The sequence below is a fragment of the Castanea sativa genome, chromosome 7 (genome assembly GCF_040712315.1).
Source record: "Castanea sativa cultivar Marrone di Chiusa Pesio chromosome 7, ASM4071231v1".
In the NCBI taxonomy this organism is placed as follows: Eukaryota; Viridiplantae; Streptophyta; class Magnoliopsida; order Fagales; family Fagaceae; genus Castanea; species Castanea sativa.
Genome location: NC_134019.1, coordinates 347,361 through 491,539, shown reverse-complemented (window position 1 = coordinate 491,539; position 144,179 = coordinate 347,361). Strand labels below are relative to the sequence as shown.

Genomic DNA, 144,179 nt, shown 5'->3' with positions numbered 1-144,179 from the left:
CCTGCACGACTCAAAAAGTTGGAGAAAAGAAAAAAAAAGAAGGAAAGAAGAAGATATCACCAAAATAGGACTAGTCTTTCAAGCTAATGCTGACCATTTAGAGAAATATTTCATTTTCCACTTACCTAGATAGACCTTTATCTTTAATTTAATGAACATTGAACATTATAAAATCATCTTCATGTAAATTTGAAGTTTAATCAATAGGTACATAGTAATTATATATATTTTTTCAGTAAAGAGGTGCAAACTAGATTTAAAATATTTCAAAATTGAGCAATTTGGTCCCTAAAAACAACATAGTCTCTAAATGATGTTATTTTTGTTAGTTCCTTTTCTCACCTATCTTAAAAACCAAGTTGAGTTTAGGGACCAACTTGGTCAGTTTTGAAATGTTTTAGACTTGATTAACATCAGTTTAAAGTCGAAAGTATATTAATGAAATTTACCTTTATTAATTTATTAGAGGCCAAAAAACCAGGTAATACGGAATTAATGAACGAATCTAGCTTTTTCCTTGTTTGTGTTGTGAATTCCACTAGAATTTGTACCAAAGAAAACTTTGGCAAGGAGACAAAAATATTGTCCTAGCAGACAAAGGGGGAGGAAGGAAACTTTTGCATGAGAACGCTATTTCCGAAAAGGCAAAATTAGACTATTCCCAAAGAACGAATGGCTCTGTGAATTTTAGTGTAATTTTCCTATTGGGTTCTTAAAATATTACTCTACAACAAGCTCTTTTACTTCTTTAGGCATATGTATTAGGAACTGTTGGCATTAATTAATTTCTAGGTGTATTTCCTTTGCGGTGTTCTTTGTCAACTTTACTTAATTTAATGCTTTGGTTTCTCCCAAGCCCACGCGGTTCCCGTTTAAGCTAAGGAAAATGAGTTCCAGCTGAGTTGTCTAAACAATTTCCATATGATATAATATCACTAGAAAATTATAGTCATGACGTGACACTTTCCGAGCATTTGGGACTAGTGTTCGTAAATATTTTCCAAGAGACGGGGAATTGATCTTACTTTCGAAATTGAAGGAGCTTGGTGGGCATATTGAGAACTGTCTTATCAGTGTTTTTTTTCGGGGCGTGACTTCTGTCTAGTGCTTCCAGTGTACTGGATTTATTGCGGTCATGATATGTGTCTAAAAATAAACACGTGTCATGATCACAGCGGGTCCAATGTCACAGGATACTGAACAGAAGCCAGAGCCACACATTTTTTCCCCGCATCTTACTTCAAGCCAATGATTTCAAGAGATCCATCAAATGGAAATTTACATGCCAGTTATGAATGCTCCCTATATTTAGTTGATAATTTAATTTAAATGGTATTACATGTACAAAATTCATGAGATATAATACTTGTAAACTCTTTTTAAGTGTCTAAAATTCATGTAATTAATGTGAACATGAAAAATAACTTTTATATGTTCAATTGTATAGTAGGAACTAAGAAATTTCTGCTTAATTGCTTCGATGCATTTAGCAGTATTTTGTTCCAACATTACCTGACCTCTTCCTTGAATCTTCTCAACAATTTCATTCCTCCACACATGTAACTTTTAAGCTGTATATATTGGGTATTACCTACTCATTCTTCTTCAATAAGCCCTAAACTCTGAACCATATCAATTAGTAGAAAGAAACTTGAAATATATAGACATCCTTTTTCTCGATTAAAAAAAAACATGTTTTTCTCGAAGAAAGCTCTCTTCAACATTGCAAAGGTGGTGATACTAGTGTTCTTGATTTTTAATTTTATCACCACACCTATTGAGGCTGCTAGGCCTAGGCCTTTGCATTTGCATGACCTGAAGTCAACACTTGTCGCAAACAAGGCAGGATTTCTACAAAATCAAGAAACACTTCCTATTTCTATCCCTAACCCCTGCACTTACATCCCCGCACCTAGTAAGGGACATTGCCATTAATGAGCAAACGGAGCTTTTCCCCTTTGTTTCACATGTAAATTCCACCCTTTACTAGCATTCGGAATACTATTAGGATACAAAAATGTCCTTGCAAAGTCGGCGGAGAGAGGAAGAAAATTTACTATCTATGTCACTAGTGTTCCGCCTTTGCATGGGATAAACGTTACTTGACTAGTTTGGAAAGTTTTTTGTGACCCATTGTCCCCTACAAATTCAAAGTTTTTGTGGCCTCTCTTCATCGTTTTAATTTTATGATACTTATGTGCGTTATAATAAAAAGTCTTGTAATTCATTGATATTGATTAATTATTTTCATTCTTGAAGAGGATCAAGGTTCAAATCCTCTCTCTTTACTATGTGTAATAGTTTATAAATAAAAAAAAGTTTACTACTGTGTTGGGAAAATTCTTCCTATCTTACTTAAAAAAAAAAAAAAAAAAAATTTATCTTGTCCATTTACTTTAAAGTGTAAAAGTTTAGTCATTAATGAATTTATGATAAGTTCAAGTTATAGTCCATTGGTAACGATATTTTTTATTGTGTTTCATGTTTATGATTCGAACTTTATACCTACTCCCTTCTCCATCTATCTATCAAATAATAAGAAGGCATGCATGGCATTATTTCATTTAAAGTCTTATTTCATTAAAAAAGAATATATTATTGATAATTGATTTAAAATGACATGACATTATATACACTTTTCAATTTCATGGAAAACTAAATCATCACCCTTAACTTCATCCGTCCAATCCATGCTCATTTGTTTGACATCTTTGGCACTTGACACGCCAACAATGGATATTTGCGCTAGGAACACCATTCATCTGAAAGAAGATATTTGTCCAACATACAAATTTAGTCATTCAACGTAAGATCTTACTTATCCAATCACCAGAATGATCACTTTTCAATATTAGCATAAGTATAAAAGGGTTTTATTAACATAAGCCGAATAATATATGTTAATAAATTATTTTAAAAATTTTTTTATAAAAAAATAAAAATAAAAATAATTAATTTAATAATTTTTTCAATTTTTCATAAAAATTTTTCTACCTCGCTCGTTATAAAATCTAAAAATAAGTTAAAAAAACAAGTAAATAGTTTACTAGACGCTCACTTTTTTGATAGGATAATTATTGGTCTACATTTAATGTGAATGTAAATGGTACACATTTGCATGTAAAGTGTCCAATAATACTATACACTATTCAGCAAATGTTTACAATATTATATACATTTCCTTCCTAATATTTGCATACAAGAAATGAATACAAATAAATCAGCAGAGTTCAGGAATGTTTGCATATGATAAATGTTCAATGTTCCGCTTCATCGCTCCATCCCCAAAGTTCCCAATCCCCCACAACCACAATCACAACCACAAGACCATAACCTTATTACCTCTTGCGGCATTCTTCTTCACTCACACTATCATCGACCAACCACCAAAGCATGAACCAGAACACAACATCAGCATCACCAACAACAACACCTCATACTGGACCAAAAAGATTCACAGACTCTGCGCCAAAGACCGCAATGTCGACGAGGCGCTTCGCCTTCTGGACCGCCTCAGCCTCCGCGGATACCAACCAGACTCTCTCAACATCAACACCATCATTCACGCACTCTGCCACTCTAACCGCTTCTCCGAAGCTCACCACCGCCTTCTACTCTTCATATCTTCTCATTGCGTCCTCGACGAGCGTACCTGCAATGTTCTTATTGCCAGGTTACTCGATTCTCGAACCCCATATACCACATTGCATGTTATTCTTCGTCTGATTCATGTTAAGCCTGAGTTTGTTCCGTCTTTGGCTAATTATAACCGTTTGATGAATCAGTTTTGCTCGTTACAACTACGGCCCGATGAAGCTCATAGGTTGTTTTTCGATATGAAGAGCCGAGGGCATTGTCCAAACGTTGTTTCTTATACTACTTTGATTAATGGGTATTGTAGAATTGGTGAATTGGGTAATGCCCACAAGGTGTTTGATGAAATGGGTGAGAATGGTGTAGTACCCAATTCGCTGACATATAGTGTATTATTAGGTGGTGTTCTTCGGGGGCGTGACATTGACCGTGGGAGGGAATTGATGTGCAAACTTTGGGAGAAGGTGAGTGATGAAGAGGACCTGTCTGTGAGAAATGCTGCTTTTGCCAACCTGGTCGATTCTTTGTGCAGAGAAGGGTTTTTTAACGAAGTGTTTAGGATTGCGGAAGACATGCCTCAAGGGAAGAGTGTGTGTGAGGAATTCGTTTATGGACAGATGATAGATTCACTTTGTAAAGCTGGAAAGCATCATGGGGCCTCAAGGATTGTTTACATAATGAGGAAGAGGGGGTTTCCTCCAAGTTTGGCGTCATACAATACTATCATACATGGACTATGCAAGGAGGGAGGTTATATGAGGGCATATCAGTTGTTGGAGGAAGGAATTGAGTTTGGGTACCTACCATCTGAGTATACATATAAGGTTCTAGTAGAAGGGCTTTGCAAAGAATTGGACCTCTACAAGGCAAGGAATCTTCTCCAATATATGCTGAATAAGAAGGGTGTGGACAGAACTAGAATGTTCAATATGTATTTAAGAGCTCTTTGTCTTATCACTAACCCAACTGAGCTTTTGAATGCACTTGTATTTATGCTTCAAAACCAGTGTCAGCCTGATGTCATTACCTTGAACACAGTTATAAATGGGTTTTGCAAGATGGGGAGGATTGGAGAAGCTTTGAAGGTATTAAATGATATGATAATAGGGAAATTTTGTGCCCCAGATGCTGTGACCTTCACTACTATCATACAGGGTTTATTAAATGTTGGAAGAACCCAGGAAGCTTTCGAGTTTTTGTATCAAATAATGCCAGAACGAGGTGTTAGGCCTGGTGTTGTGACATATAATGCAGTCCTTCATGGCTTGTTTAAACTTCAGCAAGCAAATGAAGCAATGGGGTTTTTTAATAGAATGGAAAATGATGGTGTCTCAGTGGATTGTACCACTTATACTATAATAATTGATGGATTATGTAAAGCCAACCGAATAGAAGAGGCCATGAAGTTTTGGGATGATGTCATATGGCCATCGAAGTATCATGATAATTATGTTTATGCAGCCCTTCTCAAAGGGCTTTGCTGCTCAGGCAAATTCAATGAAGCTTGTCATTTCTTATATGAATTGGTTGATTCTGGGGTCTCTCCAAACATTTTCAATTATAATATTTTGATTGACAGTGCATGCAAGTTGGGCTTAATGAGAGAAGCTTATCAAGTTGTGGGAGAGATGAGAAGGAATGGGCTGGCCCCAGATGCTGTAACCTGGAGGATTCTTGACAAATTACATGATATGTGAGAAAGCAATTCTCTGTTGAGGATGCAGCTTTGCAATCCAGAGATGAACCACAGGATATAAACACCAAAGAAAACCTGATGCAGAAAATCTTACTTGAATTTAAGTAGCCATAAAGAGGATACATTTTTTAAAGGAAATCTAGGTAGTACTGATGAAGATAAATGTTTTAACCTTGTTATGGAGGTGACCTCCTTGACTTTGAGAGGAATCATCTGAAGGGGTTAATAAAATGCAAATGTAACATAGCTGTAGCTCCAAAACACAGAAGTGGTCATGCATGGTTGAGATGCCTAATGGGGCAGGGAAAAGAGACCATGTCTTTCACTAACAATTATTTTTATGTGAAGGATGTCAAAAAAATTCAGGGGCATGCGATTAACGGAGAATTTTTCAACAACATAAAGATATTCTAGACAGAGAGAAGTTGTTATGCTAGAGAAATCAAAGGATTAGTGAGTGGATTGCTGTAGGTTGTGCATATGTTGTGGATTGGTGAGTTAATAGCTTTATACAGAAATTAGATAAAAGCTGCAAACAAATCACAAATTTTGGATTTTATTTGGGTTGTTTGCAGTCTACAAGACCATTCTATAAATTTCTTATTTGTTTGTTTGGTTGCTGGGAAAAAAAGGTAATTAGAGAAGAATGTAAACATTGGTTCTGTTTGTTTTTCTGGAATTTTTTTTTGTGTGGATTAAATTTTCCTGGAAAATGGGATTTTTTTTTTGTTCTTTGTTTGTTGGATTGATGGGGAAATAGGAATACAAATGAAAGAGTGGATTTATTTATTTATTTTTATGACTAATTTTAATTTACTGCTAGGTGTATTTGGAGGCCTTTACAGCTTGGCTTGGGAAAGGTTTTGAGAAAGTTTTATATTGATGCACAGCGGACCTAGCTTCTTATTGTTGGAAAAATGTTTCTTTCTTCATTTTTGTTTTGATGGATTTTCTTTGTGGGTTAAAGTTATCTCATAAAATAAAAAAGGAAAATTTTAGAGTACTTAATGTGATAAATGGGGTGTTTGGGGAAATGGCTTTTCTAAAGTTTTGTTCTTTGCAGTTCCTGTGTAGCAAATGGCAATGAGGAAATTCTACAGCGAGATGAAGGGGCTAAAAAAGAAGGAGGCGCCCGACCATGTGAAGCCAATGCTTTCCACCAACTATTTGAAGAATGGATTTCAGAGATGGCTGGACAACTACCATGCCAAGTACATTCAAACCAACTCCATTGACCCGCCCTACCATGTCTGCTTTGGTGGAATGGCCTTCTCCTAACTGGTTGCACTCCTTGAGGAACACTGCCACCTTAAGCACCAGGAGCATGGAGGGCACTGATGATCAATTTATTGCAGGTGCTTACTAGAATGAGTAATTATGGGGTTTATTTTATTTTATATTTTTTTTCCTGATAGACAATTGTGATTTTTGATCGAAGCAAGTATTAAATCATTGATGCTTAATTTTTGGGTTTTGCTGGTTTTTGTGTCTATTTTAGGAGTATTGTGATGTTTGGTTATTTTGATCGTTGGATATTATTGACGAGGTATCATGATATTGGATGAATGCATGTTTTTAGTAGAAATGTTTGATTATTGTATTTTATTTTGTTGGTGGTTTCTGAATTTGTGAATGTGGATTTTGTGAGCTTTTAGAGAATTGCATTTGGCATTTTTGTCGCTGGATATTGTAAATGCATGTTGGATATGATTGTCAATAATTGATTAATGCCAAATTCAAATGGGTGATGTCATATATATACACACCTTAGGTCCTGTTGTTTGGTTTGTCATCAAACCATTTGGAGAAATGAGGGAAAGCTTATTAGGATATAAGTTTGATCTGTTTAAGCTTTAAATTCAAGAAGAAATGCCAAAATCTTAAACTGCACACAAATATATTCTCATGTATCCCATGTTTAGTTTCTAGATGGAGAATCCTGCTGAATCCATTTTAGATTCTTTGCTTTAGTTGACAGATTTTGATCCTGCACGTGAATTCTGTTTACAAAGCATTATATTAGCGCTAGAGCCTCTAGATTTGGGCACTACGTACAATGAGAAAGGAATGAACATAAAAGGGCAAAGAAACGAGGGGGAAAAAGATAATAATTTACTTTTCCTTGTTTGCTTATGCAAGAAAATGTGGACAGAGGTTTTGACAAAGTACTGAAGTAATTGTGAATTACTTGTGATTTGTGCTGCCCAAGATGAGTTACAGACAATGAGAGCAATGGTAGTGTGTAAGGATTCACTATATCAAAAGAAAGGGAGTGCTGTTTATATTAGAAAAACATTTGGTCTGCAAAGGCAATGTGAGTAATGTTGCTAATAAAATATACTTAGAGAACTTGTTAAATTGACATCTAAGTTTGCAATATTAGCATGCTGAAGGCAACCTGCTCTGGCCTTTTCTCATTCCCCTCGCCAGGCTAGGTTTAGTGCACACTGGGCCTTACTTAGACTATTACAATGAGCTATAGCCTTCGTCTTCTTTCCCCTGCTAAGCTAGGTTTAGTGCACACTGAACCTTACCCAGGCTATTACAATGAGCTATAACTCAATTGGTGCTTTGTTCTCCCATAATAATGGGATGGAGGGTGAGGTTGTGGGTTTAAAACCCACTGCGCGTGTAATTTATCAATAAGGAAAAAAAGAAAGAAGAAAGGAAATGTGTTGGGATTTATAAGAAGCTAGTTAGAGAATGTGTTTTGTCTTTTGGTTACGGGTGGTAACTATCCTTGGAAGCCCCTTTCTTAGATATCAATTATCCCCAAATACTATTTATCTTGGATTTCTCAAAGATTAAATAACATTTTAGTGATATTCTATATTGTTTTTTATTTACAGCTCAAAACAAATGTTTTGATTATGGATTACAATTCCATTGAGCCTTTAGTACTTGGTTCAATGACTCTGTGTGTGTGCATGTTTGTTGAATTCCCTTACTTTTCCACTTCTTGTATTTTCTTTGTCTTCAATTTATATTTAACCCAGTTCAGTCCTTTTGTTAGGGGTGTGGGTAAATGCTGGTTGTTGGTTGAAGTACATATGTCTTGTTATCAATTGGCATTGAGGATGATCTGAAGCTTAAGGCTGAACACCAGAGCAAGGATTTTTGGAATTTGGTGCTTGGGTGAGATTGTGTAGGCCCCAATCAACTGATCAAAGCCTAGCTGAGCCAAGTGTTTGGCTCTTGGGCTTAGCTTATATAATATATTAGTGTGTTCAAGCTCCACTTGAGCTTTAATCAAGTCTAGATATTCTTGTTTAAACTTTGCTTTGCTGCTGCTGAGCAAGCTCTAGATAATTTAACTAAGTTGCTTGAAATTTTCTCAAGCCCTCAATGAGCTGTCTCGTTTTGATTTAATGTTCCAGAAGGTATAGTGGAAAAGATGTTATGATGTGCAGTTGATGGCATCATCATGTGAGAGGTCTTGTCATATTTGTTTATCATCGCTTTAAGGAAGCTTTTTGGTGAGAAAATGCTTATATTTATTTGACGGAGGATGTGTATTACTGCTGGAAGAGTTCTTCAGAGTTATAACATGCTAAACTTAAAAAGTTTTCATACCCCAAGGGGCAGCATAATCGGCTAGGGACCACGCCTCATGAAGTGGAGTCACTATTTCAAATCTCCCTTTTCCCTCCCTTTGGGCCAAAGCTTGTTCTTGAGGCTTATCTGATTTTGAAGCTGTGATTTTAGCTTGGTCATTTACTAAATTAGAAGCTTGTCATAAAGAAAGTCTTAGGCGTTCAGCACCTCAGTTTTTTTGCAGCTCTGAGATTGGGTCTGTGCCTTGATTGAATGTTTAAATATCTTGTTAGCGCCCCATTGATCAAAAGAGAGAAGTTAAGACTCATAGGGATGCTGTCTATTATGGTTGTGATACATCTTTCTCTAAAATATGTCTATTTCATGTGAGATTTCTGTGTAAAAGAGAAATTTTTGTGTAATGTAGTAATAGAACCGATGAGGGCCGTGATATATGTAGTAATAGAAATGTCTCAGTTGGTCGCTATAATCAAATACACAACTAACTTGGTTTTCCTGCCTTTTAATTTACTGTCACATAAATCACTATCAGTGTTCTTTCACTCATGTTTTGTTTGGCTTGTTATAATGTATGTACTTCATACTTTTTGTTTCATATATGTGCAGGTTCCCAGTTTTGGTTGGGAGACCATTGAAATGCTTATCGTTCTTTAGTTTTGATGTCTGGAAATTGTTAACGGAAAAATACTGTCTTCTTAATTGCATGGCAGCGTTAAGTACAATACGATCTACATAAACGATGTTACAGTACTTTTGTTATTTTAGTTGGATTGTTGAAAAAATGTGTATCTGGGCAATTCGGCTTTGTCAGTTTATTCTTGTATCAAAAAAGAAAAAAAAAAAAAAAAAGCTTTGTCAGTTTATTTGGTTCAATTGTTGAGTCCTATCGATGAGATAATATAGTCTTGTTTCTTGTATTGTTACTTGTTATTTGGGGTTCTTAAATATTTCTGTCAAAAATTATATATTTTATTTAGGTACTAATTGGAGATTTGGAGATAAAAAGTATTTACAATATGGTAGTTCTGTCAACAAGACACAAAACAGGTAAAATTGTTAGAAAAGTATCAATAAAAAGCCAATATAGGTAGTAATGTTGCTGAGACCTGACGAGTGCTAAAAATTGAGCATGACTAATGTGTAGCTTTCTCTTCTTTAGGCCTTATTCTGGTCTCTTCTATGCAGCTATAGTAAAGCCTTTCACTAATCACTATTTGGTTATGGAAAAGAATGCGAATTATATATAGAAAAGAATTTAATTTGAAAAAAAGGACAAAGATGTATGTTAGATTAAAAGACCCCAAAAAATAAGTACAAATATGATAAATATGTTCTCAAACTGAAACTCAAATGAGCTGCTTTGTGGGTATTGCTCTCTCATCAAACGCAATGCATTGATCATAAAGGAATGTCTTTCCAAATTTTGGTGATTCGTTATGTTAATAAGCCTTTCACTTCAAAGCTCAAACTTCTACGGTAATAATTTATATTAACGTGTGTGGATCTGTTTTTCCCTTTTTGGCTATTGCCATGCTTTACCTTTTAAGTAGGTATAGACGTATAGTAATCTTTCTTTTTCATTCTTTAATAAAAATCTATTATAGACATTTTTCTCCGAAACTATCCTAGCATAAGACATAAAAATCTATTATAGACATTTTTCTCCGAAACTATCCTAGCATAAGACACAAAAGGTAAGAAAGATAGAGAGAGAGAACAGCAGAAAGAAAAAAAAAGGAAAATTGAGGTGTAATAAATAACACGTTTATCTTAGATAATTTCCAAGAGGCTTCTCAAATTGTCAACTCCCTTTAAAAGGGATACCTTTAGTTCTGCACATCTTAAAAAGTAGAGGAAAAAAAAAAAAAAAAAAAAAAAGGAAAGAAGAAAATGTCACCAGAATAGGACCAGTCTTTTAGGCTAACGCTGACCATTTGGTGAAATATTTCATTTCCCAAATTAGACATTTAACTTTTTATTTAATGAACACTAGTCACAAATCCTCTTAATCCTTTTTTTTTTTTTTTTGAAACCCTAAACCTATATTCTTTTAGAATTTAATAGAATTTGGAAAGAGTTTGAGATCTATATTTTTTAGTAAATTTGGATTTAGAATATGTACTTTTAACCCAACCCTTGTCTTTTCCCTTTTTAAATAAGTGCACCGAAATGGATTGAATTTGACCGAAGTGGTGGGAAATGGACAGAATTGTAAGAAATGAACAGAAGTGGACTATATTGGATCAAAGTGGACTAAATTGGACTTAAATGGACTGAATGGAAATATAGACCGAAATAGACCGAAATGGACTGAACTGAACTGGAGTGGACCAAATTGGACCAAACTGGAAAATCCTATAAAGGAAAAGCTCCTATTATATTAATACGATTTGCTTCATAAAAAAAAAAAATCATAAAAAAAATATTAATATAATTTGTTATTCGTATATTTTTAAATAAAGTTGATTTCAATATATGTCCTTGCACTACTTCTTCCTTGAATCTTCTTGGCAATTTCACTCTTCCAACTAAGCACTTTTTTTATTATTATTTTTTAATTAAGCTATATATATAATGCATGTATCATCTCATTCTTCTTCAGCAAGCCCTAAAATCCTAATTGAAATTATTGAATCCCTATAGTAGAAAGAAAGTACTTAAAATATACCGTCTAATTATTTCTCAATTAAAAAAAAAAAAACCTTTATATATTTACATTGTACTTGCTATATTTGCCACTTTTTGTGTGTTTACAATATAAATTTACATTGCAAGTAATGTAAAAGAAGAATTTCCCAAAAAATAAAATTGATGTTCTCTGATAAGAAAAATCTCTTCAACGCTAGCTGCAAAGGTGGTGATACTTATGTTCTTGATTTTTAATTACCACCACACTTCTTAAGGTTGCTAGGCCTAGATCTTTGCATGACATGAAGCCAACACTTGGCACAAACAAGGCTCGACTTCTACAAAATCGAGCACTCGTAACTATTTCTGGCCTTAATGCATGCACTTACCTCCCCACATCTAGTAAGGAAACATTGCCGTTAATGAACAAATTAATGGAGCTTTTCTCCTTGTTTCACACGTGAATTCCACCATTTACCAGCATACAAAACAGTAGTATCAGAAAACAAAACGTCCTTGCAAAGTCCGTGGAGAGAGGGAGAAAATTTTCTACATATGTCACTTTTGTCCCACCTTTGCATGGGATGATAGGATGAAGGCTACTTGACTGGTTTGGAAATTTTTTGAAACCAGTTGTTGCCTACTAATTCAAGTGTTTGTGACCTCTCTTCGCCATCACTTTTTTAACACTTATGTACATTATTATGTAAAGTCTATTGTGTCAAGAGGCTTGTAGTTTATGAGGAGAGTTAGGTTTAAATCCCTCGTCCTTACTACTTGTTCTAGTTTATAAAATAAATAACAAACTTTACTACTATGTCGGGGAAGTCTGCCTATATTCTTAAAAGTTAAAACCTATTAATATATTCTCCATTTTCTTTAAAATGTAAAAGTTTAGTTATTAATGAAATTAAAGGTATGCGTGGTAATTAAATTAAAGTGATAATCCAGCAGTAATAATATTTTTTTACGGTAATCCATATCTGTTTTTGAATCCCACATCTCCCTCCTCCTCTCTCCCCACTATCTATATATCTATAAAAAAAATAATAATAATAAAAAGGCATGCATGGTGTTATTTCATTTAAAATCTCATTTTGGTGTTAAAAAAACAAAAAAAAAAAAATTCTCATTTCATTAATAAGGAATGGTTGATAATTTATTTAAATAACATGACATTATATAAACCTTTAATTTTGTGGAAAACTAAACCTTTACTGGTTTGCCCTTAGATTTGTGTATACAAATTTAAGCAAATAATTCTCAAGTCTCAACATAGGCCAATATGTAGTGAAAAATACTAGTTACAAATTATGTTACAAACTTTTTTATAAATTGTTGATGTGGTGAACGATTATTGGTAAGTAAAAAAATGATTTAATAATGACCCAATTTAGGAATAATGTTTGCATATGAAAATTGTTATTCTCGTCAACGTAAGAGTAGAACCATATCCAAAAAGCTATAGTAAAGATGATTTTAGACTTTTAGTCGGATATACCCATCGTGCTACACTTGTATTAAAGGCTTTTCTGGCAAGTTTCCAATATATTAACTTCTTACTTCAAATATTCTCTCTCCTTGTACTACTACTACCAGGCAATCTTCTCATATATAGTAGTCTACTAGTACTAGTGTACTACAGGGGGCTGTGTGCCCTTTTTTCCGCATATCAACATTTTAATATTTGTATTATGGTCAAACTTTAGTAATTAAAGTGTGAAATTTTAAACTATAGGTAAGTAAGTTAAATTTTGGCTAAACTATGAGTGGGTAAGTTGTAATTTGCCCTTAATGTTAAGAGTTCTATTGTTTGATAACACAACCTTTTCTTTTTTAATAGGAGAATCAGGGCAAATCCCTTTCTTCCCTTGTACTATTGAATTATTTTTAAAAAAAATTACAAATATTTTCAAAATTATTAAGATGACAGATTGTGATTGTTGTAGCATAAAAATAGTTAATGATAATTCCAATAAAAGTGATGTTGAAATAATCATAATCTATCACTTAAATAAATTATAAAAAAATTATTAAATTTGTTGTGTGCATTGTTGTTTATACATTTCTCTAAGTAGAATTATAAGCACTAGAGGGACAGATTCCCACAATTATAGAAACGCTAGAAACTTTTTTTATTCTTTTGGTTGCTTTCAATTCATGCACCAAAATTTCCAACAACTTGTTCAAAGTTGTGCGTTAGGCTGTGATTCAAAGTTCCGTATAGTATTGCAATAATGAAAATAACATTTTACCAGCTAGCTGGATTAATGAATATCTGCGGCGACCAGATATATATTCCAATAAATAACCCTCCAATCCCAAATGATTCTTTGAAGAAGAAAGCCAATAATAAATACTATTAACACATATATAATATTATGAGAATAATTACATTATATTTTCTAAAGAATAAGTGTGCATAATATTAATAGTCATGGTAAAGTCTATTATCATCGGATATAAAAGTTGAATTTGAAACACACAAAATCAATTGATGTTTGAAGCAATTAAAAAACAAACAATTAGCATGAAACGAATGCCATAAATTATGTTAGAATCATTTAGATAAATTATTAAATTCATCATTTTTTAACAATTTAAGCTTTTGAAACAATCGTTTAAAAACCGATGTGTTAGAATTATATGCATAAATTATTAAATTTACAATTTCCTAATAACCTAAGGTTATAAGACAATCGATTATTAAACAAGTTCAAATCCATTGTATTTATATCTATCGAGTAGTGCTACGGGTATTACAAGTTTTATTATATTGAACTTACAAATTGATGCGTTCCAATCATAGAAAGACAATTTAAATATTCAGTTATAAGATGGTTAAAATAGTAAATTTGTAGTACTTTTAGCATTTTCCTTATCTATGTCTTTTTATTTTTGTTTTTTTAGAAGCCATATCTATATCTATGATTCTATATCTAGAGAAACATTTCAAGTTTTCAACAAAAGAATATATAAACATAGTTAAATCTCTTTTGACTATCAAATTTATGGGAACAAAATTTTATTTTTAAAGTTTGTAAAGAGCAAAAAGAATCATGCATACTTCCACTGCAGTAGATAGTTTATATATAAATTTGAGAAGTTGGTCCAAGCAAAACACAAATTCTTGAAGAGAGAATAGTCCATACAACAATGAAAGCTTGCAGAGAGAATTTCGGTAACACTAGGAGAATGATTTTTGTTTTGTTGATTCTCACTGCCATAACTTTTGCAGGTGCAAGGCCCTTGGATACTGAGAAGCCGAGTGTTGTTGATAGAACCATGGAAGTTGGTCCACTTAAAAGAGGCCCTGTCCCGCCTTCTGCTCCTTCTCCACGCACTCACATCAACCATCGGTGCTTAAATTAAACTTGCTTTTGCTCTGGTGCAACTCCCTTCCTAATGCTTACTAATGCATGTAATATCATGGTACTGCTTTAATTGTAAATTTGGTCTCCAGAGCCAGTTTGTAATGTAATATTTGTAGTACTTACTTTAATTCTGTTGTCATTAAAAGTAAATTTTAATGATTATAGTTGAAATGATTTAAAAGTTTCATGTAGTAATTTGATTTCTAAAAGTTTATCTAGGATATATCTCTGGAAATAAAGATGATTTGCTTTTGGTAAAGTGCTTTTCTTTTTCATATTTTGGTCTAGTGTCATGTAGTAATTTAAAAAATAGATTTTAGGGGAAATAAGGTTAAGAATTTTTTTTTTCAAAAAAAAAAAAAAAATTGTTTAGATTCCCATGCATGGCTTACTAGCGATTTTAACAATTTGTCAATTATGGTCCAATTAATTATTCTGGTTCATTAAACCTCTGCATAGGGGTTAAAGTTGGTTGTAAGACCTAAATCAGGTGGCAATACTAAAGCCCTCCGTCTCTAGCCAACTTAGCTGAGACATACTCCCAGAGCAATACCAATGGTGCAGGGCGATATGCCCACAATGACAACTTCATTGGAGATAGAGAAATAGATTCCGGTGTATCGTTAAACTATAATTATATAAAATTTTATTAATAGAGCCCAACCCATTTTATTTTCTTTTGCACATATTTGCATGCTTTAACCAATAAGTGCAACTAGTGTTTAAGCTCTTTGAACCTCACCACTTAGCTCACAACCTATGTCATTGCCTATAATGGATTATTAGTACGTTAACAAGCTGATTTGCCAACCCATTAAGGTTCCACTTTGCTTGGGTTGGAGAGTGGATCTACCTAGCAAGTTGTGGGTGGCCATTTGAAGGAGGAGAAGGAGACACTATTATATTTACGTATACCCAGACATAGCTATATATAACATCAGAACCCAACTTATAGGGTTAACCCAATTATGTTAACCTTAGAACCCAACCAATAGGCTTAACCCAATTATGTGTGCGTTTGTTGGGATGACATGTAGCATTAGCCTAATTGTACTTGCATTGCTTATTAGGTCTACCCAAAAGAGTCAACCACCGGAAAAAAAAACTGATCTACATTATTTTTTCAAATAAAAAAATGATTTAAAAAAAAAAATCTCTTTTAAAAAAAGGATTTTTTTTTTCAAAATCTTTTAAATTATCAAGGGATTTTTCCTTCCAAAAAAATTCTCATAAAAGTTTCTTTTCCTTAAAAAAAAAATTTGATGAATTTATCAAAACAAATTTTGAAAGAATTTATTTTTTAAATTTTAAAAATGAATGTTTTCAAGAAAAAAAAAAAAGGTTTTCCCAAACAAAAAGAAAAAGAAAAATAGAAACTAACTAATTTCCCCCCCCCCCCCCCCCCAAAAAAAAAATACAAATGGAGTTTCCAAACCAAAAAAGAAAAATAATAATAATTCTTTCCTTACAAATAAACCTTCTAAGACGTTCTCAAAATATTTATAGAGGTTGACTCAATCTCGTGACCTAATTTTTTTGATGATTCAAGTCTCTCCTTTTTAGTTATGTGATTTTGTTTAGGGGCTCCAAACCCATCTTATTTTCTACTTTTGTTTGGACCGTAAGCCCAGATTTGTATCATCTAGGGGCATTAGGTCCATTTTGTACTTCATCTGGGGGCTTTAGGCCCTCTCTTGTTTCGGCTTGGGGTCATAAGTCCATCATTGTTTTGTCTAGGGACATTAAACTCATCCTTGTTCTCTGTTTGGGCTTTAAGTCTATTATTGTTTTGTCTTGGAACCTTAGACACATCTTGTTTTATCTTTGGGCCATAGGCCCGCATTCTTGATTTATCTTGGAGCCTTAGGCTTGTCCTTGTTTGTCTAAGGGTATTCCCAACCTTGTCTGTCTAACTTTCTTAAGCCTATCTTTGTTTTGTGTTTAGATCTTAGGCCTATATTTTCTCCATCTGAGCCTTGGGTCTATCTTTATTTTGTCTTGGTTTTGAGCCTACCTTGTTATTCATTTAGGTCATATACATGCTGTCTAAGATTATTAACTTGCCTTATTCAATGTGAGGGCCCTAGAACCTCTATCTTGTCAAAATTGGAAGTGGAGCTTTGACTGATATAATTGATTTCTTCTCTGCTCAATTCACAAACAAAGTGTATTTACCATAGCTTTCCCTAGAAAATACTATATAATTTGCATACCATCGAAAGTTTCACAATGCCAAATTTGAGTGCTCCTACCAAGAGAGACAAAAAGTAAAGCAACAGCAATTACACAAAATCAACATGATTTTTTCTACAAAAAAAAAAAAAAAGAAGAAGAAGAAAAATTCCTATTATTGCATAATTGCATTTGATTTACGCATTATGTATTCATGCCTAATAGGCCAATCCTATCACTTAGCCCCTTTAGTTCCATTGTATGTTGTATCTAGGTCACTTAAGGTGGATGATATCATTTGACTCTCAAAAAAGAAAAAAAAAAGTGTGGATATATTACAATTTATTAATTAGTTTTTATGTATATTTTACTTAAATATTGAATATTTATATATGTTGAATGAACATGCCCCTAAGGCTTCCATGATCAATGAGTTAACCGCATTTTTTTTATCAACTTGGATTTTCCTAGATATTTCCTATGCAATCTCTAACTTTCTTAGACATGACAACTGGTGGTCTTTCATGGCGTCGTCAGACATATACCCATGAAGCTAAACCCAGAAGTTGTGCGGTTTGTTAAAAAGTAGCGAAATATATGGTTCCACCATGTTTTCTTCTTAAAAGAATGATTGTACAAGCAATAATTAAATAGGCTTACAAGAAGTTCCGGTCAGATAATACGCAAGCAATGCTTTCATTGCATGTTGATGTCACCGATCCAGTCAGGCTTTGTTTGTTGCATTGACTATTTTGCTGCCTAATATTTTGTAACGTATGAACACATGCTGTGCACAGACATCTAAGATTAAGTTAAACCATACAACTTAAATAAACTCTCAAAGCTAGCTGTAGTGTTTCAGTTGGGGAGAGTAAAGTTTAAACATTCACACCTTAAAGATTACGAAATTATATATTCCTGCCTCTTCTAGGTTGTCAGAAAGCAATCATTCATATATTCGTCCACCATTCTCCCATTGATCACTTGTGTAATAGATTTTGAATTTTTAATCATATTCATTGTTGAAAATGTCCTAGGTGTTGTAATTGGTAATTGTATAATTGAGAAGTATATAACAAATTAGTTTATAATTTATGCATATGTACAGATATAATTAAAAAAACATGCGCAACAAAGGGTTAGAAAGCATAATCTTTCAAACTCTTTTTTATTCTAATTTTAGATATAGAATTAAATATATTATTAGATTTTTTATGGTTCATTTATATTGTATTCATCGTATTTTGCACTAAATTAACTTATTTGATAAAAAAATTAAAAAATTTAAATGAGACATGTGACACAAAATTAGACTTAAATTGTAATCTAATTTTGAACTTTAATTAAATTGTCTCTCAGTTTTGACCTTAAATGTATATATATGATGAGTAAACCAGATATAGTTTTTATTTTTACTTTTATTTTTTTGATTTCATCATTTTAGTAAGTTTTCCTATCCTTTTAAGTATTAAAAACTCTTTAGTAGACAACATGTCAAGGATGTATGTCTCAAGGCAATTATCCAAGTAGTAAGTTGAATTTAATCATAAAACCAAGCAAGTCAAATAAATTTCTCTTTGTCAAAACAAAATATAAGTGATATAAATTCAAACACGCAAAGCAAAGCAGTATTCAAAATTTAGGGTATACAACACACCAAGCATTAGCTATAAGCTCATACAAAACAGAATGAGGAGAATATGAATCATATAATTCAAAATTATCACTAAGATAATATCCTTCCTTTTCCCAGATTGTCCGTGCAATGATGTCCTTCTCAGTGAGTGTGTTGAATATGAGTCATGTAATTAGAAATCAATGCATTCCAAGAGTGAGAAATATCAGCCATAAAACTATGTGTTGATAATGGTAACAACAAAATTTGTGCACATTTCAATGAGCAGCTTGCGGATGTTAAGATTATATGCGAGGGTGAGTCCATCACGAAGACCCCAAAATTCAGCTGTCATGGAGTGGGTGTACCCCATCACGAAGATCCCAAGTAGCTTATTGTGGGATCTGTAAGTTGTCCTTTCATCACCTGGTTTATAGTCCTTTTTTATTATATATATATATATATATATATATATATATATATATATATATTTTTTTTTTTTTGGAGCAAATTCATCGAGTATTACTTATTGTTTCTTATATGAGGGGTGTTCATGGGTCGGTCTGGGTCGGGTTTATGCCCAACCTGTGACCGACCCGATGACATCGGGTTTTTGAAGAGAAGACCCGTTGCCGACCACAAAAACCTATGGATCAAGTCGGATCGGACCCGGTTGATTGGTGGTCAGGTCGGTCTAAGCTGAAAATATGTTGTCGGAGGTTCAAATTGGTAGCAACTACATGTTTTTTTAGTCGGATCTTCGCAGGATTTGAGCAAAACCACTAGATCTGAGCAAAATAACACCATATCTTTGTCGGATTTGAGGAAAACCCACTAGATCTTAGCAAAAAATTACTAGATTTTCGTTGGATTTGAGAAAAATTCACCAGATCTGTGCCATATTTGAGCGAAACCCAGTAAATCGTAGTTGGATATGAGCGAAAATGAGGAGATTTGAGCGAAAATCAGTATGTTTTCGCTGGATTAGAGGTAGATCTGGCCTTTAGCCGGTCGGATTGGGCGGCTCAGTTTTTGGAGAAGGAGATCCGCCACCTGACTTGTCGGCATCGGTTTTGAACATCTGAGACCCGCCGCCGACCGCCTCTCTCCTCGAGTCGAACAGTTTCGGTTCGGATAGCTCCGGATCGGATAGGTTTTGTGGGTCACGGGTGGGTGTGGACAACCCTTATATCTATCCCTATTTTAATAAATAATAACTCATCCAATGCGTGGGTACTAGGAAAATGTTCTATAATCCCATATGTCTTTAAAGTCAATGATTTACTATTGATAGTTTATATATAGAGCTTCATGTATTGTATAAGTCATTATATATGTTCTTCTCTTATTAAAAAAAAGGTCATTATATATATATATATATATATATATATATATATATATATATATATATAATATATGCAGATGACAGTAATAATTGAACAATGTAAATGTGTAGTTTAATACCCAAAGCAGAAAATGGTAGCTAGACCATTGAGACATGGGATGTGTGGAAATCGTGCATTAATCACAAAGCATATATCGTCCATGATTCCCAGACCATTGAGACAGGAGCATTAAATAGGCCAACTATTACGTACTACATAGTCGTTTGATATTTTAAGATGGAGATTAACAAAACCATATATATTGAACTCCATTAGAGCTTTCATATACGTATTGTTTTTCTTATTATCAAAAAGAATATATGCAGATGATAATAATAATTGAACAACTCAAATGTGTATTCTAATCTATTTAAAGTAATCTACCCAAAGTAGAAAAATATAACTAGTGGACCTTGATGGGATCTGTTGACTTTGTGCGTGGATTACAAGCATAATGTCCATGATTCCCGAACCATGCAGACAGGAACATCAAATAGGCCGACTATATCACATTGTCATTTGATATTTTATAAATGAGAACTCAAATAGTGTCAGGGCGAGCGGAGTTTAATGTTTTAAGATGACATTTCAGGGTTTCTAGAATCCAATAAAAGAGGAGTGGAATCTAAACATTCACCTAACAATTTTTTTTTTTTCATTTATAAATAAAGTTTGAATCCAAACTTGTTCGGATCCAAATTTATTACATAACCATTTATAAGATTATTTAATATTTATGTAGTGAGTTTTAGTTAATTCAATTGGTAAAATCTCTTATTATCTAATAAGAGATTTGGTGTCTTGATTCAATAATAAAGAGTAAACATTATGAACAAACGTCATAGATTACAACTCTTAAAAAAAAAAAAAAATCTATGAATACTTATAATTTATAATCTACAATTTATTTTATTATAATATATATAAAATCAAAGATATATGACTTTTACTTGACCTCATAATATTTTGCCACATAAACATTTCAAAACTCATAATTTTACAAATCATTAATCTATTATATTTACTAATTGATATTAAATTATATTATATATTTAAACAATCTGTTAAAATCTTACCAAAATTTTAAAATATAGTAGAGTATATAATTTCATATATAAACATAAACATAACAAATACATCTTAAAAATGACCATAAAAATTAAGTTACATAATTAGGAAAAAAAAATTTTAAATAGTAAAAATTATATTTTCTTAAACTTTTTTGACCATTAGACGAGTTATCCACAAATTATTTAAAAAAGTCACATGTCTTAGTAAAAAAGCTAAGTTACGTAATTAAACTACACATTGATTGTCTCTTTAATCACCACATCATGAGTTGGAGCAAGCTAGCTCTAAACAAATAGTTAGTGGTTATTGTTATGCAAAAAAGTGATGTAAGTGGTAGGTTTAGATACAAATCAATAAGAATTTGGTCCTTTAACAGTTTGTAAGAATATTGTAGAAAAGTTTTGTGGTTGTAGCATTACTTTCAAAATAATTAAAGATTTTGTTAAAGGGAGGGAAATATAATTTTATAGAACTAAATTACTAAAATTAATACCTATATATACATATACTATTAATTGCTTTAAAAAAAAAATTGGGTGGGGGGAGGGAGGGGGGATTGCCCCTCATTGTCCAAGGGTGGCTCCGTCCTGGGTGTAACAAGTGGGTAAGAGACATTTCCTTTTTGTTTACAAGTTGGCCCTAAACATAATTATGGATGTAACTATTTGTACGTTGTAAACTCTGTTAATTAGCTAATGTTTTCTGATCAATATTTTGAGTTCAATAATAATAATAATAACAAAAGAAAAGAAAAGAAAAGAAAAACACACACACACAAAGTGTTAGGGATGTGAGTGTTTTAGAATAAACTTTATTTGGATCCTAGAACCCCAAAAATGCTAATAGGGGTTTCTATGCTTTTATTTCGAATGGTCGTTAACCTATGCTCCTTTTATTTATTTATTTTTTATTTTTTTAAGGAATAAAAAAGAGAGACTCCGGTGTAAAGTGTAAACTCATCCTATCTATACTTTGTGATCCAAGCACAAAGTCAACAGATACAATGGAGTGTCACTATTTATCTGCGTAATGGCAATATATATATATATAAATAAAATCTCCATACAAACGATAAAACTAGGAATCATTGACTTTAAATGACAGAAATGAGAATATAGAATAATTATCCTAATACTAACCTATGGTCGCAGGAGTTAATTAAAAAATAGTTTAAAATATAAGAAACTATAATTAATATAGTTGAAATAGCTCACAAAAATATAAGTAAAATATATATCAGGTACACGGAAGAACGTACAACTTGTATTTCTTTTTAAAGGGGAAGAACAACTTGTTTTTATTTAAGGGGAAGAACAACTTGTTTTTATTTAAGTTGAAGAACTTGTTTTTTTTTTTTTTTTTTTTTTTTTTTCTAGTTTTATATGGAAGCACAAGAGATGAAGAGATAATGAACAAAATTAGCTGCAGACTAGTTTGGACCTATTCCCTCCAATCTTCTCTGAGTTGATTTATAATTAAGATTATTTATTATTGAAACAAGTCATATAGTTTACTGAAAAAGTTGCGTGACTAAAACTTCATATTGATGGCTTCCTTAATTTTTACATAGTGGGCTAAAGGAAAATAATTTCATTTTATCTCTGCCTTTCTTTTTAAGTCAATAGGTCACATGGACACATTATCATCAATTTTTTTTTTCCTATGCAGTTTCATTTAGTATACTTCTTGGACTCTAGATATGTTTATTATTAGTAGCTTTCCTCAGGGGTTTGGTAAAAGATTATTTTAAGAAAGTTTTGATACTACTTTTATGAAAAGTATAAAAATGTATCAAAAAAATCAAAATTTTTTTTTAACAGATAAAAAAATTTTAAAAATATTTTTTATACCAATTTTCTTAAGACATCCGTTAACGTTTTTCACAATTTCAGAAGACGTCGGCTAACTTTTCCATACTTAGAACTATATGTAAAAGCTCTCTCAACAATCACCCTAAAGGGGAAAAAAAAGTAAAAAAAGAACATACCCTTGGAAATTAACCTACTCGCAGTAGGCCATTTTTTTATCCTCATTAAAGGAGACCTTGACCCCAGCGAGTTTCCAGTATTCCGAGCTCACCTATAAATGTGCTTCTATTAGTTTCCACTGACTTCTCAACAAACTGCGAAGCACATTTTGTAAATAGCTAGAGTTCTAATATCCAGTAAGTATTATCAAGCTTCTGTAGTAAATCATTAGCATATCATAGTTGTTGTCGCGCGTTGCTCTTAGATAGAAATTTTTTGTTTTTCGAAATCCATGAATCATAAGCTTGGTATTTCTCTTACTTCAGTTTTCCCTACAAAAATGTACATCAAACTTTATCAATTCGAGAAAATCGACCCAATATAAGGTCTCGAGTTGGTTTTCGTAGGTTGAGTTATGGTTTGAAATTTTATTTTGAGACTCAAGTTTATGTTCATATTTTTTTACAAACCCGGCCCACCATATATATATATATATATATATATGTATGCTTATTTTATTACTCTTTTTTTAATTTTTAATTTGACTGTTTTGGTATTTTGTTAATTAGTTTGATGAATTTGAAAATTTAAAATATAATTAAGCAAATCTATTATATGAATTGTAATAATTTATTGAAAAAAATGTTTAAAAAATTTATGAAATTCCAATTTAAACGTGCATGCACAATATGCAGATGGGTTGAGAATTTCCCAACCTGATAAACCCAGCCCATTCATGCTCTTAGTTATTTATTAAATTGAATTACTCAAACTCTTTCTTTATAAACATTGTTTAATGTCTGTCAATATACTTTTTTTTTTTTTTGCAATCTAACATTGCTTTTAAATTAACTTTAGATATATTTTCAGAAATTTTGATTGTTGGTACTTATTTTTAAAGACTTTAAAATAAACATAAATTATTATTAAAATTATATTTTATATATGTCTAAAAATAAAATTAGTTATTTAATTAATAGTCATATCTCATCATGTCGAATCTTTTTTTTTTTTAATTTTAATTTTTTTTATTTTTTAATTTTCTTCATAAATGCAGTATCACCGTGAAGTGACAAGAAGAGATGATGCGACCAGATGTAGCGGTGGAGCTAAGCCAATATCAGACCTGTGACTGTGAGAGTAAGTTGTCTCTAAATCTCTTGTCCATTTGTAGCTACACAACATAATGACACACAGATGAGTTTTCGAATACCATTGCGAAGAGTTTTATGAAATAATTTGTTCAATGTGTATTTTAACTTGCAAAGCCTGCAATGCAAATTGGGAAATGATAAGCATATATTACCGATTCACTGATCAAAGGGATGTTATAATTAAATTTTAATACATAGGCTGACGTAGGGGAGGGGAGCCGCCTTTAAGAACAAAATAAAATTGTATAAAACTCAAATCACAAATATATACACACACATAATTATATATATATATATATATATATATATATATATATATATATATATATATATGTGTGTGTGTGTGTGTGTGTGTGTGTGTATTTGCCATTTGCTTGAAAATGTAAGGAACTTTTTTCATATTTTGTGAGAGATAATTAAACAAAAATTACAGAAACTTTAATTCAAGTTTATTTATAATTTTAAGATCTTAAGGTATGTATAGATACTATTTTTCATATAAAATTGAATAAGTCATAAATTATTTGGTAATTGGAAAAATAAATATTTATATATAAGTTTTATTAGAAAAAAATAGTTTAGATAAAAGTATTATGGTATTTTTAATTTTTATGAGATAATTCTTTATTCATTAAAACTTCTAACTTCTAAACCTTTTGAAAATTATTTTGAAAGAAAAAACAATTTTATTTACCATACACAATACTAGCAAAATTGCGGAATACACTAGATGTTTAGCACGTATAAGAATTGCTGATTTGCAAATAACAAAGTAATACACCAATTAAGGACAATTAAAGAAAGAATCTTTCTAATCAATCTCTAAAAAAAATTCATTTTCTCTTTAATGGATATCTCATGGGATATTGCACTTTGTTTATACCCATTTTGACAACACATTTTCAATCGACAAGTCTGATTCAACTGAGCCTGACCTTGTTATTGGCTCAATTCATGTATTATATTATATTTTATTCTTTTAAGCATGACCTAATCTTATGTCATATATTGGGAAAATTGAGAGTGTAGTTTGAAAGGCATGAGTCGGTTTTTATCGGACCTTTTACATGAGCTCAGCCCATGTGTTTTACCAGGTGTGTAAGGGATACTAATAGCACTTCAGGTTTATGGAAGAGGTTTTATACTTTTGTTCTTTGTGGCCCAAGTTTTCTACTCTACCTTTTTTTTTTGGTGCCTAAAACACATAGTTGATCCTAAGTGGCAACATTGCTTACTAAAACAACCAAATGCAGCCTCCAAGACCTGACGTGATTAGGAAACATCAACTTGTGAGTTTAGGTCCCCTTTATTTCCAAAATTATGTAAAAAGCAACCAATCCATTTCCTAAGCATAAAGTAAACCACACCAAATCATGGAAATAGCACTTAGGAGGTCCAAAGTCTCTCTCCTTACCTAAAAACCAGTCATTAACACCACTTCAAACTCAATATAAAATGCCTCTCATATCAGCCCAAAAATGACTAGCCATGTTTTATCCTTAGAGCTAAAACTTTAACATAAAAACACGTTCAGCTAGCAAACATTCTCACAATTCTGAAGCTTGGGGAGTAGAAATATTGGTATAGAGGAACATTCCCTCTCTCTTTTATTGTCCTCTCCATGCTATTTGTTGGTCTAAATTTAAAATCTGTTGTTTTTAAGCATTTTTGTTATTGGCATTTTAATTTCTCTACTATTAAAGCACCATTAGTTTTTGTTTATCATATATTTGGAATTTTGGGCTAGACTCTTCTCAAATAAACACATCTAAAGAACCCAAAGGGGAATTTTGGTCTTGTTTTACCATTTCGACCCTTGCGCAAGATGTCCCCAACACACTTTGTTCTACCCTAAACCAACAAATTACTATACTAGAAAAATATAAAAAATAGCAAGTTGGATAAATTAGATGCCAAATATGGGGGAATTTGATTAAAAAGTGGCATAGGTTAGGAGTCAGGACCCTAAGATTGTGGGTTTTGATGGTCACGGCTAGGGGTGGAACTAGAATTTTATGAATGGGGGGCCAAAATAATAACAAATATAAAATCGAACCAATTTTATAGTGTCATACAAGACATATGAAGAGTTTTTGGGGCTAGCCATGTATCTTTTGAAAGTTTTCGGTAAATTTGAGGGGTAAAAATCTAATATTTGAAAAGTTTGGGAGGGTTAACCATACATTTTTTGAAAAATTTAGGAAAATTTTATAAAATTGAAAAATTTTGGAGGGCCATAACCACACCCTTCTTAGTGGGTCCGCCCCTGGTCACGGCATAGGTTAGGGATGAAATGGTATAAATATTGCAAGTATCTGATTTCTAAAACTCTACAGGGGAAAAAAGAGATGACTTGCGCGACCTGTGTCGGGCTGCACTTAACGGTGACTGGAAGACTACTAAGCACTACATTGTTAAAGATCGTAGCTTGCTTCATGCTAGACTGACAAAATCATGGGATACAGTGATTCATATAGCTGTTCATTCAAAACACATACCTTTTGTAAAAGAACTGGTGGATCATCTCACTGTGGACGAGCTAGCTATAGAAAATCGAAATAAAGACACAGGCCTAAGTATTGCTGCTGTATCCGGAATATTTGAAATTGCAGAGTTAATGGTAAACAAAAATAGTAAACTGACAATGCTTCGTGGTACTAGAGAATTGATACCGTTTGGCATGGCAGCTGAAGCTGGACACAAGAAAATGGCAGAATTTCTCTACTTGAATACTCAATTTGGCTGTCTAGATCGCGGTGAACGTATTAGGCTGTTTTTTATTACCCTTACATGCGATCTTTATGGTATTACTTCATTCCTTCATGCTCCTAAATTTGTCTTTGCAAGTATGGCTACTATAACTAATAACATGCTACTTTCTATCTTCCTTCTTTTTTATTTTTTATTTTGGGTTAAATATCTTCCTTCTTCTATATTAGTAATTTAGTACTACTTCTGTTCCAAATGATTAGTTCTGTGTTCCATTTTGTCTTGTTTTTTAAATTAAAAACCATTAATTTATTCATTCTCAAAAAAAAAAAAAAAAACCATTAATTTACTGGGTTTCCTACTATGTCCCTACTACCAATACGACAAACACTTTAAATGACAATTTTTTTTGAGAACTTTTTGTAAGGGTGATTTTGAAAATTTGTAACTTTTCAATTAAGATACAAAACAATAAACAATGTTACCGTAAAATGTTGAGTTTTCTAAATATTGCGAACAATTCAAGATAGAGGTAGTATGTATAATATCAAAGTACTTTTTAGAACTTTTAGAATTAATATGTTTTTTTAGCTACAATTTATGTCATAATGGTCTTGTTAATAGGTGCTCTAAGAATAATTGTCAATAAATCATTATTGGAAAGTTTTGATATCACTTTTATGGAAAATAGAAAAATTGTTAAAAAAAATTAAAGGTAAATTAAAAATTACACCCCTAAAGTTTGGGAGTGTTTGAATTTTACATCTTAAAATTTCAAAATTTGGATTTTATCTCCTAAAGTTTGGGGTGATTGAATTTTATACCCGGACATTTTGGAATTTGGATTTTGCTCTCTAAAATTTGGGGGTGTAAAATTTAAACACTCCCAAATTTTAGGAAGTAAAATCCAAACGCCTTTAAGATATAGGGGTAAAATTCAAATTTTGAAACGTCAGGATGTAAAATCCGAACATCCTAAATGTCAGGGGGTAAAATCCAAATTCTAAAACTTCAGGGTTTAAAATTCAATCACTTCCAAATTTTAGGGGTGTAATTTGCAATTTACCAAATTTTTTTTTCCTTTTCCTAGCCACACTGGCGGAGCCAGGGGGGTGAGGGGGGGCACCTGCCCCCCCTGACTCCTAAAATTTTTTAGCATCAGTACTCAAGTACTTATTGACATGGAGGAAAAAAAAAAGAAAAAAAAAAGACTTCTTGGTTGAACGTGACTCTCAAGAAAAAGAAAGGAAAAAAAAGGTTCACAAACACCAAACATTTGTCTTGTCCTACGTCACCTATTTCACTATTTTTTTAAAATTTTAATTTTATATCATTATTTACACAATTTTTACTATTTATGATACTTTTTATAGCATTTTATTCTTGAATGATGCTAGGATACTACATATTTTACTACTTATTTCTTACAAATTAGCATGTCACCAATCAAAAAAAATAATTTCAAACATTTATTCATTATGTTTTTTTAAGTAACACTAATAACATTTTTACTCCATCAATTTGTAAATTTTTTAGTAGCAATGAATTTGTTATTTTTGTTTATTTATTTTAATAATATGAAATATATTCATATTTGCTTATAATTTTTTATTTATTCTATTATTATTTTTTATTAGTATTTTTTAGATTAATTTCACTTTTAATATTGCCTCCTCTAGACTAAAATCCTGGCTCCGCCACTGCCTAGCCATAAAAAGTTTAATTATAAAAATATTTTCTAAACCAATAGTCTTAGCGTATTCGTTAATTTTTCCCAATTTCTAATAATGATACTATGAACTTTTGTTGGAAGACTTCGAATTTTGGATAAGTTCCTCTGTCTCTCTCTGCCCCCAATTTCATTGCATTAATTGACCTAAGTCTGGCAATCTCTCTCTCTCTCTCTCTTGACATAAGTGTGGCATTACAACAAAAATCTGTTGGTCTACAATAATAACTCATACCTTGTATATATAGGTTTAGCATTGGATATGCTGACTAAAGATCCAAAATTAGCTTGTGAGCGAGACGAAAATAATAATGGGAAAACAGCTTTGCATGTGTTGGCTCAAAAGGCTACACACAATGCCAGCAGCAGAATGCCAAAGATCGTGGCAAGATACACCAGCTTATGTATGTTTTTCTAAACCCGGTCCAATTCTCAATAGACATAGTGTTTAGTATACTTTTTATACTCTAAGTTCCGAAGTAAGCTTTACCTTTTTTACCACGTTATTATTTCACACCCAAATATACTTCACACAATATCCACTATTTTTAACACTAGGCGTTCACATTTTCCAAGCAATGTCCATACTTTACTTATGATGCAAAAGTGTAGACAATTTTGGAAATAAATTTTTAAGAAAGAATCTATAAAGAAACTTTTGTCAACATTTTGCATCATAACCAACATATAATTTGACTATTATCTTTCATTTAAATACTTTTAGGGTTCAGTTAATGTATATTTAAGGGCATATATTAATTATCTATTTTATAACAAAATTTATGAGAAATTTAAAAAATTGTAAAAACAGTTAGTCATTTTTTCATAAATTTTTTTTTTAAATGGTTTATAAATATATGCCTGAAGGCATATGTTAGTAAAACCCATACTTTTATCATCATTGTCGCTTCCCATTTCTCTTTAATAAAGATCATTTTGTTTTTCAATTGATACTTTAATTCCCTACTTCTAGATTTCAAAGGCTTCTGTAAGCAAGAATCAAAGCTAGAATCGGCTGATGAATTACTTGAGATGATCTGGAAGAAAGTTCTAAAGCGATCAGATGAGGAAATTTCAGACCTAATAAAGAGGCCTTCAGGAGTACTTTTTGACGCTGCAATATCAGGAAATGTTGAGTTTTTAGCTTTGCTTCTTCGCAACTATCCTGATCTTTTATGGGAAGTTAATGAAAAAGGGCAAACTGTATTTCATGTTGCTGTTTTGCATCGTCACGTACAAGTGTTTAATTTAATAAAAAACATAGGAGCAGCAAAGGAATACATAGTTGGATATATTGATGCTGACAAAAACAACATGTTGCACTTAGCTGGAATGTTGCCACAAGTGGAAAGACTTGGCGCCCCACGAGCAAACCTTCAAATGCAACGAGAGCTGTTGTGGTTCAAGGTATTCCTTACTACTAAATCTCTCTCTCTCTCCCCCCCCCCCCCCCCCCCCCCTTTTTCTTTTTTAATATACAACGGAATGTGGAAGTTTAAAATTTTATTTTCTGAATTTAATAATGTAGAAAGTGTTTGATCATTTAAAATTTTAATGATGTAACATTGGATACATTTGTATTATTTAATTTGAATCATAAAATGAATCGATTTCAAATGAAGATCTTAATACCATTTAATTTATCTTTGATATGTTATGTAATTGATGGAAAATAATTATCTATTTAACTTTTCACATTGCCTGTCATTCTAGGAAGTGGAGAAGATTGTTCCGCCTTCTCATAAGGATATGCAAAATTCTAAGGGAATGACACCTAAAGAAGTATTTGATAAGGAACATAAAGATTTACTTAAAGTAGGTGAAGAAGCAACGAGGGAGACAGCCAATTCGTGTATGCTTGTAGCAACTCTCATTTCCACTGTGGTTTTTGCTGCTGCTCTCATAGTTCCTGGTGCCAGTAATAATATATCAAATACTCCCTTTTTCAACAAAGATCAGTGGTTTAAGATATTTATCCTTTCAAATGCAGTAGCACTCTTTACCTCTGCAGCATCAATAGTGTTTTCCCTGTCCATTCTCACTTCAAGCTACGCACAAAGTGAGTTTGTGTATTCATTGCATGCAAGGTTGATGTCTGGGCTCATAACACTCTTCATCTCCATAACAACCATGGTCTCGGCCTTTATCGCTGCCATCTTTTTGATCTTTGACTACAAGGGGGAATGGGTTCAATATGTCATTGCTGTTCTTGCCTGCTGTCCGGTGATTTTGTTTCTCAAGTTACATTATAATCTTTTGGCTGATTTGATTCGCTCAATTTGCTGGTCTTGGATTTTATTCCGAAGAAGTAAGCACCAAATTTTCTAGTTAGAATTTTGAATTGTATGAGCAGATTTAATACTGTCAGTGTATTTTACGATTCCCAATTGTATGTGTAATAACACCCCAAACATTTGTGTGTTTACTACTATTTTTTCAGCAATTTTACAATTATAATAATATTTAAATTGAAGTTAGTTTTTAGCTAAAGTTGTTAGCAATTTCGTGGGCTTTCGAATATTTAAACAATGACAATTAGGAGATTTTAAGAATGGACTACATGAAATATGGGAAAAACCTTATGATCAAACACTCAAGCCGAGACCTCTAAGTTACTAAGGACTTCGTCTCCATTAATCCTCCTAGTAGCCTAAAACTACATGAGATTTTGAAGTGGATTAACTTAAGGTAAAAAACTAAGTTTTATTTCAATCTCTTCTATTAAAAACTTTGGGTTTTGTTATCGTTTGATGATTACAGTAAATACTTTATTAAGTTGGTGATTAATGAAGATTAAAGGATTAGGGTGGCAAGGCTTGTTAAATCCAAATTTTCCAATTCATTTGGGGGGTTTTGTCAATTGTGGTTATGTTTTTCAGTTAGGTATGGATTGAATAAATTTTTTATGAGTTTTATTATGTTGAAAGTGTTGGAAAATTTTGAAATACTTGCAAGTGCACTGACTATACTAAAGTATAGCTTGGCAAGCTCAAAGACAAATCCATAGGGACTTGTGAATGAAGTAAAAATAAAATAAATCTCAACTAAATCAATTCTAATCTAATTCAATAAAAATTGGTTATTTTAAAATTAAATAAACTAAAAAAGAAATTAATCTAAGCAAAGAAATTATGACAAGTAGTAAAGAGATCGTGTAAACAATCAAGAAAAGGAAAAAAAAAATTAAAGTTTTGGAATTCACATTGTTAATTCATATCATCATATATTCGTGATCATTGACTTTTCCCAAACTACTATATGATAATCTAGAATTTAATCTTATTATCATAGAAGATATTTTCATTAGAATATCAATTTTAAAATCTAAATTAAGCATGTTCTATTTTGCTACCTAAATATAAAATCAGATCATCAATTGTATCTATTTATAAACAAATCAAAAGGGATATCCAATTTTAAATTCAAAAAATTTTAAACCAATTATTCAATTGATTAAGCTTACCCTAAATTATGATAAAAACATAATTGAACTCATATTCAAAATCCTATCTTCATCAATTGATATAAAGTAAGAACGATTAAATCATTAAAAACAATGGAAAAAATCAAATCTCATAAATAAATACTAATAATCATTAACAATGTTTCATCATCAACCTTAATTAAAAATTTAGCTATTCATGTACATTGAAATAAAATGAAAGTAATAAACATTAAACATAACAAATAAAATAAAAATAGATTGAAGAAGAGAAGATAATGTGCTGTCATTAGAGAAAAAAAAACCATAGAGAAAATCCAAATGCGGTACCGCCCCTTTCTTTTCTTTTTTTTTTCTTCTCTTCAGCCTCCTTCTCACGTTCAGCCCTAGTCACTTTTATATCTCTTACCATTATAAAGAAACCTGAAAGAAAAAGGAAATTCAGATTACAAAATTCATTAGATGCTTAGGTCCATTTCGGCCTAGTAAAATTACGAATTTGGGCTTTCCATGAGCTACAAAGTTGTAGCCCTGTGAGTTATCTTTTCAGCCCAACTTGAATCACTACAATCCAATATCTGAGCTGAGTGCTATGCAAGAAATACTGAGACGTATGCAGAAAAATCTTGATTCCAAATTATTTATTTATTTCATTCTCCAAATGTCTTTTTTCCTCATTTGATTAGGTTTCACCTAGTTAGGCTAGTTGGGTTTAGCCCACTTGAGTTAGAGTTCATCCTTATGCCTTAGATAAATCCCATTAACATGTAAATTTTCAATTACCTATAAAATATATATAATTCAAAATTAGTCACAAATTAACATAAAAGTATGGCTAAATATATGCAAATATGGGAGCAATTTATTTAATATATTTCATGCATATCTGAAAGTAACAACTATCAAATCTGGGTTTGCTTTGATGATGTGATTTGGTTGTCTAGTTTGCTAATGGGTATACATAGATTTTTATTGTTCACATAATTGCAAATTTAAAAATAAAGTGAGTTGTTCACAATATATGTATATATAAATAAAGTGAGTTGTTCACAATAATTTGAACAATAATTTACAATATATCGTGGGGATTTACAATAATGATTAAATATAAACTTACAAGAATACGCAAGCAGTGCTTTCGTCGCATGTTGACGTCACTCATCAAAGCATGCTTTGTTGCATTGACAATTTTTCTGTCTAATATTTTTTTTAATATAGGAACGAATGTTGTGTACAGGCATCTAAGATTAACTTAAACACAAAACTTAAATAAACGCATGTAGGTGTTTTGGTTTATTCAACTCACCTCACATATTGCTTGCAATTCCTAATTGTTCTTTAGATTTATCACGTTATTTATCAACTATATATAATAGCAATTGCATGTTATAATGTCATCATCTACAACATTTACTATTTGTGCTTGAATATCATGGTATCGTCATTTGATGAATTTTAGAAATATTTTCTAAGATTGCTTTATCAATTTTTATTGTGTTTCACAAAAATAAAAACCCTAATAATTCAAAGAAATTCATTTCTAGGGATCATGCAAATAGAGCTTGCATATATAGGTTTACGACAGAAGAAAACCCAACATACAGATGAATGCTCCTTCATGTGAAATATTCATCTTCATTTTTTTTTTAACACCGTATCTTTCTATTCAATGACAAATTTTTTTACTAATTGAGCTAATAAATAGAACCCATACTTTCATATATAGTTTTTAAGTATGTGCATACTGATAATGATACATCAACAAGCCAAAAAGTATTTAATAAATAGACTCTATATGGGTCAAAGAAGTACAAATTCCATAAATCTAGAGAGAGATAGAGAAAATTAATTAAGTAATTAGCCGAATATTATATTACATAGCTTTTAATTTGTTATTTTAAAATTAAGTCAATCTCAGAACTAAAATAATATCTGAATGGTCTTGTTAATTTTTTTGTTTTTGAAAGACATCTGATAAAACGGTTGTTTATTAAGAATTTTTTCTTTTTTTGAGAAAGAAAAAATTTGGACTATTTCTAGATTTATGCGTGTCATCCTTGGGCAGGGGTCATCCTAATCTTCTCTTTATCGGACGTACCTGAAAGGAGATTTTTAATTGGCAAGTAGAAGCAGTACATCAAGACAACTGAGGACCTCTCCTCCATCCAAATCAATTACATTATTGCATTATTACTAATTTACTAACATTCTTAGCATACCGCGGCAGCCCATGTGCTAATTTGTTTGCCAACCCAATTATATATGACTAAGAGAACGGTCTTGTTATTGAGTGTCAAGGATATTATAGATTAATATTAAATATCAATTATAAGCTACAAATAACACCGATTGAAAGATTAAAATGAATAAAACGCTTAGAATTCAGTAATTCACTAGTCCGCAAACATGTGTTTGAATGTGTTCTCTTGAATTTGTATGGATTATTATTATTATTATTTTTGTTTATGGAACTGTATTCAGATAGATTGATAATAGTAATTATTATTATTACAAATTCACATCTCAAAGCCTCAAACTATGAACGCCTAATAATGCTAATTTCGCCATGTAATGCAACACTTTTTTTTTAATAAGGAAATAGTATCCCAATATTTTGTGAAACTGTTCTACTTTCTACCCATGCGATATTCCAAAAACCTACGGACTGATAGACGATATACAGTAGTGAACTGAACCAAGACCCTTTGGTTTTACATCACACCTTGAACTAATGAACCTACTGTGCATTATTAATCTAAGTTATCATACGTTCTTAAATTGTCTCAGTTCAATGGAATCATGATTATTTAATTGTATAAGAACAATCAGTTATGAAATATGTATTTTCTTAGATTACAAAGAATTTCATATCAATATAGGAAAACACCCCGATGCCCTAGTATTTAAATTATTGACTTAAATAAGTTATCATTGTCATTCTTGTTTATAATTACCAGGCAAAAATTATTCTTCATCTTCACCAATAGTGTTTTATTTATTTATTATTAGATTGTCTTTGAATTTATCCTGTTCCTTGTGATTCTGCCTTAGTATTTCGAGAATTATATTGTTACGATCTCTTACACTTAGGAGTGAGTAAGCAGATTTACTACAAATTGATATTCTTGACTATAAATCTCAATTTGATATGGTAGATTATTTTCTTGGGATAGTTCCCCCTAGGTTTTTACCTTGAAACTAGTTTGTTTCATTGGTTTAATTTCCTAGATCATCACATTTTGTGTTATTTAGATTTCTGCTGTGTATGTTGATTGTGATAAATGTTTAACCTATATTTGAATAATTAACCTCAGTAAGAGCATCCACAGCAGTGGAGCTAAAAATTTAGCAATTTAGCTCCACTAAAAGTTACTTTATTTATTTTACCTACACACATGCTGTAGCAGTGGATCTATTTTAGCTTTCAACACAATAAAATAATATAAACATCACAATAAAATAATATATCTAACACAATAAAATAATACATCTCACTACAATAAAAACACCACAATAAAAAAGTAATGTGAACACAAAATAAAAAATTAATTTTTTTTAGCTCTCATGAACAGTGCACATCTATCTATAGATGTGCACTGTAGCAATGAGCTAAAAAAATATAGATTTAGCTCCACTGCTGCATGCTTCTTTTTGGTGTTTTGGTGGAGCTAAAATAGCTATATAGCTATTTAGCTCCACTGTTGCAAGTGCTCTAACAACTTGGTTAATAAATTAGGTTAAATATTGTGTTTTTCCAAAGGTCTAAAAACTAATAGCTCTCGAAGCCTCAAAAACTAATCTTTATCAATGGTGTTATATCTAATGAATACGAAGAAATTAGTAGGTTGAGATGCTTCAAACTATATATGATAATGACTTTAGGACTTGAAAAGAAAGAAAGGAATGTCAAGGGTGACCAGTGTTACCTGGCTAAGGACCCTTCGACGGTTAAGTCAGTTTTCTCTTTAAAACATATAAATGGAAACTCTTGATTGTTAAAAACTTACCTTGGGTGGATGGGAATTGTCCCTTTTATAGAGAGTTAGAAATGAGTCTACTTATTAGGATCCACCACCATTGTAGGAGATGTAGGCGATTAATGGAGAAAGTGGGATTCGTGGAGCAGAATCTGGGGAGCTCCATCCACGTTTTAAGAGCAAAGCATTGTGGTCTGATTATATGGAACCCTTAGGAGAATTTATCTCAAAATCTCCTAAGTGTCAAACTGTCGTCCATCCACCTCCTCGTTGATGGAGGAATTTCCTCTAAAATTCGTTCTATACTTTTTTTTGAGAGAGTCGTTCTATACTTAATTATTGAGAATTTAAAAAAGGTCATTGCCCGGTTTCAAAATAAAACATAAGAAAAAGAAAAAGAGGTCATGAATCACGACCCATTATGGGCCCCCTAACTTCTCCATGCGTGTGGTCCAATCAAATGTTTCCAAGATATCTTCTTTCTTTTGAGAAAAAAAAAACCTAATAATCTATTCAATCAATATATATATATATATATATATATATATTTATATATATATATATATATATATATATATATAAAAAGAAGATTCAAAAAATTAGTTACAATTTCAAAAAATGTAAAAAATATCCCTAATTTTATTAGATAATTCTTATTCTTAAAAAATAAAAAATAGGATGAAAATTAAATTAAAAAAAAAAAACTACCAAAGAAACATTTTTTTCCTAAAAAGTAGCATACTCTCTATATAAACATATCTCACATATGTTTGATACATTTTTTTTCTTCTTAAAAACTAGTATACACTAAATCCAGTAGTTTACTCATTCAAATCTTAAATTTTAGTTTTATAAAAATCACTTTCTGTGTAACCTTACTAACAATAAATAAATTCAAACTGAAAAATTATATTAAACTAAAAAAAAAAAGCCTCATCACACGCGCTCCGCATGTGCGACCACATTATATATATAACCAAAGTTTAGAGATAATCCAATTAGATTCTACAATTAAAGTCTAATTTTGTGCCATGTGTCCTAAATTATTTATTTTGAGAGAGTTTTATTTCTTAATTTTAGAGTCAAACGTGAGATCACATTATAAATATTTATCCAAGTGAGTTATTAAGTACAAAAACTAAAGAGTCTAAAATTAATGAGCTGTAAAAAATAAGAAAAACGATATAAAAATTAAAAAAAAAAAACGGACAATTTACATTTTTTTACCTAATAATATTCTTACAAGATTTTTTAAAATGTTAACAAAATATAAGAACGACTATATATCAATGGTATTTAAATTATATATGCAAGAATTATACTATGTGTCTTAATGTATATCTTTTAAGTATATCCATACATATGTATAAGGTTACAAGCTAGTATATATATAAAAACAGAGATTTCATGTGGGAAAGTATGAGATTTTGTCAAGTGGCGCATTTTATGCAAAGAGAATTGAAATATTCTCAAGTACCACATAGTAGATAAGAAAAAACTAAATATTTACTTTTTGTTTTATTTGGTTTAATGTTTCAAAACTTTTATAATTAAAAAATAAATATTCTTTATATCCTTAGGTTCAATGTTTCAAGACTTTTCACCCCTCACATATACACACAAAACTTTTTACATTTTAATTCACTAATTTTACCTCTTGCACTTCTACCCTTTTATATATACCCATCCATAGCCCTTCATGCCATCTCATTTCAAATACACACAAATATAAAATTATGTAATTTACCTTCAATCTTTTGACAATACCTACTTAGCTATAACATTGTTGTTTCATTTAATCCTAACCCATATGATTTGGCTATAATAAGGGAAGGGAGGCCTGCATTTTTTATTAAGTGACAATGACAATTACGGTTTTGATGTTAAGGTCAGATATTGTGAGTTTGTGGGTTTTGTAAATGATATGATTGACTATGGATGTTTGAGATGCGTACTTTGTTTTAGAATCAAGAGAAATAAAAAGACACATTCTATATCATTTTTTTTTAAAGATTATATATTAACTTTTATTCTATAATATTCCTTTGAAGTTTTTTTTTTCTTTTTCTCATTACTTTAATTGAATAATTATAATGAATATGTGTATCCAATTATAATTGTTGTTTTTTTTTTTTTATGAACTCATTAGTAATAATGTTCTATAAAAATTATGTTATAATATAGATACAACATTTTCCAAAACCATATCCATGCATAGTACTGATAACTTATTAGTATAATATAATTAGGCATTCATTTCCTACTCATTTTTGGTCAAAAAGGAGATAATTTCTCTGGTACCAAGCTAAAATGGAGATCTGAAGTGTGTGTGCCGTATATTTTATACATAAATGGAGTCTACAATCCTCTTCTCTTTCCACCTATCCAATCTACCTTGTGATATTTATGGGAAATGCTAACGGATGTCTTAAGGGAAATGGTTAACAATCTATTTAAAGAAAGTTTTTATGAGAAAAGAAAAAAAACTATTAATGTTTTGACAGTTTTTTCTATTTCTCATAAAAGTGATGTAAAAAATTTTCTAAAATGGATTGTTAATCATTACTCTAAAGGCACTCGTTAGCATGACCCAAATATTTTATCAAAAGCTCAAAATTATGTTCCTTTATATGGTTACGACCAAAAACATTTTTTTAGCAGTGATCTCCCCAATATCTAAATTTCATGAAGTGAGCAAGCGTACAGATTCAGCAATGCCCCGCACTGTTTGACCAACATTGAACTCCATTGCCTTCACACTCTCAACCGTCATGATTTTGTCCATTAACCAAATAATATTAATTACACGTTCAAGCTTGCTTTATTTTCTTGTCAATTAGACTCAAATTGGTTCACGAGTTACTTGGTTTGTCCATTAATTAATTTGATTCTAGCTCCGTAGCTTGTGACATTACGTCTCTGCAATGTCACGAACCATCCACAATGCCACTATCTTTCCATCTTCCAATCAATTTGAACCTCCAAATCAGTAACAAGGACCTTGTTTTAAATCCATCAAGCCAATCATTTATCTTTGCTCGCAATTTTGGAATGGAGAGAGAGAGAGAGAGATGAGCTTAGAAATGAGTCTTTGTTTTTTGAATCTTAGATAATTTGAATCTTGGATGTGATTAATACATTAGCATGCGCCAACTAATTTAATTACAAAGCTTTGGTAGAGAATGAGTAAAAAGCATGGCCACCTAAAGCCCTCAAGTAGAAAAAGTCGTACAAAGTTTAACCAATATAGTTATTTCTTTCATTGTAATAGTATTAATTAAACTCAAATATTTATTACTAAATAAAATAAAATAATATTTTTTATCATATGAAAAACAGGAGAGATAGAGAAAAATGCTACGTCCACAACATTATTCACAACAAATTCTAAATGTGAGGTGAGTTCATACTAGAACTAGTAAGTTGTAACAACTTAACACCTAAGGTTTTTTGTGAAAAAATTGTGAATGTAGAATTTCTAAAAAAAAAAAGTAATACACAAAATTTCACAATACTTGAGTTGGTAAAATTTTACTAGTTTTAATTTAAGTTTACCACTAATATCAAATTTTTACTTGCTGCTATCAATTTATCATATCAGAGTTAACTAAGCTTCTTCTTTTTTTCTTTTTTCTTTTTTATGAAAAGGTAGCACAATTGCATTAAACAAAAGAAAAGCACGGAATCATCCTAGGAAAAGATATCAGAGTTATCTTTCCTCTTTAATGTTCCCCTCATTTCGGTGAAATTTACTTTTAGTGAGTCACCCATTTACTCTTCTATCTTGCTCCTTTTTTTTTTCCCCCTCTTCTTTTTCTTCTATTTTAATTTTTTAATCTAGATGATAAGTTGTTAGGTTTCTAATTTGAACCTATAATTAAAATGACTTTTTTGTCCATCAGTAATAACAAGTAACAATTTGTCAACTTAAAATTTATTGTAAAAGTATAGTAAAAATGTTGTTAATATATCATTTTTTTTAATCAAGAAAAAATGCTAAAGAATACTTTAAGTTTTTACTATATAAAACTTATAAATTGATATGATAATGAGTATGATTAATAGATTTTAATCACTTTATAAATATATATTTGAATTATCTTGTCTTAATTTATGACACATCAATTTGTAAGTTCAGTGTAATAAAATTTGTAATTTGGGTAGTACTTTTTTCTTTTTTCTTCGCTTGGACTTTAATTCACCTACTTTTCTTTTAATAATGATATGCACTCACTTACTTCTCTTGCTAAAAAATATTTAACAATTATTAAAATAACAAGTTATTAATGGTACGAGAAAAAATAAAATTAGTGATAAATTTAATTGAGAACCATTAAAAGCTTATTAAAATTTTACTGTCATAAAAAATATTGTAATAATTATTGTGTCAGTAGCACTGTTTAAAATCTAGAGACATATCACCGCGCACCCTTGGTACGATGGTAACTTCACAAGTATAAATGTTAGTGGGGTGTGGAGACAAGAGCCAAAATTCAAGTCTCTAGGAGATAGTTTACACATATATACACTTAAATTATGCTATAGTAGAAATTCTATATCGTGTATATATATATATATATATAAATCTAAATACACAGAATTTCATAAAAATGATTGTCAAATCGGACGGTTCTTAAAAAATAATATCCGTTCAATTTATAAGCTCATACAGGTACATTCTTTGAAGTCCAAGCTCAGTGAGCCACTCGAAACAAATCCAACAACAACAGCAACGTCTACATCAGCAGCAGCAAAGGCAAGTATCTCCAAAATCATTCCACCTATTTCTATTTCTTTCATCACTCACACTCGCACACATCAACACTTATGACCACGGGCCATAATCCCCCAAACACGACATATTCGCTCAGCTCATTGTCAATAATAATTAAGGTTATGGTCATATATGTTACAATAGTACTATTGATGCAAAGTGAGATAAGACTACAGATCTGACCACCAAAGCACTTACCATACCAATCATATTTGACGATTAGCAAATATTCCTTCCTCCCAAAGCAACCTTAATTGTTTCTCAATCATATATGAAACTTAATTGCCTATATATTCTTCCTTCCATTTCCAATTCCAATTCTATTCAGTTAGTTGGTATGCATGTCACATGTAATGATAGGTTCTTATTAACAAATGAACAAACTGCAATGAAATATATAATACCCATAATCCCCTTCCAAGGAAAAACTATATTAATGCAATGGACAATGATGCATGTTACAAATGAACCCATGATACCCTGGAAAAAATATTTTGGTCCCCTCTTTCCCGTGTGCCCCAAGAATAATAAGAAAAAACCTTTTGAACAAAACAAAAAATACCAACAAATCCAATCTAAGCAAACCTAATAGCCCCAAGAATAACAATAATAACCTTAGACAAACCAAAATTAACCATAAAATCGGTCTAAAGACTCAACAAAAAATACACACAAAACAATCATAAATCTCAAGTCCCAATTTGTGCCCATTTAACTCTGTCTTGCTCTCTTTCCCATCTTTCTTGTTCACTATAGTTTAAAGCTTGCTTCCATTTTCTCTACCCTGTCAAACCAGCAATGCTTCAGCAGGAGTGCTTTTTCTATTACATTCGATCCTCCCCTACAAATCTTCATAAATTTGCTTCAATTGCTCCATTGCAACTCCTAAGGAGTTCAGAATTTCTTTCATGTTGCGAACTAACATGCAGCTTTGATCTAGTCCGTCCGGTTGGCTTCCGCTTCTTTTCCTCTCTGGTCTAGTCTCATCAACTCTCCACAGTCAAATTGACTGAGGTATGGTCTTAGGACTCTCTTCTCTGATCTCTCTCTCTATGATATTCAGATTCTCTCTCTCTTCCCTGACATGTCAACTTCTCTCTCTACGACTCCACCTTTGATTTTTTTGAGCGTAGTGATAATTATCTACTACTCTGCCTTTCTCTTTTCATTTTATTAATTCTTGGCACAATAGAACTATAAAATATTAAAATAATAAAATAGTATCTTATTATCTTTGGCGCAAAAAAATTATAAGATTATTTTTCTTTCTTGTTTATGTTTTTTGGCCTCCCTATTTTAAAATCCTAGTTCCAGTCTATGCTCTTATGATCTTTGCAAGACTGCATCTTAGACATTATAAACAATCTCAAATAGTGCAGCTCGTACCAAACATTGGTTGTCACATTAAGTATGTCATTATACGTTTTTATTATGAAAAAGTATATATGTTATGTAGATTAACATGTAACTCCATGCAAATGCATAAATACATTTAAAATTAAACAAAATTTTTATTATAAAAATATAAATAATTAGTCAAATTATTAATTTTAAAAAAATGTAACGCATGTATTCATGCATAAGTATAGATATATTTAAAATTAAATACAATTTTTATCATAATATATATAGATAATTAGTCAAATTATTTTTTTAAAGTAAATATAATTAGTCACATATTAAAATTTTTACCTAGATTTAATACTACTTATGATCATTTTTTTTCTTCTAATTTTTAATAAGATAGAACATGTGGTGATTTTTATTTTATTTATTTTTTGAGAAATATATGGTGATTTTTATTTTATTTATTTTTTGAGAAATATGTGGTGATTTTTATTGAGTATATGTAATTGTAACATGGGATGATTTTTATTGAGTATATGTAATTTTTTTTTTATAGTTCATTAATATAAGATTCTTAGTATTTTACACTCATTAACTCACTTGACACAAAGATTAATAAACTTAAGTAGACACATGGTACATGCATAAGTGCATAATTATAGTGTAGTCCCTACATAAATTTAGACATACGCAAAATTGGATTATAATTTCAAATTCTAATTCAACTTTCTCTAAGTTTTACCTATTAATATATATATATATATATATATATATATATATATAGATTACTTATAAATTTTATTTTTTTTAGTTATATGATTATATTTTTTTTATGGTTTATTATATTGGACTTCTCGTTTTTTATACTAAATTAACTAATTTGGCTCACAAATTTAAAAATTTATATTAGTGACACGTGGCACAAAAATTAAACTCTAATTGAAATTCAATTTTTACACTAAATTAATTCACTTGGCACAAAAATCTAAAATTTATATTAGATGAAACATATGACGCAAAATTAGACTCTAATTGAATTTTAATTAGATTTTCTCTCTACTTTACCTATTATTTATATATATATATATATATATTACTTTTAATAACATATTTTAAATATGCGAATTACATGGGAAGATTAATATGTGGAATTCCGCATAACATGGAAAACCCCTGACATGGGCAAGTCATTAATATGGGCAAGTTGCTACACTAAGAGCCACATACTTCATTGAAATTACAATTTTACCCCAAAATTGTAGGAAAGTTATGGAAAACCCCTAAAACCTTGAAATTTTTTGGAAACACATTCCTCATATAGGTAGTGAGCTGTCTAACACGTTCCTCATGCATGCTCATGTTTCGAACTCATGTTTTTGACCCATACTTAGGACATGAGATTTCTTAACTTTTCCTTGATATAGGTCTAGTTGTTAAACTCAATTAGTTATAACTAATAGGTGACCAATCATATTTAAAAATCTCGTCTATATCATGAAATTCCTTATTTTCTTTAATTGATTGATCCTCCACAAGGGCATATAGTGCCTACAATATGGCATATATGTGTTTGAGTAAAAAACTATTTAGTGCAATGGCATCCTTTGTGGTGCCTTGTGTTTATAGTTCAAACTCCACCGATCATCCCCATTATCTACCTATCTAAAAAAAACCATTTGTATAAGTTAACAATATCCAAATTTACTAAACATTATTACAAAGCTATTGATTTATGGATTACAGATATGATGCAAACAGATATAACAGTGGATCTAAGTGTGCTTATGGAAGAAGACAATCAAAATCAATAGACATATGAGAGTAAGACTTAGACTCTTAAGTGCTCTATCTTTATATCTTGTATGCATGCAGTTAGAGCATCTCGAACATATATATGCGGCAAATGCAAAATTATCTCTAATTTAGAAATTAAAACAAAAAAATGTTGCTCCAACAATCACTCTAAAATGCAAATAAAATTTCAAGTTTCTGTCTATTATTTTCTCTAGTGGATTCCAGATCTATCACCTTGTGGATTCAATAAACCCCTCGTGAACTTGAGATCTACAAGGTGGACAACATCTCTTACATCTCAGAACTTTTCTTCTCCAACTCTTTCACCCACGTTTCCAAATCATTCATATACGCTTTCTTCCTCTCCCATGCTTGTTGTGCTGGAACTCCTACCAAACGATCATGCCCGAACTACCCCCAATATTATGGCTCCCAAAAAAAAAAAAAAAACCATACCGAACCATGGTGAAACCAAAAAATCACAAAAATAAAAGAAAAATGGATATCTTTTATTTAAAAGTTGTATCTTTTAATTATAAATTTTTAATAAGGGAAACTCAATATTCCTTTTTTGGGGTATTCAACTCAATATTCGTTTATGGCTTATTATTTTGATTTTTTTTTTTTTAAATATTAACTTATCCAAAAGCCTTGGTAAAGTACGGATTTTACCATTATAAATTCTTGTAAAAGAAAATGTTGAGCTCTTCTTCTTCTTCTTCTTCTTCTTTTTTTTTTTTTTTTTTGGGTTGAGAAACAGTTAGTTAACTTTCAATAGTTGTAAAAGGTTAACCATTACAAAGATTCACTGTGAACAATATCAGCAATACAACTAGGGATCTATTCTAGCCACACGAGTTAAGATCTTAATTCTAGAGCATTCCGTGCTAACGTATGGGCTCCTTGTCAGCTTCTCGGTTGGTATGGACAAACTCCCGCCAACCCAAAAGCCTAGCAGAAAGCTTTGCTTCTATAATGACTCCCTATGGGGAAAAGTTGTCTAATGGGTCCTGGAATGCTTTCATCACTTGTAGAGTTGTAGGATTAGTTCTAAAATCACAAATTATTTTACAAACTTATATGCAAGGACGGAGTTGCAAGGACGGAGTCAGGACTTGGAATTAGGAGGGCAGCCTGCTGCTAGCTGCGTGCAGCAGTTCCGACCTTTGACTCTACTACTTTATCACTAAGGATTTTTGTTTAAAACATTTAAATTGTCAAGTTGTTTGTTTTTGGTAAAATAGATTGATTTGACTTAATTTTTTTTAGCTTTATTATTGGTAATTTTTGTTATTGGGCTAATTTTTTTGGACTTGTATATTTTGTTTTAGATTTAATCTATTAATTTTTATGGCCTTTAAAAGTGTGAAAAATGCTAAAATTACAAAATTTTTACAAATTGCTAATGTGATAAGTGGTTATTGATAAGCGAAAATACAAATTGTTAATGTGATAAGTGGTTATTGATAAGTGAAAAGTTATGTAAATGTGCAAACTAATAAAAATTTGCTACCTCAATAGTTTGCTAATGAAGGTACAAGGAGTCCTTCAGTGAACAACCCTGTCAATCTAGGATCCCAACAAGACCAGCTGCTGAACCCCAATCGGCAGCAGGATCTTGGCAGCTAATCATCAAGATATCTAGCAGCAGAAATAGGAAGCAGAGGAGAAGAGCATATGCATATGAAGCAATCAACCCACTGGGAGCTAAGGTCTTTTTCGGTGTAAATAGTAGTATAGCTAGGACTACTACAGGGTGTCTACTGGAAGCTATGGTGGAAGCCAGCCTTATAGCGACTGCACACAACTTCCAGAGAGTTTTGTATCTAAGTGCTTGTGGAGCAATTATTACAGCTTTTAACAACAGGCGTGCTTCTAGTTGGCAGGACCCTACGAGACTTGCTGATTTAGATTTCCTGGTTCGTGATGGTTTTCTCTGCAATATTATCTTAGTTCCACCCCTGGTAGTTAACTTTGTCAATAGTGTAGCTAAGCAGGCAACGCTTGTGCCTTTCGAACAGCGCTGGTTGAATCCAACCTTTTGTACAAACTCTTAATGTTATTTTGCTCTCCCTGCTGCTTCTGGTATCAAAATAAATAGTTTGTAGAAATACTGTAAAAAAGTGTGACTGTAACATTACTCTTAAAAGAAATGATGGTATTGTTAAGAGGGGCAAGATATAATTTTATTAAACTAAATTGTTAAAATTAGTACCTATTGATATTTTTTTTTTATAAAAAAATTAGAGCTTGGCTAAAAATAAGCTAATTTTTTGTTAAATCTACTTTACTGTACTCTACTTCCCTTCTCTTAAAGCTAAACGGACCATTAGAAGGAGCCATTACCCCCTAGTCAATATATAGATCCATTCCTGCTTATATGACATAGGACTATGAATAGTTATTTATTACTTACACATAAGTTTATAATTTTTTCTCCATCAGTCACACTTGCACGAGTCCAAGAAGTCAATACTATATCAGTACCGTACTGGGGAAATATATTGTACTCTCCATTAAACTGGTATTGGTATTCTTCCAAAACATATCGGAAAAAATACCTATTTCGGTTATATAGGCCGGTATTGACGTTTCGGCCGGTGCAATAAAAAACTGAAAAAAAAATTATTAAATTTTTTTATTTAATCTAATATATTAGTTAATGTACTTTAACTAATATGTAGGGTTATAAAATATGTAGATTTTCCTACTGAATATTTTTAGGTAGTCGAAATAGGTTAGTATATATATATATTCGTTAGGTAGCCAGGTGGAGCCGGCACTGATCTCATGTTATTTTTTTGGGGAGTAAGACCCTATAAATATCTATATTATCTCAACAACAACAACAACACCAACAAAAAAACTTTCAAAGTATAATTTAATATTCGTTTTTATTATTTGATTTCAACCATGAACTTAACTAGGTTTCCAAGCCTATGAATTTTATTTACGAATAGTTATTTTTTTGCTTTATTTTTTTTTTTTTTTTTTGAGGAACTAGTTATTTTTTGCTTGATACAACTAGTTCATATCACTGTTTAGCTGTCAAGTGCACTCCTTTCTTTTGATAAGGTTATTTTTTGGTAGAGTAGTTTTTGACTTTTAGGTGAGACCTTACATTTCTTTTTTTAGAACGAGTGAGACGCCTTTTATGACAAACTTTAAAAAATATGCAGTCATTTTAAATAAAAAAAATATATGCAGTCATTGGCTCATATAACTGGGTTTATGGCGTCACAACACCAAAATTTTTTATAGTTTATGTTCTGCTTAAAATTCCAGGCCAAGCAACATCTCAGTACCTTTGCCTCTATCGAGCTGCCCGAGAAGGTAATTGGCAAGATGCTAAGAAAATACTTGAGGGTGATCGAGATATCATTCGATATTCCATTACACAAACGAAGGAGTCAGCTCTTCACATTGCATTCGCATCAAAACACATGGCTTTTGTAAAAGAACTGGTGCAACTTTTGTCTGACGACGACGTAGAACTGAGAAACCAAGAAGGAGAAACAGCCCTTTGCTTTGCTGCGAAATCAGGAATTATGGCAATTGCTAAAAAGATGGTGAAAAAGAACAATAGACTCCCATTAATCCGCAGTGGAGAAGAAAGGACACCACTTCACAAAGCAGCTTTGCTCGGACTTAGAGACATGGTACCATATCTATTCCCTGTGACTTCTTTTAAAGGTTTGAGTCCTCCTGAATACATGGAAATCCTTGTGGCTACTATCACCAATGATATGTACGGTATGTCCCACATCTCAATAATTGTGAGTTTGAGGCAATTAATTGAAAATGCCATTACATCATTTGATGTCCTTACAGAAAAATTTTGATTGGGCATGAAAACTTTGACAATGATCAAATGTATTTTTTTTATTTTTTTTATGGACAGATATAGCACTCGAAATTCTGAAAAAAGGTGGAACACTAGCAACTGCAAACAACGAAAAGAATATTGAAGCACTGCATGAGTTGGCCAGAAAACCTATTGCAATTGGCAGCAAAAGTCAGCTATCATTTTGGAAAAGATGCTTATACTGTTAGTCTGACTCAAACCCAATTTCATTCTGTGTAGATATAACGTTTCCCAAGTAGGTCTTTATGTTACATTTTTCTGACCTCAAGTAGGTTTTTATGTTACATTAAACACAATATGTGATTCTTTTCCAAATATATATATATATATATGTGTGTGTGTGTGTGTGTGTGTGTGTGTGTGTGTGTGTGACAACTTTACTCAAATCAGCTTGGAATGAGAAGTAGCTTATTCTCATTTTAGATGATATTTACTTCATAAACCATCACAAATTCTCATGAGCTAGACCTTTTTCTATTTGAAATGTCTTGTCCGTTGTAATACTTGTGCCTGTTTCCTTTATAGACATATAAGAGCATTGTAGGTTAGCTTTCTATTAAATTATTTATTTATTTTGGTAGGTGGTGGAAGGCAGCATTTATAAATCTTTTTATTTTATTTTCATAAAAAATATCTTTTATTTTTATTTTTCATTCTTTTTTATATTTTAAGATAAGTTAGACATCCAATGGGCACAACTAACTAGAAAAACTACTAGACTTGAAATTGTTAATCTCATTGTGCTTTGAAATTTACATTAAATTTCAGAAAAAAAAATTATCTTCAGCCACAAATCTCTTGGCCGATTAATCATCTTTGTCATTTTCTTTTCAAATCTTTCAATATTATTTACCTTTTTTTTTTTTTTCAATAGGTGCAATAAGAAACGGAGGATTTGAATCTTAAATGTTATCGGCATTCTAGGAGGCATCTATCAATTGAGCTATAAAACTCTTGACTTTCATTATAACTAGCTTGTAACCTCATGCATATAAATGAGATATATTTATAAATATGCATAATTTAAGGCATATTAAAATTTTACTAATTTGATATATAATAATATAATGTTTGTTTATTTGAAAATATAAAATAGCTACAAATAAAATAAATATAATTTTATTTGAAACAAATGGAAAAAAATTATTTAAATTGTTATTTATGAAATTCTCAATTTTGGTTTGTCCAACCACTATAATAATAATAATGATCATCATCATCATATAATAAAAAAATGAATCAATGATTGTGATTTTTTAAGGTTTATTAATTTTTAATTTTATAGTTTTCTCACTCAAAAACTCATATAGCACAAAATATTAAGAAAATTAAATTGGACTCCTTGATTTTTGTAGTGTAGTAAATAGCTGACCAAAATTAAGGAAATTACATAAGACACATGACATAAAATTAGACTCCAACTTGAGATCTAATATGACTGTTAAGATGATGTACCCAAGGTTTCTGCATGTTGGAAGTTAAACTTAATTTATGAGACTTGTTTATTTATTAAAACAAAGATTGGTATAATAATAATGAGGGAAGTATATGTAATAAAAGCAAAGGAGAGTTTCTTTAGATTATATGTGAGATTTTATGATGGTAGGATTTCATAAAATAAATGTAAATTAGGGGTTGGTGGTATACTATATTGTCAAGTTCAAATCATGAGTTAGAGGAGAGAAATATAAACATCGATGAGTTCTCTTAGTCTTTCCTCTCTACTCTCTTTCTTATGGTCTATTTGGATTGAAGGGAGAGAGATGGAGAGCAACCATGGCTTTAAAAACCGGACTAGACTTTTCAGTTCAAATCGGAATTGGACATTAATCCGGTCTTGTTATTATTAAAAACCAAAAATAAGAGAAAAATTGCAAAAAATCAGAAACTGCCGATTCTACTGGCAAAACCAAAAACCGGTACAGTTAAACTGGTTTTAAGCAATTCTTCATAAAGAATTCTGCCGTTGTGTTTTCAAAAAAATATAATAATTAAAAAGAGAGATATTGTTTTTGAAAATGCTCTTAAGTCTGTAGTGGTGAAGCCTAAAATGGCCACAATGACCCCAAAAAGGCAAAAACATTAGATTTACCATCTTTGGGTTGAGTAAGAAGCTCAAAGATGAAGCAGATTTACAATTTTACAATGATATGATCTGTGCTTCAGTTGAGGCCTTTTTTGGCTGCTCTTGTCTGCTTCAATGGTGGTATACTGATATGAAACATTTGAAAGTTTAAAATTGGTATTTGAAGAAACTGAAATGCAAATGCCAAAATAGAGGGATAGCATAGAAAGAAGTGGGTTGAGTTGAGATATTTAATGGTGTGCCACGTTTCAGTTTTCTATTGGTTATGGACTTTTAAAAAAAAATTTCCATTCAATGCGTGTGTTCCGTGTGGTGCCACGTTGATGGCATGCAAGGTAGTAAATTTTTTTTCCATTAGTCATTAGTGATCAAGACATTTCTTTTTCTTAAAAAAAAAAAACAGTATCATCTCATTTCATTAATATAAAAACACGAAAATGAGCATAAATTTATATATAGTTATGAATTTAATAACCAAATAATTATATATTATCTAAATATTAATATATTATATATAATTAATTAATTCATATACTAAATAAGTCTTTGGTTATAATTTAGTATTTTTATTTTGTAAATATAAGATCTAAAAGCTTACTTAAATCATTTTAAAAAAAAATTTATATATTTTTAACTAACATATTTACTACTATTAGCTTATTAGTTATATAAAAAAGACTTATTACTTATTTTTATAATTTAACTAAATAATTTATGACGTCTTGGATCGAATTATCGGTTTGACCCCAGTCAAACCACAAAATCAATAACTATTATTTTTCGATTCTTTGTCCGTTCTAGTTTTTAAAACCATTAGAGCAACAACCAACTCTAATCTACTATAGTAACTCTCAATTAAAACAGGTTATTAATGTAGTTTGTAAGTGTGAGTCACTTTCTTTGATTGTTGTGCGAGTGTTTTGGATTGCAACTAAGGAAAGCTCACCAATGTTTGTTCCAACACTGTGTTCTTAGATTATATAATTAATATTTCTTTTTGACTAAATGATTCTTAAATTGATTTTTTCTCCCAAATTCCAGGGTTCAAAGTTATCCAAAACAAAACTCCTATGCAAGCATTAGTCCATGAATTGGTTGAACTAGTCTCGAACGAGGTTCAACTATTCGAAGACAAAGACAAGTTGGACGAAGTACGCGCTCCACTTTATGATGCTGCAGAATTTGGGAATAGTGAATTTCTTAATATACTTATCCGCTCTTATCCTAATATCATATGAACAACAGACAAAGACAGTTGAAGTTTATTTAACATTGCTGTTATAAATCGGCAAGAGAGTGTCTTCAATCTATTATATGAGACCGTTGCTGTCAAGGAAATAATTCTAACCAATGTTATCGAGGGTAAAAACGGGAACGTCATGCACTTAGCTGGATATTTGGCTCCGTTAAATCGACTAAATATCGTATCAAGAGCAGCTCTTCAAATGCAACAGGAGTTGTTGTGGTTTAAGGTGGGTGTCAGTACGTGTTATTTTAGTTTCCTTTTCTTGGGGTTACACTTATGAATTTACACCTCCAAAACTGTAGGGGTTAGAAATGATTGCGCCGCCTTCATTCCAGAAGAAAAGGAACTCTGATAACCTAACACCGTGGGATTTATTCACAAAGGAACATGAAAATCTACGGAGAGATGGTGAAAAGTGGATGAAGGATACAGCTAACTATTGCATGCTTGTGGCAACACTGATTATCACTGTGGTTTTTGCTGCAGCTTTCACTGTACAGGGTGGTAGCAATGAAGAGACAGGCACTCCTATTCTTTTGAAAAGTATTTGGTTTAGTGTGTTTTTCATATTTGCTACCAAAACATTTCAAAAAAGCTATCCTTTTTTATTTTAAATAATTAAAAAAAGTTTTTTTTTTGGGAAACCAGTCCTATACTATTTCCCAAAAGCCAAGACACTTCAAGCAGATAGCAAATGAAAATAAAAAGTTACATCTTGCGTTAAGACAAATGTTGAACTTAACATGCAATTGAAAATACCTGCAGTGTTTGAGGGAATTTCTCCATTGACGTTGGAGCCTTGAATTCGACACCTTTCTATGTAAGATGTAGCTAATTGAGCAACCAACCAAGCAAAAGAGGTCAGAGGCCAAGGCTACAATCAAAGGTTTCTTGTCCTCTTCTGCATCTTGGTTAATCTATGTGTACATATATTACATTGAAGCAGAAGTCGAATTTGACTTTAGGCTTGAGATTTGGAGTAGAATTTGCTAAAATGATCAACTTGAGAAAGTGTAGCATATATCACACAGCATTTCATGTCACAGACTCACAGAGTAAGGATAGACACACCAGAGTAGAAAGAAAACAATGCGAAACTAAAATGTAAGAAATGAGCAAAAGATGTGGCATATATACGCATATATAAGAAAGAAGCAAAAGTGAATGTCAAATTATGAGATTAGATAGAAGAAAAACTACGGCACTGCTGTTTTCGATGAAGTATTCATTTAGAGGCCTTAACAGAGCACATGGAAGATGAGAGTAATGTAATTCAACACCAGCATAATTTCCCCCAGCCACACTGTCCATACCTTTTACTTTTCATCTCAGATTTAAACATTATTGCATATGTGTCAATTTGAATAATCTTGATTAAGACATAAGCTTTCCAAGAGTGTATATAAGGCTCTATTATGATAATTGCTAACTTTCATTCAAGTTTAAACAACAAGTTCTCCAGTAATATTCTCCGAGATGAGTATGGAAAAATGTACAATAACAACTACTCTGAACAACAAATTGTATCCAAAATTTTAGATACACGAGATATTTTGGCTCATTTTACTCCTCTAAACCTTCCATCTTTAATCTCTCTTGTTTTATCTTCTCCTTTTCTAAAACGATTTACAAGAATCAGCCTCTCCAAAATAAAAAAGAATTTGGGAGTATAGCTACATACCTATCAGCACTAGGTACGTCCTTTTTAGATATGTTATAGAAGCTCACAAGCCAATTGTTTTACCCCCACAAGCTAAGCTGTCACTATTTTAAACACCAGAGCAAACAAAAATATGGAAAGGTAAAAGGTTTTAAGATTTGACTGGGGTTCAATTGGACGTGGCACAATAATTCATTACAATTTAAGTATAATAAATTTGTAAAATATTGAACCTCATGAAACGGAGCTCACTTCCCTTAGGTGCCAAAACTTACTTATTGAGATTTGAGATTAAAAAATAAAAGGCCAATAATAGTAAATCATAAATAAGCAAACTAAAAGTAGAAGTGTAATTAATCCTTGCACTACAACAAAGCACAGTTGCATAAACAAACAAATAAATTCCAAAGTTTCACATTGTACAAGACAAAGATTTAACAACAACAACAACAAAACTTATCCGCTCTTATCCTAATATCATATGGACAACAGACAAAGACGGTCGAAGTTTATTTCACATTGCTGTTATAAATCGGCAAGAGAGTGTCTTCAATCTATTATATAAGACTGTTGCTGTCAAGGAAATAATTCTAACCTATGTTAACGAGGGTAAAAACGAGAACGTCATGCACTTAGCTGGATATTTGGCTCCGTTAAATCGACTAAATATCGTATCAGGAGCAGCTCTTCAAATGCAACGGGAGTTGTTGTGGTTTAAGGTGGGTGTCAGTATTTATTATTTTAGTTTCCTTTTCTTGTGGTTACACTTGTGAATTTACACCTCCAAAACTGTAGGGGCTAGAAATGATTGTGTCGCCTTCATTCCAGAAGATAAGGAACTCTGATAACCTAACACCGTGGGATTTATTTACAAAGGAACATGAAAATCTACGGAGAAATGGTGAAAAGTGGATGAAGGATACAACTAACTATTGCATGCTTGTGGCAACATTGATTACCACTGTGGTTTTTGCTGCAGCTTTCACTGTACAGGGTGGTAGCAATGAAGAGACAGGCACTCCTATTCTTTTGAAAAGTATTTGGTTTAGGGTGTTTTTCATATTTGATGCAATAGCATTGTTATCGTCTTCGACTTCAATATTGGTGTTCTTGTCAATTCTCACATCACGTTTCACGCAAATGGATTTCCTCATTTCATTGCCATCAAAGTTGGTGTGGGGACTCATCGCACTCTTCATCTCTATAGTAGGCATGGTGGTAGCCTTCAGTGCAACCTACCTTTTGGTCTTTAAAAGTGAAATGCTGTGGCTTCCTATTGGTATAATTGCTTCGGCTTGTGTCCCAATTATTGTGTTCGTTTTGCTACATTATCAACTTTGGGCTAATATCATGCGCTCTACATACTTGTCTGGGTTTCTTTTTAAGCCAAGTAAACATAGAATCTTCTAATGGACAATGATGCCAATTGGGTGATACAGAGTTGAGAAAAAACAAAAAACAAAAGAGACGTATTTGAATGGAATGGTAAAACTCTCTACATTTTATTGATAAAGAAAGGAGGCCTATAAATAGGCTTTACATCAGAACTGAAACCACATGAAAATAGGCATTATAAACCAACTCTTATTAGCTAGGAAACAAATAGAAACAAACTACTAGACTTCTAATGACTAGGATAGCGACGTGAGACACTTTCTCAGCCATGAAATCTGGCTGAGATCAAATAACCAAAATATCTAAAGACTTGGTCAAACTACCAAATATCTAAAGATACTTCCAATAAATATTATAAAATAAAAAATTTAAATCTTAACACCTTCCCTTAAACTGAAATTTGCAAAAATCAGTTTAAAAAAAACGAAATCAACCCTCTACAAAGTCTTCCTTTGCAGCAGCATGTGAACACACTCCAAGTAGACCACGCAACTTCACAAATGTAGCCAACTTGAGAGGGTTGGTATGTATATCTGCAACCTGGTCTTCACTTCGACAATAAACCAGTTTGATTGTTCCATCATTGCTGAGGTCTCTTAAAAAATAATATTTCACATCAATGTGTTTGCTTCTTCCGTGTAGCATAGGATTCTTAGAGAGTTTGATTGCTAAGTTGTTGTCACAAAAAACTGTAGTAGCTTTAACTTGCTTGAATTGTAGCTCTTCAAGAATTCTTCTCAACCAGATAGCTTGACAAGCACAAGCTGTTGCAGCAATATATTCATCTTCTGTAGTTGACAAGGAGACAATTTGTTGCTTTTTAGAAGACCACAATACAACACTTGTGCCCAACATAAAAACATAGCCTGAAGTGCTCCTTCTATCATCTTGCTCTCCTGCATAATCACTGTCAGTAAACCCAAACAATTCTAACTTTTCACCCTTCTTGTAGAACAACCCAAAATCTCTAGTTCCTTGCAAGTAACGAAGGATTCTCTTGGCAGCTAACAAGTGTGTTTCTGTTGGATTCTCCATATATCTACTTATTAAACTCACAAAATACATTATGTCTGGCCTTGTTGTAGTTAAATACATCAAACTACCAACAATTTGCTTGTAAAGTGTACTATCCACCTTCTTCCCTTCATGATCTTTGTTTAGCTTCAAGCCAAACTTAGTTGGAGTGCTTACAGGATTGCAATCCTTTATCTAAAACCTGTCCAAAACATCTTGCACATACTTCTTTGGAGAAATAAAGATCCCATTAGCTGATTGCACTACTTCTATGCCAAGGAAGTAATGCATCATACCAAGATCAGACATTTCAAATTCAAACATCATGGATTTCTTAAAGCTTTCAATCATGGCTATATTACTTCCAGTATAAATTAGATCATCTACATATAAGCAAACAATGAGCATTTTCCCTTCATCATTAACTTTTATGAAAAGTGTGTGTTCATAAGGACATTTTTTGAAATCCTTCCTTCAAAAAATAAGTTTCTATACGATTATACCAAGCCTGTGGAGCTTGTTTTAATCCATATAGAGCTTTCTTTAATTTAAACACTTTATGCTCATTGCTAAGTTTTACATAACCAGGGGGTTGATCAATAAATACCTCTTCTTTCAAATCTCCATGGAGGAATGTTGATTTCACGTCCAATTGGAAGATAGGCCATGATTTTTGAGCTGCCATAGCAATCACCAATCTGATTGTATCATGCCTTGCAACCGGAGCAAAAACTTCTTTATAATTAACACCAAACTCCTGCTTGTAACCCTTAGCTACCAAGCATGCCTTGTGCTTGTCAACCTCACCATTCTTCTTCAGCTTTGTCTTGTAAACCCACTTTACACCAATTTTCTTCTGCCCTTTTGGAAGATCACATAGCTCCCATGTATCATTTCTTTCAATGGCTGCAATTTCAGCATCCATAGCTTTTCTCCATTTTGGTTCTTTGACAACCATTTCAAAATTGATAGGATCACAATCTGAAAATAGAGCAAAGTGAGTGGGTGGGTATTCAGATTGATCAATTCCAGTTACCTCATAATCATACATCCATGCTAGTCTTCTTCGAACACGTTCAGGCCTTTGTGACTCAGCTGCAAGTGGGCTTTGATCAGCTATTGGAACATTTTGAGTGACTTCCTCTTCTTGCTCATTCTCCATAGGCTGCTGCCCTTTTTCTTCATCATCAAAATCTGGTGGAATACTTTCTTTAACACCATTGTGATTCCATGACCAGGTACCTTCATCATATACTATCACATCACGGCTGATGACAATTTTCATGGTGCTAGGGTTGTATAGTTTATAAGCTTTTGACGTATCACTAACACCAAGAAAAATGCATTTTTCTCCCTTGTTATCTAGCTTCCTCCTCTTTTCATCTGGAATATGGGCATAGGCAATACACCCAAAAATTCAAAAATGATCTACAACAGGTTTCCTTCCAGTCCATGCTTCCTCTGGTGTCATATTTTGAATAGCAAGTGTGGGACTTCTATTCAATATATGAATGCTCCAATAAACTGCTTCAGGCCAGAAACTTTTTGGAGTGCTACTTGTTGTCAAAAGGCTTTGCACCGGTTCTTCCTCTCGCATACACCATTCTATTGGGGTGTATAAGTTGCTGTCAGCTCTCTTTGAATGCCATGATCTTCACAAAAAACTTCAAATTTGGTTGAGCAATATTCTCCACCACGATCTGTTTGGAGGGTCTTAATGGTGTTTCCTGTTTCATTTTCCACACGAGCCTTGAAACTTTTAAATGCACAAAAAGCTTCTGATTTTTCCTGTAAAAAATAAACCCAAGTTTTTCGAGTATAATCATCAATAAAGGTAATTAAGTATCTTTTACTTCCATTAGAACATGGTGTTATCGGCCCACAAATGTCGGAATGAACAAGCTCCAATGCTTTCTTCGCTCTCCAAGATTTTCCTTGTGGGAATTGATTACATCGTTATTTACTAACAACACATTCTTCACAAACTTGAGAAGATGCTATAATTTGAGGAAGTCCCGTCACCATGTTCTTTTGTTGGAGGGTCTTCAATCCACCAAAACTCAAGCGGCCATAATGAAAATGCCACAACCAAGAAGAATCCTTTACTTCGGCTACTAAACAAGATTGCACACTTGTAATCTTCAATGGAAACAACCTGTTTGAACTCATTTGACAAACACCATTTTGAATAGTGATTACATAACCCTTTTCTTGCAATTGGCTAGCACTTAACAAATTGCTTTTCAAGTCAGGAACGTAAAAGACATTAGAAATTGTTTCTACAAAACCATTCTTGGTTCTTATCTCTATATCACCCTTTCCCATCACCATCACAGTAGAACAATCACCAAAACTTACTGTAGAACGAAAGCATTCATTTAAATAAGAAAAAGAAGACTTACTTCCACACATGTGGTTACTACAGCCCATATCAACATACCAAACATCATATTCAGGTTCCTGATTAGCTTGAACAGCCATTAACAAAGTTTCCACTTCCTTCTTTTCAACAAAATTCGATTGCGGTTCCTTTTCTTTGTCTGTAGGCAGTCTAGTATAACATTCAGAACAATAGTGTCCAAATTTATGACATCTAAAGCACTCTACCTTGGATTTGTCAAAATGTTGATCTCGTCCTCTGCCTTTGCCCTGAAATTGACCATCATCAGCTTTGAAATGCCTGCCACCATCTCTATTGCCTCGATCTCCCCTTCCTCTACCTCTACCTCTACCCCTTCCTCTAGAGTTTGAGAAATGAGTAGAGGTAGAAGCCTTTAAAGCTTGCTCCTTTGAAGTTGAACTTCGGTTCATCTTCTGTTCATGGACCAATAAGGAGCTCTGTAGTTCATCAAGAGAAAATGCATCTATGTCTTTCGATTCTTCAATGGAACACACGACATAATCAAACTTTGGTGTTAGAGAACGCAATATCTTTTCAACAATGGTGACATCTTCCATCTTCTCACCATGAAATCGCATTTTGTTGCTAATCTCCATAGTCTTGGCACAATAGCTGGTGACAGATTCTCCATCCTTCATTTGTAGAGTCTCAAAATCTCTTCTCAAAGCTTGAAGCTGTGCACGCTTCACTCTAGCAGAGCCTTCATATTTCTTTTGCATGGAATCCCAAATATCTTTGGAAGTTTCTTTGCTAAGAATTGTTTCCAAGATGGGAGGATCAATTGCCTGGAAAAGGTAATTTTTTGCCTTCAAATCTTTGAGCTTTCTCCCTTCCAACTCTGTTTTCTGGGCCTCTGTCAAGACTGTATTTGGTGCTAGTGCTTGAATTCCAGATTCAACAATCAGCCAATACTCTTTGGACTCTAGAAAATTCTCCATTAGCATACTCCAATGGTCATAGTGACCATCAAAACGTGGGATTGCCGCCTGCACAAAATTTGAGTCTAAAGCCATCAATACTGTTTGGAGACTCTTTCTCTCTTGCTTTTCTCACTAGCTCTGATACCATTGATATAGAGTTAAGAAAAAACAAAATACAAAAGAGACATAGTTGAATGGAATGGTAAAACTCTCTGCATTTTATTGATAAAGAAAGGAGGCCTATAAATAGGCTTTACATCAGAACTGAAACCACATGAAAATAGGCATTATAAACCAACTCCTATTAACTAGGAAACAAATAGAAACAAACTACTGGACTTCTAATGACTAGGATAGCAACGTGAGACACTTTCTCAGCCATGAAATCTGGCTGAGATCAAATAACCAAAATATCTAAAGACTTGGTCAAACTACCAAATATCTAAAGATACTTCCAATAAATATTATAAAATAAAACATATAAATCTTAACATTGGAAACTGTTTGTGGTTGTCTAAGTGATTCAAAGTGTCGACTTTTTAATGTTTAAAAAGCACCACAATTCGGTACATGACTATAAATTTGTGTCTTGGGATTGTATTCTAATGATCTTGATTGGACTACATCGGTCTTTTTATTATTATTATTATTATTATTATTATTATTATTATTATTATTCATCTTGATTAAATTTCATTTGTATTTTTCCCTCTAAGCATTTCAGCTGTAGTAAGTGAAATTAAAGGTTTTAAGAAATAAGGATTGTGCGAATGTTTTTCATCAACAAATGTGGGACCCAATCATAATTTATCTGAAATCTTTCTTCGAAGAACCTTCATTGTGTTGGTCCTTCATGTGTTTAAAGATGTTGGTTCTCAAAGTTATCACAAGGTTTCATTCAATTGTGATCTCTCTAGCTTGGAGGACAACCGTCTTATGTGTTTCAATAGAAGTGAAGGATGATCGTTTGGTTGTAGCATAAGCATAACTGGAGGTTTTAGGGATTGAAGATGATGAAGGCCTCTTCTTAGGTGTCATAAGAGCAGAGTCTTTAGCAAGAGAGAAGAAGAAAAATAACTTGTGAGTTTTTTTTTGAGCAAATTACACTTACATCCTGTGAGGTTCACAAAATTACGCTCCCTTAAATGTAATAGGAGATGGATGAAAATCCCACCCAAAGGTTTTATAAATACAACAAATAAGTTAATCTCCACTCACATTTACTTTCCTGATGGAATATTCTATCATATAAGAGTGTCAATGTAAGAGAGAATACAATTATCAGTTGCATTATAAAACTTCAAAGGTGGGAGTGTCATTTATTGAAGCATTTGGGGGTGCGTCATTTTGTGAAACCTAAATGGAGGTTGGAGTAATTTACCCATTTTCTTTTAAGGATGAGTTGAATAATACAATAGAATAGAGCATCTTAAGGATAAAATTCAAAAACAATCCCTAAAGTTTGGATTAATGTCATGTGTTACCAAAACATTTCAAAAACTATCCTTCTTTGATTTTAAATAATTAAAATAAAATTATTTCCTTGGAAACCACTTCTATACTATTTCCCAAAAGCCAAGAAACTTCAAGCAGATAGAAAATGAAAATAAAAAGTTAACGTCTTGCTTTAAGACAAAGGTTGAACTTATCATGCAATTGCAAATACCTGCAGTGTTTGAGAGAATCTCTCAATGGACTTTGGAGCCTTGAATTCGACACTTTTCTATGTAAGATGTAGCTAATTGAGCAACCAGCCGAGCAAAAGAGGTCAGAGGCCGAGGTTACAAATTTACAATCAAAGGTTTCTTGTCCTCTTCTACATCTTTGTTAATCTGTGTGTAAATATATGAAGCAGAAGTTGAATTTGACTTTAGGCTTAAGATTTGGAGTAGAATTTGCTAAAATGATCAACTTGAGAAAGTATAGCATATATCACAGAGCATTTCATGTCACAGAGTAAAGATAGACACGCCAAAGTACAGGGAAAACAATGCAAAAAAAAAACTAAAATGTAAGATATGAGCAAAAGATGTGGCATATATACACATATATAAGAAAGAAGCAAAAATGAATGTCAAAATTATGAGATTAGACAGAAGAAAAACTACAGCATTGCTGTTTTCGATAAAGTATTCATTTAGAGGCCTTAACAGAGCACATGGAAGATGAGAGTAATGTAATTCAACACCAGCATAATTTTCCCCCAGCCACACTGTCCATACCTTCTCATCTCAGATTTAAAAAAAGATTGCATATGTGTCAGTTTGAATAATCTTGATTAAGACATAAGCCTTCCAAGAGTATATATAAGGCTATATTATGGTAATTGCTAACTTTCATTCAAGTTTAAAGCACAAGTTCTCTAGTAATATTCTCTGAAATAAGTATATTACAAAACAAAAATGAAAAACTTTTGTTATATGTTGGCAAAAGTAAATATTAAAAGCAAAAAAATGAGACTATTTGTATAAGTTTTTTAGGCTAAAATGCAAAACTCGTCCTTTAAATTTCTCTAGAATTCATTTCAGTCTTCTAACTTTCTTTTCTTTCATTTCAATTCTTTAAATTTCAAATTTTTTCAATTGAAAACTTTCCATCAAATTTTGTTCAAATTTTTTGAAAAAAAAATATGGAAAATATTCTTCATCATTAATTCAATTTAATTTTTTTAATTTAAAAAATTTGAACAAAAAATTAAAAAAATTGGAAAATTAATCACAACATATAACAAAAGTTAATGGAAAAATCATAATTGAATAAACTTGAAAGTTAAAGTACTGAAATGAACGAAAGCAAAATTAAAGGATTGAAATGAATTCCGGTGAAACATAGAGGGTAAGTTTTATATTTTAACCTATTTTTTTTTAATATGAAGAGGGGCAATTCTATCGAAGTTATAGAAATAAATGGGAGAAATTAAAAAAGTCAAGGAGTTCACCCTTAGACAAAGCAAATATTCAATTCACAATCAAATTAGCATAACAAATTCAAGTAGTATTTTTTTTCCTCTTTTTATAAATATAGGCGTGCAAAGTTTTTGAGTACTTGACCATTCCCTCAAATATGGGTGAGGCAGGCTAAAGGGTTAAGGGGGACGATTCCTAACCCCACACCCTTAAGGGTCCGTTTGATTTGAGGGATGGAAAAGTGGGAAGATAGAAAATGGGGAGATGATAAAAAGTAAGGATAGAAAAAAAAAATTCTCTCATATATGTTTGATTGGGAGGATGAAAAAGTGGAGAGATGTAAAACTACGAAAAATGAAGTTGATATAAATTTACACTTATTTATTTAAAAAATTATATATGAACACTTCACTTTTTTTTTTTTTTTTTTTAAATTTTCATTTTAAAAGGTAGAAGCCGGATCCAAAATTGTGGAAAAAAAAGAAAGAACGCGAAGGTAAATTCTGGCCTCCCCCTGTGGCATGACTATCAGTTGTCCATTTGGATGATACTATGGAAGAAATTGATAGAAACAAAAGATAGACAAAAGGTGAGATAAGCACACACACAACAACAACAACAACAACAAAAACCAAACAACAAAGTGTACGAATAGTGAATAGAAGAAATAGAAATTAAAAAAAAAAAAACACGAAAAAAAAATTACGAGCAACGTGAACCAAAAAAATAAGAAAATATTATGAAGTTGGTTGAAACAGAGTCAAATGCCAATGATTACATGAGATTTCCATGTTTAACATTATAGAAAGAGGGAAAAAATGCAATTGAATGGGTTGAAATAAAACCCCCGAAGTTTTCTCTCAAAATTGGAGAAATAGGATTTTGGTGGGCCAGGGGAGAAAACACCTAAGTCCTACCAAAATTTCCTTTCACTCCCCCTCCTAATCAAACACCCCTCTCACCTATTTTCACACTTTTTTTTTTCCCCATCCTCCCTATTTCACCTGCAACCAAACGAGGCCTAAAAGCCTTTTTCTCAACCAAAAAACTGATCATAAGCATCCTCCAAACTTAGAATAAATACTCACCATTAGCCCACAAAAAGGGGATCACGTTTTTCTCTTAGACATGAAACTTCAACACAAAATCCCAATTAGCTAACAAGAATATTTACGATTCCAAAGCCTAGGGGTGGAAGTACTAGTATAGAGGAACTTTCACTCTTTTCCTCACTACCTCTCTTAGTTTGCTCTTCTTAGTATCAGTGGGTTGAAATTTTGGACCTGTGTACATTTTCTAAACTTTCTTGTATTTTAGTTTATTTTGATTTCTCTTTCCACAAAGCACCATTAGCCTTTGTTTGCTATACGTTGTGAATTTTGGGCTTGACTCTTTACAAAGATTAAGTGCCCATTTGGGGTGCAATTATAAACTAGTTTATTGCTTATTTTTCCTACTATTTTATGGGTCCCACGTGAGTCACAATAGGGGAGAGGGGATTTAAACCCCATGGTTAGGATTATGGGAGGTCGGTGGACTCATAATTAATAAGATCATACATTTTTTAGAAAAACAAAAAACACACTAGTAATGACTTTGCTTGTTAAATAATCACATAAATTATGAGTTTATTCATTAAAAAAAAAAGATTTGCATAAAAAAGATGTAATTCCTATTCCATCAATTGATGCATCTATCCTAACGAAGCATATAGTAAATTTGAATGCTTATTTTATAGTGACACAAAATAGCTAAGCTCAAAATTAAGAATACAATTATCTTATTTCTAACAACTATAGGGAATAAATTTGTAATTTAAAGTGAAATTTGCTTTTGATATTTTTAGTTTACATAGATATATTTTCAACACTTGAACATTGTTTAAGGGCCATTGGATTATTTTCAACACAACATTTTTAGTTTACATAGAGGTATTTTACTCCTTCACAAATCAATGAATTTTACTATGGATAGAATTATTAATTATAATTACCTATAAATCTTTTATCATGTTTTTTGAGCTCATTCATAGACATATTATTATGTTTGAGCTTAGCTCGTTTAATAGTCAAGCTTAAATTTGGCTTAATTTTGGTTTATTTGTTAAAAAATTGAACATAAATAAGAGAAAATGAAAGATTCTTTTTCCTAGTTACAATTTAAAAACAAAGTAAAAGAAATATATAGGAAGGATGTAATCTAAGTCTTAGGTTGTGTCAAGTTCAGATTGATAATTTTTTCAATTTGTCTAACCCAAAGCAACCCACTATATTTTTAAGTTTATTTTGTTACCCTTATTTTAATTTTAAGTTTGATTTATTTTTTAGAATTGGTTTTGATGAATTTAAAAATTTGGAATATATTTAGGCATATTATGTGAATTGTAATAGTATATATATTGAAAAAAGAGTGCTTAAATAGTTAATGGAATTCCAAATTTTACAAGAGATTAAACATACATAAGTATAACCACTCGACCTAGTCCAACCAGAGTCATGTCATGTATGTTAATAAGATATTAAATATATAAGTTTATTTTGAATTTTTTTTTTTACTATGCTGCCAATTTTATCTATGTATTCTTATTTTTTCTAGATAATTTTTTTAATGTTCCATCTCACGAATATTTGAATTTAGGAGTCCTATTTCTTTTTTAAAAAGTTATTTTTTGGAGGCTAAAGCATAATAATAATAATAATAATAATAATAATAAATAAATAAATAAATAAATAAATAAATAGTTGACATTACCTTTGTATTTGCACCTGACACACATGTTGTAGCTGTGTAGGAAAGGGGGGAAAAATCTAAAGATAAGGATGAATGAGAAACCAAAGGATGGGGAAGAGATAAAAAAGAGATGATATAAATGGTTGAAAGAGTGTTTAAGTAAAAGCATACAACATTTGTTGTTTTCTTTGCCGGCTAACACACATCATCAACGTAGCATTGTTTTTCTTGATTTCCCAATTAAAATAGGATTATTTTAGTAAAATCATGCTGACTTAAATAGTGCCCATGCAAATTTAACGGGTGCTGTATAACGGGTGCTGGACAGCACCCGTTAACAAAAGCCATCAATGAAACTCGAAAAATCAAATTATGACAGAACTTGTGAACTTCTGACAAAACGTGTAGAGTAGGTATAGTGCAATAATTTCTCCCTCCGTCCAAATGATTAACTATCGATGGCCTCAGGACCTTAACTTTTCCTATGTACTTTTTCTTTTTGATTGCAACTTTTCCTATGTACTATGTACTAATGAAAAGTAAAAGGTAATTTCCCCCTCCGTCCAAATGGATTAATTGTTGATGGCTCCAGGACCTTAACTTTCCTATGTACTAACCAAACATAAAGGGGAAATACTAACCAAAGTAAAATCCCCATTTTCCATTCACTCAGCAAACGATTTTTCCATCACCTACTTTTCAACCCATCTTTCATCGGATTGGTCTCGTTATCTCCCTCAGACTCGCAACTCCAACATTGGTTATTTTTATAAGCTCGCTCGTACACGTGCTTCTCTGAAGTTCAAGCTCAGTCCATCAAAGTCTCGAAGTCACGACTCTAACAACAGCAGCAGCAAAGACTACATCAAAAGTACCGCAGCCTGCAGGTATCTCCAAAACCCTTCCACAGATCCACCACTTTTTTTTCTATTTCTTTCATCACTCGTACAAACATGCAACTTACTTTACACCTTGAACACGTCCCACAACCAAATGTATATGCCAACTCCTCCAATCAACTCCCCCATAGCCAGATCCATTATTAATAATTAAGACATATGGGGTCTTAGGCGAAAAAAAATAATTTTAAACTCTTTTATCTTGTTTTAGATACAAAATTACTAATTAATTATGTATATTTTTTTTTCATAGAAAATCTATGACACAAAAATTTGACAAACTTTTCACTTTTGTTGATGTGCCAGTTTGATAATGATAAGTAGAAATATGACATTAGTAATAGACATAGATAAGAACTAGTAATATTTTGTCATCTTAATGTACTTGTTTTTGTTCTTGAAAATGCTTTAGAAAAAACATTTTTTACCTATTTCTCATATTTTCTTAGCTTCCAAACACATATTATAATAAAAATCCCAATATATAAACCCAAAGAACAAAAAAAAAAAAAAAACACCGAAAGTCTCAATTCCTTAAACTCAACACTAGAGAGAGAGAGAGAGAGAGAGAGAGAGAGAGAGAGAGAGAGAGAGAGAGGGTTTAGGCAGTGGCGGTGAGATTTGAGAAAGAGAGAAGCAGGGACAGCAAGCTTAAGAGAGAGAGGCAATGGCGATAAGATCAACGGCGAGATCTAAAGGCCCCCATCAAGGTAGAGGTGGTCTGATCTAGTCACAGTGGTTGTTGTTAGTGGGTGGATGGGTATAGTGGTTCGATCTGTTCGTTTGTGGGTGGGTTAGGGTGGTACGATCAGTTCGTGGGTGGGTCACTGTGGAGCAATGGTGAGCAATGACAACGACGGTCCTGTGAAAGGAGGCATTAACCTGCGGTGGAGCCACAAGTAAGCTCTCTCTCTCTCGGTTCGAGTAGGTTGAAAATGGGTGTAAGTAGTTTGAAGGTCAAACAGAAGTGTAAACTATTTTACACTTTAGGGGTTGTTATTTTACGGTCAACGAAAATCATTTTCCATTTGACTAAATTTTCCGGTCAATCTAAACACTCCCCATGGTGTAAAATATTTTTTGTATTCCTTTTACAGCTGAAACAAATATTTTCTGTATTACTTACTTTTCCAAATACATTTTCGTATAGAGTCTATCTTTTCTCTATCCCATTAAAATATTGTTTCTTTATTCTTTTTTAATCTTCCTTCATTCATTCATAATTGTTATATTTTTCAAATTCTTAACATCTATATTTTTTAATCTTCCAACGGTAATATTTTTAAATTTTCCAATACGCTTTTTTTAGCAAATATCATTAAGCACTTGTTACAATGATATAGTGAGTTGTAAGATCATCTAATTTTAATGAGAAATGTTATGTTCACAACATTTTCGCAGTACTTTCACAAAAAAATCATATGTGGTAAGTTGTTACTAGTTTTAATTTGAACCCATAACTGTTATTATTTTTTTACTCACAAATATTAGCTAATAACTATCTATCATTTATAAATTTATTGTGAAAGTAATGTGAAAATATTGTGGTAGCATTTCTCAAATTTGATTTCTTATTCTTTATTTTATTTTTCCTTTTTATCTTTATTTTTTTCATCCATATGTTTCTTCTTCTTCTTCTTTTTTCTTTTTCTTTTTCTCTTGTTTTTTCTCCTCCACACATGTATACTCACTACTCTCTCTCTATCTTCACTTTTATTTTTATCTTTCTACTTCACTCCAGAATATCCAGCTCTTTCTCTATTTCTTTCTCCTCCCTATCTTCACTTTTGTTATTGTTTTTCTACTTCTGTTACTCTTGACAATACATAGTTAATTTCTCACTACATACCTCTTGCATAATTTTACAACTCCACGAACCACCACATACCAAAGTTCATATTATGAAAAATCTCACTTGAGAGAGAGAGAGAGAGAGAGAGAGAGAGAGAGAGTCGTCCTTCACCGCTACCTGTCTTCTTTCTCCAACAACATGCAACCCAGATGGGTCTCTCTCTTTTCTCTATTTTATTTTTGGCTTTATTGTTTTGGTTTCATTTGGTTTATGAGAAAAATTGTTTTTGTGCTTGGATTGTGTTCTACTTTTTGTAGCCGCTGAGGAGAAAAAGAAGAGAGAAAGAGAGTGAGGAAGAAAGAGTAAGGGAGGAAAGAGGAAAAAAAATCATTTTTTATTCAACCAGGTGATTATTTTAAGTGATAAAAATGTTTAGAGTTGCTACAATAATTGCTACAATGCTCTCTTCTTCAAGAAATATATTGTAGTTGTTGGAGAAAGAAGAGAGCACTGTAGCAACTCTAAAAAAAAATAAAAAGATTAATGAGGCTGTTGAAGGATTTTTTTAATTTTTTTTTTTATATGTTTGTTCTTAAAAATTGGCTTTAAAGAGCCTATTAGACATGCTCTTATATTACACGAATAGTTGGACTCAAGAAAGCACCTGTTGTGAGTGTTTATTAATAATTTTAAGATATATGCATTATTGACTATGTATTATTGGATTGGTCTCGTTATCTTATCTTTATATATCTTGTACAATGCATTATTGACCGTATATTATTGTATTGGTCTTGTTATCTTATCCTTATAAATCTCGTACCCGTGCTTTTTTGAAGTCCAAGCTCAGGGGGCCACTGAACTCACAACCACTCCAATAACAGCACCGACTACATCAACAGCATAGCCAAGGTATCTCCAAAATCTTTCCACCTTCTATTTCTATTTCTTTCGTCACTCATACTCACACACATACTTAAGACCACGTCCCAGAATTCCCACAAACGGACCATATATAATCACGGCAATACACCACCGTACATAGTGGCCCAATCACCTCCAATTTTGAGCCTAAACCCTCGGACCATCTTTCCAGTTTCCAACACAAGCTACTACCAAAAGATAATGCCTGAATTGAATCACCCCCAATAATCAACATTATGGCTCCCAAATCAGCAAGAAATAAAACAGTACCGTCACTGAACCATACGGTGAAACTAACTATACACGCAAATAAATAATAAAATAAAATAAAAATAGAGAAGAAAGAGGAAAAATAAAGAGGAAGATATATTAGATCTGGTTTGGGAGGACCTTAAGGCTTGAAACGTGTAGTTTCAAACCTGATTGATATAAAACTAAGCCTACGAATTATATATAGATTCCTTTTAATTTCTACTCCAATTTTCTTTGGGAAAAGGACTATTCCACAAATGTTTGGAATTTTTAACAAACAATTTTAAGATGCTTTTTTATAATATTCTTCCATTGTTTAAAGAACACAAGAATATCATCTATATAGACTACACAAAAGTGTTTAAGCTCTTTAAAGAATTTGTCAATTTATCTTTGAAAATCTTGAGGAATTATAAATATTAAGCGGAAAAGGCATTATGTTAGGTTTTAGATCCCTATAAACTATAAACTAGATTGTTTAACCTAATTAATTAACCAAGTGAATACTTAAGTTTATTATTCAGATCTAGGATAAAACAATAAAGTCATATCATGTAAAGTAGTGGAAAATAAAGAACACAATGATATGATCATCTAGGAAAACTAAATCGGTAAAAAATTTGGGGAGGATTTAACTTAACTATTCTTAAGATAAAAAGAAAATCTACTAGAAAGAATTGAAGTTTACAATAAGACTTAGACCACTAACATCTTATTGCTACTACACGAAAAACTTACTACCACAACCCCATTATAACTCCGAGTCTACGGCTACTTCTTTTCTTGACCTTTGCAACACAAGCACCCACACTTATGATAAAAAAAAAAAAAAAAAAACACAAATTCTCCTGTTTGTGACTCCAAGACCACCCTTAAAGTTTTAAATCATCAGCACCTTTGATGATTATAGAAGACAATAACTTCTACAACACTAGATCTTGAGATTTTTCAAGAAATAACACTGGTAGAAGATATGAGAGAGTTTTTTGAGTACAAAACTCTAGATACAAAGAAGACACACTCTTCTTTCTCATAATATTTAAGAGAAAATTCCTACTTGTGTATGCGTTACCATTTTGTATTATATTTTTAATTATTTTTTTTCATAATCGAAACTTTTAATTATAAATTTCTCTAAATTGAAAAACTCAATGTTCTTTTATGACTTACTATTTTAGCTTTTTTTTTTTTTTTTTTTTCAATATTGACTTTATTTAGTTATATATTGTAAATTAAGGATTTATCATTATAAATTTTTGTTTTAAAAAAATGTTGATCTCTTGGGAGTTCAGAAACTAAAAAAAAAAAATATTTTCGAGCTCTTTATTGTTAATTTTTTTTTAATTTATAAAATTACATTTTGCCTCATTCAAAATGTGAGGTCTTTGTTATGAGATAATTACTACAACCCAACATCTTTGAGCATGTGAATTATTGGGCTTTGCTCTACTTTATTTTGATTCCAAAAACCTTAAGATGATTAATGAGTTTTGGTAAGCTTGATTACAGCACGTGTTGTGATTGTCTATAAGAATTTAAGAAAGACTGATAGTGTTGACTCTATTTTAATTGGATTGGTCTCGTTATCTTATCCAAGTTATTTTTAGAAGCTCGTACACGTGCATTCTTTGGAGTCGAAGCTCAGTGAACCACTCAAACTCACAACTCCAGCAAGAACAGCAACGACTACATCAACAGCGGCACAGCCAGGTATCTCCAAAATCATTTCACCTTACATATATTTCTATATCTTTGATCACTCACGCATATACACACACAAATCAACATTGAAGACCACCAGGTGCGAAACCACCCCCCCTCCCCCCCCCCCCTCCACACACAGACCACAACCACCGCAATACACCACCATACACGGTGGCTCAATCTGATTGGATGAGGGGAATTATTTTAGATAAGATCAAGTCAGTTCAAATACTCCACCAATAAGTCAATAACCCAACTACCCAAGTCACCACCTTAAGACCAGAACCCATGTTCATTTTAACCCATTGACCTAAATCACCTTAAAACCATACTTATTAAACGTGGATCAACTCAAGCTGGATCGATAAATCAGTGACCAGTACTTTGACAAGGCCAAGTCTTTAATTAGATCGTTTAAGCATATGATATGATCAATCCACAAATGCCAACGTTGGGTTCTTTGTATCCTGTTCAAATGGGACGGTTCTTAAAAGCATCAGGTCATATGCTTGAAACCTATCCGTCAAACTCACAAATGCCAACGTTGGGTTAACCCAAAATATGTCCAATCGAATGACCATAGCAAAATTAAAAAGCCCGTTACCAACCAGAGAAATGTTATGCCCATGACACTTTCTTAACAAATCTAAAGTGGTTGGTTGGTATTAGTTGTTCTTGGTGAGAAAAAAGTAATTTCAGTAGTACTTTCAAACTAAAAATAATAATAATTTTTTTTTTGAAAGAGAACTAATAATAACTTACAATTTATAATTTGTTATGAAAATATTATATATGTAACACTTCTCAACTAATTATGGTCAAAAACCAATTAACGCAATCCATAACAATCAATTTTAATCCAATATCCCAATAAATATATAACCCAAGTCAACCCAATCCATGGGCTTACCAACCCCTAAGCTTAACCAAATTACACAAACAGCTCTACATTTTTTACTTTAAAAAAAAAAAACTCTACATTTTATAAAATTACATTTGAACCCACATATATATTTCTAAATTACACTATACCCACACTTAACATAAATTATGCTTAGCGAAAAAATTGCCACTCTACCCCAAACTTTATTAAAATTGCAAAAACACCCATATACTTCAGTAAAATTACAATTTTACCCCTAATCACTAGGAGAACTACCAAAATAATCCCCAAACCCCAAATATGACTATATTAACCCTTAAAATTTCAAAAGTGACCAAAATACCCTTTGAGTTTATGAAATTATCTAATTAACTCTAAATTACACTAAAATGACCAAGATATCTCTAAGACCACAAAAAATGCTTATCGAACCCTAAAATTCACCAAAATGGCTTAAATAGCCTTGAGTATGCCAAAAACACATGACTAACCCATAACCTCCGAAAATTATATCTTGCACCCGGCATATATGCCGGGTGCAGGATATACCGGCTCCATAACCTCACCTAAATGACCAAATTGATCTTGGATTTCCCCAAATTTACCAAAATACCCTTGGAAACAATAAAATGACCAAAATGCCCATTAGTACCACATAAAAGTTTATTACGCTAAATTTAGGCCTCTTATGCACTTTCACTATTTCTTATTAGCATTTTCCACTTTCCTGGAATAAAATGATAAATATCATGACATGCTGTAGACAATTAATTTTCATTACCTTTGGAGACTTTAAGTATTGTAGGTTAGGGCATTAGCATGCAGAATAGTTTAAGCCATGGATCCATGCAAGGAGTCCTAAAACGTTTTAAAATATTCATAAATAAAATAATGTTCACTCTTTAAACCAAAAGTTTTTTTTTATTTATATATAATTTTATTAACTGTAAGTTTGGTAAATTGTAATGGGCACTATAATATAATAATTGTTCCAATGGTTTAGTTATTCAGTATTTTAGTAATATTTTTATCACATGGAATAGTAATTCGTTATGAATAACTATTCTTTAATATAAGGAATAATTATTCATCTCTAAAAGAGTTCTAATAGCTATTTCCTAGTAGGTGTAATAATTTTTAAAATTAATATATTTCTAAATAAACAAATTTTCTATATGTACATAAAAAATATGGAAAAAAAATAAAAAAATATCTCTCTCAAATTATTAAAAAATATTATTTTTTAGGAAATATAATTTATGAGTAAGATTTTTCCTAAATTATATCTTAAGTAATTTGATTTTGATGTCATAACTCACAACCAAACTTATGAATAAGTTTAGTTACTCTATTACAATTCATTTTATTCCTAGTAATAAAGATTACCATTTCTGTCGTAATCTTCATTTAGTGTACTAAACGTGCCCTAAGTAATTATGAAAAGAAAACCAAGAAGAGTTATCGTAGTTACATGAGTATACTAGAGTGTCTAATACCTTCTTTACCCATAACTAAAGTTTTGAACTTATATTTCTAGTTTGGTACATCATTTTGACTCATACGTAGGATATAGGTAAGAATTAGACATAGCAAAATGGGTAAGAATTTTTTTCTGACCCGACCCAACCCGAAAAATATATACCCGAACCCAATTTTTCTACCTAAAGCAAAAACAGGTTGACTCGTGACCCGACCCGTGTTTTTTTGCAGGTCAACCTGACCAGACCCGACATGAACCCTAACCATTTTTTAAAACTTTATTTTTGGTAAAAAAAAATAGTAAAATTAAGACAATATTGGTTTAATTTTTTATTGTAAGTTTTAAGGAAACAATTAATACATTTACATAACTACATGCAAATTAATTGGAAGATAAATGATTGACCATTCTGTAATGAGTAAATATTTTTAGATATTAAATAGTAAAGTGCTTGCTAAGATAATCTGGTTATAGTAGAATTAAATAGATAGATTTAAAATTGCAGACATGTGTGAGAAACATTCACAAATGTGAAAATAATGAAGCCAAAGTATCAAATTAGCATAAATTATGAATGCTTAGACCTATTTTTTTATGTCCAAACTAAATGACTTTCCAAAATAAATTATGATATCTCCTAGAGTGTGTGTTGCTTAACAATGATATGATTATAAAATAAGTAAGCAATCAAATTTTAATGTATATCTCAATTGAAATAAAGTGCCAACCACAATTGATAATAAATTATAAAATTATTTTTCAAGATTGTAAATTTCTTATATGTTTTTATTCTTTATCAAATGAGTTATCCAATAAGTCATTTGTAATTTTGTTTTATATTTTGAAATGTTGATATTGTGTTGAAATAAAACTTGTGTATTTTTTTTACTTATCTTTGTATTATTTTGTTTTAAATAGCAATGTTAGGATTTGTATAATTTTTAAATTATAGAATAAGTATTAATAAGTTTAACTGAGTTCATTCTTGATATAAGTGGTGAATTCAAAATAATGTATTTTACATCAAGTAATTTGTTGCATAACTTTCCAAATGGCAAAAACATGTTGGTTTCTTAATAAAATAATAATAAAAATTATGTGAAAAATACGAGTTAACTTGACCCGAACTCAACCCGACCTGCCCGTACCCAACCCGACCTGCCCGTTTTGCCATGTCTAGTAAGAATACTATATTGGCTCCTATATTTTGATAGTGTTAGAGATATGTTAGAGATATATTAGTCCAATATAATAAGTCCAAGTCTAATCATACTATGTGTGCAAGGAAAGTCTCCTATTACACTAGAAGTTTATTAACTTAGGGTTTAACCTACTATATATACCCATGTGATTCATTGTAACACAAAAATTTGTATTACGTTCTTATATGTTAAAGATGTAACCCTTAAAAGTTTCTTTCACATATGTTGGCTGTCAGGTTAAACTATATATGTAACCCTCGTGTTCTTATGTGCTCTATTTTATACTTTTGCTTCCGCGTCTATTTTAGCATACTTAGTGTGTGTGAAAAAGCTAGCTTATTTTGCTATTTAGTTTATTTTTGCTACTATTTATGGGTCCCATTATACTTTTTGGTCCTATTCATGGGTCTCACTATACTATTTCAGCTAACGTTTACCTTTATTTATAATACTTTTAGTAAAAAAATTTCAATTTTAGTAAAATAAACGGATCTCAAACAGACCTTTAACATGGTGTATCATAGCTAATATTCAACAAATAACAATCAATCTAATTTTTGTTATTTTCAAATTGCAGACAATTTGGTCCTAATTGTTAACTTACTAATAGAAAATATTTATGTAGCAAACAATTTGCATTTCTAGCACACACATAGCTAACATAATTATATAAAATCAAATAATCAAACATTAAAAAAAGTCATATAAGCATTTAATTAATGAAAAGGAAAAAGTCATGTCAAACAAAAATCAAAAACTGAAAAAATTAAATTGAAAGAAAAAAAAAAACCTCAATTAAATAAACAATGTTTAATTATTTAATTTTATATTATTATGTAGCACTATCATTATCTTTTATCTTTGAAATAATTAAAAAAATTTCTCTTATTTTATGTTCTTATTTTGATTTTTTTTATATATAAAAAAACATATATAAGTGAATATATATTTTTGCAAATCACATATAATTTTCTCAAAGAATTTCAAGTCATGTGAATATTATATAAAACGCTATTTTTAACAATTGGCAAACACCATTGGATACAAGTTGTGATTAAAGCAATCCTAAATCATGGAGATGTGATCAAAAGTCAAAAAAATTGAAAACTAATTGGCATAATAAAAAATAAAAAATATTTGAAACATTTGATTACATTTTACCCAAAAACACTTTATGCCGAATTCCAAATTTATAACTTTCTTTTTGTTTCTTTATATATATCACCGCGTTACATTTGGCTTTTAATATGAATATTCAAAAAAATTTAAGGGGACGAAAAAAATCTTTTTCTTAAAAATTATATACTTAAAAAAGATAAAAATTTCAAAAGGCTTGGGGCCATGGCTAGCTTCTATGTGGCTGCGCGGCTACAGCTGAACAAATATAACAAACATCAAGGTGTTCATATATCAGTTTTTCCTACAAATGTACGGATTGTTGTCGTTGAAATTCTCTGATTTACTTGCTACCAAGAAGGCAAGCACCCTTTGGGTGGGAGATCTTTGGTATTTGAAAACAACCATTTTTTATTTATTTATAGAGGATGAGCAATTTTTTTCAAAAGAATTGAAAAATCATATACAACAGAGCACCTAAACCAAAGAGCTGAAACAATTTGCTCTAGTACAACCTACAACAAATCAAGAAAAAACACTGAAACAAACATGGGGTCAACCTAAAAAAGTGTCCCTAAAAACAAAATGAGAAATACCCAAAAAAATACTAATAGCTTTGTTAATAACAGAGTTACAGAAACCCTTATGAGATCCCAATTTGCACTTTACATCCCATTTGATTTGATGATCTTCAGTATGGCTCTATTGAAACCAACCATTGCAATTTGCAAATTTTCATTAGCCTATAGAGTTAAATTATCTTTTGAAATGAAAAATGTATTTTGTTAAAAGAGATGATACTTTTTCTTGTACTCACTCTTCAATTATTCACGGAATTTTGTATTCAATATTAAGCATTTACATACATAATATCTTACAATGAAAGGAGCAAGAGGTTTCCACAAAATGAGTCATCGTCAAAGTGCTTCTCGGGGAGAGGAAATCGATCGACAAGCATGTAAAGATAAATGTTTAGTTCGATCAGTTTCTATATCACCATCTTCTCCAGACCTCCCTCGTGGAGGAAGTACTAGTCATGCGGCTTTGGACGCTGATACAAGCGAACTACTGTCACCAATAGGAGAAGAAAATCCAAATCCAAATCATAATCAGAGTATGTGCTCTCTCCTTATCTCTTGTACGCCTGCAGTTACACAAACAAAATGACACATAAATGAGTTTTCGAATGGAAGAGTACTATGAAATCGTTTGTACCAAGAGTTTTCTAACTAGCAAAGGCTGATTACTAAATTAATGATGATTGGAATATTACAAAATGAAAAATGCTAGTAAGTGATGTTGTGAGTTTTTATTAAAAGCTGATGTTGTGAGTTTTTATTAGTAAGTGAAAATATAATGTCAGTGATGAGTTCAAATAAGAATTAGTATTTTTTTAAAAAAAAAAAAAAATGAGAACTAGTAAGAATTAAACATATCAATAGTTTATAAAATTATTGTAAAATAACTTGTAGCGGTAGTATTACTTTTACATATTTTATTACATGTGGTGTCGTATTAATAATTAAACACTCCACAAAAGAAGTAATTAATCCATTAGTTTATTAGCTTGTTGTAGTAAAATATTAATAGAAACTTTTATTCAATTAGCTTTACAAACTAATGTGTTCCTAATGACAAAAATTAATTCATACATTCAATATAGGACAAAGTTTGGCTATAAATACTTATTAAACTATCAGGCCCTTTTAGATATACACCACTATCAGTTTCTTTATGACATTTTTCTCTCTTCCCGTGTGTATGTGTTAAAAATACTGAGTATTATCAAAAGAAAAAACAGTAAGATTAATCCCACATTCGAAAATGAGTGTGAGTTAAAGAGATTTAAAGTTTGTGCAGTGTATCTAAGAGTTGGACTCTTTTAGATATACACCACTGTCAGTTTCTTTAAAATCTTCTCCCTGCCTCCCATGTATATGTGTGTTAAAAACACTTAGTATTCTAAAGAAAATTAAAAAAAAAAAAAACTTATTAAACTGAATTTACGAATTTGTCCCGTTTATTTATTCAAATAAAATTTTCTAACCTTTTAACTTTTTGTGATCATCTTTACCATACACACTTCAATGAAAACTTAAACATTTTCTATCACTCCAACATTTTTTATTCTCTCATTTTTCCTTCCTCCAAATTAAACAGACCATAATATTATCATCTAGAGTCTAGACTAAGATTGATTCACCCTTCTTGAGTTTTTTTCTTTTTTGGGTGGGTTTGCAAAGTGAGAGTGATATCATTAATTCTTGAAAATGGTCCATATTGTTCTGAATTGGTGGCTAATATGATTTGTGAGAAATGTCACATTTTGGTGATTAGGGTGGTTTTTAAAGAATTTACTCATATTATAGATCCTAGAAAAGTGTCAAGGATATGTGCTTAATTTGTTGTAACAACTCACTTTGACAGAAAACATCATTAATTTCAGATGCATAACTCTAAAAATCTTTGACATTCTCATTGAGGCAAAGCATCTAGCCTTGCCTTATAATTAATGGTATAAAAATGATTTATCTACCATAATTTGGTCTTTTTGGTGCAAGAATAAGTGCGCTTCACTATGTCATAGGTAGTCTTCATTTTTTAGAGTTGCTCATAGGAGTTGAATTAGAAAACTAGTGACACCGTCTTGTGGATGCTCACCGCATTCTTTATTGATTGGGAGCTGATTGGGAGTGAACATATTCTTTTAGAAACTAGTGATAGGCCCGTGTGTAGCACACTTTTTTTGAAGTTTTTTTTTTTTGGTAAATTATTATTATTGTGATGCATCAAAACTCATAAGTATTGCTATTTAAAATATTAGGTAAAAGTAACAGTTTAACAAAAAAATTATCATAGTCCCGGAAAAAATGGTTGTTATTGCTTTCAATTGTTGCTAATTAATAGCCATTATCAGTGAAATTATGAATTAAATTTTATTTATATTATTTGAGGTAATTATATTATATAAAATGTTCACGAAAGTCTCTTAATATATATATTTTATATATATATATATTAACATTATTTATATAACACTCAGAAATTTATTATATAATTTAAATATTACAATATTTATATCATTCTTAATATGAAAGAAAGAAAAAGAAATGATAGTAAAATTAATCTGAAAATACAAATTATGCGGAAAATAAAACATCTAAAAAAATGATTTTCCTTTAAATGTAGAGCATTTGTTTTTACAATGTAAGTTAGTAGTGAGTTTCAGTAAGAATATTAAAAATAATATGTAACCATATTTTAGGAGGTTCACTTGCATAAAGCAAAGATAAATTTCTAATTTGAAACATAAAAGAAACATGTATAATTTAAGGATGAAGATAAAACATTCTAACCAAAATATTGGATACAAAAATATTGACTTAATTAATTGTTAGAAATTTTCATATACACAATGAGTTCTACAATCATGCAAATATGAATTAACATTTGGATAAAAATTATACAAAAGTTATAAGAAATAACAAAATTGAATATAATCGACTAATTGATTTTTCAAACAAAAACAAAATCACCCACTAATCAAAACACCAAAAGAAAAGATATTCACGGTAAAACCAAAATAATAACAACAAAAAAGTAACATCAAAAGCTAACAGTTAGAAGAATGTTGTTTACATTTTATAATTATATGTATACAATTTTAATCTCATGTGTCGAAAAAGTGAAAAAATAATAATAATATGACTTTTAAGGTTTCTTTTCTAATTGTGATGTATTTAATTATGGTTCCAAAATAAGTTTTTTATTTTTATTTTTAAATCTCAATAGATAATAGATAATTAGATTACACATATATTACCCAATTAAAGTATTTTTTTTTCAAACAGATTAATTTTTTAGAACAAAATACTTGAATAGCCTTTGAAAGGGGAATGATTAAGAAAATAAATAGGCAAGTGACAAATTAAGAATTAGTGGTCATAAATAAGAATTAAATGGAAACTTAAATACCATTCCAAATAAATGTATTTATTTCATTCAAAAATTTTAATAATATGCCATGTGTCTAGTATTATGGTAAACATATTAACATGTACAAATAAACTTTTGACACTTGGCATTGTTTTTCCATATCATGCCAATTAAATATAGGATGTTTCCACGTGTCATTGCAGTATTCTTTGAAAAGGAATAAGTGTCATCATTTGAGAAGTCATTTTTATTGTGGGTTTAATTCAATGACAAAAAGTTGTTTGTATTGCCTTTTATGTAAAATGTACTGGGGTTTTAATGTAATTTGGGTAGACGTACTTAAGCCTCTCCCTCAACTCTGGAAAGCCGCATGAACCAGGGATCTTGTGACTTAGAGGTGACTAAGAGGCAACTAAGCTTGCCCCTAAAATCCACGTGGCAGTTGGTCTGGATGAGAGTGCTGACACAAATCTCACAACCACCATACAACCTTGAGGCGCGAACAGGTCACGAGTTGCACGAACTCTGTACTTTGCATTTTGGACAACATCTATCCAATGTACATTTGCTAGCACACGCACACACAACTGTGAGGCGTGGCAAAGGCTTGTGATAAGGGTGATACAAACCCTAGAAATCATATGAGAGATATCAAAGAGAAGACTCTTTGAGTGTACGAAGAGAGAGAGCCTTTTGTTTTGAGAAAAATCAATCCATCCTCTCTTTTCCATTTCCTTAATTGTATTGATTGAGATATTGTAAACACTTTCCTCACCCATAAACATAGACCTCAAGAGTAAGAGAAAGCTTATGGAAACTTGAATGCAAACTTGAGAAGCCACATTTAAATCCAATCTTTATTGGTGGTGTTTCCATTGGTGCTTCAATGGAGGGTCTCCAGTAAGCTAGATGAAGAAAATACTCAAAGTAGTTGCTTGCTAGGTCAAGCTTGGAAGGCTCAAGTGCACAGGGAGAAATAGGCTTGGAGGGTTTATGTTCAACCATGCACTGCAACTATTCATTCTAGTGGTGAATTTTCAATTGGTGGTCGGGGGAAAGGTTTTTATGCCCAGGGTTCTAGTTTTCCTCTTCCTAAACACTTCTCAGTGTTTAGAGTGGGTTGCTTGCTTTTCTTTTTATTTTCTTTGGTCTACTATATTTCCATGTTTTGCTTAGTGTAGTTGGTTTGTATGGACTAATTTAATTAGTTTTTTCTTGGACTAATTTAATTAGTTTAGTATTAAAATTAACTTAGCTGAAAAATCTTGTTTTGGGGTTCTAAACACTTGCTAGGACTTAAATAGCACATTTCATTGTTAAATGCATCCACAGTGAAAGGGCAAAATGTATTGACCCCTTGCAAATTAATTAATTACTCAAGTTAATTAATTAGGTTTAATTACATGCAATGACGTGGTAGCACAAACAAATCACCAACTAATGGGGAAACCACCAAGGCAAAAAGCCCACTAGATAATTTTAAGGTCACCACTCTCAAGAATCCACTAATCAATAATCAAGTGATTACAAGTAAAATGAATCTTACCAACTACCCCTGGTCTATCCCAAATTACCAAACTACAATTAAATCTTCAGTCCAATACCTAATTGGACTTGATCTTATAGTGGCACTCTTTCCATTTAATGTACGAATTCTAGTATGTGACTAACTAATGATGCACGGATCCTAGTACGTGACTAACTCCAGCAACTTGAAGGAGGTTTTTGGCTACAAAGTTCTTCATTTCATGCACAATGAACATCAGGAAGATCCTTGGTTACAAAACCCTTTGGCGTGAAAACACAGTAGCTTCTTTCAGAGAGAACAAGGCATTAGATCACTAAATGCAGGTGTGACAACCTTTAAAATAAGCCTTATATATGTCTAGGATTGTGAGGAAAGAAACCCAACACATACACATCAGCTTGGGCTGAAAATCAGATCTGGAAATTCTGATTCCGTAAGTCTCAACAAAAACAGCTTCTGTCGAGTTTCAACATTAAATCTTGATAGAAAGGAGGTCGAGACTTCTGTCGAGCTTTAGTGAACAACCCTTTCTTCACTTGTTTCTTGGTCAGATCTTCATGGCTTTAACACTTGACTTAAACTCTTATTTCTTGAATAACTAAACTCATTCTAGATCTACCTAATTACAAGTAAAATGCATTTTATCAAAGGATTAGTCAATTACATAAAATATATCCTTAACAATCTCCTCCTTTAGCAATCCAAGACAAAACCACAACAAAACAAATAATCATGAGAGAAGTCTTAAATCACTAAACTCATAACCACTTGTTATATTACAAAATAAATCTATCCCTACTACAAACTCTTGTAAAACTTTGCAAGAAGATACTTCATGGCAAGATAAACTTTCACAACCTGTCTTTCTAAAACACTTAAACAAAACTCACCAAGTCATCATGTGTGAAACAGAAATAAAGATTGCATACATAAAGAAACATGCGTATAATGATAGCGAAGAAACAACACATATAAAGGTAGGTGAAGAGAAACATACATCATCATCATATATGAAAATAAGTAAAATGTATGTAAATATAATGGTCACAAAACCAAGGTACAGAAGGCTTACGTAATAAAAGAAGAAAATACATAAAGTCCTCACTACATCCCTCAGAAAGATATACACACTCCCCCTTACAAAAATGTCCTATAATAACTCTTCCCCTAAGTACAAGACTACTCTCAAAACCTAAACTACTCTCCCTTTTTGTCATGAATGACAAAGGGTAAGTCACTGAGAGGTTGTCATCTCGTCATCACCAGAAGAGCTAGCACAAGCCTTATCATCCTCAACATCATTATCATCCTCCTCAAAAGGAGAAGCTTCAAGACGCTCTAGAGAAGGATAGGGAGCAAAACCAGCCATACCAGCCTACCGGCAAGCAATGTGACCCACTCAGGTGTTCATCTGACACATCTCATTAGTGAGATAGTCTAGATGACCACCAAAGTCAGCTTGCATCCTCTAAAGCTACTCCATGATGGCCTCGAGGGTCACACCACCAACTACGGAGGTAGAAAAGGCTGAAGAAGACGGAGCCAAAGATGGTGGAGCTACAAGAGCCGCAGGATCGGTCGTCTCAATGCATGGCTGCTTCGATTGAAGCTGAGCCTCACTCCCCTGGACAGAACTAGAACTGATGGCACCCATGACAGTGAAGAGAGGAGAGAGAGGAATGGAAATGGAGAAGTGTTGAAGGATCCGCGTGATAGCCGAAAGAAAGATGAGCTTATCACGTGTAGCAGTATCTTGATAGACATCAATAATAGATGTGATGAAGTGAGAGGAAAAATCAATGGTAAGATCCTCCATCAAAGAAAGAAGAAAACGAGCACGTGGCTTAGTGATGGAGTTATAGTGAGACAATGGTGTGAAAGTGAATGTCATCACCATTTTAAGGAATCTCGGGCCTTTAGCAAAACCCGAGGATGGAGTGTTTAGCTTACCACCCCATATGGAAGGAGTCCCACAAAAATGGGAGATGAGTTCATCTCTAGACACGATCCAAAGACGATCACAACCAGGGTAGTTAGGATGCAGTATCCTAGGGACTCGTAGATCTGTTGAGATTCTATCGAGAAGGCAGAGAGCACAGGAAAATTCCTCGATGGATTGAAGATCTGTAGAGGCTTCTATCGAGACTGAAGGAAGAAAACTCAATAGAAATGGAAACTGTCAAGGATCTGTCGAGAAGTTGTCAAGCTTGAAGAAAATGAGTTTTTCAAGGAGAGAGGAAAAAAAAAGGCAGAAAAACGCAACAAGCAAGCAGCTCAACCAAAAATCCACTCAACATGTTAAGCTCTCAAAACATCTCTCAGCATAAATGCAAAGCATACGTATATCCAAAACACACACACATACTAAACAATTCTAACCTATTTTATATTTTAAAAACAAGTTAAGATAATTTAGTGAGCATTTATCAATACATGTATTCTTTGTGATGACCGAATCACATTGTGCCTACACATGTATCAAGAGTAGCAAAGAATTTTGCGTGTTGTGTGTGAAACATAGCAAGAGTGCGTAAGTATCTCATACTATTAATATTTGAGATATGAGAAGATCAAAAACATTCACACATAATCATAACTGTTTGATGGGGACTATCACCTTTGAGTTACATCCTATAACTCTTACATCTCCTAGAAACACACTTGCAACCATTTTAAAAGCATTTTGTTTCTTTTTGCTTTTATTTTTTCTTTACATATTTTTCTTTTAAGCATAGCATGCATGGGCATATAAGGGAGAGAAGAAAAACCCATTTATGTAAGCTAAAACATCCCAGTTTTGCTGTGCCTAAGCACACAGAAGTTATTCATGATTGGCGGGTTTTAATAGTGAGATGGTTATTTATGCCTTTCTATTAGGATTTTATAGTCCTTCCCGTCAAAAAGACTAATATAAGCATGAGATATAAGAGATCATCTTAATTGTACTCATTACAAACACAAGCCACAAAGTTCACTTGCTTAGTTGTGCATTGAGATGCTCATCTAAGCTACAAGAGATATAAAGTTTAGAAAATTTTGTTTCAATGGCGACCCAAGGTACACAAGTACCAACATACACAGCACACACTATTTTTGTATTTTTTTTTTATTTTTCAATTTTTTTAAAATTTTAATGAAAAACGAATAAAGCAAAACTGAAAACAACCAAAACAAAAACATGAAAGAAAACATAGAAAGCATAAAACTAGTCTGACTCAAAAGCTTAAAAACAAACAAACAGGATATGCAAGAACAAAAGAGAGAGGAAGTGACTTAATCACTTGGAGCCTTTTTCCTTCCACACTTGGGAATTGGAGGAAGGATCTTTCCTTTTTGTGAACCTTTGATCCTGAGGTAAGGGGGAAGAATTGAATCCATTAAGGTTCGAAAGAAACACAATGACCTTAAGAAGATCTCCCAGAGGAGCAAGAGAGGATGGAAACTGATTCTGGTTTCTAGATGAGAGCATACTATCGCTTTCTTGAGTGGTTAACCATTTATAGCAATTTGGATGAGTCTACCTTGAAACTCCTCAATGATGACAGAAATGTGGCTTCTTTTGTTAAGACTTCTTATTATTGTCTTTCTTAGTCTTAGGGTTTTTTCATTTCAACCTTAGGGGGTGCTCCTAGAATAGATTTGTCATTTGTCTAATCCTTTGACAAATCACACTTTACTTATATTTGGGTAGATTTAAGATATATTTAATACTTCAAAGAACATGTTGTTCAAGTCTAGTATTAAAGCCATGAAGACTGGACCAAGAAACAAGTGAAGAAAAGCTATTCACTAAAACTGGACAGATAGCTTGACACCTGCGAACAAATAGCTCGACACTTGCTCGACAGATAGCTATCTATCAAGGTTTAATGAGGCTTGACAGATACTATCTATCGAGGTATCTATTGAAGTTACGGAAATCAGAATTTTCAGATCTGATTTTCGGCCCATGCTTTTGTATTTGCGGAGGGTTTCTTTTCTCATAACCCTAGACATATATAAAGCTTATTTTAGAGGCCCTCACATAAGAGAATACAAGGAGAACATATGTAAAAGGTGACCAAAGCCTTATTTTCTCTGAAAGAAGCTACTGCGTCTTTGCGCCTTAAGGTTTTGTAACCAAGTGCTTCTTGATCTTCATTGTTAATGAAGTGAAGAACTTTGCAGTCAACATTCTTCTTCCTCAAGTTGGTGAGTGAGTCACATACTAGGATTCGTGCATCAAAGGGTGGCGTTCATATATTGAAGAGTTTAGAGGTTCTGAAGTAGTAGAAGGTTTTCGCTATGAGTTCATCTACGGGGATTGTAAAGTCTAGGGACAAAGGTTTTGTACTAGATCCGAAACTTCTCTTTACTATAGTGGATTGCTTTTCGGGAAGATTTCTCCCCAGGTTTTTTATTGTGAAACTAGTTAGTTTCATTGGTTTTCCTAGGTCATCGTATCTTGTCTTATTTACTTTTCTGCAGCATATGATTTTGACATGATATTGATGTTTTTTTATTTTAACAAGTTTATTCATAATAAATCTAATTAACAACTTGGGTTTAAAACTTGTTAATTTTATCAATCAGGGTACACTCTGATTGGATTAATATCCTGAGTGCGATCCTTGACTCCTGTTGTTATGGAAACTCTTGGTGAGTTATTAAAAATTTTGAATTTTTAACTCAATTTCAGGGGAATTCTAATTCCCCTATGTCCTTTAGTAGTCATACTAGGACACGTGTCTTTTCATCTTCACGGCCAAAGACTCATGTTGTGTGGGCGAGAAAGGAGCCTAAAACTTAATTGTCTTTTCTGTTGTCCTCTGCTTTAATTCTTTCTCTCTAAAGTAGGAATCTCTTTGCTTGATTTCTTATACGCTTTTGGAATCATGCTTTCATGCATCTGCACCTTTCTATCATACCTTCATGCATATGCATCTTTCTTTCGTGCTTTTATGTTGTTTAACTGTTTTTTTTTTTTTTTTGGTTGTTTAGTTTTTATTTTGTTTGTATTCAAAATAATAAAAAATTTAGAAAAATACAAAAACAATGTGTGTGTATGTGTACATTGGTTCTTGTGAACCTTATAATGGCCATTGAAACAAAGTTATCTAAATTTTGTATCTCTTGTAGCTTAGATGAGCATCCTTATGCACAACTAAGCAAGTGAGCTTTGTCGCTCTCTATTTGTGATGAGTAAGATTAAGTAATCTTTTGTAATTAAAACTCATATCACTCTTTTTGACGGGAGAGGCTAGAAAATCCTAAGAGAAATGCATAAATAACCATCTTACCACTATTGCTCGCCAATCATGACAATGGCATCTGTATGCTTTGGCATAGCAAAAGTGCAATGTCAAAAAGCTTAACATAATTGAGTATTTCTTTTCTCTCTTTTATATACCCATGCATGATTTGCTTAATAAAACAAAATATACAAAGAAATAAAAGCAAAAAGAACAAAATGCTTTAAACATGATTGCAAACGTGTTTTCTAAGAGATGTGGGAGTTATAGGATGTACCTTAAAGGTGATAGTCCCCATCAAAGAGTTATGATTGTGTGTGAGTTAAAGTGATTTTCTCATATCTAAAATCATCATAACATTGAGACACTTACGTAATCTTGCAATATTTTTCACACATAACACACAATATTATTTGCTATTCTTGATACATGTGTAGATACAATGTGATTTGGCCATCACAAGGGGTTTATATGTGTTGATGTATGCTCACTAAACTGTCTTTACTTGTTTTTGAAATATAAAATTGGTTAGACGTGTTTAGTGTGTGTTGAGAGATGATTTTGAGAGTTCAAAATGGTGTTTGGATCATTGGTGGAGCCACATGTGTAATTGCATTCATATCTGTGTTTTTCCCTTCTTGAAAAATTTTTTTTAAGCAATCTCGACACCTCCTTAACACCTCTCGATACCTCTCGATCATCACTGTCATTGGACTCAATTTCAGCTTTAATGTCACTCAAGGTTGGAGCAAGTGCCTTGCTTTTTCCTGTAACCTTGAGATATGTTGGGCATTCCTATTTCATATGCCCAAAACCATGAAAGCCAAAACACTTAGGACCAAAAGGAACGGTGTATTGACCACCATCTTTAGGGTCTTTCTTCCCTTTGTTCTAACCTTTGGACTAAGATGTATTTCCTTGGCATCGGTCCTTATCTAATCCTTTCACATTGGCATTCTTGATGAACTTCTTGAATTGCCTAGTGATGTAGGATTTCATCTTTGAATCCTTGTCTTCAGAGGATTCATCCTTCTCATTACTTTTGGCCTTCAGTGCCACATTCTTTCCTCTGCTTACTTTCCCGAGTCTTGTCAACCCTAGTTCATAGGTCTGCAAGTTTCCAATCAACTCTGTCAAAAGGAATAGAGTCAATGGCAGTGATCTTGGCATGGAATCTTTTAGGCAGAGACCTTAACACCTTCCTTTCGACCTTGGGTTTGGGAATAGTATCGGGAATAGTTTCCCCAATATTAAAGGCTGAGTTGACTATGTCCTTGAGTCCTCCATCTTGATCTCCTCAAAGCTTGTAGTAAGCCTTTGAAACTTGGAGTCTTTAACGGCCTTAGTTCCTTCATAGGTCGTCTAGAGAATGGTCCATGCTTCTTTTGCAGTTTCAGTCGAGGAAATTTTCGTAAACTCCTCATTTGTGACCGCATTGAAAATGGCATTCAATGCTTTGCTGTTGAAGTTTTCCTCTTTGATCTTTGCATCATCCCAATCAGGCGACGCTTCCTTTGGCTTAGTCCAACCAATCTCCACAGCTTGCCACACTTTCTCATCTAAAGACTGCAAGAAAGCTCTCATGCGTACTTTCTAGTATGCATAGTTAGTGCCATCAAATAAATGTGGAATAATTAGTGACTGTCCTTTATCCGTGATAATAACGTCACTTAGAACAACTCAAGTCCCCAATATAGTGCTAGAGATGATGGTTGGGATAGAATTCTTGGTGGACAAGTTCCATAGGTGAAGACTAGGCTTTTCTATCTGAATATGTTAGGGTTTCTACCTCTACAACATTTTGAAAAGTTGTGCATCTTACCTTAATTTAGGCTTTCCAATTAGGGTTACAAAAACCAACTAATACATTCAACTTAAATAAAATATGTAAAGTTGTGATTTACAACTATGTTTTATGTTGGCTTTATTCCTTGACAAAAAGTTTTGTATTTGCTTTAATTTTGTTCATTGTATTTTGTAGGATTTTATTGTATTGGGTTTAATATTAAGTTGGTGAAGAATCGAGTATAAAATAAAGAATTAGTGGATTTCGTGAGTGTTTCAATAGAAGTTAACCTGCGAAAAAGCCACGTGAGAAGTAAGTGTTGGAAGCTAAAAAGTCATGCTAGCCTAGAGGATTTTGCGAATGTCTCGCGGGTAAGGCCTTCTCGTGAGATACCCGTGAAATCTCTGCCTAGAAGATTTTTAAGTATGACTTTCTTACCCTTCACCCATATATATATATATACCCTCATTACCAATATGTAAGGAAGACCATTCAGAGAGAAAAACCCTAGATAGGTTTTCTAGTGAGAAATCATCCTTAGTGAGAAATTGTTCTAGCCTTTTCTCCTTCCCTCTCCCATTGTCATACCTTGAGAGGAGATTTATACCCAAACACAACCCACACCTTTTGAAAGTGTAGTGAGTGTTTTGGAGTTTGGGAAGTTTTGGAGATTTACCAAAAGAAGCCGGTGAGGCTTGGTAGATGCAATCGCATATTGCGGGATCCGGAAAGCTAAACAAGATACAGGTCTGAGAAGCCATGTAGGAGTAGGAGCTTGGAGGGCTTAGGTACATTGGGTAGATTAGGCTTGGAGGGTCTCTTGCTATTCTTGTATCCCAACTTATTGTCTAATAGATTGATTTTCCGCTTGGAGGGCGGCGGAGAGGTTTTTTGCCTAGTTCTTTGGTTTCCTCTTTGATAACACATCGCCTTGTTATCTTGTGTTTGCATCTCTCTTCCCTTACTCTTATGCTTTATATTTATTGTTTGTTGTTCATGTTTATGCACTAGAGTAGTTATCGGTTTATTCCGCTTCATTTACTCTTGTTCCGCACTTAGATAAGTTAGAGTAAAAGCAATCTAGCCGTAATCTTTTAATTTGGCGTCTAAACAAGCTCTTGTGTTTTAACACAAATCTGAGTGTTCAAAATATTTTGGTAGAATAACAAAATTCGCGAATCTAGATTAGTCAAGTGGTATTGAGCTTACTGTCAAGCTTAAATGATGCTCGATTGATTGAGACATTGTTGAGGTCCAAAATATCACAAGCATTGCGTCAAGGCCTAAAACATTACAAAATTAAAGTTTAGAACCCATTTAGGCCTTCAAAGAAAGGACAAGGCCCAAATCCGCCAATCAAGGTCCACTTAAGATAAGTAGGAGGGGGTCCAAACCCATGAATGGGCAGACTTTGGGCCTTAGAAAATAAAGGAAAAGGAAAAAGGAAGCTCAACCTAGCCCTTGTGAGGAAATTTGCTGGAGAGCCTAGAAAGGGATTGGACCAGGATGTCTTGGGACTCCCAGAAGCCTAGGATCCTTAAGATATGCAGAATGAAATCAGCTGGGATTGGGATAGCTCAAGGAAGCATGCTTATGGACACAAAGAACGAAGATGGATATGTCCCATCAACCGCCCATTGTTTAGAAAAAGGCTGATAGCTTAGGAATCAGCATTTCAAAAAAATAAGCCTGGTACCTCGAGGAATGCAGGAAGGTGGACCATGAAGGAAGGTGGTTAGGTATCTTTTAGCTTGACAAAGAGGAATCAGCCCATTTGGAGAAAATGACAAATGGTGAAGCAGCCAAAAGGTGGGTCTAAAAAGTAGCATTTAGAAGTCTCAAAAAAAGGAGATTGAAAGTCAGCTCTTAGGACCTCCCAAAAAAGGAAGGTCAGTTGGGGACTTTGGGGGGAGAAACCTCAAAAGGAGAAAATAATGAGAAAATAAAGAAGGGACAAGCCACCAATGTTGCTCATTGGTTTTGGAACCCAGAGTTGCAAATAGAGGGAATCAGTGGTACATCCAAAACCCTAGAAAGACACTATAAAAGGGGATGGAGCCAACAACAAAAACCATTCAGCAATAGTGAATAAAAACAAAAAGATCCCTTGAAAAACTCCTTTAGAATTCAACAAAGGAGAAAAAAGGGAAAACACTATGAGGGATCCTGAGATAGGCACTAGGGGATGCACTTGGATTCAAAGGGATTCTGTTGTGAAAATTTTAAAATACTCACAAGTGTACAAACTGTACCGAAGTATAGTTTGACAAGAACGAGGTTGAACCCATAGAGATTTGAATGAATGTAGGAAAATTAATCAAATCTTAACCAAATTAGTCCTAATCTAGTTTAATAAAAATTGGTTGTTTTGTAATTAATAAACTAAGCAAATAGTTAAACTAAGCAAAAGATATAAAGCAATAAAAAGATGTAAACAATCAAGGGAAAGAAATTAAAGTTTTGGAATTCGTCTTGTAAGTCATATCAGCATATATTTATGATCATTAATTTTTTCTAACTACTACATGATAATCTAGAAATCAATCTTGCTATCATGGAAAATATTCTCATTAAAATCCTTATTTTAAAAATTGAAAAGCATGTTCTGCGCTTCTTTAGTAAAAAATCAAATCATCAATTGTATCTATAGCCAAACAAATCACAAGATATATCCAATTCTAAAAATCAAATCATACATTGTATCCATTGACAGATAAATCACAAGTGATATCCAATTTTAAAATCAAGAATTAATAAACCAATCATTCAAATAATTAAGACAAAAATTAAATCAAGAGAAAAACATGATTGAACTCATATCTAGAATCTCATCTTAGTCAATTGATATGAAGCAAAAACAATTTAAATCATTAAAGAACAACTATTGTGGAAAAAATCAAATCACATAAATATTACTAATAATCCTTAATAAGGTTTCATCCTCAACCGTAATTATAAATTTAGATACTCATAGTAATTAAAATAAAACACAAGAATAAAATACTAAACATTAAACTAAACAAATAAAATAAAACTAACTGTCATGGAAGAAAACCAAAGAAGTAGTCGCACTCTTTATGTTCAGCCCCCAGCCCTAGCACTAACCTCCTTGAATTTTTCCTTAAAGAGCCTTTAAATAGGTCAAGAAATCCTATTACAAGTTAAATTCCCGTTTTGGGAAAATTCCAGATTTTTAGGTTTCATTTAACCGGTGATTTGGGCACATTTAATGTCAGAATTAGGACTTTTGATAAACTACAAAGTTATATCCCTTTAAGTTAAATTTCTAGCCCAACTTGAATCATCTCGATTGGATATATGAGCCGAAAGTTATGCCAAAAATACTAACTGATGTGCAGGCTGGAATCCTAATCCGAATTGAACTTGGATTTGATGCAAATTTCCTTTGATTCCCTGCTCCAATTGGACTTAAATTTAATTGAGTTGGTCTTCTTTAACTTCATCATGGCCTTTGTAAAAGTAAAGTCCATTGGCTTTCTTCTTTGCATAAATCCACTTATTTAATTCCATTCTTCTACAAAAGATAAATTCACGCAATAAGATTCAATTAAGCACAAAATTGATTATTCACCATTATTCCAAAACCAAATATAAAATGAATGAATTACCTCAAAATAAGTATGATAATGCTGTCTAACAATGATATAAATATGCAAAATTAAGCTATTATCAATGCACATCATATTCAAATCTCACAAGTCTTAGAAGCTTAGAAAGAGCTATCTAAGTCTTTGACTTTTGAACTTATGTGGACCTTGTGACATATCCCAGGGGAGAAAGGACTCAATGTACTAAAACTTAAGTAAGAATGAAACATTATTTATCATTCTGAGGATCCTTGATGTCTTATTTACCTTTTTACTATTCCTTTACTGTTCCTTATTGTACAATACGTATATATTTTGTATGTATGGATGTGTGTGTGTTGTAAGACCCATGTTTTTGTGTGAAAATTGGTTCATAATCAACCCAACACAACTACGGTGAACCAAGCCTAGTCCACCAAATAACAAATATCAGGCCTAGGATCCTTGTTTCTATTAGGGTTTGGGTAAGGCAACTCCACTAGGGACTGGGCAAAGAAGAGGGAAGAAGTAGTCCCTTCACAAAACATGGCTCCAAAACCAAGGAATAGCAAGGGTACCAACGTGCCACCGACGACATTAGAACCCGTGGGAGAAAATGAAGGGGCTTCTAGGCAAAGGAATGAGGTGCCCTTGGTAGAACATGAAATTGTCTCAGGGCAGAGGTGTGAGATGCGAGGACCAGTCCCTATGGTCCAAATGGAAAAAATGGTGAAGGACCTCCAACAGGAGATTTGTCTCCTCAAAGAAGGAAGAACTCGAGAGATCCGAGACAATGCCCCTTCACTGCTCAACTAGGAAAGAGTCTAGCCAGAAGGAAGGTCAACAGTAGAAGGGGGAGCCAATCCCTAATATCTCACTTTAGCATACGTGAATGCCTTTCTTGAACAAGAAAGGGAGAAGCTATCGAGGATCCCCAAGTAATTCTTCCGGGATCCCTCAAAGGATATGAACCCCCGAAATTCCACCCATTTGGTAGGAGGAATGGAAGTGTTGTAAAGCACAGGAGCAGATTCATTCACACTATACATCCCTGTGCAGGGGACAAGGAACCAAGTATAAGGGAATTCGCTAAGTCCCTAGTGGACAGAGCATATACTTGGTACACCACCTTAAGGCCTGGGTCCATCAAGACCTAGGATGAGATGATGGAGAGATTCTATGCAAAGTACTACCTTGGTAAAGATAAGGTCACTTTCCAGAACCTTCAGATGGTGAAGCAAAGGCCTGGGGAGGATCCCCTCCAGTTTATTAAGAGATTCAAAGATGTCTCTTTAGACTGTTATAAAGACTATGAAGAGAAGGAGGTCGTGGACAACTGTATATCCAGAGAACTTAATCTAGAGAACTTAGGCATAACTCAGTTTGCCGACCTGTTGCAAAGAACCAGAAGGACAACGTTAATCATAAAAACAAAAAAAGGTACCAGTTTCCCATGCCATGACAGATTCAGTGGGAGAAAAGAGGAAGAGACCTGAAGGGGAAGTGACCGTGGAGCCACCTATGATCTCGTGCACTGTGGAGGAGCTGAACCATGTCTAAGACAAATGGATTGGGGATGGGATCGTCAGACCATTCACCATATCCAAACCACCCATTGAAGAAGAAAGGAAAAACCCCCTGCTTTGCAGAATTCAAAACTATGTCAAACATTCCACCAAGGATTGTTGGACTCTCCAAAGGCTTCTTCACAAGAAACTCAAGGAGGAGACCCTGGAGCTTACCCAACAGGAACCAGATGTACAAAGAATCCTTTGTCCAATCACAAATGAAAGGGGATGGTAGCTGTGGTAATTCATGGGAACCTGGCTGATGTAGAGGTAGAGGAGTCAGAAGGATCCTTCCATCCAAACACAGTTAGGACCCTCTAGAAGAACCCCAAGTTCATGTCACTATTCAACCAACTGGGATTTAGACCAAAAGCAAGGAAGATTGCAACAGAGTCCCTCATGAGCATAGCAGTAAACTTAGGGGTGGAGTGTTTCACAGCAGAATCTCATGCTAGTCGGGCTTTCTTGGAAACAACTAACACAATAACTTTCTTAGATGAAGATATAGAGGTTGAGTATCTAGATCATTGCAAACCCCTTTAGTTGATAACTACCATAAATGGTGTTCAAATAAGGATAGAAACAGGGGCTTCACTTAACCTCGTTGCGTTAAGTACCTTGGAGGTCGTTGGCATGGTTGGCAAGAGGATCTTAGGGGCTCTTGTGGAGATAACAGGATTTGGGGGAGGTGTAGAGTCTACTAAAGGGTATGTGCAATTGGCTGTAAGGGTAGGCCCAGTAGTAACTCTGATTCGGTTTCATGTGATCAACTCGAAAGTCTCTTACATAATTTGTTAGGGAGACCCTGCCTCCATAAGCACCGCCTCATTCCCTTGACGTACCACTAGTGTGTCAAAGGGAGACTAAATGGGAGACCTATAAGGATCCTTGCCAATCTGAATCCCTTCAGCCAAGGAGAAGTGAACTTCATAGAGACAATGTTTTATGACAAGTTAGCACCAGATGATAAGTGTCCCACACTAGGGACCTTAGTCACACCTATTTTGGAAGAAGAAGAAGAAGGGGGTACCTGCGACCTAAGGGATCTCTTGGACAAAAAAAAAAGGCAAAAGGAGGAAACCAGCTCCTCAGGATCCTGGGAATGTGTGGTAGTCCGAGAACTCGGGGCAGGTTGATATATCACTTATGAAGGTGCGTGACACCTAAATGCACTTTGCAGGAGGGTCTCGGACCACCAGACTGCATGATGGCTCAAGAAGAGATCCTGGAGGATCTAGAGAAAGAAGCATAGATTCAACCCAAATAAGAGTTGGAAGAAGTAAACCTGGGGATTGATTTAGGATCCCTGAAGCCTATCTTTATCAGCAGCCAGCTATTAGCAAAGGAAAGAGAGCCGTTAATGAAACTAATAAAGAAATATGTGGATATATTTGCATGGACATATGATGAGATGCCTGGCCTAGATCTCGGGCTGGTGGTCCACCCTTTCAATGTAGATCCGCGAACTAAGCCAGTAATCCAACCAGCCAGGATCTTCCATACTGAGATAAAGGATCAAATCACTCAAGAAGTTAATAAGTTGCTAGTAGTAGGGTTGATCAAGACTATCGAACATCCTAAATGGCTCTCCAATATAGTTCCCGTGAAGAAAAAGAATGGCCAAATCCGATGTTGCGTGGATTTTTGCAATCTAAACAAAGCATGTCCAAAGGATGAATTTCCATTACCCAACAGTGATCTCCTCGTAGACTCGGTTGTAGGAAGTTCTATGTTCTCATTTATGGATGGGTATAACGGATATAATTAGATTCGTATGGCTGCCAAAGATGTAGAAAAGACAATATTCAAGACCCCAATTGGAAATTTCTATTACATCGTGATGCCTTTTGGCCTTAAAAACATGGGAGCCACGTACCAGCGTACCATGACAACCATCTTCCATGACATGATGCATAAGTAAATGGAAGATTATGTGGATGATATTGTGGTGAAGTCAAAAACCAAGGCAGGACACCTCCAAGTACTTGAACGAGTCTTTGAGACATGCAGGACGTACAAGCTGCACATGAACCCCGTGAAGTGTGCCTTCAAGGTATCTGCTAGGAAGTTCCTTGGATTCCTGGTACACCATAGAGGCATAAATGTGGATCCGGCCAAGGCCACTGCTATTGCGACCATGAAGAGGCCTACAGCAGTCAGAGAGCTTAAAAGCTTCTTAGGAAGGGTCTCTTACATTAGAAGGTTTGTGCCAAGACTAGCCTCGGTCACAAGTAGGCTATCCAAACTGTTAAAAAAGGGAGCTGAGTTCACCTAGGGAGCTGAACAGCAAGAAGCCTTCCAAAGGATCCAGCAAATCATGAACCATTTGCCCACCCTACAAGCACCAGTATGTGGGCGGCCTCTGTTGCTATATTTAGCATCTAACTCTCAAGCTATCGGGGCATTACTAGCTCAAGAGGATGATGAAGGAAATGAACAGCCTATTTATTATATGAGCAAGGCCTTGAAAGATACCGAAACTAGGTATCCCAAGATAGAAAGAGCATGCCTAGTGGTTACTTACGCGTCCTAAAGATTGAAACATTACTTTTCAGCCGACCAAATCCTCCTAGTAACTAAGTCTCATCCTATAAAGGAGCTCCTTCATCAACCCTTATTGACTGGAAGGGTAGCACAGTGGTTAGTATTGCTCTCCCAATATGACATTGGCCTAAGGACCCCTAAGGCCATTAAAAGCCAAACCATAGCAAATCTGCTACCAGGGAGGAAATGGATCATGAGATTCGATGGATAACCAACAGCAACCTCAAATGGCATAGGGGTCATATTGAGCTGCAAAGGCGGGGACACTGTGCCATTATCCTTCAAACTTAAGTTTCCATGCTCAAATAATGTTGCTAAGTATGAGGCATACTTGGCTGGGTTGGCCATAGCACTTAGTATGGGGATCAAGCACATGAGGGTATTAGGAGACTCCAATCTTGTGGTCTTCCAAGTCAAAGGAGACTTTTCATTGAGGGAACAGAGCTTGGTATCCTATCAAACTTGGGCACATAAGGTAGAGGAAAATTTCAGACCTTTAGTGTGGAGTACGCTTAAAGAAGTGAAAACTGGTTTGCTAATGTACTGGCCACCCTGGGATCCTAGATACATTATAAGGAAGAAAACAACTTGATAAAGGTAAGCAAGCAGTAGAATTACATCATAGAGACCCTTAAAAGATGTTTCTGGAGGAACTAGTTTAATAAGATTGGCAGAGTGAGATAAAGAGAGAAGTAGGAAAGCTAGAGCGTGGGGGAAGTATTAAAGAATTGAAAGATTACACCTTGATAGAAGGGGAGCTATACAGAAGGCTACTTGGAGGGAACCTATCTAGATGTATTAGTGAGAAAGAAGGAAAAATGAAGCTAGAGGAACTACATAGCTAGACTTGTGGGGTCGTAGAAAGAGTCAACCTGTACAGGAGGATACAATGTATTGGGTACTATTGGCCCAACATGAACAAAGAAGCTGCAACTGTACAAAAGAAGTGTCAAAATTTCCAGCTCTCGGTGGACAAAGAAGAAAGCTATGCTGTATTTGTTGCAAAAGATTGGAGGACCCCATTTACAAGATACCTGACTCGGGGGATCCTACCAGCTAACAAGGAGCTGGCTCACCAGCTCAAGAAGCTAGTTGTTCGGTATTTCTTGCTGAATGGGATCTTGTTCAAAAAAAGGTATAACAGGGATCCCTTGAGATGCCTGGGGCCTAAGGAAGGCAAGGAAGTAGCAAAGGAAGTAGCAAAGGAAGTTCACTCGGGGGAATGCGGGAGTCACCCGGGGAAGAGAAGGCTCTATAAGTAACTATTGCAATTGGGATATTATTGGCCCACCATGAAGAAAGACTTCGAGCTAGTTAAGGTGTGCCATGCATGCCAAGTACTAGGGGATGTAATACATACTCAATCAAACATGCTACAAGATATGACTACCCCTTTACCTTTCCATACTTGGGTGCTTAACCTCATAGGGCCCATAAATCCACCTTCCAACGGCCACATATGGATCTTAGCAGCCATCGAACACTTTACAAAATGGGTAGAGGCCATCCCTTTAAAGAAGGCCACTAGAGCAAGAGTTTCAAACTTTATTCGTGAGCATATCATCACACAGTTTAGGATCCCTAAGAGACTGATCAATGATAGCAGTACCCCGTTTGTGAACAAGGAAGTAAGGAGCGTGGTGGAAGCGTACCACATTAAACACAAGAGGTCTACGCCATATTACCCACAGGGAAATGGTCAAGCTAAGGCTACTAACAGGGTGATACTTAAAATCTTGAAGAAAATGAAGCATGAGTACGGGGGAAAATGGAGTTCCCACCTAACAAATGTACTCTGAAGACAGCTACGGAATTTTCACCAATCTTCCTTGTTTATGGGATAGAGGTCATCAGCCTAGTAGAGCCAACTATCCCCACACTGAGGGTGGTACTTGAGGAGATCTAAAGAGATACGGATGACACACAAGCCAAAGGAAGGCTAGTAAACCTAGAAGGATTAGAAGAAAAACGAGAAGTGGCAAGGAGGAGAAGTCAGTGGTACCAACAGAAAATGGCCAAGGCATATGGGCAGGCAGTATACCTAAGGATCTTTGTAGAGGGGCAGTTGGTATTAAGAGTAACAGAACACATAAGGAAGAATATCCCAAGACCCTCTAAGTTTTCTCTAAAGTAGGAAGGACCCTACATTCTCAAAGAAGTCCACAATTGCAGGTATTATTACCTTGCAAAGGAGGATGGGACCTCCTTATAGCAGATCCCATAAATGAAAAATGGCTAAAGCAGTACTATGCGTGAAGACTCTGGGTACACCAGGGACCCCCTTTTTGTCACCCTTCATTCCACTAAATGTTTCATCACCCTCTATGTTATTGGGCCTTATCTTTTGTCATATGTTTGTTTTGCCAAGAACGTTATTTAGCAATTTATTCTTCACAATCCATGTTAAAAGGCCACTCTATGTTAGGACCACTTCTATCTTCTTTTTTTTTTTTTTCTTTTTCTTTTTTGGAGAAAAGACCACTTCTATCTTATGTCTTTAAGTTTCCATCTTATGTTTTTAAGTCATTATGGTGAATTTCAATGAAGTTTTCATACAAAAATTCGAGTAAACCGTGCAATTATACTTAGATAGTACTACATATAACATGGTATGAGTTTGGCCAAAATCCTGGTTGTGTACTTGGGCCAGCACTTGATTAAAAAAAAAAAAAAAAATCTTTTTCTAGTACATGGCCCTAGACCTGCACCAACATCAATCCAAGTACATGACCCAGAACCTAAGATGGAAAATAAGCCTCCTAAAGGTACTTGGCCCAGTACTTGTCACAAAAAGGCCCACCTAGTCCATGATCTAGGACTTGGATGAGGGTAAGTATCCAAAGTACCTAGCCCGAGAGTTGTGTAGGAGCACAATCACTATTGAACCTGGCCTAGGACCTGCCACAAATGTGAATCCCCAAGAACCATGGCCCAAGACTTAGAAAAAGAGAGAGAGAGAGAGAGAGAGAGAGAGAGAGAGAGAGAGAGAGAGGATAAGACAACACATGAAAAGGAAAAGAAGTACATACATCAAGAAGTTGCTAAGGTTAACATATCGAGAAAAAAAAACAACTTGGCAACGAAAAGTACCTAGAAAAAAAAAAGGAAAGTAACTTATACAGTCTAAGCTTCTTGAAAAAAAAAAAAAAAAAACGGAGCTAAGGTATGAAGCCAGCCAGCAAAGAGCCCTCTAGAGGAACTGCAAAAGTGGAGGAAATAGCTAGATATGAAAGAGTCTGCTGCTTCTTGATCTTTAAGTCTTGCAGCACCATGTGAGCATGGGCCAAAGCCTCCTTAGCAGTAATAATCTCAACATCAAGGTCACTAGAGGCCTTCCTTTGAAAAAGCGTATGAGCCAAAGACTGAAGTACTCTAACAAAAAAGACAGATCAAGTCTTGCCTCCATGAGATCTTGCACCACCCTCTCCACTCGAAAAGTCTCCCCTTAGACAAAGAATCAAAAGACGTACTTTTTAGGGAAACCAGCACAGCACAGAGGAGTTCCATTAGGATGTTCACCAAAAACGCACCTCCCCTAAACCCACTAGTGAAGTCCCCGTGGACTTTAAGCAATCCTTCTAGGAGTGGCAAGCCCTCAATAAGCACAAAGAATTGCAAGAAGCTGACAAAGTGTGGCCCAAAGCGATGAAAGTGACTTGCAAGGAAACTGTTGAATTCTAGGGAGTCAAAACGAGTCAAAAAGATAGGATGACCTGAGCGGAGATCTAAAATTGTCATCTCTAGGGCCTTCTCCATCGTTGTGTCTTTTTCCTCACAAAAAGAAAGACCCTTAGGCCTTGGGGTGGTCTAGGAGATCCTTGACTAAGCCTCAACAGTCTGGATAGTAGGGAGGGGTCCTTTGGCTTCCTTAGCAGTCACAAGCTTGGGTTCCTTAGTGCCCATACTAGTGTCTATAAAACAAATAAGGTCATAAAGTAGGAAAATGTACAAGGAAAGGGAAGAAGAGAAAAAAAAGGGGGGGAAGAGTAAAGAACAAGTACTAGTCTTCTATGCTAAAACTTCCTCTTGAATCTGAGTTACTACCTCCGCCATTGTGGGGGGGTTCGTCCTCCTCCCCTTCTGACTTCTCAAGGGATTCTGTGGAAGAACACAATGCACGTTGAAAGAAAAGTGAGGAAATTTTGGCAAAGTTGCTAAAGGAGGGGAGAGGCACAGAGGGCATGGTTGAAGCCAAAAAAAAAAAAAAAGACAACAACATGCACCTCTAAAGGCCTCTGTCTCAAAGGTGGGATCAACTTCAAGGGTAATTTTAGTACTGGTTTGGCCTAAAAAAAATAGGGGAAGCAAAGTCTTTTAAATGAAGGAGACAAGAAGGATGAATAACATGGATGCTAATGAAGGACAAGATAAGGCCTACCCATTCTTGTAGATGAGGTTGTTCCCCAAAAGACTCCTTAGCTACCCCAAGTTCAACAGTTTGCTCAGCCATCACAGTTTTAGCTAGGCTGGGAGTCTACCTAGACTTAGGATCTTGAGGGATGGGGGACTAAGTAGCTTCAAGATCTTGAGCAATTAGGGAAGTAGGAGCTAGCGCAGACTGGGCATCCTTGATTGCCTGTTTAGGCTCCCCAGCCACTTCACTACTAGAGAGCCCCTTCTCCACACCAGAAACAGTTGGGGGCTGAGTTGTTACCACTCCCTCCAACAAAGTACCACCAGTCACAAGAGGAGGCACCTCCACCTATAAAAGAAAGGAAAAGGAGGGACAGTTGGCAACCCCATAGCAGAAATGTACAAGCCCAAAGGAAGGGGGACAAGTGAAGAAAGAAGTAAGAAGGGATGAAAAGTGTCATACCACATCATCACCATAGGAAGGGCTTGATGCTCCCTTAGGGTCGGACTTGCATTTAGACTACAAAAAAACAGAAAAAAAGAAAAAAAACATAAACCACTCATCAATAAAAGAAAATAGAAAGGAAAAGATACAGCAAAAAAAACAAACCATGAAATAAGATAAGAAGACATCAAGTAAACTAAAGATGAGAAGATGAGAGAAGGAATAAGCCCTTGCCCTTCTCTTTCTCGCTCTACAGGTTCTTCAGCAGTATTTTGCTTATTACGGATACACCTAGAAGGTCCCTGGGGAGATCGAGAAATAATGGTAGGGAACTTCAAAGAACCTTGGGCTAGAGAAGTAACAGCTACAGAAGAAGTCCATTTAAAGGAACCCACAGGGATCTGAAGGATAGAAGACCCTACCTTAGTCTTCACTCTGATCTTTAGGATTAGAGGATGGCTGACCTCCTTTCCAATACCAGAAGGGTCCACCTCCCTAGGGTCCTCAGAAATAGTAAGCTGCTTGCGAGTTGAAGCAATCGTTCTCCTTTTTGTGTCTTGACCAGCCTCAATACCCTTAACACTTTCCTCAACTTCAGATTTTTTGCCGGTTACCTTCTTGATCTTCTTCTCCTTACCCTTAACAGGAGTTGCAGCACCAATTTCCTCAACCACCCATTTTTTAAGAGGCACACTGGAGGAAGATCCCACAATTGGGTCACAACTTGGCCAAGAAGCAGGGAAATCATTAGCTTAGGACACCCAGCCACCCTTAACAGTGAGCCACTCCACAAAACTAGTTCTGCTGCTTATTGCAGCAAATACAACACCAGCAGTAGGAAGAGTTAGACACTTGTTGTAAGAGGGAGCAGAGAAGAGATTAGGATCAGGGACCCTTCCAATTGTACCTGAATCAACAAAGTCTAAAAAGAAATTTTGAACCCTCCTCCAATAACCACTGAAGCCACTCGAAGCAAAGACTGCTCGTTCGAAATTTGGCACCACAAATTGGGGGCTCTTACGTGACCAGTAAGAAAAGACTTGAAGCCTTAGGAATGGATCTAGAGATGGAAGAGAAGACACCACCTCTTTAAACACCGGCGAATATCCTAATCAAAGCCAAACTGCTTAAGCACCCGATGTGCAGAATAATGAGTGTACATAGGGCCACTCATTGAAGGAACTGGAAGCCATAAAAGGCTGGTGCAAGCCAAGTACGCCAAGTTGCTCTCATCTCCTCGGCCTAGATCAAAAGTATGGCCTGGAGAGTTCAAGAAGGAGGACAAAACAGAATCCCAAGCAAACCCAGGGCTGAAATCTCAGGGGGAACGCCAATTCAAGTGCCTTTTCTGGTCAAACAGTTCTATAAGATTGACATTACCACCCTTCAAGATAGACCAACGAAAGATAACAGGGTGGCCATCAAAAGAGCTGCCACACAAGCCCTTGATCACATCTGGGGATCCTTGGAACTTATCCTTTGCCAAAGTAACAAAAGATCGATCCCACACAAACACTTGGAGGATGGCGCAGTGCAAAGATGATGTTATAGCATAATAGGAATTACCTTCAACTTCATCACCATGAAGCAGGTCTAATTGAGAATAAACATGGCATAAGAACATGGGAGCTAAAGGATACCTGATACCCTTGGCCAACTTGATAGCTAAAGGGAAGAATGTAGACTTGACCCTATAGCCAGGAAACTCGTTGAAAAGAAACTTACTGAGTGACAGTGCAAGGAACCCAGCTTGCTTGACAGTCTTAATTTTTTCCTAAGAAAGGGTCACTACCCATTTACCCATCCTGGCTGGCTTACCTCTGAAAGAAGCGATACACCCACCAAACATTCTCAAATAGTCGCTCCTCAACCTTGAGATCCTTATCAGAGAGCTAGATGTCGAAAGGATTCTCATCACCGAACACAGGAAGGAGGAAATTATTCACCACATCCTCTAGAGTAATGATGAGTTTGCCAATGGAAAAGAAAAATGTATGGAGAGAGGGAGACCAGTGGTGCACCAAATATCTTAGGCCTTTGGCATCCCTAAAGCCTTCTAGATTCCTGGAAATTACCATTGACTTCAGGATCCCGATACGCTCCAAGCAATTGGTAAACCCTTCATTAGATAGCTTCTCATCCACACAATTGGACCAACTAGTGAACTTCCCTAGAACAAAATCAAAGAAGATAGGAAGCGCCTCTCGAGATCCCTACCTGGAACTTGAGCAGAACTGGAAAACCTGGACTGACTAGAAAACACCCAGGAGTATGGGGAAGGAAGAGCATCACCATGAGTAACCTAAGGGAAGAACAAACTGGGAGTGTACTAGGGGTCTTGTAGGGGAGAGGCTAGGTGATCTGAGACTTCCTGCAGCTCGCCCTGCACTCACCTTGCCGAGGAACCTTACCTTTAGAGGGAGTGGGAGAATGATATTTCCTTTTTTGAGAAGAAGAAGAGGAAGCCATGAAAGAATAATGTAACAAAAGACCAAAAGAGTTAAGAGCTGAAGAAAAACGACGAAGGAGGAAGCAAAAGGGGAGGGATGTACTGGAAAGTATTTTGTTGAGAAAATGAAAAGATGCTTGAAGGTTGAGGTGACTGTAATAATGGCGTAAAGAAAAAGTTGAAGAAGATGAAACATAGAAAAACGTGCCAGTTGCCAAAATTCAATTTTATAGGAAAAGCTCATTGTCAGTTATTAATAGGAATTATAGGAAACGTAAAAAGAGAAGGAAGAAGTTTACCCAAACACTTAACTCCCAACTACCATGTTCCTTGAAAAGGGGGAGAGTTACAAAAGAAGTGGGATACATTGAATCAAAACGCCAGAGGAGAACGTGAAGGAGAAGGATCCTAGAATAAGAAGACAAGGGACCCCAAAGGTGATGGAAACACTAAGATAAGTAGGAGGGGGTCCAAACTCATGAATGGGCAAGCTTGGGCCTTAGAAAATAAAGGAAAAGGAAAAAGGAAGCTCAGCCTAGCCCTTGTGAGGAAATTTGCTAGGGATCCCAGAAAAGGATTGGACTAAGATGCCTTGGGACTCCCAAAAGCCAGGGATCCTCAAGATATGCAGAAAGAAATCAATTGGGATTGGGACAACTCAAGGGAGCATGCTTATGGACACAAATAACGAAGGTGGATATGTCCCATTAGCCGCCCATGGTTCAGAAAAAGGTTGATAGCTTAGGAATCTGCACTTCAAAACAAGAAGCATGGTACCTCGAGGAATGCAAGAAGGTTCAACCTGATAGAGAGGAATTTGCCCATTTAGAGAAAATGACAAAAGGTGAAGTAGCCAAAAGGTGGGTCTGAAAAGTGGCATCTAGAAGCCTTAGAAAAAGGAGATTGAAAGTTAGCTCTTAGGAACTCCCAAAAGAGGAAGGTCAGCTGGGGACTTTTGGAGGGGCAACCTCAAAAAGGGAAAATAATGAGAAAATAAGGAATGGACCAGCCATCATTGTTACTGACACAATATTGGTTCTGGTACCCAAGGCAGCAAATGGAGGGAATTAGTGGTACACCAAAAACCCTAGGAAAACACTATAAAAGAGGACGGAGCCAATAGCAAAAACTATTCAACAATAGTGAATCAGAGCAAAAAGATCATTTGAAAAACTTCTTTAGAATTCGAAAGAAGAGAAAAGAGGGAAAACATGATGAGGGATCCTGAGACAAACACTAGAGAATCCACTTGGATTCATAGGGATTCAAGCCTCACGTCTTAGAAGCCTAGAAAGAGCTATCTAATTTTGTGACTTTTGAACTTATTTGGACCTTGTGACATATCCCAGCGGACAAAGGACCTGATGTACTAAAACTTAAGGAATAATGAAACACTTTTTATCATATGGAGGATCCTTGACGTCTTATTTACCTTTTTACTATTCCTTTATTGTTCCTTACTGTACAATATGTATACATTTTGTATGTATGGATGTGTATATGTTGTAGGACCCATGTTTTTGTATGCAACTTGGTTCGTAATCAGCCTAAACATAACTGCAGTGAACCAAGCCCAATCCACCAAATAACGAATATCAAGCTCAGGATCCTTATTTCTATTTGGGCGTGGGTACTGTAAAGAAAAGAACCCACAGAAGTAGTCGAGCTTGCAGCCGATGCAGCAAATTCAACAATTTTTTTAGTAGTATTCATGTCTTCCACTTAATCTTTGATTAACAATACTATGGACTTGTACTGTAATACCTACCGAAAGCATTTGTTGGTTAGTGTTCGTCGTCGTATGTTGTGTGCACTATTCCTGATTGGTTCTTGGCTAAATAATATGAAAAGATCAAAACCCAATTTTGTTTGATGCAAGACTATATAAATATGTACTTCCCTTCAAGAGCGTATGTGTTACTTTCAAGGACTAATTAATATTTGATACTATTATTAATTGCTTTCAATCATGAATTTTACTATGGCTTCCCGGCCTATTGATTTTAATTATGACTAGTTAATTTTTTTTTTGAGATAGTTTAATCTATGGTGTTTGCTCCTAGTGATAACTCTTTATCATAAAATTAAGACAACAATAAATTTTTAGTGTAGGCAAGGATTGAACTCCAGATTTCTTATTTAACTATTAGAGACTTCAATTTACTGGTTGAACTAGTTGAAACCCACCATTTTTTTTTTTGGTGATTCAACTAGATTAGATATATCTATTACTTATTAAGTCCTCCAAGTCTCAAACTCACTACTTTCATTCGCTATTTCACATTTAGAAAATCCATGAAATTTTATGTTCTGTGAGGTGTTGCATGTGAGAAAAACTTTAAAATTAGCATCAATGAACTTTAGAGACTAATTTTATATAATGCTAGGACCACAATTTTTGACAAAATTTTGCCACAATTTATCCACGTACCTAGTTGTAAGTAGTGAAACTATGAATCCACATGGACTCAATATTTTTACTCCACCACTCTTAACTTGTCATGTGGGAAAATTAAGTAAAACATTGTGGTCCTAACATTTTTGTCAAATCATAATTCGAGGGGTTTTTTTTTTATAAAAAATTTAGCCGTTGAATTATTATTGGGTATTGACCGTTGATTATTAGCAGCTATAAAGTTATATTTTAAGAGAAAAATATTTGATTTTTAGTTAGACTTTATACATTTGTATGACAGAAATTTAGATAAGATCCCCTTATATTGAATTCTTCAATTCATATCAAATAATTGTCAACACTGGTTAATTGGAGGAGATTTTTCGGGCATAAACTATAAATGTATACAGTCCTCGCATGTCTGGCTTATAAATTTTTTTTTCTTTTTTTTAATAATTTTTTTTTTAAACGGCTTATAAAGTTGTGTTGCATCACCAAAACATTGTAGTTAATACATATGCGGATATGCTTGTTGAAATTCCAGGGCAGAGGGACTGCCTTACCCTCTATCGAGCTGCCTTAAATGGTAATTGGCGAGAAGCTGAGGATATAATTCATAGATATCCAGAGGACATTATTCGGGTTTCCATTACAGAAATGGATGATACTGTTCTTCACATTGCATCTGCGACAAAACACACCACTTTTGTAGAAAAAGTGGTACAATCACTGAGCGGGAAAGACTTGGCTCAGAAAAACAAATGTGGAGATACAGCCATTTGCATTGCTGCGGAATCAGGGATTGTGACAATTGCTGAGGAGATGCTGAATAAGAATAAGGGTCTGATATTGATCCGCAATAGTAAAGAAAGGACGCCACTTCACGCAGCAGCTTTGTTTGGACATAGAGACATGGTGGCGTATCTATTACCTAAGACTCCTTTCAATAATTTGACTCGTAGTGAAAGGATGGAAATGCTTGTTCCTTTTCGAGATTTATTGACTCCTACGGAAGAGAGGGACATGCTTGACGCTTTTAAAGATTTAACTCCTAGTGAAAAGATGGACATCCTTGTTGCTACTATTACCCATGATATGTACGGTATGCCCCACATCTAATTGTGAGTTTGAGGCAATTAATTAAAAATTTCCTTACATGGTTTGATGTCCTTACACAAATTTTCATTGGGCATGAAACCTTTTACAATGATCAAAAGTATTGTTTTCATGGACAGATATAACATTCGAAATTCTTGTAAGGGACCCAACATTAGCAGCTGCAAACAATCGAGCCCCAGCATTGCGAGAATTGGCCAGAAAACCTTCTGCAATTGGCAGCATAAGTCTATCATCACTCTGGAAAAGCTGCTTAAACTCCTGTTAGTTTGACGCCAACCCAAATTCCCTTATTTGCATTAGATATAATATTTTTCGAGCAAGTTAAGAGGCTTGTATTTCAGCTAACACTCTTTAATATTTATAATACACATGTCCAAAATTTGAATCTCTCTTTCAACTATAACTATCAAATTAAAAAAAAAAAAATCCCAAGTAGGAGTATATATTTCATTAATCTCAACATGTAATGAGTAGTAGCAATCTCATTAAATTTTGTTGTACTTTCTAACCATGGGAAGTTCTTATAAGGTAAAAATTTATTCTGTTTGTTTTAAATTTCTAGTTTGTTGTAGTACTTGTACACTGTTTCCTTATCGATACATCAGAGCATTATAGGTATGGGTTTTTTTGTACGTCTCTTTATCGTTATTTTCTTTTTCATTCTTTTTGTTATTAGAAAACAAGGTAGTTGAAAAACGTTGTTTGGCCCCTTATACGTCTTACTACCATTTTAATCTATGATTCAAGATTGAGTCCAAGCAATGACTTAATCAAAAACAAATTTAAGCACGACATTGAACATGGATGAACAAGCACAAAATAAACATCACATGAATAACTCTCTCTCTCACACACATATAAAGATTTATTCATGGAGTGAAAACCCATATAGTAAAAACACTCTAGGGCAAAGCCTAACTCAATAAGTCTACTGTTGAAAATTTTTGTAGTACATGTACCGTATTCACACAACCTCCCATACATGTAATAAAACTAAGTACTCGAGTTCCTCGCTCTTGGTAGCAACTGCAGACTCCTGTCCTGTACCTTCTAAGTTAATCGTTGTTGCATCTCACAAGTCAATCCACAGACCATAAAACCAATCTCTCGATCACTCCAAGACTTCTTGAAGATTTGTCTTGATCTGTGTAGTAAAAAATATCAAGTCCAACACAAGTATGGTGACCTACATATTCCGAATACTTAAACACTCAAAAGTTGTTCAATGGGAGAGGTGGAACACAGAACGGAGATCCCTTTAGGTTTTTCTCTATCTTCTATAGCATTCTTCCTTCTTAGGAGTTTAAGGGTAGATTAGGGTTTAAAGGCAAGCATGGTTTGGGCTGGAGGTGGCTACAAACATAGCCTTAGAATAAAATATCAAAATTTTCACAATAAGGTCTTGATTGGTCGAGAGACTTCCGAGAATTTCTGCCCAGATCACCAATCTCGCACTACTGAGTTTTGAATCTCGCTTGACCGAAGTCTGTAGTCTAGCAGAATGAAAAAAGCTTTAGTCTTTGGCCCTTATTACAACCATTTCTATCAAAAAGTACAAAACCCAAAATTACAAAGAAATTTGTCATAGAATTAACCAACACAAAAAATTCTAACAAACTCCCTATTTACCAATTTCATGACAAAACACTCAAGTCTATGAAACAATGTAAAATTTAAGTTACGCCAATAGTAGAGAACGAGTCACAACTCAATACTTTACCTGTCTTTCCTGAAATCACAAACAAACTTTATTTAATGCATCTAATATAGATGGTAAATAAAAAGATCAAGTATACAGAATTGATAATCATTCAACCATAGATAACTTGACCATAAATTTAACAGTCAAATTTTATCTACAATGATCAATCAATTAGCGAAGTGATCATCCAAACATGCTGGCAAAATAAAGCACACCAAGCAATAAATGAGCATGCTCAACATGAAAGATGGTTATACAATTTGATAAGTGTAACTAAAATACAAAAGCATTGTGTACCACAAGAATATGATCTTGGAAACCATAAATGGTTTTGCATCATATACCTAATCAAACAGCAGAAGAATCACAAGACTTACTTTATTAATGCAAGATAAACACTCAAACTTTTAAGTTCAAGAATAAAGATTGGAAGACCATACCATAATGTTGTGAAATACAAAACTAAGAAGAAGATTGATCTTGGGAAGATCATCAATCTTCACCCCAATTCCATAAATGCACAAGAGTGTGGTCTCTGAATCATTTTATTCGTACTCTCTTTTCTTTTTGTTGTTATGAATATGTACGGTTTGTTCCTCATCTAAATAATTGAGAGTTTGAGGCAATTAATTAAAAATTTCATTACATGGTTTGATGTCCTTACAGAAATCTTAGTTGGGCATGAAAGCTTTGACAATGAAAAACTGTATTGTTTTTATGGACAGATATAACATTCAAAATTTCTGAAAAGGAGGCAACATTAGCAACTGCAAGCAAACGAGCATTAGTATTGCGGGAATTGGCCAAAAAACTTCTGGAATTGGCAGCGAAAGTCAGCCATCAGTCTGGAAAAGATGCTTAAACTTCTGTTAGTTTGACTTCAACCCAAATTCCCTTATTTGCATGAGACATAATATTTAAGAGCCTTGTGTCTTTCAACTGGCACTTTCTAATTTATATATATATCTAAAAGTTGAAGTATAGTATTTATTGTTATTGGACTTCTATTAAGCTATGTTGGTGGCCACATGTACCATCACTTTTATCTTTTTATTTCTCCACTACTCTATACTTTTAGTGTCATAATTCCTTCATCAATTTAACTTCCCTTTATTTTGACTCTTCTTCTTCTCCATTTTATTTTACTATAAAAATTTGTTATTCTCTCTTTCATTTAATTCATATTTTGCCCACACAAAAAGGTGAATACTCTCTCTCTCTTATTTAGGTTGATGAATTTTTGTGTTGAGCTCTACTTTTGGTTAATGCGATTTGATTGTGTATGATTGATGCAGCATAAGCATGTAGAAGCAGAATCTATAATACACAATTACTACAACTCTTCCACGAAACCTAAATTCTACAAGAACACTAGGCTAGTAGGTAAAATAATAAAGAAGACCTCTCTAGCAAACTATTATTAATAAACGCATAACAATAATCAACCTCTCTATAAAGAGTATTTATAGGAAAAAGATTTCTCCTACTCCTTTTAGGAAAATAAATAATAAACCTACTTCTACTTGAGAAATGAAAAACAATTTTACTAGAAAAATAAAAACAAATAAAATCCTAATTCAACTAGTAAAATGATTTTATGTAAAAGCAAATAAATCATAATTTCACTAGGAAAGATAAAACAACATAATATATTAAAATATTTTCTTTTCCCTTAACCAATTTGCATCATTCTCTCGGGGTTGGGGAAAACTCGTCCTCGAGTTTTTGTGGCAATCTTCCACGATCAATTGGAACCCAAATAGTCCTCTCCACCCTATTCTTCTATGCAAGACAAGACGGATCAATATGCTACTTATCAATCTTTTCTCACTCATAATAAATCTTGATGTATAAATTTTTATTCTTGACCTCTTTTGCCATGGTGGGATACACGAAGCAAGTACTTAAAAGGAATTCATGCACAAATCCATAAATTTCATATTGCCGTCAATATGGAGGTTTTTTTTTTCATAGACATTGCCTCAAATTGCTGTTCTAGTTTGGTTTGATTTTCATAGAGTAGAATAATATTTTCTTGGTGTATAAGAAATTATTTTTCATTGGTATGGGAGGAAAATTCTTTATCGAAGAGGTAAGTGAGTAATCATTGTCCATTAAGGAAAAAGATTGTGGCCTAATCTTTTTGTTATAAGTAAGCATTGTTGCAAAGGAATTGTGGATCTAAACTTAATTTGTTTTTCTCATTGTGCTTTGAAATTTTATTGTGAAATTGGACTTGTAATATAGTTAACTCATAGCTTTTCAAATTATAGTGTACCCCTGCTTTCCATCTTGATAGATTAAACGCCACTATATTGTTTTTTGTAATGAATTATAATTAAGGAGTTCTATGCCTGAAGTCTTTAGCTATAAACAAACATAGTTACCGTTACAAAAAAAGAAACTTAGCTACATAGTTTCAAATCAATCAGTCTTGAAGCATAGAACAGACAAAGGAATATTCTAAGAACAACATAAATCTATCAAGTACAGAATTAGAGAACCTCCCTTTGGCTACTACTCGAGTTTTAACCTCCTACCTTATGGACTTGACAACAGTTTCTTCACACTTGGTCTGTTCACCGTGTTAGACTGTAGTTTCCCATGACAACTTACTGGTACTTAACAAGTTGTACCTTTTCTATTTGTTCATACCCCAATCTATCATCATTTCACACGCAGTTGGCGAGATAAAACATAGATCTATGGTCCTCTTCCAAGTTCTAAACCCTCCTTGTACGAAACCACAATCAGAGAACAAATCAGATTTTCATTCTAAACAATTTTAGATGTACCAAAGATTATAGAGTTCATACCATGTTTTTACTGTATGATCTTTGATTTTTTATTTTTTATCCTCTTTTTTCCAAATTACAGGGTTCAAACGAATCTTCAACAAAGCTTTGATGGAGACATTAGCCCATCAATTGGTTATAGAACTATCAGAAGAGGTTCAACTATTCAAAGACAAAGAGTTCGATGCTTTGTCCCTACTTTCTATTGCTGCAAAAGTTGGGAATGCTGAATTTCTAATTATACTTATTCGCACTTATCCTGATATCATGTGGATAATAGACAGTAGAAATCGCAGTTTGTTTCACATTGCTGTTATAAATCGGCAAGAGAATGTCTTCAATCTAATACATGAGCTAGTCACTCTCAAGAAAATAATTCTGACCAAATATGATAAGCCAGAAAACGAGAGCATCCTTCACTTAGCTGGATATTTGGCTCCTCCAAGTCGGCTAAATATTGTATCAGGAGCAGCCCTTCAAATGCAACGGGAGTTGTTGTGGTTTAAGGTGGGTGTTACTTGTTAGTACGTATTATTTTGATTTCTTTTTTCTTGTAGTTACGCTAATCAATTTACAGCTCCAAAACTGTAGGAAGTAGAAATGATTGTGCTGCCTTCACTTCGGAAGACAAAGAATTATAAGAAGCTAACACCGTGGGATTTATTTACAACCGAACATGAAAATCTACGGAGAGATGGTGAAAAATGGATGAAGGATACAGCAAACAATTGCATGCTTGTGGCAACACTGATTACCACTGTGGTTTTCGCTGCAGCTTTCACTGTACCGGGTGGCAACAATCAAGACACAGGCATCGCTATTTTTCATACAACTAAATGGTTTAGGGTATTTTTCATATCAGATGCAATAGCACTGGTCTTCTCTTCTTCTTCAATATTAATGTTCTTGTCAATTCTCACATCACGTTTCACAGAAATGGATTTCCTCGTATCATTACCATTAAAGTTGGTGTTCGGACTCACCGCACTCTTCATCTCTATAGTAGGCATGCTGGTAGCCTTCAGCGCAACCTGCTTTGTGGTTTTTAAAAGTGAAATGGCGTGGTTTCCTTTTGTTATAATTACTTTGGCTGGTGTGGCAATTATTTTGTTTCTTTGGCCACATCTTCCGCTTTGTGTTGATATCATCCGCTCGACATTCTTTTCTAGGTCTCTTTTTTCGGCCACGTAAAAGAGACTCTTTTAGTGGCTGATCGATGATGCCAATGGGCAATTGTTTGTGGTTGTTAAGGTAACTCTAAAAGTATCCTCTTCTAATGTTTCAAGAGTAACATAGTTGGGTACATGACAATAAATTCGTGTCTTTGGCATTATATTATAATAATCTTAATCAAACTTCATCAGTCGATCTTTTTATTTATTTATTTATTATATATTGTTATTGTTATTCATATTGATCAAATTTCATTTTTATTTTAAGTTTTTTTCCCTAAGCTTTCCATTTGCAGTAAGTAAAATTAAAGGGTTTTAGGATTGTGTGAACGTGTTTCAGCAACAAATGCATTACCCAAACAGAATTTATCTGAAATCTGTCTTCGAAGATCCTTTTTTGTGTTGGTCCTTCATATACTTAATAATGTTGGTTTTCCATAGTTTTCTCAAAGTTGCATTCAAATTTGCACACCCTCACCATAATCCTGACCCCTTTATTTTTTAAAGCCCAACTTAAAGTCTGGAAAAAAAATCCAAAAGAAAATTTGTCTTTAATCTAAAATTTGAAAAACCATAAATAAAAAAAAATAAAAAAAAAGGTCAAATAAAACTTAAGAATTTGTAGCTGCCTAACTGCCAAAATCTCTCATTATCCTTCTTCACTCTCCAAACCCAAAGGAAAAAGGCTGTCTTTGCTTCACACACACAAAATCTACCTCTACATAGCCCCCACGATCTGCTGCTGCCTGACTGTCCGCCGATTGGTCTGCCTTCTGCTGTCGCTTGATCTGGTTTTTCAGCTCTCTCTTTCTCTCTTTCTTTCACTGTGAGAGTGTATTTATAGTGTTTTGATATGCTATTACACTCAATCTGTGTGAATGAATCACCGTATGTGTGCGTGGAGTTGTCTTTTGATTTTTTTTTTTTTTTGTAGAGTTTTGAATCTTGGACTGTGTGTGTGTTGGGGGGGGGGGGGGTGTGGCATTAAGAACTATGTTCTGATATTTGTTGTTGAGTAACTCAACTTCAGTTTTGAGTCTCTAAAGTTTGATCGTGTGTGACTTTGTGTGGGCCTGTGGGGGTAATGGGTTATAAAACTTATTACTTATAGTGTTTTGTTGTTGTTGAGTTTGAGTTTCTTTATTGTTGGCTGTTGCAAAGTTGCTGTAATTGTTTTATTGATTTGATATAAAGTTGAGTTATGACTTATCACTTTGACTATCTGACTAATTTGTGACTTGTGAGAAGTTTTTAAATTTTGTTGAATGTGACTTGTGAGTTATGAGTGATTCTTGGCTATGTGACTTGGTAAATACATTAACACTAAAGACAATAAAAATATAAAACATTTAAAGAATTGTAAACTTATAAATTAAAGATATAAATGATTGTTTAACTGTGTACATTGAAAAAGATATAGCTCATAGGATTGATAATGACTCTATAGAGTTTTAGACCCCTTAACACAGTATGATTAACCTAATATTATTCCAAGTTGATTAAAACGTTTGTTAATTAACATGACGTTGAATTACAATATGTAAAACAAACACAATGCAGAAATATAAAGAACACAAAGATCTAATGACCCAAGAAAACCAAATCAATAAAAAACCTTAGGAGGATTTAACATAGCTATCCTCAAGGTAAAACAAATCCACTATGAAAGAATTGAAGTTTATATAATAAGACTTAGACCACTAACATCCTATTACTACCTCAAGTAAAAAACTTACTATCACGACCATGTGATAGCTCCGAGTCCACAAACTACTTCTTTCTTTGATCTACTACAACCACAAGTTCTCCTGTTAGGTTCTAAGGATTTAGGATCTAAATGTATTAGAACTTCAATGTGTAATGTTGGCAAACCATGATCAAAACTTAGAGTCTAGATTTAAGTTGCTTAAAGTATGTTTAATGTAAAGTTGGAATCGAGTAATTGTAGAAAATTACTGTTCACTTTATGCAAGGCTCAATCAATCGAAAATTAGACTCGATCGATCAAAGCTCATGCAGATTGTTTTTCTGCAGAATTTTCTAACTCAACCTAAGCTCGTTTGACATGTAGGGTTTTATGTGTTATGTTTCATATAAATAGAAAAAACCTAGCCACGTTTTAATAGAGTTGTTTATGCTGTGTATGTGAATCTCTTGTGAGATCTAGAGGTGTTTGCCTTCACACATACTTAGGATTATCAAGAATCAAGATTATGTCAAGAGCCATAATCTTGATGATTGCTTCAATTGCTGCATAAAAAGCTTAAAGATACACAAGTGAGAGTACTTGTGCTTGTTGTAGATCTGAGGAAAGTAGTTCATGGACTTGGAGCTGTCACGTGGTCGTGATAGTAAGTTTTGTACTCGAGGTAGCAATAGGATGTTAGTGGTCTAAATTGTTATTGTGTAAACTTCAAGTCTTTCATAGTGGATCTTGTTTTACCTTGAAAATAGCTAGGTTAAATTCTCCCTAGGTTTTTTACTGGTTTGGTTTTTCTGAGTTATCATATCGTGTGTCATTTACTTTTCTGCACTGCTTTACATGATATGACTTGCTTGTGTCAACCTAGATCTGAATAATCTATCTAAGTTAATCAGTTGGCTAAATAACTAGGTTAATCTAGTTAAGTTTTAAGGGGTCTAAAAACCGTACATCTTCTACTTGTGAATCTTGATCTTCTTGAATATTCTTAGTGCAGCAACTGAAACGATCACCAAGCTCTTGACATCAATCACCATCTTGATAACCCTAAGTGTGTATGAAGGTATACACCTCTAGATCTCACAAGAGATTCAAACACACAGCATATCAAAAGCCTTCAAAACGTAGCTAGGGTTTTTTTTTTTATATGAGACATAAAACATAAAACCCTACACGTCAAATGAGCTTGGGCTGAGTTGGAATTTCTGCAAAAAAACAAACTGCATGAATCTTGATCGATTGAATCTAATTTTCAATTGATCGAGCCTTGCAAAATATGACCAATAATATTTGCAAACACTCGATTCCAACTTTACAACAAAACATACTTTGAGCAAGCCTAAACCTAGACTCTATGTTTTGATCATGGTTTTCCAACACAATACATATTGAAGTTCTAATATGTTAGTCCCTAAGGTCTTAGAACCTAACAGAATCTATTATGCAACGGTTTCAAAATATGAAACCTCGTAGAAGACAATTATAGATTTCTTTTTCTTTTTCTTTTTTGTGATATTGATATATTCAAGTCTCTTTTGTTTTAGATTTTATATAATTTATGTTTCTTATTGACCCCTTGGACAAAAATCTTGGAGCCGCCCCTGAGTACGATCAGGGATGAAAAGCCAGCTAGAGGTTAAAGGGGGCTTATGGATTTGGTTTGGTGACCAACGAATTGTGGAGTGCCAATATAATGTGGGGGTTTGGTGGTTTGTGTGAGGGACTGAGGGGAAAGAGGCTGTGGGGTTTGGTTAAGATAAAATGGCTGATTACTTGCTTTTTACCATTATTTAATCTTCATTTTGTTTATAAATTTGTCATTTATGAGGCACTATTCTGTGTTTTAGGTGGATTTCAAGGATAGAAGAGCAGAGAACAATTTAATACACCTTTCAGGAGTTCTCATAAAACCTGTTTTTGAGTTGCATGTTTCAAAACATTGAGAAGAGAAAACACCCAACCAAACATTTCTGGAGACATATATCTTTGTTTTTTTTTTTTAATAACATAAAATAGCCTGGAAAGAAAGACTAAGCTCCAAAGTCCAATGGACTAGTGTGCAAATATTGTATTTTTGCTTAATTTGGGTTTATGAAAATTTCAAATTGACCTTAAAATCTTCAAAATTTCTGCATACAAATCAAACTCTTCCCTCACCTACCAATTCAAAATTTCCTCTTTGACTTCAATCTTAGCTTGTGTTTGCATACCAATGTTTCTACGTTTGCCTTTTTTTTTGGCTGGTCTTATTGCACTGTTCATAGACCAGCCAACACCTTAAAACGCATGAACAGTGTTTGTGAATAATGTTTTGCTTTTTTAAAAATATTTTGCTACAGTGTTTTTACCAATAAGTTTTTAGTTTTCAGTAAAATAAGCGGTATCCTAACAAACCTTTAATATTCTTATCAATTCTCACATCACATTACTCTAAAAATAATTTCCTATCATCTATACTATTATTTAAGAGGCTTCCCGTATTTGGACTGGATTTTTTTGGTTCCAAAATACCCCCACAGCCTACATTTAAGTAAGGGCAAAACTTGAGGATAACACTATAAAAATATATCTCTAACTCTCACCTAAAACATTTCTTCCAAAATAAGATCACTCTCCCACTAACCCACTTCTTCAAAGCAACTACACGTTTGTTGTTTTTTTTTTCTTTTAAAAAAATCATTCTCACGTTTATCTTCAAATCATTTTTTTAAAACATCATCAAGTTTATCCTAAAAAATAAAAAATAAATAGATATATACAAGTTTGATTAGAATTTAAATTGCTTTTAACTTGTTTTTAAAAATTAAAAACAAGAAACCTAATATAAATAAAAAAAACCCACGTTCTATCAAAAAAAATTTATCTACCTGGTTAAAAAAAAAAAAAAAGTTATCTACCCACGTTTTTATTTAAAAAAAAAAAAAAAAAACACTATCCCACTTTTTATCCAAAAAGCCTACCCCAGCCATTTCTTTTTACGAATTTGTGGATAACTATACGTTTAAAAACTCTTCAATAAAAAAAAAAAGGTATTGTAAAATTATTTTACACACAAACACATATTACTCATCACACCCCCATAAATATTTTGTGATTGAAAAATATAGTATCTCAAATTATAATGAATGTAAATTATTAACCTTTACAAAAAAATAAAATAGCCTCTGAACACACGTGTAAGTGCGTGTTCAGAGGCTAGTTACTAGTAAAGTTGGTGTTCGGATTCACCGCACTCTTCAACTCTATATTGGGCATGATGGTAGCCTTCAGTGCAACCTGCTTTTGGGTTTTCAAAAGAAAAATGGTAAGCTTCCAATTGTTATAATTTCTTTGGCTTGTGCCCTCGTTACATTGTTTGTTGTGCTACAACGTTAACTTTGGGCTGATACAATCTGCTCAACAAACTAATTTAAGGGCCATTCAGATTGAGGGGGGAAGGAGAGAGAGTAGAGTAGAGTAGGTTGAAAATAGATTACTTTTGATCTAAATCTACTTTACTTTACTCTACTTTAGCTCCCTCTCTCTCAATCCAAACGGACCAATAGATTTATTGATGTTACCAACTTGGGAAATCATTTGTGGCTGTCAAAATAACAGATGCAGTGTTTGAAAAATAAGAAACTAGCGGATAGCGGTACATGCAGTGTTTTAAGGACTCCATGGGTTATTACATAGTTGTTTTGAACAACTACAATTATTTTGGAACTATTGTACTTTGTTTATAATATTGCCATAGTTTGGGTGGTTGTTTTATTTTTGGTATAGGTAGACAAGTGCTTAGTTACAACCACATTTATTTTGGAAGTATTTTACTTTGTTTAATAGTGTCATAGTTTGGGTGGTTGTCCACACTTTTTTTGTTGTGTAGGTAGACAAGTGTTGTGTTCAATTCAAGATGATACATGTATTGGTATTAAACAAATATATATATATATATATATATATATATATTGAATCTATGGTTAATGTGTTATTGTGAAATATTGATGATCAATAGGTATATTTGATCTGTTACAAGCTTGTGTTAGTTATTGTTGAATTTTAAGCAGATATATATAGCATTTTTAATATTTTTTAAAAAAAATTAATGAGCAAGTTTTTGCGACGTTTTAAAAACTTCACTAAAAAGTAAGAGGAAATCCTTTTTAGCGACGCCTTTAAAACACTGCGAATAATCAATACAATGGCGATGTTTTTGAAACGTCATTATAGGTGTGATTATTTGCGGCGTTTTAAAAACGTTAATAAATGTATTTTCCTACATTATATATGAAAATGTATATTATTTAGCGCCGTTTTAGAAAACGTCACTAAAAGTTTTTTAACGCCACTAAAGAGTAACATATGGCGACGTTTTTTGAAACGTCGCAATAGACCTATAGTGACCGCTCTATTGTGACGTTTTTGAACGTCGCAAAAAAAAGTTGCTATAGACCATTTGTTTCTATAATGACGTTTTTTGGGTTTTTAATGACATTTTACAAACGTCACCTAAACCCAGATTTCTTGTAGTGACACCTGAACTCGTTTTCTCCTTTGTGGCATAGTACCCAGGGACCACAATTGAACATTTTCTTGTAGCAACGAACGGTGGAGCTCTTAAGTGTGGTCCAAACTCACATTGCTCTGGTGTAAGTGGGCCCTCACTGTCAATCCACAACTCACAGTCTCTGTTGTCGTGGGTAAGTCGTCCACACCAGTAGCGTAGGTTTGGCAACTTCTCGTACTTGAATGAGATCCACACCTGCTTACCTCCTTCCCCTATAGATATCAACCTTCCACGGCACAAAGGCATAGACATATCGATAGATGCTTGGATGCGAATGAAGTGACCGCCATAAAAAAATTTTGGATCAGTCAGCGCGAAAACCTCCCCCAATACACTACCAATTTTCTTCACCGCCTCAATTGTCATATATTTAATTGAAATTCCATGAATCTAAACCCATAGCTTTGTCTTCTTAAATTTCATATCTTGCAATAGGGACTCGTTCTCATATCAACTCATTACCACCAAGTGTTTGTCAAAGCTCCATGGTTTGCCTTCTAAAATTCTTTCCACATTGTCCCTGTTCTCAAAGGTAAAAAGAATTTTGTGGTCTCCAAAACTCTACATCTTGAAACCAGTTCTAGCTTTTCAAAGCGATGTAAAAGTCTTAGCAATAACCTCCATGTTAATGGCTCACTTAGTTAGAAACTTTGTAGCAATGGAGAATGTCTCAATGCTGTCACCATCAAGTAAGCAGCAACTTGGTCCCTCTCTATCTAAAAGAGTAAGCTGGTTCCATGATTAAGCCAAATCAACCATCCTCACACTCACTCAAAACTGTTTCCCAAAACCCCCCAAAAAATAACCCAACAAACCTAGAAATAATAGTGTTATTCCTAGGATACTGATGCACTTTCGTTGAAGGGGCACACTAATTCTACTGTGTAAAAGAAATTAGAGAAGAAACACACTTCTAAACATAGAGAAACTTATAGTTTTTTACTAAGTTGATATATAATTATATAATGTTTCTTTATTTGAAAATATAAAATAGCTACGAACAAAATAAATATAATTTTATTTGAAACAAATGAAAAAGAAATCATTTAAATTGTTATCCATGAAATTTTCAATTTTAGTTTGTCCAACCACTAATAATAATAATAATAATATAAGAAAAATGAATCAATGATCATGATTTTTTTAAAGTTTATTAATTTTAATTCTATGGTTTTCTCACTTTAAAACTCATTTAGCACAAAAAATGAAGAAAATTATATTTGGCTCATCAATTTTTGTAGTGTAGTTAAAAGCTATACCAAAATTAAGGAAATTAAATGAGACACATGGCATAAAATTAGATTTCCACTTGAGATCTAATATGAATGTTAGAATCATGTACCCAAGGTTTCTATGCATTGGAAGTTAAACTTAATTTATGAGACTCTTGTTTATTTTGAAAAATAAATAGATTGGTATAAGAATAATGAGGGAAGTATATGTAATAAAATCATGTAAGAGTTTCTTTAGGTTATATGTGACATTTTATGATGGTAGGAATTTAGAAAATAAATGTATTAGGAATTTGGGGTTGGATGGTATACTATATATATACCCATTCATATGTCAAGTTCAAAGCAAGAGTTAGAGGAGAGAAATATAAATATCAAAGAGTTCTCTTACCCTTTTCTCTCCACTCTCTACCTTATAGCCTGTTTGAATTGAGGGGAAAAGGAGGGGGAGCAACAACCAACTCTACTCTACTTTCCCTCATTCAATTAAAGCGGCCATTAGTGTACTTTGTGAGTGTTAGTCAACTTCTTTGATTATTGTGAGAGCGTTTTGGATTGCGAATGAGGAAAGCTCACCAATATTTGTCCCAACACTGTGTTCTTTGATTATTCAATTAATATTTCCTTTTGACTAATGGCCTGTTTGGATGGAGGGGGGAAGGGGGAGAGTGGAGGAGAGTAGAGTAGAATTGGCTCAAAATAAGCTAATTTTGTGCTAAATCTACTCTACTCTCCCTCCCTCTCTCTCAATCTAAACGGACCATAAATGATTTCTGAATTGATTTTTTCACCCAATTTCCAGGGTTCAAAGGTGTCCATGAAACATTGGTTGAACTCTTCTTGAAGGTTCAACTATTCGAAGACAGAGAGTACTTGCCCATTGATGGCAGCAATATAATTTATGATGTTGCAAAATTTGGAATAGTGAATTTCTTAATATACTTATCTGCTCTTATCCCAATATCATATGGGCATTAACAGACAAAGACGGTCGAAGTTTATTTCACATTGCTGTTATAAATTGGCAAGAAAGTGTCTTCAATCTATTATATAAGAACGTTGCTGTCAAGGAAATAATTCTAACCTATGTTATGGAGGGTAAAAAACGTCATGCACTTAGCTGGATATTTGGCTCCATTAAATAGACTAAATATCGTATCAGGAGCAGCTCTTCAAATGCAACGTATGGGAGTTGTTGTGGTTTAAGGTGGGTGTCAGTATGTATTATTTTAGTTTCCTTTTCTTGTGCATGTTTCCACTTACGAATTTACACCTCCAAAATTGAAGGGGCTAGAAATGATTGTACTGCCTTCATTCCAGAAGATAAGAAACTTTGATAACCTAACACCTTGGGAGTTATTTACAAAGGAACATGAAAATCTATGGAGAGATGGTGAAAAGTGGATGAAGGATACAGCTAACTATTGCATGCTTGTGGCAACACTGATTAACACTGTGGTTTCTACTGCAGCTTTCACTGTACCGGGTGGTAGCAATCAAGAGACAGGCACTCCTATTCTTTTGAAAAGTATTTGGTTTATGGTGTTTTTAATATTTGATGCAATAGCACTGTTATCGTCTTCGACTTCAATATTGGTGTTCTTGTCAATTCTCACATCACGTTTCACGCAATAGGATTTCCTCGTGTCATCTATATTATTACTAAAAGCTGAAACGTAACATTTAATGTTGCCATGCTCACGTTGAGCCACGTCAACGCCATGTCGTTATCAATACTTTTCCAAATTTTTATACAATTTTTTAACATTTAAAGTGAATTAAAAACTCTATTATATTCTTATTTATTATTAAATTTTCAATTCCGTTTTAATTTTCCATATCCCCACTACTCTCTACCCTAACTTTCTTCAACTTTTCTCATTCTATTTTAACTTTTCATATCCCCACTACTCTCAATATTACTATTATTCAATCTTTTTAACTTCCTTTTATTTTTGACTCCTCTTATTCTTATCCTCATACTATAAAAGTGTCATTCCCTCTCTTATTCCATGCATAATTTTCTATTTTTCCACACACAAAAGCCTCTCTCTCTCTCTCTCTCTCTCTATATATATATATATTTTTTTTTTTTCTTCAGTTTTTGGTATATATATATATATATATATATTTTATTTTAGTGTAACAGGTTAACCATCAAAACATACTGATGCAATACGGAAAGCTCCATGAAATGCATCGTAGAAATCAATTTTAAACTGTTATTAGTCAATCAGTTTGCTAAAATTGGAATTGACTGATGATCTAGCTTGACCTTTTAGTGAAGGGGCAAAGGGAGACTTCATGAAAGACACATTTTGGCATGTATTCCATACATTAGAGCAGAAGTTATTCGCTACTTGGTTAGATTGGGACGAATTTGTTGAAACAGTGGAGTTGCAAAGTATAGGAACTAGCTGGGGTGTAGAACCAATTGTATATAGCTCAGCTGAAAATGGATCGCATCTCTACGAACCATGATAACACATCATAATTTATACATCTTTGGGTTGATACCATTTAGTTTTGTGTTTTATGTTATTATCTTTTTTATTCTCATTGGTTGTTAAATGTTGTATTATACATTATAAAGATAGTATATAAAAATATAATGTTATTTTATTACAAAGCATAACTAAAATAATTTGGTGTTTATTGCTATACATTTCATTTTTACTATTTTTCTTCTCATATTATTTTATTCAACATTTAAATTTAGCAACATCCTCCATATCATTAAATTATTTATATTTTGTCTCATTTTTTTAAAACTAAACGTATAATATTTTATTTAAATTCAATAAAAAAAAATTGTACGTATAAAGTCTTCCCATGAAATGTTGCAATGCATCAATGGAAAAATGAAATACAAAACAAATACCAATTCAGAAACACTCAATTAAAAAAAAAATAGAATAAAAAATTTCCTTATAAAGTATTCCCATCAAAAGTTAAAATGCATCAATAGAAAAAGAGAATACAAAACACATGCTATTTTAGAAACACTAAATTTATAATAATAATAATAATAATAATAATAATAATAATAATAATAATAATAATATCAAACCAAACATATCATAAAATAAACTAATAGTTATGGATATACTGACTTCATGGCAGCAAAATGGAATAAAATAAATAAATGTTACAATGCATATTTAGTACATTATAATTACCATCAAATTTACGAAAACAATAGGATGTTAATGAAGAGAGAGAGAAATAGATTAGTAAAAGAAATCAAACGTCAATTAAATAAATTAATTAGTAACCATTAATTGGAAAAAAAAAAAGAAAAAAGGCTGACAGCTAAAGGAGTAAAAAATTAATTAAAGATTACCTTACAAATGTCATTAAAAACTTTACAATGCAATTAAATAAATTGATAAATTCACTTAATTAAATCATATAATTAACAATTAAATACAATCACACAAAATTTAAACTTAAAACTAATCAAACTCTAATCTAGAAAACCATATTTATTATCAAAACTAAAAGGAAGACGTTCTTCAGTTTTAATAGAAATATATAAGAAATAAAGATGAAAATTTTCAAAATCCTTTTTTTGACATTTCATTTAACATTATTTATAAATCATAAAATATAAAAAAATTCCTTAAATGCTTATATTCTTCACACACCATGACTTTTAAAAATCTAATGAAAGGTTCTAAGATTTTAACTCTCATTTAATGCCTCTATTATGAAAATCACTAGCCAATAAAATATGATAATAGTAAGAAACCTTATAAATGAGATCATGAAAAAACTAATTAGCCACTATTATTATGGAATAAATGTCTTTTTTTATGCATCTAAGGAAGAGTAATGCTACAGCCATAAACATTTTTACAATATTTTTACAAACTGTTGATGTAATCAGCATCTTATTAGTTTTTATCTAGGCCCACCATTAACATTACTTTTCATTTACTAATAACCACTCACCACATTGACAATTTGTAAATTTTTTGTAAAAAAGTTTGTATTTCTAGCATTACTCATCTAAGGAAATGAAATGTAGAGTTTACTTATTAAGGTATATGTAAAGATTTATGTTAAAAAAATATGTAAAGGTTTTTTTGAAAAAAAAGTATATGTAAGGTTTTTATTAATTTAAAAAACAATGTAAACCAATTTTTAATAACTACAACTATCGCTACTCTATAAATCACACACAACACTATATTCAATATCCTAAACAACAGAGTTAGGCCCTTTTAAATATACACCACCATATTCAACTTATAAATTACAACCCAAATCAATCATACAATTGCACAATCAAAGCATGAACAAGTAACATGAATTACCGCTTGGAATTTTCACAATTATTGAAAGAGAATTGCCAAATTTAATTTTTAGAAAACATCAAAGCAAGGCACAAGAATTTAAATTTTTTTAGCTTCCATAGAAAAACATATTACCCACATTATTTCAACTCTTGTGGAAAAGAAGGCTTACATGAGCATGTAAAATGTGTTTAATTGACTTAGAGATGTAAAAATCAGTCAACTTACATGAGCATGCAAAATGTGTTTAATTGACTTAGAGATGTAAAAATCAGTCAACTGACTTTGGTAGAATTAAGATTTCAAAATTTTAGTGGGTTCCAGTTAGCTCAACTGGTAAAATCTCTGATGGTTGTATAAGAGATCTGGGGTTCAATCCCCGCCTACACCAAAAATTGATTGGTATCTTGGTCTAATGATAAAGAGCAATCATCAGAAGCGGACGCCATAGGTTGCAACTCTCTAAAAAAAAAAAGTTTCAAAATTTAAATAAAACAATTCTGCAATAATAAAAAATTAATTTGTTATAAATATGATTATGAAATGCATTACTTTTCATTAAATTAGTATAAATTACAAAATAATAATAATAATGAGACCACCTTAAAAATAATCACGCAATGTGCGGATCTGCGACTAGTTACCATTAAAGTTGGTGTGGGGACTCAACACATTCTTCATCTCTATAGTAGGAATGGTGGTAGCCTTCAGTGCAACCTGTTTTTTGGTCTTTAAAAGTGAAATGCCATGGCTTCCTATTGGTATAATTGCTTCGGCTTGTGTCCCAATTATTGTGTTCGTTTTGCTACATTATCAACTTTGGGCTGATATTTTGCACTCTACATATTGGTCTGGGTTTCTTTTTAAGCCAAGTAAACATAGAATCTTCTGATGGACATTGATGCCAGTTAGGAACTGTTTGTGGTTGTCTAAGTAATTCAAAGTGTCGACTTTTTAATGTTTCAAGAGCACCACAATTCGGTACATAACTATAAATTTTTGTCTTGGGATTGTATTCTATAATAATCTTAATTAGACTACATCGGTCTTTATCGTTATTATTATTATTATTCATCTTGATTAAATTTCATTTGTATTTTTCCCCTAATCATTTTAGTTGTAGTAAGTGAAATTAAAGGTTTTAAGGAATAAGGATTGTGTGAATGTTTTTCATCAACAAATGTGGGACCCAATCAGAATTTATTTGAAATCTTTCTTCGAAGAACCTTCATTGTGTTGGTCCTTCATGTGTTTAAAGATGTTGGTTCTCAAATTTATCACAAGGTTTCATTCAATTGTGATCTATCTAGCTTGGTGGACAACTGTCTTATTTGGTTCAACAGGAGTGAAAGATGATGGTTTGGTTCTAGCATAACTGGAGGTTTTAGGGATTGAAAATGATGAAGGCCTCTTCTTAGGTTCATAGGATAGTAAGAGAGAAGAAGAAAAACAACTTGTGAGTTCTTCTTTGAGCAAATTACACTGACCTCTTGTGAGGTTCACAAAATTACACTCCTTTAAATGTTATAGGAGATGAAAATCTCACCCAAAGGTTTTATAAATGCAACAAATAAGTTTATCTCCTCTCACATATACTTTCCTAATGGAATATTCTATTACATGAAAGTGTCAATGTGAGAGAGACTGAAATTATCAGTTGCATTATAAAACTTCAAAGGTGGGAGTGTCATTTCGTGAAGCATTTGGGGATGTGTGTCATTACGTGAAACCTCAACGAAGGTTGGAGTAATTTACCCTTTTTCTTTTAAGGGTAAGTAGAATAATACAATAGAATAAAGCGTCTTGAAGGATAAAATACAAAAACATTCCCTAAAGTTTGGATTAATGTCATGTGCTACCAAAACATTTCAAAAAAACTATCCTTTTTTATTTTAAATAATTAAAAAAAGATTTTTTTTTTTTGGAAACTAGTCCTATACTATTTCCCAAAAGCCAAGACACTTCAAGCAGATAGCAAATGAAAATAAAAAGTTACATCTTGCGTTAAGACAAAGGTTGAACTTAACATGCAATTGCAAATACCTACAGTGTTTGAGGGAATTTCTCTATGGACGTTGGAGCCTTGAATTCAACACTTTTCTATGTAAGATGTAGCTAATTGAGCAACCAACCGAGCAAAAGAGGTCAGAGGCCGAGGCTACAATCAAAGGTTTCTTGTCCTCTTCTGCATCTTAATTAATCTGTGTGTACATATATTACATTGAAGCAGAAGTAAAATTTGACTTTAGGCTTGAGATTTAGAGTAGAATTTGCTAAAATGATCAACTTGAGAAAGTGTAGCATATATCACACAGCATTTCATGTCACAGACTCACAGATTAAGGATAGACACACAAGAGTATAGGGAAAACAATGCGAAACTAAAATGTAAGAAATGAGAAAAAGATGTGGCATATATACCCATATATAAGAAAGAAGCAAAAGTGAATGTCAAATTATGAGATTAGACAGAAGAAAAACTACAGCACTGCTGTTTTCGATAAAGTATTCATTTAGAGGCCTTAACAGAGCACAAGGAAGATGAGAGTAATGTAATTCAACACCAGCATAATTACCCCCAACCATACTGTCCATACCTTTTACTTCTCATCTCAGATTTAAACATTATTGCATATGTGTCAGTTTGAATAATCTTGATTAAGACATAAGCCTTCCAAGAGTGTATATAGGCTCTATTATGATAGTTGCTAACTTTCATTCAAGTTTAAAGAACAAGTTCTCCAATAATATTCTCCGAGATGAGTATGGAAAAATGTACAAATAACAACTACTCTGAACAACAAATTGTATCCAAAATTTTAGATACACGAGATGTCTTGGCTCATTTTACTCCTCTAAACCTTCCATCTTTAATCTCTCTTGTTTTATCTTCTCCTTTTCTAATACGATTTACAAGAATCAGCCTCTCCAAAATAAAAAAGAATTTAGGGGTATGGCTACATACCTATCAGCACTAGGTACGTCCTTTTTAGATATGTTATAGAAGCTCACAAGCCAATTTTTTACCCCCACAAGCTAAGCTATCACTATGTTAAACACCAGAGCAAACAGAAATATGGAAAGGTAAAAGGTTTTAAGATTTGACTGCGGTTCAATTGGACGTGGCACAATAATTTATTACAATTTAAGTATAATAAATTTGTAAAATATGGAACCTCATGAAACGGAGCTCACTTCCCTTAGGTGCCAAAACTTACTTATTGAGATTTGAGATTAAAAAATAAAAGGGCAATAGTAGTAAATCATAAATAAGCAAACTAAAAGTAGAAGTGTAACTAATCCTTGCACTACAACAAAGCACAGTTGCATAAACAAACAAATAAATTCCAAAGTTTCACATTGTACGAGACAGATTTAACAACAACAAAACTTATCCGCTCTTATCCTAATATCATATAGACAACAGACAAAGACGGTCGAAGTTTATTTCACATTGCTATTATAAATCGGCAAGAGAGTGTCTTCAATCTATTATATGAGACCATTGCTGTCAAGGAGATATTTCTAACCTATGTTATCAAGGGTAAAAATGAGAACGTCATGCACTTAGCTGGATATTTGACTCCGTTAAATCGACTAAATATCGTATCAAGAGCAGCTCTTCAAATGCAACGGGAGTTGTTGTGGTTTAAGGTGGGTGTTAGTATTTATTATTTTAGTTTCCTTTTCTTGTGGTTACACTTGTGAATTTACACCTCCAAAACTGTCGGGGCTAGAAATGATTGCGCCGCCTTCATTCCAAAAGATAAGGAACTCTGATAACCTAACACCGTGAGATTTATTTACAAAGGAACATGAAAATCTACGGAGAGATGGTGAAAAGTGGATGAAGGATACAGCTAACTATTGCATGCTTATGGCAACACTGATTACCACTGTGGTTTATGCTGCAGCTTTCACTGTACAGGGTGGTAGCAATGAAGAGACAGGCACTCCTATTCTTTTGAAAAGTATTTGGTTTAGGGTGTTTTTCATATTTGATTCAATAGCATTGTTATCGTCTTCGACTTCAATATTGGTGTTCTTGTCAATTCTCACATCACGTTTCACGCAAATGGATTTCCTCATTTCATTACCATCAAAGTTGGTGTGGGGACTCATTGCACTCTTCATCTCTATAGTAGGCATGGTGGTAGCCTTCAATGCAACCTAATTTTTGGTCTTTAAAAGTGAAATGCCGTGGCTTCCTATTGGTATAATTGCTTTGGTTTGGGTCCCAATTATTGTGTTCGTTTTGCTACATTATCAACTTCGGGCTGATATCATGCACTCTACATATTGGTCTAGGTTTCTTTTTAAGCCAAGTAAACATAGAATCTTCTAATGGACAATGATGCCAATTGGGTGATACAGAGTTAAGAAAAAACAAAAAATAAAAAGAGACGTATTTGAATGGAATGGTAAAACTCTCTGCATTTTATTGATAAAGAAATGAGGCCTATAAATACTCTTTACATCAGAACTGAAAGCACATGAAAATAGGCATTACAAACCAACTCCTATTAACTAGGAAACAAATAGAAACAAACTACTGGACTTCTAATGACTATTATAGCAATGTGAGACACTTTCTCAGCCATGAAATTTGGCTAAGATCAAATAACCAACATATCTAAAGACTTGGTCAAACTACCAAATATCTAAAGATACTTCCAATAAATATTATAAAATAAAACATTTAAATCTTAACACCCTCCCTTAAACTGAAATCTGCAGAAATCAGTTTAAAAAAAAAAAAACAAAATCAACCCTCTACAAAGTCTTCCTTTGTAGCAGCATGTGAACACACTCCAAGTAGACCAGGCAACTTCACAAATGTAGCCAACTTAAGAGGCTTGGTTTGTATATCTGCAATCTGGTCTTCACTTCGATAATAAACCAGTTTCATTGTTCCATCATTGCTGAGGTCTCTTAAAAAATAATATTTCACACCAATGTGTTTGCTTCTTCCGTGTAGCACAGGATTCTTAGAGAGTTTAATTGCTGAGTTGTTGTCACAAAAAATTGTAGTAGCTTCAACTTGCTTGAACTGTCGCCTTTCAAGAATTCTTCTCAACCAGATAGCTTAACAAGCACAAGCCGTTGCAGCAATAAATTCAGCTTCTGTAGTTGACAAGGAGACAATTTGTTGCTTTTTAGAAGACCACGATACAGCCCCTGTGCCCAACATAAGAACATAGCCTGAAGTGCTCCTTTTATCATCTTGCTCTCCTGTATAATCTCTGTCAGTAAACCCAAACAATTCTAACTCTTCACCCTTCTTGTAGAACAGCCCAAAATCTCTAGATCTTTGCAAGTAACGAAGGATTCTCTTGACAGCTAACAAGTGTATTTCAGTTGGATTCTCCATATATCTACTTATTAAACTCACAAAATACATTATGTCTAGCCTTGTTGCAGTTAAATACATCAAACTGCCAACAATTTTCTTGTAAAGTGTACTGTCCACCTTCTTCCCTTCATGATCTTTGTTTAGCTTCAAGTCAAACTCAGTTGGAGTGCTTACAGGATTGCAATCCTTCATCTAAAATCTGTCCAAAACATCTTGCACATACTTCTTTTGAGAAATAAAGATCCCATTAGTTGATTGCACTACTTCTATGCCAAGGAAGTAATGCATCATACCAAGATCAGACATTTCAAATTCAAACATCATGGATTTCTTAAAGCTTTCAACCATGGCTGTATTACTTCTAGTATAAATTAGATCATCTACATATAAGCAAACAATGAGCACTTTCCCTCCATCATCAACTTTTATGAAAAGTGTGTGTTCATAAGGACATTTTTGAAATCCTTCCTTCAAAAAATAAGTTTCTATACGATTATACTAAGCCTACGGAGCTTGTTTTAATCCATATAGAGCTTTCTTTAATTTATACACTTTATGCTCATTGCTAAGTTTTACATAACCAGGGGGTTGATCAATAAATACCTCTTCTTTCAAATCTCCATGGAGGAATGCTGATTTCATGTCCAACTGGAAGATAGGCCATGATTTTTTAGCTGCCATAGCAATCACCAATCTGATTGTATCATGCCTTGCAACCGAAGCAAAAACTTTTTTATAATCAACACCAAGCTCCTGCTTGTAACCCTTAGCTACCAAGCGTGCCTTGTGCTTGTCAACCTCACCATTCTCCTTCAGCTTTGTCTTGTAAACCCACTTTACACCAATTGTCTTCTACCCTTTTGGAAGATCACATAGCTCCCATGTATCATTTCTTTCAATGGCTGTAATTTCAACATCCATAGCCTTTCTCCATTTTGGTTCTTTGACAGCCATTTCAAAACTGATAATTATCACAATATGAAAACAGAGCAAAGTGAGTGGGTGGGTCTTCAGATTGATCAATTCCAATTACCTCATAATCATACATCCATGTTGGTCTTCTTCGAACACGTTTAGGCCTTTGTGACTCAGCTGCAAGTGGGCTTTGATCAGCTATTGGAACATTTTGAATGACTTCCTCTTCTTGCTCATTCTTTATAGGTTGCTGCCCTTTCTCTTCATCATCAAAATCTACTGGAATACTTTCTTTAACACCATTTTGATTCCATGACTAGGTGCCTTCATCATCAAATATCACATCACAGCTGATGACAATTTTCATGGTGCTAGGATTGTATAGTTTATAAGGTTTTGATGTATCACTAACACCAAGAAAAATGCATTTTTCTCCCTTGTTATCTAGCTTCCTCCTCTTTTCATCTGGAATATGGGCATAGGCAATACACCCAAAAATTCAGAAATGATCTACAGCAGGTTTCCTTCCACTCCGTGCTTCCTCTAGTGTCATATTTTGAACAGCAAGTATGGGACTTCTGTTCAATATATGAATGCTCCAATTAATTGCTTCAGGCTAGAAACTTTTTGGAGTGCTACTTGTTGTTAAAAGGCTTCGTACCATATTCATAATAGTGCGGTTCTTCCTCTCGCATACACCATTCTGTTGGGGTGTATAAGCTGCTGTCAGCTATCTTTGAATGCCATGATCTTCACAAAAAACTTCAAATTTGGTTGAGCAATATTCTCCACCACGATCTATTCGGAGGGTCTTAATGGTGTTTCCTGTTTCATTTTCCACACGAGCCTTGAAACTTTTAAATGCACAAAAAGCTTCTAATTTTTCCTGTAAAAAATAAACCTAAGTTTTTCGAGTATAATCATCAATAAAGGTAGTTAAGTATCTTTTGCCTCCATTAGAACATGGTGTTATCGGCCCACAAATGTCAGAATGAACAGGCTCCAATGCTTTCTTCGCTCTCCAAGATTTTCATTATGGGAATTGATTACGGTATTGTTTGCTAACAACACATTCTTCACAAACTTGAGAAGATGCTGTAATTTGAGGAAGTCCCGTCACCATGTTCTTTTGTTGGAGGGTCTTCATTCCACCAAAACTCAAGTGGCCATAACGAAAATGCCACAACCAAGAAGAATCCTTTACTTCGGCTACTAAACAAGATTGCAGACTTGTAATCTTCAATGGAAACAACCTATTTGAACTCATTTGCACAACAATGGCTCCTCTAGTAGGATCATAAATCTCACAAACACCCTTTTGAATAGTGATTACATAACCCTTTTCTTGCAATTGGCCAGCACTTAACAAATTGCTTGTCAAGTCAAGAACGTAAAAGACATTAGAAATTGTTTCTACAAAACCATTCTTGGTTCTTATCTCTATATCACCCTTTCCCATCACCATCACAGTAGAAAAATCACCAAAACTTACTGTAGAACGAAAGCATTCATTTAAATAAGAAAAAGAAGACTTACTTCCACACATGTGATTACTGCAGCCCGTATCAACATACCAAACATCATATTCAGGTTCTTGATTAGCTTGAACAGCCATTAACAAAGTTTCCACTTCCTTCTTTTTAGCAAAATTTGATTGCGGTTCCTTTTCTTTGTCTGTAGGCAGTCTAGTATAACATTCAGAACGATAGTGTCCAAATTTATGACATCTAAAGCACTCTACCTTGGATTTGTCAAAATGTTGATCTCGTCCTCTGCCTTTGCCCTAAAATTGACCATCATCAACTTTGAAATACCTGCCGCCATCTCTATTGCCTCGATCTCCCCTTCCTCTACCTCTACCTCTACCCCTTCCTTTAGAGTTTGAGAATGAGTAGAGGTAGAAGCCTTTAAAGCTTTCTCCTATGAAGTTGAACTACGGTTCATCTTCTATTCATGGACCAACAAGGAGCTCTACAGTTCATCAAGAGAAAATGCATCTATGTCTTTCGATTCTTCAATGGAACACACAACATAATCAAACTTTGGTGTTAGAGAACGCAATATCTTTTCAACAATGGTGACATCTTCCATCTTCTCACCATGAAAGCACATTTTGTTGCTAATCTCCATAGTCCTGGCACAATAGCTGGTGACAGATTCTCCATCCTTCATTTGTAGAGTCTCAAAATCTCTTCTCAAAGCTTGAAGCTGTGCACTCTTCACTCTAGCAGAGCCTTCATATTTCTTCTGCATGGAATCCCAAATATCTTTGGATGTTTCTTTGCTAAGAATTGTTTCCAAGATGGGACGATCAATTGCCTGGAAAAGGCAATTTTTTGCCTTCAAATCTTTGAGCTTTCTCCCTTCCAACTCTGTTTTTTGGGCATTTGTCAAGACTGTATTTGGTGTTGGTGCTTGAATTCCAGATTCAACAATCGGCCAATACTCTTTGGACCGTAGAAAATTCTCCATTAGCATACTCCAATGGTCATAGTGACCATCAAAACGTGGGATTGCCACCTGCACAAAATTTGAATCTAAAGCCATCAATACTGTTTGGAGACTCTTTCTCTCTTGCTCTTCTCACTGGCTCTAATACCACTGATACAAAGTTAAGAAAAAACAAAAAACAAAAGAGACGTATTTGAATGGAATGGTAAAACTCTCTGCATTTTATTGATAAAGAAAGGAGGCCTATAAATAGGCTTTACATCAGAACTGAAACCACATGAAAATAGGCATTATAAACCAACTCCTATTAACTAGGAAACAAACTACTAGACTTCTAATGACTAGGATAGCAACGTGAGACACTTTCTCAACCATGAAATTTGGCTGAGATCAAATAACCAAAATACCTAAAGACTTGGTCAAACTACCAAATATCTAAAGATACTTTCAATAAATATTATAAAATAAAACATTTAAATCTTAACATCGAGAACTATTTGTGGTTGTCTAAGTGATTCAAAGTGTCGACTTTTTAATGTTTCAAAAGCACCACAATTCGGTACATGACTATAAATTTATGTCTTGGGATTGTATTCTAATGATCTTGATTGGACTACATCGGTCTTTATTATTATTATTATTATTATTATTATTATTATTATTATTATTATTCATCTTGATTAAATTTCATTTGTATTTTTCCCCCTAAGCATTTCAGCTGTAGTAAGTGAAATTAAAGGTTTTAAGGAATAAGGATTGTGCGAATGTTTTTCATGAACAAATGTGGGACCCAATCATAATTTATCTGAAATCTTTCTTTGAAGAACCTTCATTGTGTTGGTCCTTCATGTGTTTAAAGATGTTGGTTCTCAAAGTTATCACAAGGTTTCATTCAATTGTGATCTCTCCAGCTTGGAGGACAATCGTCTTATGTGTTTCAACAGAAGTGAAGGATGATCGTTTGGTTGTAGCATAGGCATAACTAGAGGTTTTAGGGATTGAAGATGATGAAGGCCTCTTCTTAGGTGTCATAAGAGCAGAGTCTTTAGCAAGAGAGAAGAAGAAAAATAACTTGTGAGTTTTTCTTTGAGCAAATTACACTTACCTCCTGTGAGGTTCACAAAATTACGCTCCCTTAAATGTAATAGGAGATGAAAATCTCACCCAAAGGTTTTATAAATACAACAAATAAGTTCATCTCCACTCACATTTACTTTCCTAATGGAATATTCTATCATATAAGAGTGTCAATGTAAGAGAGAATGCAATTATCAATTGCATTATAAAACTTCAAAGGTGTGAGTGTCATTTATTGAAGCATTTGAGGGTGTGTGTCATTTTGTGAAACCTAAATGGAGGTTGGAGTAATTTACCCTTTTTCTTTTAAGGATGAGTTGAATAATACAATAGAATAGAGCATCTTAAGGATAAAATTCAAAAACAATCCCTAAAGTTTGGATTAATGTCATGTGTTACCAAAACATTTCAAATACTATCCTTCTTTGATTTTAAATAAGTAAAATAAAATTATTTTTTTGGAAACCACTTCTATACTATTTCCCAATAGCCAAGAAACTTCAAGCAAATAGCAAATGAAAATAAAAAGTTAACGTCTTGCATTAAGACAAAGGTTGAACTTATCATGCAATTGCAAATACCTGCAGTGTTTGAGAGAATCTCTCAATGGACTTTGGAGCCTTGAATTAGACACTTTTCTATGTAAGGTGTAGCTAATTGAGCAACCAACCGAGCAAAAGAGGTCAGAGGCGGAGGTTACAAATTTACAATCAAAGGTTTCTTGTCCTCTTCTACATCTTGGTTAATCTGTGTGTACATATATGAAGCAGAAGTTGAGTTTGACTTTAGGCTTGAGATTTGGAGTAGAATTTGCTAAAATGATCAACTTGAGAAAGTATAGCATATATCACACAGCATTTCATGTCACAGAGTAAAGATAGACACGCCAAAGCACAGGGAAAACAATGCAAAAAAATTAAAATGTAAGATACGAGCAAAAGATGTGGCATATATACACATATATAAGAAAGAAGCAAAAATGAATGTCAAATTATGAGATTAGACAGAAGAAAAACTACAGCACTGCTGTTTTCGATAAAGTATTCATTTAGTGGCCTTAACAGAGCACATGAAAGATGAGAGTAATGTAATTCAACACCAGCATAATTTTCCCCCAGCCACACTGTCCATACCTTCTCATCTCAGATTTAAAAAAAATTGCATGTGTCAGTTTGAATAATCTTGATTAAGACATAAGCCTTCCAAGAGTATATATAAGGCTATATTATGGTAATTGCTAACTTTCATTCAAGTTTAAAGCACAAGTTCTCCAGTAATATTCTCTGAAATAAGCATATTACAAAACAAAAATGAAAAACTTGTGTTATATGTTGGCAAAAGTAAATATTAAAAGCAAAAAAAATGAGACTGTTTGTATAATTTTTTTAGGCTAAAATGCAAAACTCGTCCTTTAAATTTCTCTAGAATTCATTTCAGTCCTCTAACTTTCTTTTCTTTCATTTTAATTCTCTAAATTTCAAATTTATTCAATTGAAAACTTTCCATCGAATTTTGTTCAAATTTTTTGCAAAAAAAAAAATCTGGAAAATATTCTTCATCATTAATTCAATTTAATTTTTTTAATTTAAAAAAAAATTAAAAAAATTGGAAAATTAACCACAACGTATAAAAAAAGTTGATCGAAAAATCATAATTGAATAAACTTGAAAGTTATGAAAGCAAAATTAAAGGATTGAAATGAATTCCGGTGAAACATAGGGGGTAAGTTTTATATTTTAGCCTTTTTTTTTTTTAATATGAAGAGGGGCAATTCGTTCGAAGTTATATAAATAAATGGGAGAAATTAAAAAAGTCAAGGAGTTCACCCTTAGACAAAGTAAATATTCAATTCACATTCAAATTAGTATAACAAATTCAAGTAGTATTTTTTTTTTTCTCTTTTTATGAATATAGGCGTGCGAAGTTTTTGAGTACTTGACCATTCCCTCAAATATGGGTGAGGCAGGCTAAAGGGTTAAGGGGGACGATTCCTAACTTCACACCCTTAAGGGTTCGTTTGGTTTGAGGGATGGAAAAGTGGGAAGATAGAAAATGGGGAGATGATAAAAAGTAAGGATAGAAAAAAAAAAAAAAAAATTCTCTCATATATGTTTGATTGGGAGGATGAAAAAGTGGAGAGATGTAAAACTATGGAAAATGAAGTTGATATAAATTTACAATTATATCCCTCTTAAATATAACAAAAGAAAACACAATTTTTTATACACTTATTTATTTAAAAAATTATATATGAACACTTCACTTTTTTTTTTAAAGTTTTTATTTTAAAAGGTAGAAGCCGGATCCAAAATTGGTGAAAAAAAAAAAAGAACGAGAAGGTAAATTCTGGCCTCCCCCTGTGGCATGACTATCAGTTGTCCATTTGGATGATACTATGGAAGAAATTGATAAAAACAAAAGATAGACAAAAGGTGAGATAAGCACACAACAACAACAACAACAACAACAACAAAAAACCCAAACAACGAAGTATACAAACAGTGAATAGAAGAGATAGAAATTAAAAAAAAAAACACGAAAAAAAAATTACGAGCAACATGAACCAAAAAAATAAGAAAATATTATTAAGTTGGTTGAAACAGAGTCAAATGCCAATGATTACCTGAGATTTCCATGTTTAACATTACAGAAAGAGGGGAAAAATGTAATTGATTGGGTTGAAATAAAACCCTCCAAGTTTTCTCTAAAAATTGGAGAGATAGGATTTTGGTGGGCCAAGGGAGAAAATACCTGAGCCCTACCAAAATTTCCTTTCATTCCCCCTCCTAATTATCAAACACCTCTCTCACCTATTTTCACTCTTTTTTTTTTTCCATCCTCCCTATTTCACCTCCAACCAAACGGGACCTAAAAACCTTTTTCTCAACCAAAAAACTAATCATGAGCATCTTCCAAACTTAGAATAAATACTCACCATTAACCCACAAAAGGGGGATCACATTTTTCTCTTAGACGTGAAACTTCGACACAAAATCCCAATTAGCTAACAAGAATATTTACGATTCCAAAGCCTAGGGGTGGAAGTACTAGTATAGAGGAACTTTCCCTCTTTTCCTCACTACCGCTCTTAGTTTGCTCTTCTTAGTATCAGTGGGTTGAAATTTTGGACCTGTGTACATTTTCTAAACTTTCTTGTATTTTAGTTTATTTTGATTTCTCTTTCCACAAAGCACCATTAGCCTTTGTTTGCTATACGTTATGAATTTTGGGCTTGACTCTTCACAAAGATTAAGTGCCCACTTGGGGTGCAATTATAAACTAGTTTATTGCTTATTTTCCCTACTATTTTATGGGTCCCACGTGAGTCACAATAGGGGAGAGGGGATTTAAACCCCATGGTTAGGATTATGGGAGGTCGGTGGACTCATGGTTAATAAGATCATACATTTTTTAGAAAAACAAAAAACACACTAGTAATGATTTTGCTTGTTAAATAATCACATAAATTATGAGTTTATTCATTAAAAAAAAAAAGATTTGCATAAAAAAGATTTAATTCCTATTCCATCAATTGATGCATCTATCCTAACGAAGCAACTAGTAAATTTGAATGCTTATTTTATAGTGACACAAAATAGCTAAGCTCAAAATTAAGAATACAATTATCTTATTTCTAACAACTATAGGGAATAAATTTGTAATTTAAAGTGAAATTTGCTTTTGACATTTTTAGTTTACATAGATGTATTTTCAACACTTCAACATTGTTTAAGGGCCATTGGATTATTTTCAACACAACATTTTTAGTTTACATAGAGGTATTTTACTCCTTCACAAATCAATGAATTTTACTACGGATAGAATTATTAATTATAATTACCTATAAATCTTTTATCATGTTTTTTGAGCTTATTCATAGACATGTTATTATGTATGAGCTTAGCTCGTTTAATAGTCAAGCTTAAATTTGGCTTAATTTTGGTTTATTTGTTAAAAAATTGAACATAAATAAGAGAAAATGAAAGATTCTTTTTCCTAGTTACAATTTAAAAACAAAGTAAAAGAAATATATAGGAAGGATGTAATCTAAGTCTTAGGTTGTGTCAAGTTCAAATTGATAATTTTTTCAATTTGTCTAACCCAAAGCAACCCACCATATTTTTAAGCTTATTTTCTTACCCTTATTTTAATTTTAAGTTTGATTTATTTTTTAGAATTGGTTTTGATGAATTTAAAAATTTGGAATATATTTAGGCATATTATGTGAATTGTAATAGTATATATTGAAAAAAGAGTGCTTAAATAGTTAATGGAATTCCAAATTTTACAAGTGATTAAACATACATAAGTATAACCATTCAACCTAGTCCAACCAGAGCCATGTATGTTAATAAGATATTAAATATATAAGTTTATTTTGAATTTTTTTTTACTATGCCGCTAATTTTATCTATATATTCTTATTTTTTCTAGATAATTTTTTTAATGTTCCATCTCATGAATATTTGAATTTAGGAGTCCTATTTCTTTTTTAAAAAGTTATTTTTTGGAGGCTAAAGCATAATAATAATAATAATAATAATAAATAAATAAATAAATAAATAGTTGACATTACCTTTGTATTTGCACCTGACACACATGTTGTAGCTGCGTAGGAAAGGGGGGGAAAATCTAAAGATAAGGATGAATGAGAAACCAAAAGGATGGGGAAGAGATAAAAAAAGAGATGATATAAATGGTTGAAAGGGTATTTAAGTAAAAACATGCAACATTTGTTGTTTTCTTTGCCGGGTAACATACATCATCAAGGTAGCATTGTTTTTCTTGATTTCCCAATTAAAATAGGATTATTTTAGTAAAATCATGCTGACTTAAATAGTGCCCATGCAGATTTAACGGGTGCTGTCCAGCACCCGTTAACAAAAGCCATCAATGAAACTCGAAAAATCAAATTATGGTAGAACTTGTGAACTTCGGACAAAACGTGTAGAGTAGGTATAGTGCAATAATTTCTCCCTCCGTCTAAATGATTAACTGTCGATGGCGCCAGGACCTTAACTTTTCCTATATACTTTTTTTTTTTTATTGCAACTTTTCCTATGTACTATGTACTAACCAAAAGTAAAAGGTAATTTCCCCCTCTGTCCAAATGGATTAATTGTTGATGGCCCCAGGACCTTAACTTTCCTATGTACTAACCAAACATAAAGGGGAAATACTAGCCAAAGTAAAATCCCCATTTTCCATTCACTCAGCAAACAATTTTTCCATCACCTACTTTTCAGCCCATCTTTAATCGGATTGGTCTCGTTATCTCTCCCAGACTCGCAACTCCAACATTGGTTCTTTTTATAAGCTCGCTCGTACACGTGCTTCTCTGAAGTTCAAGCTCAGTCCATCAAAGTCTTGAAGTCACGACTCCAACAACAGCAGCAACAAAGACTACATCAAAAGTACCGCAGCCTACAGGTATCTCCAAAACCCTTCCACAGATCAACCACTTTTTTTTCTATTTCTTTCATCACTCGTACAAACATGCAACTTACTTTACACCTTGAACACGTCCCACAACCAAATGTATATGCCAACTCCTCCAATCAACTCCCCATAGCCAGATCCATTATTAATAATGAAGACATATGGGGTCTTAGGCGAAAAAAAAAAATTAAACTCTTTTATCTTGTTTTAGATATAAAATTACTAATTAACCTTGTATATTTTTTTTTCATAAAAAATCTATGACACAAAAAATTTGACAAACTTTTCACTTTTGTTGATGTGCCAGCTTGATAATGATGAGTAGAAATATGACGTTAGTAATAAGCATAAATAAGAACCAGTAATATTTTGTCATCTTAATTGTTGTAAAATAACTTTTTTGTTTGCTTTTTTTTTTTTTTTTGAAGTGCTACATTCACAATAAGTCATAGATGTTAAATTGTTATTAATTTTAATTTCAATTCATTACTTAGATTACTTTATTCCTTACTAATAATAGACAGAAACAACCTCTCACGAATAATAGACCGTAACAACCTAATATTTAAGATTTATTATGCACATAGTAATTTTTTTTAGATAAAAAATATTATTTTATTTATTAACTAATATCTAGATTTAATTAAAATAACCCTAATAATTAAAATTTAGGGACCTTATTAGAAGGTCTTCTTTTGCCTGGGCGCTTTAGTTTTTTATTTTTATTTTTTTGGGAAAGGGCTTGGGGGCTTTAGTTTAACTGTCTCACTTGCCCGCATAAAACCAGCCCTGTTTATAAGCCCTTTCATCAAACCCAACACACACCCACCCACCGCAAACTTCTACCAAAAAGAAAGCTTGAACTACCCCAACATTATCTCCCAAAAAAAGAAGAAGAAAAAGCGCGCCTCACTGATAAAGCCAACAAAACGCAAAAACTAAAGGAATGATATAAAAGAAAACTAGAGAGAAAGCCGAATAGAAAAAAGAAGAAGAAGAACGTTTGAAACTAACCCACTTTTCGCCCAATTCGACGACTCCGGCAGTCAACAACGGGTATCAACCCTCAGAAACCAACTCCGACAAGTCAAATGATGGGTTTCCTATTTTGAAACCGGAACCACCAAACTCGATCGACGAGCACTTCAAAGAAGGCTGACTGTATCCAAATCCAGCGATGATTAGCCTCTTCTTTGCTAAGATCTGGCCACGTTTGTCCCTCCTTCGCATAGATCTGACAACATTTGGCTCTCCTTCACTCAGATCGGACAATGTTTGGCTCTCGTCAGCCCAAATCTGGTGACATTTTGATTTTGGTAGTTAGTTAGAATGTTTGAGCATATGACCCATTCATAGTTAACTCAAATTTGGTGGGTTTTTTGTAACGCATTTAACTTGGACAGGTTCTTAAAACAATTCAAGAATTTACTTCAAACAGTTTATTTATCTAACTTTAAAAATTTGTTCTTATTTACTTTTATGAATGTCTTTTGGAAAAAGAAGAAGACTATTTTAAAGAAAGAAATCAACGAATACAATATCATTCAGGATTTCTTAATTATAATTTCCAAAATGTATGATTTTAACTTATATAAAGTTCTTAATGTATAAATGTATATACTTGAAAATGGTTTAATTTTTTTTTTTAAAATTTCGTAGTATTTTTCTCTAAAGGAGTCATTCCTACATATATATATATATATATATATATATATATATATATATATATATCTGTTGACATTTTATAAATATATATGTTTAATTAAATTAATTTTGCTTTCATAATTGTATCTTTTAATTATATGTTTCTTTAATAAGTTAGACTCACTAATAAGTATGCTTTTGTAACTTTCATTTCTAATTTTGTATATTTTTCTGAGTATTGACGTTGTCTATTTGTATTATGTAAGTCTATATGTTTTTTTAAAAAATTGTTGAATTTTTCGAGATATATATATTGTGGACTTTGCAACCATTATGTCATTTATCATGAGCACAATTTTGATGACGATTCCCCATGAGACTGAAGAATCCTGACCCAGCAGCTCAGGATAAGATAGCAATGCGGTTACTATTCAAATTCAGCACCAACCACTAATATGAACAGTACCTGCATCATCAACAGTACGAGCACCTAGCAGATTCCCCGACAAGTTACCATTTCAACAGTGACCATATCCGAAAAAGCAAGGGGACAAAGCACTATTCATTGGAACAGTAAAAGTTACTGTTCACCGACACAATCATTCAGAATTACTATTGCTTTCGGTGGAAACAGCTTTCACCTCAGTAAAAGCAATTTACTCTCCGTAATTTCAGCAGTCTTCAGCTAGCATCCAAGGCTCCCTCCAGCCTATATAAGGTAGCCATTTCTCCATTCTGAGGCAGGTCCAATTTTAGGAGCAACTTCAGCAACTCCAAAAGTCCCTCCTCTTCCAGCCAAGAGTATAGCATCACAGCTTTGCCTCCTCTTTACAAACCTTAGCATTGTAATCAGATGGATCTAGCATATTTTTATAATATCATGGCCTCAGTCGGCCTTTATCTGTATTTTCCGCACATGGCCTCAGCCGGCCTTAGCTTGTAACTTACCCCCCTTTTGGTATCAGAGCCAAGTTTGGCCCGGTCGGAGTTGTAAGTTACTGTTTATTATTCAATCAAGTTGGTCGGCACTGCCGTTATAGTTATCCAGATTATTTTGGCATTATAATTATTTTGAATTATTTTATGGATATATCTCCTATACCCCATATTTTGTTTTACATCTATTTCATGATAACTCTTCCATTCCCATTTATTTATTTATTCGTCTGCTATTATTTCATCATTTTCTATTACATCTGCAAATAGTAGGCTGAGCCTCCTTCTAACCATTCTATTTGTTATTCTGTGATTATTTGTTCAGATTAACCTTTGCTTCCCTGTTATCCCGATTCTTCCTATTTTTGTGTTTAGCCCTAAAATTTGTTACAGATTTATATACCCGTGAGATTTGTTACCAAAGTCTGTGTAGATCTCCAAGCCTTAAAGTGGCCGAAAATCTTCCTAGGTTTGGTTTGGTCAGCCCGTGTGAAGCTGAGAGAAGGCGTGTTAGGGTGGTCCCCATTATTGGAGGAGAGTCCGACAGGTAGGAGTTCACAGATCAGGTGTCTATCCCATAGTTGTATATTTTTGCTTCAGATATAAAGGTTAGATCCACAAGTTTTAGGATAAAGGTAACTAGGTTGTAATCGTTGATTTAAACTTGTAACCCCAGAATCATGAATAGATTGTTTAGAAGTTCCTCTTCTACCAGCAGTAGATGTTCCCAACCTACTTCCATTCCAGATATCCCAGCAGACATAGGAGTACTTAATTCGGAGTCTTATAAGCTATCCGATCTAGATCTAGACATAGGAGATTGAAATATCCCAAAAGTAGCCACCAGCCAATTCTATAAGTCTTCATGGTCTTTGAGCAGAGCGTTCAAAACAGACTACCATGTTAAGACCATAGAACAAGTCTATGGAATAAACAAGGAGTACGAAACGTGCTACTTGTTATCCCCTTCAGCTATCCAGAAGCACAAAGACAAAGGACATAACTTCCTGTACATAGGATTAGTCCAAGTTGGAGTGAAACCACTCACCAGAAGAGGTTTGAACAGCTCAATCCTCATGGCCCTTAGAGATGCTCGTCACATCAGATTTGACGACAGCCTCCTAGGAACCATAGAAACCAGTCTTAGCAACGGACCCATCCATTTTAACTGTTTCCCAGATTTTTCTATCTATCTCCATGACAGCACAGTTATCAAAGCTCTCACACTCAATATTAAGACCCATGAAACCCTCATGACACAGGGAACCAGTCAGATCACCTTGATATACAGAGTATACTACAAGTGCATAAGAACGAACATGAATGTTGGAGCACTTGATAGGAGAAAGAAAGGTGAGACAACCCTCATCCAGACCACTGACCCTAGCGCCAAGATTAAGGTTCCAAGAACCCTCAAATGGTCAGAAGTCACTTTCCCAACCAATTGGACTTTAGAGAATGAGAACCATACTCTACAGATCCAAAACCCAGCCCAGAATCCAGATCTAGAATTTGTCCAACAACTAGCCGACGGCATGGTTAGGTTAAGTTTTGACAGATCTAGGCTTAGCACTCCTCTAGATTATGAGTGTAGACAACCTCTGGATATATCCCGGTTTAGATCTCCAACCAATCTACAACAGCCCCATAGGCAGTCACCTATCTACCTTAGAGATAGATCTGCATCCCAGTGTAGCTCAACCAGACCTCTAGGATCACCATTCCCTTGGTCTAGAAGAGATTTAGGTGTACAACTTCAGGGAGTTAGAACCAATTCCCAACTCACCACACCTTGTTACACAGCCAAACAGGATTCGATTGTCAATGAGGAAGACGATCGTGAGCAATCCCCCCCATCCCCATCTGGAACTGATATGGAACAGCCTCCAGATCAGCAAGAAGAATCTCTGAATATCTTGTTATTAAACAGAGAATTTGTTCCTGACCTAGAAGAATTAGGTAAGGAGTTTAGTTCTGAGGAAAACAGGACTAAAAAAGAAGCTTACAAAGCCAATTATACCAGAGATCAAAAGGAAAAAGTATTTGAAGCATGGACGGCATTCATGAGGGAAATATCCCGTAATGTCCCCTTTTTCATATACTTTGAAAGGTATTTTGGCCAGCACAAGCAGTTTTGTGTCCTCACTAGAGCCTGGACCATAGAAGGACCCAATGCAACCAAGGAGGTTGTTAGGTCTAGCCACCCACCCCTAGAAGCCATAACCTTTAGCCATCGCAAAAAAGAGATTATAGCCTCTCCTTTCAAAACCACCACGGATAGGCTCTAACCAGTTGACAAGGTTATTGAGCAAAACAACTATATCAACCAGTGTCTAAATGTCATAGGAAAACAACTTGACAGGATAGAAGATAGGATCGATAACAAGGTCATCCTCCAGCCAGGAAGCTCTAGTAAGCCGATCCAAGCCCTAGAAAAACCTCTAGTCAAGTTACCCATAACTAGACACACCAGCCCCAGTTATCCTAAGGATAAGACAGCCTTAGAGATAGTTACCCAGAAGCTAGAAGAACTTGTAAAGAAGGAACCTTCATCAGTTAACGTTCTAGACATCCAAACAGCCTCCAGCAGTTCTAGCCAAACCTCTGACCAGGAGTTCGAGCAATTAGAAAACCAGTTTCAGGATTTAGAGGTAAAACGGCTTTACCATCCCGATCCAACCAACTCAACCAAGAATTGGTACCCTAGACCATCACCCCCTGACCTCCGATATGAGGAACGGAATGTTAGTAACCAATTCTCTGTATCCTCTGGTAGACTCTATGAATGGAACATAGATAGTTTATCATAACAGGAAATCCTAAACAAAATCCAACATATGACTATGGTAGCCAACAACTACCTGGACGAAGGCCGTCCCCATAAGGAAGTCATTGAAATGATGGCATTAGGATTCATAGGAAAACTCCAGCAATGGTGGAACAATTTCCTAACTGAAATGTCTAAAGAGGACATCAAGTATGCAATTCAGAATGATGAGGAAGGAAACCCCATCATCAATGAAATTGAACAAGGAATTCCTGATGGAGTCAATACCCTGATTTATACCATCATGAAACACTTCATAGGAAAACCCAGCAATATCACAGCTATGATTTATGAGTAGCTGAGTAACCTTAGGTGTAAAACCCTAGGAGATTACAAGTGGTATGAAGATATCTTTACCACTAGGGTCATGCACAGAAGAGATTGTAATTATCCATTTTGGAAGGAGAAATTCATTAATGGTTTACCAACCCTCTTCAGCCAAAAGGTCAAGGAAACCCTTTGCAGCCCCTCAGGTGTCATAGATTATGATAACCTAACCTATGGAGACATCTCTAGCACCATTCGAAGTGAAGGAATGAAGATGTGCAGAGATCTCAAAATCCAAAGCCAAATCAACAAGAACAAAGCCATGTACGAAATAGGACATTTCTGTACACAGTATGGCTTACCCTCAGTCAAACCTTCCAAGAGGAAATCCAGGCACAAAGGAAAAGAATCCTTTGATAAA

The 144,179-nt window shown here is 33.5% G+C and overlaps 3 protein-coding genes, 1 non-coding gene and 4 pseudogenes across 4 annotated transcripts; 6 read left to right on the top strand and 2 right to left on the bottom strand.

The window, feature by feature from the left end:
• Nucleotides 1–3,202: 3,202 nt before the first annotated feature.
• Nucleotides 3,203–6,462, top strand: LOC142642756 (uncharacterized). The gene is made up of 2 exons (XM_075817176.1): nt 3,203–5,783; nt 6,354–6,462. Exon 1 carries the CDS (start codon nt 3,237–3,239, stop codon nt 5,289–5,291), a length of 2,055 nt encoding a protein of 684 aa, XP_075673291.1. The 5' UTR covers nt 3,203–3,236; the 3' UTR covers nt 5,292–5,783; nt 6,354–6,462.
• Nucleotides 6,463–6,464: 2 nt separating this feature from the next.
• On the top strand, nt 6,465–30,989 carry LOC142643119 (uncharacterized; annotated as a pseudogene).
• A 3,121-nt stretch (nt 30,990–34,110) lies between these two features.
• LOC142605426 (U6 spliceosomal RNA) lies at nt 34,111–34,216 on the bottom strand. Its single transcript, XR_012839048.1, has one exon. It is a non-coding gene; the product is annotated as a U6 spliceosomal RNA (small nuclear RNA).
• Nucleotides 34,217–43,934: 9,718 nt separating this feature from the next.
• LOC142643118 (uncharacterized) lies at nt 43,935–54,250 on the top strand (annotated as a pseudogene).
• A 10,569-nt stretch (nt 54,251–64,819) lies between these two features.
• On the top strand, nt 64,820–111,307 carry LOC142643116 (uncharacterized). The gene is made up of 10 exons (XM_075817654.1): nt 64,820–66,004; nt 67,737–67,809; nt 69,681–69,783; nt 75,345–75,572; nt 104,825–105,382; nt 105,516–105,659; nt 107,827–107,957; nt 108,397–108,484; nt 109,979–110,403; nt 110,488–111,307. Exons 4-10 carry the CDS (start codon nt 75,365–75,367, stop codon nt 111,085–111,087), a joined length of 2,154 nt encoding a protein of 717 aa, XP_075673769.1. The 5' UTR covers nt 64,820–66,004; nt 67,737–67,809; nt 69,681–69,783; nt 75,345–75,364; the 3' UTR covers nt 111,088–111,307.
• Nucleotides 111,308–119,468: 8,161 nt separating this feature from the next.
• On the top strand, nt 119,469–123,741 carry LOC142643036 (uncharacterized; annotated as a pseudogene).
• A 2,061-nt stretch (nt 123,742–125,802) lies between these two features.
• Nucleotides 125,803–127,194, top strand: LOC142643115 (uncharacterized; annotated as a pseudogene).
• Nucleotides 127,195–131,088: 3,894 nt separating this feature from the next.
• Nucleotides 131,089–131,664, bottom strand: LOC142643114 (uncharacterized). Its single transcript, XM_075817652.1, has one exon. The coding sequence runs from the start codon at nt 131,662–131,664 to the stop codon at nt 131,089–131,091; it is 576 nt and encodes a 191-aa protein (XP_075673767.1).
• Between the last annotated feature and the right edge of the window lie 12,515 nt (nt 131,665–144,179).

Bases quoted from the DNA above. Each gene is read 5' to 3' on its own strand.
- LOC142642756 (XM_075817176.1), top strand. From the start codon at position 3,237: ATGTTTGCATATGATAAATGTTCAATGTTCCGCTTCATCGCTCCATCC.
- LOC142643116 (XM_075817654.1), top strand. From the start codon at position 75,365: ATGAGTCATCGTCAAAGTGCTTCTCGGGGAGAGGAAATCGATCGACAA. The intron at 75,573-104,824 runs GTATGTGCTCTC...TTGAAATTCCAG, and splicing joins AAATCCAAATCATAATCAGA to GGCAGAGGGACTGCCTTACC. The intron at 105,383-105,515 runs GTATGCCCCACA...TTTCATGGACAG, and splicing joins TATTACCCATGATATGTACG to ATATAACATTCGAAATTCTT.
- LOC142643114 (XM_075817652.1), bottom strand. From the start codon at position 131,664: ATGGCTTTAGATTCAAATTTTGTGCAGGTGGCAATCCCACGTTTTGAT.